Source organism: Balaenoptera physalus, assembly GCF_965194825.1.
Source record: "Balaenoptera physalus genome assembly, chromosome: 5".
Lineage (NCBI taxonomy): Eukaryota > Metazoa > Chordata > Mammalia > Artiodactyla > Balaenopteridae > Balaenoptera > Balaenoptera physalus.
In genome coordinates this window covers 2,002,649-2,146,827 of record NC_138884.1, presented here as the reverse complement: position 1 = coordinate 2,146,827, position 144,179 = coordinate 2,002,649, and positions in this window count along the sequence as shown.

The following is a 144,179-nucleotide window of genomic DNA, read 5'->3' as shown; positions in this document are numbered from 1 at the left end:
ATCCCCTCACTTTCAGTCTGTATGTGTCTCTAGGTCTGAAGTGGGTCTCTTATAGACAGTATATATATGGGTCTTGTTTTTGTATCCATTCAGCCAGTCTGTGTCTTTTGGTGGGAGCATTTAATCCATTTACATTCAAGGTAATTATCGATATGTATGTTCCTATTCCCATTTTCTTAAATGTTTTGGGCTTGTTATTGTGGTTGTTTTCCTTCTCTTGTGTTTCTTGCCTAGAGAAGTTCCTTTAGCATTTGTTGTAAAGCTGGTTTGGTGGTGCTGAACTCTCTCAGTTTTTGCTTGTCTGTAAAGGTTTTAATTTCTCCATCAAATCTGAATGAGATCCTTGCTGGGTAGATTAGTCTTGGTTGTAGGTTTTTCTCCTTCATCACTTTAAGTATATCCTGCCACTCCCTTCTGGCTTGCAGAGTTTCTGCTGAAAGATCAGCTGTTAACCTTATGGGGATTCCCTTATCTGTTATTTGTTGTTTTTCCCTTGCTGCTTTTAGTATGTTTTCTTTATATTTAATTTTTGACAGTTTGATTAATATGTGTCTTGCCGTGTTTCTCCTTGGATTTATCCTGTATGGGACTCTCTGTGCTTCCAGGACTTGATTAACTATTTCCTTTCCCATATTAGGGAAGTTTTCAACTATAATCTCTTCAAATATTTTCTCAGTCCCTTTCTTTTTCTCTTCTTCTTCTGGGACCCCTATAATTCGAATGTTGGTGCGTTTAATGTTGTCCCAGAGGTCTCTGAGACTGTCCTCAGTTCTTTTCATTCTTTTTTCTTTATCCTGCTCTGCAGTAGTTATTTCCACCATTTATCTTCCAGGTCACTTATCCTTTCTTCTGCCTCAGTTATTCTGCTATTGATCCCATCTAGAGTATTTTTAATTTCATTTAGTGTGTTTTTCATCGTTGCTTGGTTCCTCTTTAGTTCTTCTACGTCCTTGTTAAATGTTTCTTGCATTTTGTCTATTCTATTTCCAAGATTTTGGATCATCCTTACTATCATTATTCTGAATTCTTTTTCAGGTAGACTACCTATTTCCTCTTCATTTGTTAGGTCTGGCATGTTTTGACCCTGCTCCTTCATCTGCTGTGTGTTTTTCTGTCTTCTCATTTTGCTTATCTTTCTGTGTTTGGGGTCTCCTTTTCACAGGCTGCAGGTTCGTAGTCCCCGTTGTTTTTGGTATCTGTCCCCAGTGGCTAAGGTTGCTTCAGTGGGTTGTGTAGGCTTCCTGGTGGCGGGGACTAGTGCCTGTGTTCTGGTGGATGAGGCTGGATCTTGTCTTTCTGGTGGACACATCCACGTCTGGTGGTGTGTTTTGGGGTGTCTGTGGCCTTATTATGATTTTAGGCAGCCTCTCTGCTAATGGGTGGGGCTGTGTTCCTGTCTTGCTAGTTGTTTGGCATAGGGTGTCCAGCACTGTAGCTTGCTGGTCATTGAGTGAAGCTGGGTCTTGATGTTGAGATGGAGATCTCTGAGAGATTTTCACCATTTGGTATTACGTGGAGCTGGGAGGTCTCTTGTGGACCAGTGTCCTGAAGTTGGCTCTCCCACCTCAGAGGCACAGCCCTGCTGCCTGGCTGGAGCACCAAGAGCCTTTCATCCACACGGCTCAGAGTAAAAGGGATAAAAAATAGAAAGAAAGAGGATATAATATAGTGAAGTAAAATAAAGCTATTATAAAGCAAAGCTATACAGACAAAATCTCACCCAGAAGCATATACATATACACTCACAAAAAAAGGAAAAGGGGAAAAATTAATATATCCTGCTCCCAAAGTCCACCTCCTGAATTTGGGAGGATTCGTTGTCTATTCAGGTATTCCACAGATGCAGGCACATCAAGTTGTTTGTGCAGCTTTAATCCGCTGCTCCTGAGGCTGCTGGGAGAGGTTTCCCTTCCTCTTCTTTGTTCACACAGCTCCCAGGGTTCAGCTTTGGATTTGGACCCGCCTCTGCGTGTAGGTCCCCTGAGGGCGTCTGTTCTTCGCTCAGACAGGATGGGGTTAAAGGAGCCGCTGCTTCGGGGGCTCTGGCTCACTCAGGCGGGGGGGAGGGAGCGGTGCGGAGGAGGCGGGGCGAGCCTGCGGCGTCAGAGGCGTCGTGACGTTGCAGCAGCCCGAGGCGCGCCGTGCGTTCTCCTGGGGACTTTGTCCCCGGATCACGGGAGCCTGGTCGTGGCGGGCTGCACCGGCTCCCGGGAGGGGCGGTGTGGAGAGTGACCTGGGCTTGCACACAGGCTTCTTGGTGGCAGCAGCAGCAGCCTTAGCGTCTCAGGCCCGTCTCTGGGGTCCGCGCTGATGGCTGCGGCTCGCACCCGTCTCTGGAGCTCGTTTAGGCGGCGCTCTGAATCCCTCTCCTCGCGCACCAGGAAACAAAGAGGTAAGAAAAAGTCTCTTGCCTCTTCGGCAGCTGCAGACTTTTCCCGGACTCCCTCCCGCCTCGCCGTGGTGCGCTAACCCCTTCAGGCTGTGTTCACGCCGCCAACCCCAGTCCTCTCCCTGCGATCCGACCGCAGCCCGAGCCTCAGCTCCCAGCCCCGCCCGCCCCGGCGGGGGAGCAGACAAGCCTCTCGGGCTGGTGAGTGCTGGTCGGCGCCGAGCCTCCGTGCGGGAATCTCTCCGCTTTGCCCTCCGCACCCCTGTGGCTGCGCTCTCCTCCGTGGCTCCGAAGCTCCCCCCCTCCGCCACCCGCAGTCTCCGCCCGCGAAGGGGCTCCTAGTGTGTGGACACCTTTCCTCCTTCACGGCTCCCTCCCACTGGTGCGGGTCCTGTCCCTGTTCTTTTGTCTCTTTTTCTTTTTTTCTTTTGCCCTCCTCAGGTACGTGGGGAGTTTCTTGCCTTTTGGGAGGTCTGAGGTCTTCTGCCAGTGTTCAGTGGGTGTTGTGTAGGAGCAGTGCCACGTGTAGATGTATTTCTACTGTATCTGTGGGGAGGAAAGTGATCTCTGCGTCTTACTCTTCCGCCATCTTCTCTACCTCCCCATCTCAAATATTTTTATTTTAAATATTGTGCTTTTTACTTCTAAATGTTCAATTAGACTTTTTTAAAAACTGTATTTCATGTTTTGCCTTTTCATTCTCATGCTTTCCTCTACGTTTTTGATCATAGGAGTAGATTTACAATAGCTTTTTTTTTTTTTTTTTTTTAATTTCTTCCATTGATTCTTTTTTTTTTTTTTTTTTTAACATCTTTATTGAAGTATAATTGCCTTACAATGGTGTGTTAGCTTCTGCTTTATAACAAAGTGAATCAGTTATACATATACAATATGTTCCCATTTCTCTTCCCTCTTGCATCTCCCTCCCTCCCACCCTCCCCATCCCATCCCTCTAGATGGTCACAAAGCACCGAGCTGATCTCCCTGTGCTATGCGGCTGCTTCCCACTAGTTATCTATTTTACATTTGGTAGTGTATATATGTCCATGACACTCTCTTACCCTGTCACATCTCACCCCACCCCCTCCCCATATCCTCAAGTCCATTCTCTAGTAGGTCTGTGTCTTTATTCCCGTCTTGCCACTAGGTTCTTCATGGCTTTTTTTTTTTTTTTTTTTTTTTTTCCCCTTAGATTCCGTATATATGTGTTAGCATACTGTATTTGTTTTTCTCTTTCTGACTTACTTCACTCTGTATGACAGACTCTAACTCCATCCACCTCATTACAAATACCTCCATTTCATTTCTTTTTATGGCTGAGTAATATTCCATTGTATATATGTGCCACATCTTCTTTATCCATTCATCTGTCGATGGACATTTAGATTGCTTCCATGTCCTGGCTATTGTAAATAGAGCTGCAATGAACATTTTGGTACATGACTCTTTTTGACCTATGGTTTTCTCAGGGTATATGCCCAGTAGTGGGATTGCTGGGTCGTATGGTAGTTCTATTTGTAGTTTTTTAAGGAACCTCCATACTGTTCTCCATAGTGGCTGTATCAATTTACATTCCCACCAACAGTGCAAGAGTGTTCCCTTTCCTCCACACCCTCTCCAGCATTTATTGTTTCTAGATTTTTTGATGATGGCCATTCTGACCGGTGTGAGATGATATCTCATTGTAGTTTTGATTTGCATTTCTCTAATGATTAATGATGTTGAGCATTCTTTCATGTGTCTGTAGGCCATCTGTATATCTTCTTTGGAGAAATGTCTATTTAGGTCTTCGGCCCATTTTTGGATTGGGTTGTTCGTTTTTTTGTTATTGAGCTGCATGAGCTGCTTGTAAATCTTGGAGATTAATCCTTTGTCAGTTGCTTCATTTGCAAATATTTTCTCCCATTCTGATGGTTGTCTTTTGGTCTTGTTTATGGTTTCCTTTGCTCTGCAAAAGCTTTTAAGTTTCATTAGGTCCCATTTGTTTATTTGTGTTCTTATTTCCATTTCTCTGGGAGCTGGGTCAAAAAGAATCTTGCTGTGATGTATGTCATAGAGTGTTCTGCCTATGTTTTCCTCTAAGAGTTTGATAGTGTCTGCCCTTACACTTAGGTTTTTAATCCATTTTGAGTTTATTTTTGTGCATGGTGTCAGGGAGTGTTCTATTTTCATACTTTTACATGTACCTGTCCAATTTTCCCAGCACCACTTATTGAAGAGGCTGTCTTTTCTCCACTGTATATGCTTGCCTCCTTTATCAAAAATAAGGTGCCCATATGTGTGTGGGTTTATCTCTGGGCTTTCTATCCTGTTCCATTGATCTATATTTCTGTTTTTGTGCCAGTACCAAACTGTCTTGATTACTGAAGCTTTGTAATATAGTCTGAAGTCAGGGAGCCTGATTCCCCCAGCTCCATTTTTCGTTCTCAAGATTGCTTTGGCTATTCGGGGTCTTTTGTGTTTCCATACAAATTGTGAAATTTTTTGTTCTAGTTCTGTGAAAAATGCCAGTGGTAGTTTGATAGGGATTGCATTGAATCTGTAGATTGCTTTGGGTAGTAGAGTCATTTTCACAATGTTGATTCTTCCAATCCAGGAACATGGTATATCTCTCCATCTATTTGTATCATCTTTAATTTCTTTCATCAGTGTCTTATAATTTTCTGCATACAGGTCTTTTGTCTCCTTAGGTAGGTTTATTCCTAGATATTTTATTCTTTTTGTTGCAATGGTAAATGGGAGTGTTTTCTTAATTTCACTTTCAGATTTTTCGTCATTAGTGTATAGAAATGCAAGAGATTTCTGTGCATTAATTTTGTATCCTGCTACTTTACCAAATTCATTGATTAGCTCTAGGAGTTTTCTGGTAGCATCTTTAGGATTCTCTATGTATAGTATCATGTCATCTGCAAATAGTGACAGCTTTACTTCTTCTTTTCCGATTTGGATTCCTTTTATTTCTTTGTCTTCTCTGATTGCTGTGGCTAACACTTCCAAAACTATGTTGAATAATAGTGGTGAGAGTGGGCAACCTTGTCTTGTTCCTGATCTTAGTGGAAATGGTTTCAGTTTTTCACCATTGAGGACAATGTTGGCTGTGGGTTTGTCATATATGGCCTTTATTATGTTGAGGAAAGTTCCCTCTATGCCTACTTTCTGCAGGGCTTTTATCATAAATGGGTGTTGAATTTTGTCGAAAGCTTTCTCTGCATCTATTGAGATGATCATATGGTTTTTCTCCTTCAGTTTGTTAATATGATGTATCACATTGATTGATTTGCGTATATTGAAGAATCCTTGCATTCCTGGGATAAACCCCACTTGATCATGGTGTATGATCCTTTTAATGTGCTGTTGGATTCTGTTTGCTAGTATTTTGTTGAGGATTTTTGCATCTATGTTCATCAGTGATATTGGCCTGTAGTTTTCTTTCTTTATGACATCTTTGTCTGGTTTTGGTGTCAGGGTGATGGTGGCCTCGTAGAATGAGTTTGGGAGTGTTCCTCCCTCTGCAATATTTTGGAAGAGTTTGAGAAGGATAGGTGTTAGCTCTTCTCTAAATGTTTGATAGAATTCACCTGTGAAGCCATCTGGTCCTGGGCTTTTGTTTGTTGGAAGGTTTTTAATCACAGTTTCAATTTCAGTGCTTGTGATTGGTCTGTTCATATTTTCTATTTCTTCCTGGTTCAGTCTCGGCAGTTTGTGCCTTTCTAAGAATCTGTCCATTTCTTCCAGGTTGTCCATTTTATTGGCATAGAGTTGCTTGTAGTAATCTCTCATGATCTTTTGTATTTCTGCAGTGTCAGTGGTTACTTCTCCTTTTTCATTTCTAATTCTATTGATCTGAGTCTTCTCCCTTTTTCTCTTGATGAGTCTGGCTAATGGTTTATCAATTTTGTTTATCTTCTCAAAGAACCAGCTTTTAGTTTCATTGATTTTTGCTATTGTTTCCTTCATTTCTTTTTCATTTATTTCTGACCTGATCTTTATAATTTCTTTCCTTCTGCTAGCTTTGGGGTTTTTTTGTTCTTCTTTCTCTAATTGCTTTAGGTGCAAGGTTAGGTTGTTTATTCGAGATGTTTCCTGTTTCTTGAGGTAGGCTTGTATTGCTATAAACTTCCCTCTTAGCACTGCTTTTGCTGCGTCCCATAGGTTTTGGGTCGTCGTATCTCCATTGTCATTTGTTTCTAGGTATTTTTTGATTTCCCCTTTGATTTCTTCAGTGATCACTTCGTTATTAAGTAATGTATTGTGTAGCCTCCATGTGTTTGTATTTTTTACAGGTCTTTTCCTGTAATTGATATCTAGTCTCATAGCGTTGTGGTCGGAAAAGATACTTGATACGATTTCAATTTTCTTAAATTTACCAAGGCTTGATTTGTGACCCAAGATATGATCTATCCTGGAGAATGTTCCATGAGCACTTGAGAAAAATGTGTATTCTGTTGTTTTTGGATGGAATGTCCTATAAATATCAATTAAGTCAATCTTGTTTAATGTATCATTTAAAGCTTGTGTTTCCTTATTTATTTTCATTTTGGATGATCTGTCCATTGGTGAGAGTGGGGTGTTAAAGTCCCCTACTATGATTGTGTTGCTGTCGATTTCTCCTTTTATGGCTGTTAGTATTTGCCTTATGTATTGAGGTGCTCCTGTGTTGGGTGCATAAATATTTACAATTGTTATACCTTCCTCTTGTATCGATCCCTTGATCATTATATAGTGTCCTTCTTTGTCTCTTGTATTAGTCTTTATTTTAAAGTCTATTTTGTCTGATATGAGAATTGCTACTCCAGCTTTCTTTTGATTTCCATTTGCATGGAATATCTTTTTCCATCCCCTCACTTTCAGTCTATATGTGTCTCTAGGTCTGAAGTGGGTCTCTTGTAGACAGCATATATATGGGTCTTGTTTTTGTATCCATTCAGCCAGCCTGGCTCTTTTGGTGGGAGCATTTAATCCATTTACATTCAAGGTAATTATCGATATGTATGTTCCTATTCCCATTTTCTTAAAAGTTTTTGGTTTGTTATTTTAGGTGTTTTCCTTCTCTTGTGTTTCTTGCCTAGAGAAGTTCCTTTAGCATTTGTTGTAAAGCTGGTTTGGTGGTGCTGAACTCTCTCAGCTTTTGCTTGTCTGTAAAGGTTTTAATTTCTCCATCGAATCTGAATGAGATCCTTGCTGGGTAGTGTAATCTTGGTTGCAGGTTTTTCTCCTTCATCACTTTAAGTATATCCTGCCACTCCCTTCTGGCTTGCAGAGTTTCTGCTGAAAGATCAGATGTTAACCTTATGGGGATTCCCTTGTGTGTTACTTGTTTTTTTTCCCTTGCTGCCTTTAATATGTTTTCCTTATATTTAATTTTTGACAGTTTGATTAATATGTGTCTTGGTGTGTTTCTCCTTGGGTTTATCCTGTATGGGACTCTCTGTGCTTCCAGGACTTGATTAACTATTTCCTTTCCCATATTAGGGAAGTTTTCAACTATAATCTCTTCAAATATCTTCTCAGTCCCTTTCTTTTTCTCTTCTTCTTCTGGGACCCCTATAATTCGAATGTTGGCGCGTTTAATGTTGTCCCAGAGGTCTCTGAGACTGTCCTCAGTTCTTTTCATTCTTTTTTCTTTATCCTGCTCTGCAGTAGTTATTTCCACCATTTTATCTTCCAGGTCACTTATCCTTTCTTCTGCCTCAGTTATTCTGCTATTGATCCCATCTAGAGTATTTTTAATTTCATTTATTGTGGTTTTCATCATTGCTTGGTTCCTCTTTAGTTCTTCTACGTCCTTGTTAAATGTTTCTTGCATTTTGTCTATTCTATTTCCAAGATTTTGGATCATCCTTACTATCATTATTCTGAATTCTTTTTCAGGTAGACTACCTATTTCCTCTTCATTTGTTAAGTCTGGTATGTTCTGACCCTGCTCCTTCATCTGCTGTGTGTTTTTCTGTCGTCTCATTTTGCTTATCTTACTGTGTTTGGGGTCTCCTTTTCACAGGCTGCAGGTTCGTAGTTCCTGTTGTTTTTGGTATCTGTCCCCAGTGGCTAAGGTTGGTTCAGTGGGTTGTGTAGGCTTCCTGGTGGAGGGAACTAGTGCCTGAGCTCTGGGGGATGAGGTTGGCTCTTGTCTTTCTGGTGGGCACGTCCACGTCTGGTGGTGTATTTTGGGGTGTCTGTGGCCTTATTATGATTTTAGGCAGCCTCTCTGCTAATGGATGGGGCTGTGTTCCTGTCTTGCTAGTTGTTTGCAATCGGGTGTCCAGCACTGTAGCTTGCTGGTCGTTGAGTGAAGCTGGGTCTTGATGTTGAGATGGAGATCTCTGAGAGATTTTCACCATTTGGTATTACGTGAAGCTGGGAGGTCTCTTGTGGACCAGTGTCCTGAAGTTGGCTCTCCCACCTCAGAGGCACGGCCCTGATGCCTGGCTGGAGCACCAAGAGCCTTTCGTCCACACGGCTCAGAGTAAAAGGGAGAAAAAATAGAAAGAAAGAAAGAAAGAAAGAAAGAGGCTATAATATAGTGAAGTAAAATAAAGCTATTGTAAAGCAAAGCTATACAGACAAAATCGCACCCAGAAGCATATACATATACACTCACAAATAAAGGAAAAGGGGAAAAATTAATATATCCTGCTCCCAAAGTCCACCTCCTGAATTTGGGATGATTCGTTGTCTATTCAGGTATTCACCAGATGCAGGCACATCAAGTTGTTTGTGGAGTTTTAATCCGCTGCTTCTAAGGCTGCTGGGAGAGATTTCACCTTATCTTCCCTGTTCTCACAGCTCCTGGGGTTCAGCTTTGGATTTGGACCCGCCTCTGCGTGTAGGTCGCCTGAGGGCGTCTATTCCCCGCACAGACAGGACGGGGTTAAAGGAGCAGCTGCTTCGGGGGCTCTGGCTCCCTCAGGCCGCGGGGAGGGAGCGGTACGGAGGAGGCGGGCTGAGCCTGCGGCGGCCGAGGCCGGCGTGACGTTGCACCAGCCTGAGGCGGGCAGTGCGTTCTCCCGGGGAACTTGTTCCCGGATCACGGGACCCTGGCGGTGTCGGGCTGCACAGGCTCCCGGGAGGGGCGATGTGGAGAGTGACTTGTGCTCACACACAGGCTTTTTGGAGGCGGCAGCAGCAGCCCCAGCGTCTCACGCCCGTCTCTGGGGTCCGTGCTGATCGCCGCGGCTCACGCCTTTCTCTGGAGTTCGTTTAGGCGGCACTCTGAATCCCCTCTCCTTGCGCGCCGCGAAACAAAGAGGCAAGAAAAAGTCTCTTGCCTCTTCGGCAGCTGCAGACTTTTTCCCGGACTCCCTACCAGCCAGCTGTGGTGCGCTAACCCCTTCAGGCTGTGTTCACGCCGCCAGCCCCAGTCCTCTCCCTGCGATCCAACCGAAACCGAAACCCGAGCCTCAGCTCCCAGCCCCGCCCGCCCCGGCGGGTGAGCAGACAAGCCTCTCGGGCTGGTGAGTGCTGCTCGGCGCCGAGCCTCCGTGCGGGAATCTCTCCGTTTTTCCCCCTGCGCCCCTGTTGCTGTGGGATCCGCGTTGGTAGCTGCGGCTCGCGCCCGTCTCTGAAGTTCGTTTAGGCAGCGCTCTGAATCCCCTCTCCTCGCGCACCAGGAAACAGAGAGGTAAGAAAAAGTATCTTGCCTCTTCGGCGGCTGCAGACTTTTCCCGGACTCCCTCCCGGCTCGCCGTGGTGCGCTAACCCCTTCAGGCTGTGTTCACGCCGCCAACCCCAGTCCTCTCCCTGCGATCCGACCGCAGCCCGAGCCTCAGCTCCCAGCCCCGCCCGCCCCGGCGCCTGAGCAGACAAGCCTCTCGGGCTGGTGAGTGCTGCTCGGCGCCGCTCCTCCGTGCGGGAATCTCTCCGCTTTGCCCTCCGCACCCCTGTGGCTGCGCTCTCCTCCGCGGCTCCGAAGCTCCCCCCTCCGCCACCCGCAGTCTCCGCCCGCGAAGGGGCTCCTAGTGTGTGGACACCTTTCCTCCTTCACGGCTCCCTCCCACTGGAGCAGGTGCCGTCCCTATTCTTTTGTCTCTGTTATTTCTTTTTTCTTTTGCCCTCCCCAGGTACGTGGGGAGTTTCTTGCCTTTTGGGAGGTCTGAGGTCTTCTGCCAGCGTTCAGTGGGTGTTCTGTAGGAGCAGTTCCACGTGTAGATGTATTTCTACTGTATCTGTGGGGAGGAAGGTGATCTCCGCGTCTTACTCTTCCGCCATCTTCCCGAGGACCTCTACAATAGCTTTTTTTAACTTCATTGTCTTCTACACATACCGTACATGTTGTTTCTGAGTCTGTTTTCATTGATTTTTTTTTCCTACTTATTAGGAGCTTTATTTGTCTTTTTTTTACTTGCCTGGTCATTTTTTATTGAGAGCCAGACATTGCCAATTTTCCTTTGCTTGTTGTTGGAATTTTTGCCTTCCCTTATGCATTTGGATTCTTTTCTGGAAAAGAATTACTTAGAAGCAATGTTGTGATCTTTCTAAGGCTTGTGTTTCATCATTGTTAGGCGGGTGCAGAACGACTTCTAGTCTAGGATTAATTTGGCCCTGCTCTTGAGGCAGTACCCTTCCAGGGACTCAACTTGATGCCTCTGTGTTAGGAGGTTTTTTAAGTCTGGCTCATGCGAACAGCAAGCCGGGTGTTTGCAGTTTCTGGCGTTTGTTCTGCCTGATCATCCTGACGGTCTTTCCTGGCCTTGTGTAGCTTTCTTACTGGACTCTCTCCCCAGCTAGCAAGCGTGGGCAACCATATGGCTCATTTTATGTGTTTCCCTTTCTCTCCAGGATTGCTGCCCTGCTCCGCCTATGGTTCAGTGTGTGAAAAGTGATAATTCACATATCTGTCCATTTTCTTTAGTTGTTTAAGGTGAGAAAGTAAATTCAATCCCTGATACTCCATCAAGGTCTGAAGAAGTGGCAAGTGGATTTTAGATGCTGAATCTTGCTCCTGTACGTACCTAGGCTATTTCAGAATGTTCCTTTTCCAACTCCTCTGATAGAATGTAGTCTTTAGAGGGCAGGGACTTTGTATGGCTTACTCACTGCTGTATCCCCAGAAACTATAATAGAGTTTAGTATATACAGGCAGACCTCATTTTATTGTACTTCACAAACACTACCTCTTTTAGAAACTGAGGATTTTTGGCAAACCTGCGTCCAGAAAGTCTACTGGCTCCATCTTTCCAACAGCGTTTGCTCACTTTGTGTCTGTGTGTCACATTTTGGGAATTCTTGCAATATTTGAAGCTTTATTATCATTAGATTTGTGAGGATGATCTGTGATCAGTGATCTTCGATGTTACTAGTATGCATGACTCACTGAAGCCTCAGATGATGGTTGGCATTTTTAGCAATGAAGCATTTTTAAATTAAGGAATATACTTTTTTTAGACATAATGCTATTATACACTTAATAGACTCAGTATAGTATAAATATAACTTACATCTACTGGGAAGACAAAAAATTTGTGTGACTTGCTCTATTGCGATAGTTGCTTCATTGTGTCTGTCTAGAACCAAACCTACAATATCTCCAAGGTATGCCTGGAGTAGGTGCTCAATGAGTAAAACTGAATCTATTTTGCATGTGGGTTACAAACATATATGAACTTTTTTATACAAAATTTTAAATTTCTGCCAAATGAATAATATGTCCACCAATTTGTATTTCCAAATTTGTCCTGCACTGAAGTCACACCATTCAAAATATAAAAATTATCAGAAGTTGTTGGATTATTATTTAATTCCAAAATATATGATCTTGCAAAACATGCACTTCCTCTCTTTCAGTATTTCTCAAAAAATTAAATAGAATTTTGCTTATTGAGCTACAAAGTTACAGGTATATCGAATTAACTTTGCTCATGAACTTGTAACACCAGGAATTTTCACTGTCTTTCATTTTCTGTTTCTGGTTCCATCTGGATAGCTAAAATTGCCTGGCCCAAACATGTCTAAATTTGAAATTATTGCTTTGCTTCCAAATCTAAGCACACACACACACACACACACACACACACACACACACACGCATACACACAGACATAAAATAACATGCAGAGAGAAATCTCTGTATCTTACTGTTCTAGAAAATTGCCAAATGAGAAAAACTATTTTTTGTAAATTGAAGCATAGTTGATTTACAATATTGTGTTAGTTTCAGGTGTACAGAAAAGTGATTCAGTTTTATATATATATATACATATATATATGTATATATGTATATATATATATAACTGAATCACTATATATATATAATCATTATATAATATTATATATATATATTATTCAGGTTATTTTCCATTATAGATTATTATAATATATTGAATATTTTTCCCTGTGTTATATAGTAAAACCTTGTTGCTTGTCTACTTTTTATATAGTAGTGTGTATCTGTTAATCCCAATCTCCTAATTTATTCCTCCACCCCTCCCTTTCCCCTTTGGTAACCAGAAGTTTGTTTTCTATGTCTGTGGGTCAATTTCTGTTTTGTAAATAAGTTCATTTGTGTCATTTTTTTGATTCCACATATATAAGCAATATCGTATGGTATTTGTCTTTCTCTTTCTGATTTACTTCACTTAGTATGATAATCTCTAGGTCCATCCATGTTGCTGCAAATGGCATTATTTCATTCTTTTTTTATGGCTGAGCAGTATTCCATTGCATATACGTACCACATCTTCTTTATACATTCCTCTGTTGATGGACATTTAGGTTGCTTCCATATCTTGGCTATTGTAAATAGTGCTGCAATGAACACTGGGGTGCATGTACATTTTCAAATTATGGTTTTCTCAGGGTATATGCCCAGGAGTGGGATTGCAGGATCATATGGTAGCTCTATTTTTAGTTTTAAAAGGAAACTCCATACTGTTCTCCACAGTGGCTGCACCAGTTTACATTCCCACCAACAGTATGGGAGGGTTCCCTTTTCTCCGCACCCTCTCCAGCATTTATTGTTTCTAGACTTTTTGATGTGACCAATCTGATCAGTGTGAAGTGATACCTCATTGTGGTTTTGATTTGCATTGAAAAAAAGTGTTTTTATTGTCTACCAGAATACTGCAGTTAACTAGAAGATTTAAAAATTATAACCATGCCATCTATTACATGGATTATTGAGGGGAAAAATACAACCACCCCAAATCTCCTTAGGAAGGAATTGTGTCATTTACTAGGGAAACCAGTCCAATAAAGAATTTATGATTAGTAATGTATTCTCTTGAATGAATCTATATGTATATTTCTATGGTAATTGGATGGGATTCCCTGGTATGGTTGAATATATTCTTGTTAGTACATATTTTTTTCTGACAGGTAAAAATTACCAAATTTGATGTTAGGCAATGGGAATTTTGCCATGATCTGCAAATAGTGTGTCATTTCTGATATAGATAAAATAAGAAAATATCTATGGCCTCTTTTTGAAATTTTAATGAATAATGATTATTCTTAAAACTTTGACAAAGTGCATTATTTTGGCCCTATTGGGAATAGTGGGAAAATTTTCTTCTCTCTTTCATAGTTACCAATTGGAATATTCTTTCCCATTCTTATTGATGTCTACATAGTTTAACTCCAAGTTAAGAAATGAAATAAGCAACTCTTTATTAACACAGGTAAACCCAGAAGTCACGTAAGGATATGTTCACAGTAAAGGCAGATGATTTGTTCAAGGTCACTGAATTAAGAGCAATGTGGAAATATTTATTAAATATTTTAAATGTTTTATTATATTTTAAAAATATATTTGTTCTCTTAAACTGAAATAAGTTCTCTTTGGGGGCTTGAAGGCATGTCAAATAGTCAACATTGAAACTGCAAACATTGGTATATGCTAAATGTACAAACATCCTGTCATTGAATGTAGGCCCCATATAGATGAAAAATTAATTTAGATAATTTCTAAGTGCCCATATATAATTTTTCATATGATGAGCTATTTAACTTTTTTTTTTTTTGCCAATTGGGAAATTTGGATTTGGAAGTGTAAGTAATTATGCTGCCAAAATTATTGATTTCTCTTTTTTATTAAACTGTATACTTTTTGAGGAAGAAATTAGGTTAGATAGACACTACTATGTTTTATGTAAGACTTTCACATACATTCTTAAATATTCAAGAGGTTTCATTATTAAATATTCCTAGTATGAAATGATGTCTGAACCCATAAAATGAACTTTTTTGGATGATATAGTTTTCAGTAGTAAATCTAAACCGCACATAATAAATTAAGGCATCCTTCTGAGAAATACATTTTTAAAGTAATAATCCTGTCAAAAGCACACGGTTCTTTTGACCTGAGGTTATGCTTCCATTGTAGCAACTTTTCAACTGATGACCTTATTTTCAGGATAAAATGTTTAAAGGAAAGCACATAGACCTTCTTTTTAAAAAATAAATATTTTCAGCATAGAGAATAACATGAAATATTGTATCCTCCACCAAATTTTGCAAAATAGTAGCTTCAGATTTCGTGTGTATAAATTCATAAGCTCAATAAAGCATTCTTTTGAGATTTTTAGGTTTTAACTGAATGCTATCATATTATATATATTTTTTGATAACTTGTTTTGTTTTCTTTATGTGTTTTTAGAATAAGCCATGTTGACATACGCTAGTCCAAGTCATTCATTTAAACCTCAGGGTAGTATCTCTATGGATTACATTTCTCTGTCCTTCAATTTCATGTAACTGGAATCATACCATGTGCTAGTCTATGTCTATCTTCTTCCACTGAATGGTCTGTGAGATTCACCAGTTGTAGTTTTTATGGATAGTAGCTGCAGCTACCAGGGTTTTTATGGATATGTGGCTGTAGTGCTTACTGATAGGACAGCTTAGGAGTCAGGCAATCACTTGAGGTGTTTTGGATCCAGATCTTGGGGGTCCCATCTGTGCAGTCCCCTTGTGTCCTGTACTTTGCCCCCTCACTCCGCAGTGGCTTTGCCTCCTGGGCCTCTGACCTCTGTCTTCCGTGCCCAGTGAGACCACAGGCTTCTTGGGTTCTAAATTCCTAAAGAAGAACGTGGAAATGGCCTCAAGGAAAAGAGAGGGCTTATGTGGATTTTAACTCCACTGCTTCTCTTTTCTCAAGAATAGTACTCTTGGGACTTCCCTGGTGGCACAGTGTTTAAGAATCCGCCTGCCAGTGCAGGGGGACATGGGTTCAAGCCCTGGTCTGGGAAGGTCCCACATGCCACGGAGCAACTAAGCCCGTGCGCCACAGCTACTGAGCCTGCATGCCACAACTACTGGAGCCCATGTGCCTAGAGCCTGTGCTCTGGAACAAGAGAAGCCACAGCAATGAGAAGCCCGCGCATAGCAACGAAGATCCAACGCAGCCAAAAATAAATAAATAAATTAATTAATTTAAAAAATACTATAAAAAAAAGAATAGTACTCTTAGACATTTCTTTTATTTTTTCAATACCTTCAGACAATTTTCTCCTATTTTGCCCCATCTTACTAATTGTTTTTGACAAAAAAAGATATTCTGGTACCAGCTATTCTATTTCCCTGAATTACAGAAAATCCTTTCTATAGAGATGTTTTAAAATGTACTATGAGTAAATTTATCTTTTCCTCTCACATTTTTTTGTCTTTTTAAGAACATTTAACCTAATTATGCTGTCACAAATACAGTTTACCATTTTTCTTGTACAGATTTTTTAGCCTTGCTTTTTGATTTTCAAATCTATGATTGACCTGGAACTGATTTTTGTACATTTTCTGTTTGGATATAAACATTTTTTCTCACATAGACTAACAGTTTTTTGAGCAAACTATTTCTTAAATAATGTACAGAAATATTTATTTATACATTCTGCTTAAATATGCATAGGAAGTACTATATATTTAATAGGGTTAGTCTTTTGAAATATTCACTTAGATTACATTTGATGAGATGCTCATTATGCCAGCCACTGTGCAGACCACAGCAGAGAATACAGTTGCATTTGGGGGATGGATCGTGCTAATTCAGAATACTCAAATTCTAAAGCAGTGCCATGGCTGAGATTCACCTCTTCAAAGACATTCTTAATTAATCAAAAAGTCACTTTGGCTGTAGTCACATAATGCCTCTGTATTAGTCAGAATTCTCCAGAGAAACAGAATCAATGGGTGGATATATCTCCACCCCTACCCCCACCCTCACCTCCACCCTGCCTCCATCTCCATCTATCCAACTAGAAAGAGAGAAATTTATTACAAGGAATTGGCTCATGTGATTATGGAGATGGGAAATTCCCAAGATCTGCAAGGTAAGTTAGCAAGCTGGAGACCCACGATAGCCAGTGGTTTAGTTCCAATCCAAGTCCACAGGTCTGAGACCTAGCAGAGCAGATAGCGTAGTTCCCATTGAAAGGCTGGCAGGCTCAAGACCTAATAAGAGATGCTGTCTTAGTTTGAGTCTGAATGTAGAAAAAATGCCAATGTCTCAGTTTGAAGACAGTCAGGCAGGAAAGAATTCTCTCTTACTCAGGCGAGGGTCAGCCTTTTGTTCCATCAGATGAGGTCCACCCACATTAGGAATAGAAACCTGCTTTACTCAGTCTATCAATTTAAATGTTAATCACCTTAAAAAATACCTTCACAGAAACATCCAGAATACTGTTTGACCCAATATCTTGGCACCCTGTAGCCCAGTCAAGTTGAAAAAACAAAGTTATACAGAAGAAACCGTCTTAACCTTCTAGTAGAAGTGTACCTTAACCACCAGTCTCAGTAATTTGTTTTCTGCCCATTTTTATTTGTCATAATAAGCAGCAAAGAGTCATTACATAAGTGCCATTCATTCATTTGAAAACATATTTTGAGCGCCATTGAGTCCTAAGCTTTGCAATAGACACTGGAAAGTTACAAAATACATTGTGACATTAAAGAAGTACTCAGGGGATATGAGTAAACACGACTAGGCCAGGAAGAATCTTGCAAACAGAAGAAGTGGCCCGCAAGCATCTCTCACGTAGGCAAAGAATCTGATCAAGAAACAGAAAGCAAGTCAATGTGGGAAATCATAGTATAGATCAAAGTAAAGATTTGAGTGTACATTCTAAGGAAAATGACATGCAATCAACAGCTTTTAGGCAGAAGAATGACCTATCCACTTTTTATTTCTGAAAGATCATTCTGTCCTCTATGTGGAAAATAAACAAGATAGAGACAGAGTCAAAATCGGAGGAATGAAGTACAGTTATAAGAGATATAGACAGCAGCAGAGATAGAGAGAATGAAATAACATACAAATAGAGGAAGAATTGACAGCACTTAGCAATTGATTGGCTGCAGGGTAGGAGAAAGAAAGGTGTCAATAATGATTCTTGGGCTTTTGATCTAAAGAATTGCTCAAGGAATTCTAACTGAATTACCATTTGTTGAGATGTGGAGCCCTTCCTGGTAAACAGGTGAGGATGAAAGAGATCATGAAAGTGATAGGATGAGAAAACTGCTCACTGTGAGATCCACATATAAGCTCCTTGGAGTGGATATAAATAGATGAGTCGAGCCCTCAATAGAGTAGTGTTGGCAGTGTACATGTACATGGGGTGAGACATATTCTATGTTATGGGAATAAATGAGGTTACCTAGGAAGGAAGTGTAGAGTGATGAGAAGGGAAGATGGTGATCTGAATCTGAGAAGTATCAACATGTAATTTCAGATCAAGTAGAATAAACCCTATAGGAGCTGAGAAGAAGCAATCAGGTCCTAGGAAAACCACCTGAATGTGGAACAAAAATGGCAAAATGAAGGGAGTGTTTGAAGCAGGATGGAAAAACAATGGTGTTAGTAATGACCACAACAATGTTAGCAAAAATGTTTTATTTACTATGTTCCACACCTGCTTTTATGAACTTCATAGGCATTATCTTATTTAATCCCCACAGAATCCTGTGAGATTAGTTCCACTATTCCCACTGCTTTACCTGTGGTGTGACTGAGCTTCAAGATGTTAATCATCTTACCCGAAGTCCCACAGGAAGCCTGGCTTTGCAATTCTCATACCTATGTACTTAGCGGTGCTACCTCTCAAATGTGAGGAATGGTTACAATATGGAGGAAATTTTCATTTGTTACTGACAAAAACAATAATTGAAGAAAATGGGAGATTTATCTGAAAATATGTGTATGATCATTTCAAGTGTGGTGATATCTAGGGGCTTAAAAATCTCAAAACAATGCAAAGCAAAAACCAGAATTTAGTCCCTTTCTTAATTTCAGCTCTGTCCCCCCATGGTAGCACGGTACACAAAGCAGTAAGTTTGAAGAGGGAGGCAAAAGCCAGAAGACAAGTTGACAAAGGTGTCGAACTCAATACGGAAGTAAATGAATGACCTGAACTTGAGTTTATTCAGGAATAGCGGAGGAATCATAATTTGGGAAAAGGATGCTGTAGCAAGCTACAGCCAACTCCATGGAGCTGTGAGGTGGGCTGTGTTTATGGACAAGGAGTTTAAGGGTGGGGGGGTGGTCCAGCCAGAATCCACGCAGGAAATTCATTGGCTTGAGGATGGGGAGACATTCTTGGCGGGTGTTCATGGGTCAGGAGATAAATCTCACCCTTCTGTAAATCAGGCATTTAGTCTCTTAGTCCTTAAATTCCATCCTTCTGAGAGCACATGCATGAGATTCTCCATTTCACATCCTTTCATTCCATTTTATACTGAAATCCTTTCACAAAGGTCTTATTGAAGCATTTGCCCTTTACTATTTAATACATCCTCCAGGTTGACACTCTCCTTTCCTTAAGTCCACAGAAAAGGGAGTGACTCCTATCTGGTCACTAAATCAAAAGTCTTAGAATTAGTGCTGATGCCATGTGTCAGGTCATGTGCTAACCCATGGACCAATGGCTGATGCTCAGGACATTATAATTATGTCCCCTGCTGAGTCAGATCTTGGCTACGTGTCTTTCCCTAGGACGGAGTGACCCCTGATTCAACTCTGCATAGACTGGGAAGGGCAGGGGATGTCCTCGCTAAGAGAGCATGTGGTAAATCGCCAACCACCTTGTTTCTGCAACGTTAAGTCAGATGGGGATTTAAAAGTGTCTGCTATATTTAGCAACAGTGAATTTATTTACGTTCTTAGAGCAGTTTTAGTCAAGCAGTGGATATGGAAGATTGTCTGGAGGGGATGAACAATGAATGGGAATGTAAAGAAGATGCATGTGTAGACAGAAGAAAATGTATGCTTGACTGAAACAGAGCAGAGAAATCAAACACCTGTGTTAAGTGATTACTCTTCTGTGGGAAATCAATGACGAATAATGAAGATGTGATGATCTGATACCTTGCTGATCATCTCAAAACCCAAAATTAAATACCCTGAAACTCTAACTTGAACCATAAACACACCGCTCTAACAACCACACACACACTCACACACACAATTTTATCAAAAATAATTCTAATTGTTTAATTAAAATGTTTGCTTCAGTGGCTACTGTCATCTTCACTTTCAGTTTCTTTTCTATATTAATGTATATTAATCATTCCATACTTCAGTTCTCACATGTGCCCAATCCTTCCCCATCCTCATTCCATCCTCTGTAGTACAGAAGCCTGACAGGTGGCCTTTTCTTATTATAATGAAAGTGCCCAATATTAAGCTTTTGATTGCTGAGGTATTCACTTCAAAGACCCCTAAGCACATTGGCAGCTACACTGCTAGATAAAGACCCCGGCCACCCTGACAAAGTTTCCTTATTTTAGAGATCTCCATCTGACTTAGATAACTGACAATTTGACCTCTGGTTTTTCCTTCCCCATGCTTTAATTTCCCCTCTTATGTTTTCAATTCACCAATAAAGAGTGAACCCAGGAAACCCTATCCTCCTAACCTCCACCCCAATAAAAGTAGAACTCTTTCTTTCCCACTCTCTCTTCCTGAAGTCTCCCTGTATGGTCCCAGGCATGCCATGTACCCTCCAGACTTTGTAAATAATAAGGCTTGTTTTTGTTTTGTTTTGTTTTTTCCCAAAGTTCCCTGATGTTTGTAGCTGTGGTGAGTCTGCAATCCTGATAAGAAACAGACCGTCCAGCACAACATTGACTCCAAAGAGAAATGTAAGTGGGACCTCCCGGTGGGCACAGGTGGGTGCCCTCAGGCATTTCTAGTAGATGGCATCACTGTGGATAGGCTGAATGGGACAAAACAATCCCCCCAGCACCTGGTTTGTATTTGTTCCCCTAGAATCTCCCTTTACTGTCATTCTGCTGTTTCCATCACATGTCTCATATGTTGGAGATCCTACTTAGCGGGTCCCTCTTGGTTTTGACTATTGAAATCACTTTAAGAGCAAATCATCCGGTACCTGCTTTCAGGTCAGTACATGGGAAAGCTAATTTTTTGAGATGTGACTTGTCTAAAAATGTCTTTATTCCACCTTTGCACTTTATGTATAGTTTGATTGACAATGAAATTCAAGATTGAAGTATTTTGAAGGCTTTACTCTGGTATCTTTCAGCTTCTTGGAAGCCTGAAGACATTTTGCCATTTGAATGTTGTTCCTTTGCACATGAGCATGAGTCTTTTTTTTCCCCTTAATTTCTGAAATTTAGTACAACTTCTCTTGGTCTTCCATGTGCTAAGATTTCACATGATGTGCCTCTGTATAGGTCTATGTTTATCCACTCTGCTGGGGTCTCTGTTGGCCATTTCAACCTAGAAGGTTACCTCTCAGTTACATTAAATTTTCTTGAATAATTTTTTGATGATCTCCTTTTCCTTCAATTATTTTCGTTATTCCTCACTCATTCTTAATCAAAAACAACTTTTTCCCAAAATATTTTGGCCAAGTAAGCAATACAAAGTAGGTTGTATGGTTTCTTTTTCATATAACTTTTAGATTCTTACTGCAGTGAAAGAGATGGATGATGTTTGCTCTTACTACAAAATAAGCAGACATCTGTACTGCTCTTCCTTGCCCTACAAAGATAGGAATGGAACAGCATATCAGTCAGTAACTCTGCAGGGTATTCCACAAATAGCACTAAAAAGATCCTGGAACAAGTGATAAGACAGTTAGGAAAATAAGATAACCTTTCATTGTGAATTTATTGTCAATCCATAGAATCTGGGAGCCATACAAAAGGAACACTGCCCCTCAGCAAATGTGAAAAAAAAAATCAGTTTAAATCAATTGTCGTAACTGGTTGGAATTACCAGTGTTATGTGTAAATTCACTCATTCACTCTATGGCCATTGGTTAAATGAGACAGTTCATCTGCTACGATGGATAAAATAATCTATAACTTACCAATAATAAAGTCAGACTTCCTCTTCAGAATGTTTTGTGTGTTTGTTGAAGTCTTTCTAATAAGTAAAACTAAGTCATTATGAATTCAGTGCTTCTTTTGATGGAGTTAATTGAAGATGATTCTCCAACTTCCTCTTCAAGTTACTGAAGCAAAGCATAGTCTTAGGGTTTTGCTACACACACACACATTAGAATATGAGATTGTTGTGTGGTGATCACCCAGGCAGCCCTTGGTGATATACTCAAATCCAAAATGACTGAGAAATTCCAAAGAAAGATCTGGAAGTCACAAAGGAACTCAAGTATGAAACCATTCTTGTGGCTCCCAGTCAGGAGAACAACGCACAACCTTTGAGATGACAGATTTAAATGCAAATATAGAGAAGATTTCATTGCACATCCATAGGCAGAAGAAGAAGAGCTGGGCCTTTGGATATTCACTAAGGCTGCTTTGGAAACAGAATGCTAAATATTAATACATAACTTAGCCTAATTTGACAGTTTTCCTCCTCTTGTTTTGGAAATGACAGTTTTCTCAGTAGCACTGAGAAGTATATTTTATACTTTATCTATGTCACATCACATGTCTGTTCAAAAACATGGTTGATCAAACAAGCTTCTGATAAACTGTATAATCACTTAAAGCTATCATTTCATTTAGTGAATTCACAGCAGCTATTGTCTGCATCTTTTTTAGATCATTTTACAACATTTATTAATATGCCTGTAACTCATGGTTTAAAATATTACAAATTTCGGTCAGAACTTCAAGCATTTTCAGTATGGTCTTTATTACTGAAGTCAGAGAGTATTATTTATGATGTATCTCTGTGTGTGTGTGTGTGTGTGTGTGTGTGTGTGAATCACCTGTAATAAAAATTCTTTTTGTAGGTTTCTTTCTAACTTTTAGATTTCAACTTTTATCAATTTCGGCTTCTCATACCCCAATCTGAATTTATTATATCAAGAACAGTAATCTCCAAACTGCCTAGAAAATATGCATAAAGGCAGAAATGTGTTAACAATCAATCATTTTTACTGCTGGCTCTATTTTTTTGATTACATCTTCTGATTTAAAGTTATTGTACTCCTGGAATGTTTGTGGCTCTGGCCATCATCATAGTTAAAAATACCCCGTGTCACAGCCAGAGAGTGGAGTACTTGACGTCAACAGATCCTGTGATAATGACACACAAATGGGACCTATTAATGCAACATTCAGCAGCTGGAAGGCAAGTTAAGGGAAAACGCAGTCCCACTGACCAATTTACGAGAACGAATAAACTGGAAAATGAGGCTCAGAAATAATGTTTATATAAAAGTGAGAGCTAGGACACGGGTTTTTGTCTGGTTTTTTTTTCGGGGGGGGGGGTGTAACATAGTTTATTTATCTATTATCCCCTCAAGGACATCTTGACTGCATCCAAGTTTAGCCAATTATGAATAAAGATGCTCTAAACATACGTGTGGAGATTTATGTGTGGATATAAGTTATCCAACGCCTTTGGATAAAGACCATGAGCATGAACTATATAGTATGGTAAAAGTATATTTAGTTTTGTAAGAAATTGCCACACTTGCAAAGTAGCTGTAGCATTCACATTAGCAATGCTTGAGTTCTTGTCGCTCCACATCCAAGCCAGGATTTGGTGTTGTCAGCGTTCTGAATTTTGGCCACTCTAATAGGTGTGGAGTGTTATCTTGTTGTTGTTTTAATTTGCATTTTCCTGAAGACATACAATGTGGAGTATCTTTTCAAATGCTTATTTTCCATTTGGTGAGGTGTCTCTTAAGGTCTTTGGCCTAATTTTTTTTTTTTAACATCTTTATTGGAGTATAATTGCTTTACAATGTTGTGTTAGTTTCTGCTGTATAACAAAGTGCATCAGCTATACGTATACATATATCCCCATATCCCCTCCCTCTTGCATCTCCCTCCCACCCTCCCTATCCCACCCCTCTAGGTGGACACAAAGCACCGAGCTGATCTCCCTGTGCTATGCGGCTGCTTCCCACTAGCTATCTATTTTACATTTGGTAGTGTATATATGTCCATGCCACTCTCTCAATTCGTCCCAGCTTACCCTTCCCCCTCCCCATGTCCTCAAGTCCATTCTCTACGTCTGCGTCTTTATTCCTGTCCTGCCCTTAGGTTCATCAGAACCACTTTTTTTAAGATTCCATATATATGTGTTAGCATATGGTATTTGTTTTTCTCTTTCTGACTTACTTCACTCTCTGTGACAGACTCTAGGTCCATCCACCTTGCTGCAAACAACTCAGTTTTGTTTCTTTTTATGGCTGAGTAATATTCCATTGCATATATGTGCCACATCTTCTTTATCCGTTCATCTGTCAGTGGACACTTAGGTTGCTTCCATGTCCTGGCTATTGTAAATAGAGCTGCAATGAACATTTTGGTACATGTCTCTTTTTGAACTATGGTTTTCTCAGGGTATATGCCCAGTAGTGGGATTGCTGGGTCGTATGGTAGTTCTATTTTTAGTTTTTTAAGGAACCTCCATACTGTTCTCCATAGTGACTGTATCAATTTGCATTCCCACCAACAGTGCAAGAGGGTTCCCTTTTCTCCATACCCTCTCCAGCATTTATTGTTTGTAGATTTTTTCGCGATGGCAATTCTGACCGGTGTGAGGTGATACCTCATTGTGGTTTTGAGTTGCATTTCTCTAATGATTAGGAACATATTTTTTTTGGCCCACACTTATTTTATTTAATCCATATTTGTCCATGTCTTTATTCTGACCTGGCTCTGATCAATGTCAGATCTATTATGGGAACTACTTGACGGTTTTCCCATGACTCATGCAAACATCCATGATTATTCTTAACCTCCATAACTTCCATGCCATGCTCAATGGCAAGGTCCTTAGTCCCAGATACACACTGGAGCCCCCTGGGCAGCATTTAAAATAATATGATCATCCAGACCTATCCCTAGAGATTCTGATTTAATTAGTCTATTGTTCTTAAGCAGTGATTGTTCTTAAGAATTTTTAAAAAGCTCTCTAAGGTATTTGTTTTTCTCTTTCTGACTTACTTCACTCTGTATGACAGACACTTTGTTATACAGTAGAAACTAACACACCATTGTAAAGCAATTATACTCCAATAAAGATGCTAAAAATAAAAGCTCTCTAAGGGATTGTAATATGCGACCAGAGTTAAGAACCTCTGCTCTGTGTTATGCAACACTGTGGTTTCAGCTGTGTACGTTTTCAGACACTCAAGAACATAAAAATCTAGACTCAAGAATAGAAAGTTTGGAAGTAAGCTTAGGATATATTAATGTATTCTTCTCAGACAGGAAGCTGTCCTGTTACATTTCTGATGGGTAACGATCCAGGGTTGGTAAAGTTTCAGCGCCATCACATTTCTGACAACTCCAAACTTTTTTCTTAGTCTAAGCCAAAATATATTTTCTTTTCACTCAGAATTTCCTCTGTATTTCTGTTTTTGAAGAAGCTTTAGGACTGGACAATTTTACCGAGTGTTTATTCTTATATCTTCATAATTTCCCTGTGAATACTAGTGGATTTGTCCACTGAACATCAGTATTAAATATTTTTAGTGGATACACACTTTGAATTATTTTATTGTTATTTATAACAAATCTGCCTGTCGCTTTGGTGCATTTAAACAGGTCTGAGTGTTCTGGTCTTCAAACTCTTGAGGACAGAAAGCTTCCTTTTACCAGGCTTCTGGTTCCACAGGCTTATAGCTGGTTGTAAGTTGCAGTTTCATTGAGCTGAATTGGAAAATCAAAAGCCTATGTTTAAGTTACAACTCTGCCATTAATAAATGAACATGGATCTTAATGAGTACCCATTATGTGCTCAGTACACGGGTATCAGCAGAGTATACAGAAGTATAACAATAGAAGTAATAATGACAACTTACGTTGATATTGTATAGTATATAGAACTACAAGTTCCTTGCTTTGAAAGAGCTCTAAATGAGTTATAGAGATACGAATACAAGAAAAAAATTGTGAATGACCCAGGGCAACATGTATAATAATTTCTATGGTAAACTATGGGTTCTGTTGGAGTTGAAAGCATAGGGAAATTAATAGTGGTAAGTATTTATGAAAGCTTTCAGAAAAGAGGAGAACTTGAAAATGACTTGAACTTTGTCTTGAAATGTTTCGATAGAGAATATGAAGGATAAGTAATGTGTTCTATGTAAGGAAGACCGCGTAAGGAAGTGTGTGTGTGTGTGTGTGTGTGTGTAGAGACAGGAAGGGAAGAGGATGGGGGTAGAGGGAGAGAGAGAAGGACAGAGAAACAGAGATAGATGAGAGAGGCAAATACAGACTCTGAATGGAAGGCAGGTGTGTTGACTTTAGGAGGAAATAAAGCTAGGTGGTGTGAAAGCAAATCACAGAGTGATGAAGAGCACCAGCTTTGAAGTCAGGTTGTTGTGGGTTTATTTTTTCGTGTTGTCATTTTTTAACTGAAATATAATGGACATATACTGTTGTGTACCTTTCAAGTGTACAATGTGTTAATTTGATACATTTAAAAATTGTAATACGATGACCACCGTAGCATTCACTTGCACCTCTCTCATGTCACATAATTATCATTTCTTTTCTTATTGGTTTAAATCCCTGCTCTACTCTTACTAGCTATGACTGACTGTGGCTAAGTTATTTAATCTCTGCGAACCTTAGTTTCCATATCATTAAAATAAGAACATTACCACCCCTACCATATTCTGCATGGTAACTGAGATAATCCCTGGTAGGTACTCAACTCAGTGTCTGTGTCAATAAATATTAGCTAAAACTTAAATGAAGATGAACAAAGAAATCATACATCTCATATGGCGGGAAATTAGCTCTCCCTAAGGGTTGCAAATCAGAGAACCATATTTGAGTTCGTTTAGTCCAGCAGAATAAAGGCAGAGAAAATTTAGAGTTTGAGAGACCATGGAATTGAATATTTCAGTGATTCAGACTTGAAGACATAGAGCAAAACACTAGTGGCAGCAGAATTAAAAATGATAAGAGTGATGAAAGAGATTTTGAAGAAAATTTTGCACCACTATGATAGTAAAAGTTCAAGTCCTAAAATAGGATAAAGTCTCTGAGTAAGAAGGTGTAGCGGCTGGGCCTTCAGTAAGAGCTTTTGGTGGCCCACACTCAGTCTGACCGATGGTTAATGGGTTCCTCTCTGTTGCAGGCCCTCAAAAGTCACTTACCAGGGCATCATTGATTATTGCTATTTTCATCCACTGCTTTCTCCATCTTTCCATCTTCTGGTTGGCCTTCGCTCCTTCTTTCCATTTTTAGTTTCACATTGGCTGAGTTAACATAGGCATAGTTTCTCTTAAGCAGAGATGGAAGGTATTATCTTTACATTTTTTGTGGGTTTTTTTTTTTTGCATTTTTCTCATTTCATCACTTAATCGAGTGATCTTTCAGAGTGAAAATTAACATGAGTCAAGCTCAGACAGAATTGGACATTTCGCTGCTGCTTTTGGCATTTGATTCTAGAAGTACATTATCAGGCACATATTGAAATTCTACATGGCTTGGTTCTTTTTTTTTTTAACATCTTTATTGGAGTATAATTGCTTTACAATGGTGTGTTGGTTTCTGCTTTACAACAAAGTGAATCAGCTATACATGTACATAAATCCCCATATCCCCTCCCTACTGCGTCTCCCTCCCACCCTCCCTATCTCATAACTAATGGCTTAGTTCTTACATGAATATATAAGTGCCAATTATATGTTCATTTCTTTTCTTTGACTTAAATTTTCTTCTTTGGATAGATATTATCACATTAGTTTCCTCTATAATGGGAAACATGGAGGGAAAAAAATTACATGCATAGCTTTTTTTCTCAGTGTTCAATAAAATAACTTGCACTCCAGTGATGATTAAGAGAATGGTTGTCCTTTTTTGGAATGCCATAACTAATGGATAGAGGTTCTCTCTTTATCTTCATGCTTTGTGTTTGTGGTTGTGTTTGCAAAATATGACCACTGGAGTTCTAGGCTGCAAACGATATTTTCCAGGTGAGCAGAGCCTCCAAAGATATATAATTTCCCCTCACATTTTTATTGTTTGCTTTTTCTATTCAGCATAAATGTGATCCATGCTTTTATTCCTTTTGCTCGGAAGATAGTGGTGACAGAAGTCGAAAGCAGTGAGAGAATCTGCCTTTTCACCTTCTCCTAGGTGAGCCTTCTGGAAGTATATACTTGATGGTAAATGAACGTTTATGTAGTTACAAGGAGGAGCAAGTAGCAACAAAAATGCCTAGCAGATGGTGTGCTTCAAAGGTTTTGGCGTTGTGGAGCCAATGTGATGGTCGTTTCTTGGGCTCTGGGCCGGGTAGAAAGACCATGTGGTCATTTTACTACTGGAGTGATGAGAATTGCAGCCTGTCTGATTCACAGCTGACTTTTGCCAGCCTGCACCACGCAAGCCTTTGTAAGGGACGCTGTGAGTGGTACGCACAGATGCAAGTACGGAGTCGTTATGGAAATGAACCTTCACTCTCATTAACTCACACAAGGTGTTTATGAGGGTATCACGCCCTTCCTTTGGCACCTAGGTGAGGTCTGCTCCTTCAGAGACGGTGCTAATTCATTTTCAGCCGGGATTTTTACCTTATTCACAGACTGGTCTTCTGAAACCTCCCAATGTGCGAATGTGAGAAGAACAGACACAGTTTTTTAAAGATTTAGTAAATGACAAGTGGGAACCGAATCAATTCTCACATGCATAACAGAAAGTGGATCCATTGTATATATACACTCTCCTTGTTATTCAGGACAACTATTATAATGTTGTTTATGTAATTTAGTAGCCAACACGTGTATATAGATATAAACCCATTGCATTTATATTTATAACTAGCATTTAAAATTTTTATATTTTGGAGGAAAATACAGTTTGGCTTGACCTATGTCTGCTTCAGAGAGGGATAAACTAACAATCTAATCTTGCTTCAAGTGAAAATACATATGTCTAGAGGCTTTAAAAACTAAACCATAATGAAGTAAACTAAATTGATTAATCAGAATAAATAATCAGCAGTTGACTGTATGCTCATAATTGGTAGAGATTAATTTCTAAACTTCAAAGGGTATGGAAACAGAACATTTTCAAAAATCAGAAGAAAACTAGGCTACTTTATTTTGAGCAAATACATTTTGAAGGCATATCTTTCCTTTTGAATGAGATATTCTTGGAAAGGCATGAAAAAAATGAGCTGTAAGCACAGTAATAAGTAAGTAAATATCAATTTAGTCTCTCCTAACAATGTCGAAGGAACTTTTGAATAGCCAGTATAATTTAAAATGCTGCTTTTACAAATTTTATTCTCAGGCATTAACTTTGATATTTACGAATGAGAAAATGATAAACAACTTTCATTAGTTTCACAATGCCACCAGGAAGAAAAAGGAGTGTTTTTATTACAGTATTCTTTCCTGTAGATAATAAATTCTTACTTCTTATAAGATGAAGTGCCATACTTTCTATCTTTAAGAGAAAGAAATGTGTGAGAGTTATAGTCTTTTGGTAAACAAAAACAGCCCCATAAATGCTGTTTCAGATCCCTGACAACACTGTATTCTAATCTTTTTTGTATTCATCATCCTATATTTATTTGTTAACATTTACTTCTAGCATTTTCATAGTGTATGATGTCGGTTATAAATCATTTATTTATAGTATTGATTAGGGGAGTGGAAAGATGAAGTGATGGGAATGGTAATGATAGAATTAATCAGAGTTGTGTACAAGAGCTCAGTTGATTCAATCATTAGTCAGTAGTTTAAGATAAAAGTGGATTAATAAAAGCATAAAAATCATAAAGTAGTTTCAAAAGATTGAACATTTCAAAGTTTAAAATTTGTGTAGACTTTATAAGGTTGTTCATATTTTATTAAGTTAAAAATATATTTGCCAATTTCAACACCTACTAATTATGAATTTTTTGATCACTAGAAAAATATACAAATACAGCTTATTTTTCTCTTAAAAGACAGAAATTAAGTAGATATGGTTCATTTCTATGAAAGTTATCCTTGTAGGAAAACATTTTTTTATACTTCTAGACATAGAAACTGGTATTTTCTATCTAACTCTCCTTCACTAACTAATTCATTCTAGAAGCATATTTTTGCTTCCCTACCATGTACCAGCTTTCGAAAAGGCATCATAGTTACCCAGGACACCACGAACTAGTCTTGGGTGGGTCTCATTTATAAAATGTAACGGTATCATTTTACCTGCACTAATATGCATTAACTATTTCCACATCTGAAAATACAGTATATTTTGCAACTTAGTCTATTTTTTAAGAGTTTACAAAGAAATCACACTGTTTAAAGTTAGACATTCACAGCATACATTAGAGATTTTTATTTTTTAGGGTAAAATATTTGGGACTATAATCAATGACCTAAAACCATGGGGCTTCACTACCCATTTGTCCTAGAGCTCGGATGAACTAAAAACAATTTTCGGAGTTAGACTGGAGTCAGTCTCACATTTGTGCTCTTGGCCCACTTCCACGTGACATTCGAGCAACCACATATCTTGTCAAAGAGTCTTCTCAGCCTTCTGCATCTATATTAGGTAACAACAACTTTTCCCCAGAATCTCGACTTTTGCTAAACTAAGAAAGCGTTTCTCTTTAATCATTAAAATATACTGTTTATGTTCTATCTACTATTTTAGGGAAGAAGAACTCAAATTTACTTCTATTCAATATCTATCACATTTTATTTTAGGAAACATAACAGGCAATGTGAGATTCAAATTTGCTCCAGGTCAGTACTTTTCAATGCGTAGGTCACAAGCCATTTGTGGGTCAGGAAATTAATTTAATAGTTCCTGGCCAACTTTTAAATAGTGAACGATATTAAAATAAAATAGAAATGTCAGAGTACATCTCATAAGGGTATAGACTGTTTCATTATGTGTGTGTTTATATTTATGTGTACTAATATTTCTTTTACTGTAATTCATAAAATACTTTGTTTTATCTTTATATTTTAATCCATAACGACATTGAATGATGTGCCTGGACTCTATAATTCTGGTACCATATAGAAATTATTATTGAATTCTGCTTTGGAACAAAGGGCATCATAAAACAACAACTACACGAATTCTGTTGTTTATTTATTTAATGAAGGAAATAGTAGATGCTCTTATTCCCCGAGTACTTGGACCATAATCACTACTTTACAAGAATCCACAGAATCCATAGATAAATAGAATTTATCTATTTTCTCAATGCCAGCAATGATTCTTTTGACAAGTTTACTAATTGTCTTTTTTTTTTTTTTTTTTTGGTATAGACAGGCAGGAATCTTGGAACAAAATTTGTACTCTTCTCTAACAAGTAGATAGGATCTTATGGCTTATATATTATGCATTAACTTAATACTAATTTTATTTATATTTTGAACATTTAATTTTTCTCTGCTTTATTCATTTATTTTTAAAAATGTTGACTTACAGTTAGAATTTTACAAATTAGGCATGGAATAAATATAGCCATACATAGATACATTCATAAATCAATCATGAGGAATGAAAATGATGTTTGATTTGTCTCTCATGGAGTCATTATAATAACCAGCTAACAGTGGGACTGATGCTTTCAGGAATGGCCTTGAATACAAGTTATGACAAACTAGATGATCTAAATGTTTTGGCCAGGAACTTATGTTTAGACCCTTAGATTCAATCTTTAAAGGATTAATAAATATCTGATTGTGTAGAATATAGTCAACATACAAAAGTATAATCGTTTAGTGTTTACAATATGTTTAGTGTCAATATCAAGATTGTAGATTTTGGAACCTGAATCTATGGATTTCCATTGTTTTCTGTCACTTACTAGCTATGTCACCTAGAGCAAGGTATTAACCCCACTGTTGCTGCATTCTATTCCTAATGTGAGGACCATAGTAGAATCTCTATTTTAGGGTCACTTAAAGGATTAAACTATTGAGTGTTGGCTGTGCTGAGAACACTAAATGGATCACTGAAATTGTGTACAAGTTTAGTAATTATTTCCATCCTATCCCTGTCCCCAACTGAAGTTCCTTTCATAAAAACAATCCCTTTCATGCCTTTCTCTTTTCTTTTTCCTTTTCAAGACTCAGGTCCTCCTACTTTTCAATGATATGCCTTTCAAGAAGTTCAGAAAACCCTGCCACTTGGTTCAGTAAATTGATTTCCTTAAACATTCTTTCTAGTTTGGGGAAATTTCACTGGAGCATTCTATACATTAGAGGAAAGAGAGCACCTTAGGAAGTGGGATAAAGAAATGAAAAGAAAGATTTCCAGATGGGAAGAATACAAACTTGCTCTGTGAGTTCTGGCATCACTTTTATTTATATATTTGTCTTTATCTTTTGCTTTTAAACCAAAGAAATGTTTTATACTTGATAATTCTATTGCTAGGTCTATTTTTTTGCCCAAGATAGTACTCAGAGTATAGTGAAGAGGTTTATGTGTGTTTTTCAGTTTTCACTAACACCTATTGAATACTAGAGTTCATGCTTTTATGGTATTTCATAGAATGAATATGATTTCTTCTTTAAAAACATACTGTTTCTCCTACACATCTACTTTCACTTTCTCTTCCAATTTTCTCACTCTTCTAATTTTCTTATTGCATTTTCCCTTATATTTAATATCAAGAAAATAAAGAAGTGTTGATCCTCTCACACATCTCCCTTCTACAATACTGTGAGTGCAGAACCCAGCCAGTGAGATCAGTTCTCACTCTTTGTGAAGGAGAAATCAGGAACCCATGAGAGCAAGTTAATACACCAGCAAGAGACTGAAGCCACAGTACATGAAAGGAACCATGCGCTAAGGAGGTGCGGGAGAGGCTGGTCCTTTCCTCACACTGTTCCCTTCAGAAAAGCAGAGCTATTTGTATTCCCCTGGATGTGATGCATTCTTTAACTGGAAGCCCTCTATCTACTTGTCTGCCTACTTGCCCATCAAGTACCGGCTCCAACACTGCCTTGTCTAAGAAGACTTTCTTTTTATTTTTTATACAATTCTTAAACATTACACCCCGTTTACAGTTATCACCAACACTTGGCTATCTTCCCCGTGTTGTGCACACATCCTTGTAGCTTATCTCACACCCAGTAACTTGTACCTCCCCCTCCCTTACCCCTGTACTGCCCCTCCCCCTTCCCTCTCCCCACTGGTGACCACTAGTTTGGCCTCTGTACCTGTGAGTCTGCTTCTTTTTGGTTGTATTCACTAGTTTGCTGTATTTTTCAGATGCCACCTGTAAGCGATATCAGACAGTATTTGTCTTCTCTGTCTGACACACTTCACTTAGCATAATGCCCTCCAAGTCCACGAGAAGACTTTTTGATGCCCTGAGACAGAGTTAGGCTCGCCTTCCTCTGGGCTCCCGGGCAACCTCCACTGCAGCAATGTTCCCCCGTCTCTGAGGGGTCCTTGGCCTGAAGTCCCATAAGAACAAGTTTCTGTCTTTTCATCACTGTATTCCCAGATCGTACTGAAGTACTTACAATACAGTGGGTGCTGTTGCATTGGCTGAATCAAGGATTTAAAGACGAGTTGAAGAAATGTGGGGCTTCTTCCCTTTCTGATTAAAGGCAATAAATATTATCGACTGACGTGGGAAAAAAACTATCATTGGTTTCCTCGTGGCTTTTTTGCACATGATTCACTCTTTGGAGCAACATATAACTATAAATAAAATTAAGAAATTCATTTCTATGTATCAAATTTGAATATAAACTTTGTGACATTCAAATGGAAAATGAACTGGCTTGCACTGAATAAAGCTCATGGGTACTTACTATGCGTGCACTAATTTACTAATGGTTTGTGCCTGATTTCATTAAAAACCAGATAAAACTGAAAAGTTACTGTATGGATGCCACAATATTTAGTGCAGTCTTTTCTAGTAAATATTCCACAAACTGTTCAGAGAGAGGAGCTGAAACAAAGTAGCAAATACATTTGGGAGATGTTGTATACATTACCTTGTCTTAGAGACTCATAACTTACATTAGCTTATTAAAGCCTCTGAAAAGCCTTTTTTCTTTTTTTGAAGTGTAGTTGATTTACAATGATGTGTTCATTTCAGGTGTACAGCAACGTGATTCAGTTATACATTTATATATAAATACATATATACTATATATATATATTTTTTTTCAGATTATTTTCCATATAGGTTATTACAGGATATTGAATATAGTTCCTTGTGCTATAGAGTAGGTCCTTATTGTTTATTTACTTTATATACAGTAGTGTGTATCTGTTAATCCCATACTCCTAGTTTATCCCTCCCTCCCTTTCTTTTTTGGTAACCATAAGTTTGTTTTCTATGTCTGTGAGTCTATATCTGTTTTGTAAATAAGTCCCTTTGTATCATTTTAGCCTCTGGGAAGTCTTAAGAAAAGGGACATATAACTTTAAAGATATATTTTCTAAATGTGTTTGACCATGTTAACCTCCCAAGGGTTAGTGTTTCTAGGAAAACACTTTTAAGAACAACGACATAGTGAGCTACTTGTATCATTTAACGACGTAGTGAACTACTTGTATCATTTAACGAGTAGTGAGCTACTTGTATCATTTTTATGAACACCCTGAGAAAGAAAAATAAAGAGAATGTACTTAAGCAGAATATGGTGCTCTCTTGAAAGTTCTATTCTTCATATTAGAAAATATTAAAATTGAACTTTTAACACAAAAACTACCCGTAGGAGCTGTTGCCCTAGAGTTAGGCATCTGGGAAAGTAAATATAAAAACAGGTCTGAAACTATGAGACCAATAAACGGAGAAATAGGAAGGATGAATCTAACAGTGATTGCTTTCAAGGGGGTAACCATTACATAAAATGGAACAGAACTCCAGGAAAAAAGAACCCAGCTTAGAGGGTGCAATCAGCTTGAAGGGAAAAATATACACGCCCTTTACTCAAAGTGAAACTAACAAAAAAGGTGAATTCTGCAACTCTTCTTCCTCACCTATTTTTCCAACCAGCAGGTTCATTTCTTTACACCTTGAATGATAGGGAGTTGGGAAAGCATATTAGGTCACCACAAATTAGAGATGTTTTTAGAGGTTAGCGTCAAAGCATCAAGCTATTTTTGAGAACAGATTGATGACCTCTGTTTGTCAGGTCTGCCAGGTGGAAGTCATAAATATTGAATTTTCTCACTGTAGTGTATACTTAAAATAATAGGATCTCAACTACCATGGAAGGTTTGCAGTCTCAATGTGTAATATTCTAAAGTTACATATTGTCTTGACTGCATTCTACATCATATACTAAACCTCTCTAAAGCACAAATGGGAATATATTTCCCTGCAGATATTTTCTAAAAAAATAAAGAAGAATTTTGCTTTTATAGATGCTAATACTATATTTTCCAAAAAACTAAAAACGAACTTTGCTTTTATAGATGCTAATACTAATTGTTGGGAAATTATTGTTAAATTCTAACATTTATAAAAAGTAATCACAATGTAACAAATAGAATAGAATTCGGAAACAATATCAGAGAGCTATAGATTATTATTATGGGATTCTAGTATTGAAAACAAAACAAACTTCTAGCACCTTCCAACAAGAGGAACCAGGATGTCTGGATGTCCTGGAAACTATAGCGAATAATCTATTGTCACTTACTAATAGCTTATCGGGAATAGACAGATTAGGAATTCATTCATTCATTCAAAAACTATTTCTTGAGTACCTATGTGATGGTCTTCACGCTAAACAATGAGAATGTAATAGTCAACCTGGCAGATATGGTTCTGGAAATCAAGAATCTTACAGTCTAATGGGGAATATAGAGAAGAAGCAGGAAGATACATTTTGTAGAATATATTCAATGATAATTGTATAAAATATCTTCTATTGGAGGAGGTTATGGTCAGAAAGGGATTCTCAGAGAAACTGATATCTAATTTGCAAACCAAGGTACGAGTAGGTGCCAGAAAGATTCAGACAAGAAGAGAAGATGGATTAAAGCAGAGAAAAGAAAATTGTGTGTGAAGCCTTAAAGGAAAGGGGAATCAATCACAAAGTATAAGAGATGAGAGCATTCAAGACTGAAAACAGGAGATAGTGTACTAAGTTACTGCAGTATTCTGGTAGAAAGTCGAGTTAGGATAAACTATGAGAGAGGCAGAAAAGACAGAATGAGTAAATGTGTTGGAAACGTCATAGGTATGAAATAGATAACCTCTATTGAGCACTGTCTGTAGTAAATGCTTTTCACTATGGTATTTATTCCTGCCAAATGTCTGTCAAGTAGATACAATTCGTACAAAGAAAATTTGTTTAGAATCGTTTAAGTTTCACAGCAAAATTGTAGGGAAAGTACAGAGATTACCCCCTGCCCTCACCCATGCACTGCCTCCCCCCCATATCAGCATCCCTCACTAGATGGTACATTTGTTACAAGTGATGAACCTGCATTGGTACATCATTATCACCCAAAGTTCGAAGTTTACATTAGGGTCCACTTTCAGCATTGTACATTCTTTGGGTTTGGACAAAAGTATAATGACATGTATCCATCATTAAAGTATCATACAGAGTATTTTCACTGCCTGAAAAATCCTCTGTACTCTACCTACTCACTCCTCCTTCCACACCAATCCCTGGCAACCACTGATCTTCTTACTGTCTCCATGGTTTTTCCTTTTCAAAAATGTCATATGGCATAAGTATACAATACATATCCTTTTCAGATTGGCTCTTTTCACTCAGTCATATGCATTTCAACTTTCTCCATGTTTTTCTGTGGCTTGGTAGCTCATTTCTTTTCAGTGCTGAATAATATTCCATTAGCTGAATGGACCACTGCTTATCCATTCACCTACTGAAGGACATCTTCCTTGCTCTCCCCAAGTCTTGGCAATTATTAACAAACTCCTATCAATATCCATATGTAGGTTTTTTTGTGGATGTAAGTTTTCATCTCTTTTGGGTAGATACCAAAGGGCATAATTGCTGGATTTTATATTAAGAGCATGTTTTGTTTTGTAAGAAACTGCCCAGTTGTCTTCTAAAGTGTCTGCACAATATTCATTCCCACCAGCAATGAAAGAGAGTTCCTGTTGCTCCACATCCTCGCTAGCATTTAGTGTTGTCGGTGCTCTGGATTTTGGCCACTGTAATAGGTATGCGGTGGTATTGTGTTTTAACTTTCATTTATCTGATGGCATATGATACGGAGCATCTTTTCCCATGCTTATTTGCCATGTGTATATCCTCTTTGGTGAGGTGTCTGTTAAGGTCTTTGGCTCATTTTCTATATGGGTTGTTTGTTTTCCTTATTGTTGAATTTTAAGACTTCTTTGTACATTGTGAGTAATAGTCCTTTATCAGATGTGTCTTTTGCAAATATTTTCTCCCAGATGTGGCTTGTCTTCTTATTCCCTTGACATTGTCTTTTGAGGAGCACAGGTTTTTAATTTTAATGAATACCAGCTTATTTCTTTCATGGATCACATCTTTGGTGTTGTATCTAAAAGGTCATGACCGTACCCATTTTCATTTTGTTTTCTTCTATGTTACCTTTTAGGAGTTTTATAATTTAGTATTTTACATTTAGGTTTGTAATCAATTTTGAGTTAGTTTTTGTGAAGGGTATAATGTCTGTGTCTAGATTAATTTTTTTTTTTACATGTAGGTGTCCAGTTGTTCCAGCACCATTTGTTGAAAAGACTACTTTGCTCCATTGTATTGCCTTTGCTCCTTTGTCAAAGAGCAGTTGACTACTTTTATGTGGGTCTATTTCTGGGCTCTCCATTCTGTCTCATTGATCTGTTTGTCTGTTCTTTCACCATACCGTGTTGTCTTGGTTACTGTAGCTTTATTAGAGGTCTTGACATTGGGTAGCAACAATCTTTCAATTTTGTTCTTCTCCTTCCATATTGAATTGGCTATTCTGAGTCTTTTGCCTCTCCATGTAAACTTTAAAATAACTTTGTTATTATCCAAAAAATAATTTGCAGGGATTTTGCATCAAATCTATGAATTAAATAGGGAAGAACTGACATTTTGATATTACTGAGTCTTGCTATGCATGAATATGGAATATTTCTCCATTTATTTAGTTTTTCTTTAATTGAGGTATATATTTTTAAATGAAAATTTTTATTTTAAAATTATTTTTAGAAGAAATTAAAAAATAAGGTATCTAATGCTCAGAGAAACTCAAGGTCACACAACTCTAAGAAGAAGAGTAGGGATTTAAATCCGGACTACCCGATCCTAAAGTCCACTCATTTCTCCACTTTTTTTAGGAGAGAAGGAATCCATTTGATGTAGGGAGTGGCGGCAGATAAGGGCTAAAGTATTGTGCTTAGTTTTCTTGTTTGTGTCGCTGGGTAGATAATGTCGTTCAATGAGATGGGGAACATGGGGAGAAGAGTAGGTTGGGGAAACACAGTGAGTTTAAGGACAGGTTTTTCATGCATGAAATATTCTTGGGATATACAAATGTAGATATAATATCTATGCTATATAGATAGAAGTGTACAAGTATAAATTTTCATTAGATAGTTGAAATATACATCTGGGGTTCAGAAGAAGGAATGGAGCTGTAAATGTAGATACAGGGACTGTTATTGTAAATAGCAGACAAAAGTCAGAATTTATATCCGTTGGTGAGGTCAGAATACTGGCATCGTATTAAAACAGTGAGGAGATCAGAAATGTGTCTTGACTGATCATGGTTAGAAGGAATTGACCTATGTGGCACCTCCAAGGGTCTGTCATTCAAAAGCGTGCTTTGCAAAACCCAAGAGATGTCCATTCATACATTCATTAATCCATTTATTCATTCATCCATCTGTGGCATGAACTGGTGTAATAAGCTAATTCAAATGCACAATTCATTCAGAAATCCTATAAGAGAGGATAGTATGGTAGAAGAATGTATTTACATTATTCTCTGCTTTCAGATCCAAAACACGTGAGTTTAATTTTCTTATGAGACTAGCTCCTTGACAATCATTTGGGGAGCAAACTGACTCAGTGAATCATTATACACTGACACAGAGGCTAGCATGATTCAAAAGGAAACTACGGCTGGTCCATATAGGAGAGAACCAGTTGATGTGGTACCCATAAGCAAAAAACACTTTCTCAAAAAGGGCCATCTCTGAAGGTTACAGGTAAACTCTTCAAAATGCCACACACCCACAAATATCATGCCCGAGGTAGGCTCTCAGAAAATGCCTGAGCTTCTGTTAAGACAGAGGGAATAAATATGCTACGTTTTGGTTGTTTGTGGGTTTAGACCTTGTTGCTATTGTAGAATTTTCCTATAGCTATTTTCCACGGCTCTCATTTATTTGTCTTTAATCCTTTGTATGCCCAAAATAAAACAATAATTTAAGAATATCCTAAATTACAAAGGACATCAACCAACTTTCCTGCTACTTGAATGACCATTTTTCTTTACTGACAGCTTAGTTTCTTTTGCACATTTAAACTTTATATTATTGAATTACAGAAGAATCTGAATATGCTATTTGACTGCTCTTATCCATCAACAATACTGATGTAATTACTTTTCTTGCTGATATAGATGAAGATTTTACTCAGACTGTAATCACTGTTAATTGCATGCTTAATGTTATTATGCAAACACATATATCACATGTCTTACGTGAGGGCTGAACATATTCATAAGATTATTCTTGAATAAGGTAAACAGACCAAATTGGGATTTCCTGCACATTGTGGACTTGCTCTTCCAAATTGGCTGGAACCAAATATATTTGTTTACTGAAAGCTACCAAGAATGTTTCCTTGAATTAAAAAAAAACTCTAAATTGTTCAACAATAACCTTAAATCACTGCAGTTAGTATGAACACATTATTCTGTCTGCTTTGGTAATAGTGTTGGGAAAGATCCCTTACTCAACGGTGCTTCCATGTGGAGGGTTATCTATTAAAGTGAAACTTCTGGGCTCTCCCTACCCTCCCACCCTCTCATCTGTTAGCTGACTGGTGAGGCTGAAAAGAGGAATAAGTTCTGAGTAGCTTAATTCCTCCCTCTTTCTTCTTTCACCTTAAAAACATGCATACAAGAAGCATCCTTCTGTGCTGCATCTCTATGCTGTATGCTTTATAAGAAAAACAGAACAGAAAGCATGTCTCTTGAGTGCAGATGCCCCAGAAGAAAGAAACAGGAAGTAGCTGGCTACCCATGACCAGACTAATAATGGGGTACCATCAGGGCATTAAATTAAAATAGGAAATTAATTTTGTCCCAGTACTCAAGCCACATTCTGAGATCTATTTCATTGATAGTGAAGATGACATTTTGTCCCCGATATAATATTTTTTCATTTCTCAATTAATTCAGAAAAGAAGAGTATATATATATATACATATATATACTCTTCTTTTCTATATATATGTATATACATGTGTATGTGTGTGTGTGTATATATATATATAGAGAGAGAGAGAGAGAGAGAGAGATTCTTCAAATTTTACAAGAATAAAACATAAATTCAGTGAGAATATGTGAGCATTTATGATATATTCATCACTTCCCTAAATGCTGTGGAAAAAAATAAAATGTATTTCCTGACCTCAAAGAACTTATAATTTGGGGGAATAAAAGCCAATATGCATGAAGCATATGGAGATTAAGAGGTTATGAATACAATAAAATTTGGAGAAAAGAGAGGCAGTTTGAGCAATTTTATATAGTTTTATAGGGGTGACTTCGATAACGCAGCATAAATAGAGGGCAGAAGGAACGTCTTCCGGGTTGGAAGAAATTACAGGATCAGACTTAATGAGCTGAGAAGACTGTAATTGATCATTCTGGAGAGATAGACAGCCCCCGCCTGATTGCAGTGGAATAATGCTTCACTTCCTGGTCAGAGATGAGTATCAAAATAAAGAACTATGTTTGTTAGGAACACGATGTGAAAGCACAGTTTACATATATTTCGTAATCTCCCCTTGGTTCTGAATCGGATACACTGTTATAATTTGACTGATCATGTCATTATTTAGTTGCATTTTTATTATGTATGGCTAGACAATAAATATTCTGTCTTCACAACACCTCTTCAAGAAGACATTTACCTAGGGCTCTTTTCTAAAATCAGACTAGTCTGAAATCCCATGATGAAAAAGTACAATGTGCCAAAAATATCATTATTTATACATCACTACCAATAGACTTAATGGTACGTGTTTCCCTGTAATGGAAATATATGATAGCACTGAAGAAAGGGAACACTTTGAGATTGTAATGTTGTTATTTTCAAACTGGAATAAATTCATTCTGATTTGTACACCTTATTGCGTGTTGCACTGAATAGCCTCTTTGGGCTTTCATTGAGCTACAATCCTTCTATTTACATAAATTTTAATTTTGATCTCTCCAGGCAAGAACACGTATAGGATGAAGTGTTATCAGAGGTGACAAGATGGTAATAAATATAAAATTAAGGCAGCCTCCTAATTTTGTAGACAGTTTTCTATTACGCTTACTTGGCTACAGTACTGTAAGCTCATAGCACAAGTGACAGCTTAGTTAATCAGAAGCATCGTGGGGAGATATGTTATGACAGAACACCGTGTGAGCTCATTAAACACAGTGACTCCTCGTCCCTTTAATCTTACTTACTTCCTTTCATGATTCTCGTCTACCAAATCTGAGGACAATGCAAGAAAACACAGAAAGAACCAAGAGCCATGCCTAGCATTATATACAAGCATCTAGAAATTTGTTCTCATTAAAAAGTGGCAAACATAAATACTTTCACTAAATTACACTTAAATTATCTACATTTATAAATCATGAATTGAAACACTATACATTTAATTATCCACAGTTTGAAGATGATGAAACTGTAAAACAGACTATATATAACCATAATTTTTACTAAAACTGAATGTGATTACATTAAATACAGAGAATTCACTAAATTGTACAGGGTAATTCTTCACAATATTTGAACAACAACTCATGTATATGTTATAAAATGTAAGAATATGAATTCTTTTATATTTCATATGTACTTCTTTTTCCAAAAATCATAATATGCTCTTTTATTCAGTTCTGCCTTACTCATTCTTTGATCAGGTAGTTTGATTGCTTTACTAGGACTTTAGGATTGCAAGCACCTTGCACATTTCTTAAGGCAATCCGATGTAGTTGTGGACATGTACAGGGTTAATTTCAGACAAACCTGGCTCTGAACCCTGGCTGTGTTACTTAACTAATTTTCCATTGGAAAGTTACTTAGTCTCTATGAAGTCCTAATATTCCTTAGCATGAGTATTAAAGGAAGCAATCTCTCAAAGCCATAGCATCTAGAAGGGGTATATCACTTGTCAAACACTTTGCATCTTTGGATATTTATAAATAAATGATAATTGTGTAGCTGAATGATAGAAAAATGTTAAGGAATAGTTTTGATTTTTAATAACAAAATCAGGAAAAGAATTGGACAAACAAGTATCAGAATATTATTTTTGTCTCAGTTAAAAGAGATCCAGAACTAGGCATCAGTGCTGGGACACCAAGTAAAAGATAATAAAGATACAAACAACCATTTTCAGGGGGAAAAAATATGCTTTTATTTTAGAAGTTGAAACATTAAAACTAATAAGAGGATGCTATAAAATTATGTCGATACATTTGATAATGTAAATGAAATAGACAATTATAATAAAAATAAGCAATACAAGAGTGACTCATAAAAAATAGAAAACTTTAATAGTTCATTATTAAAATATCGATTCAGTAACCAAAATCTTATCATCATGAGAACTTAGGGTTCACTTTTCTTCAATGGTGATTTCTAACAAAGATTTAAGAAATAAATAGTTTCAATTTAAAAATTGTTATACAGTAGTGTAAAAAAGAGTATTTCCTAATGTATTTTATGAGGGTAGGCTTTTTTATGGTAGTAAAATCTGATAATAACTATGTAAGCATGGAAAACTACAGATTATTCTCTGTAGTAGGCATACATGTAAATACCCTAAACAATATATTAGAAAACTAAATTCATAAATACAGAAATGTTTTATGTCTTATGATGACCAATTTTATTTTATCCAAGTAATGTAAGATGGTTTACTATTAGGAACTCAATCATTGTATCCATCATATTAACTGATCAAAAAGTAAAGCAAAACTTATGATGATCTTAAGGTAGAAAAAGCTTTTGGTAATATTAAATATTCATAAATGATGAAACTATTAAACTAGAAAAGGAAAGGAAATGCCCCTTCTCTGATAAAGAATATCAGCAAAACCAATTTACAATAAATACCACATTCAATGGGAAAATGTTGACATCTATCCCTCTGAGATGTGGAAGGAGACAAATATGCCATTTATTGCCACTTGTATCTAATTATATACAGGGGTCTTGGCCAGAGTAGAAAAGAAACAAAGGTATAGAAAGGAAAGCTCAAAGTTGTTATTCTAAGATGGTATGATTGTACACATAAAAAAGAGAACAGAAATGGAATATTAGAATTTATAAGACAATTTAATAATGTTACTATATACAGAATTAATATATAAAGTATAATGCATCCAGAAATAAATCTGAGAAGATTTTGCATAATTCAAAGAACAGAATTGTGAAACTATATGAAGATACATTTGGTAATTCTTAGTAAATTGAAAGATATATCTTGCTCATGGATTGGAAATCTCACTATTATAAAAAATCACATCTCCCCAAATTTATTCACAAATTCAAAACAATCTCACTCAATTCCAATAGGCTTTTTTTTTCTCCAAAGTGGAACATGATAAGTTGATTCAGATATTTATTAAGAAGCACAGAATGCTGAGAATAGGCTTAGTGATCGTGTAGTGGTAAAACAAGTTGGAAAGATAGGCCTTACAATATTGAAGACGTATATTATGGAAAAGACATAAATAAACAAATGGACAAAATTGAAAGTCACTGCACAAATGAAGGCTCAGGTGTTCAATACACATGACATATTCTCCATTTCATGAATGATCAAAGAACTTACAAATTATAAACACAGTGAGATTCTACAACACACGTGCCCAATGGACAACATTTTTCAAATCGGACATCCTGAGACTTAGTGATCCTTTGTAGCAAGAGCTGGAGAGTTTCTGGAAAACTCGTACACTATGGATAAGAGACAACTGGTATACCATGTTGAGAAACCAATTTGGCACTAAACAGTGAAGTTGCATATGCTCATATTTTAAAACTCAACTATTTTACTCTTAGATAGTAAATCTAGGGAAATTCTTATTGGTATGGACTGAACGTTTGTGTTCCTTCTAAATTCGTGTGTTGAAGCTTCAAATCCCCAGTAGGATGATATTCAGAGGTAAGGCCTTTGGAGGATATCTAGGTGGGGAAGCCGTCATGAATAGGATTAGTGTCCGTGAAAGATGAGGAGACCATTGCTCTCTCTCTCTCTCTCTCTGCCATCTGAGGGTACAAGGAGAAGATGCTTGCCTGCAAATCAGAAGAGGGCTCTCATCAGAGCCTGACCATGCTGACACCTTGATCTCAAACTTCCAGCCTCCAGAACTGTGAGAAATAAATTTCTGTTGTTTAAGGCAACTAGTCTGTGGTGTTTCTGTTATAGCAGCCTGAGCTAAGAGAATTGTATACAATACTCATAGCAGCCTTGTGTATTAAAGCCCCAAATTGGAACAACTCAGATATGTATTAATATTAGAGCAAATAAAATTGTCACGTAGGCATAAATGGAATACCACAGTGCAAAGAATAAGAACAACATCTATATGCAATGACTGAATGAATTTCACAAGCAATATTGACTACAAAGAAGCAGATCATAGAAGAATAAGAACTATATAATTCCATTTATATAAGATTCAAAGACAGAAAAAACCACACACACACATTGTGTTTTTATGCTAGTTTGTATGCATGTATGTATGTATGTATATACATATGTGAAGAAGGGGGTGTATAAAGTAAAACTGTTTGAAGTAGTAACAGATTGATATTTCCTAAGTATGTGTATAGATGTATGTGTATATATGTTTATGTAGTGCATTTATATGTATATATGTGTATGTATGCATTTATTTTTTTTTTAATTTTTTTTTATCTACAAGTTTTAACAAATGTACATTTTTTACATGGGTTGCTGTGCAAAGTTTCATTTAGAATAGTGATAAGGGCACAAAAGGTGACAAAGAAACATTAGACAAAACATTTACAAGCCTCCTCCCGTGTTGCTACTTAACAGGTACTGACTGTCTAAAAGTATAAATATCCAAAGAAAAATTGCAAACGTTGACTTTAAGATTCTTATAAAACTGAAAGGAAATAAAAAACGAAAGCATGCAGCATTAACACAGGATTTGAGTGGAAAAGAGTTTACCATAGACATGCTCCCTTCTATGGGTTGATTAAAACTCTAAAACAAGATGTGGGATTGTAAATTTTTTTTTTTCTACAGTAGCGCTGCTCTTTTAAAAATGATCTCCAACCTTCCCTAGCCTAAAAGCTAGTCATTATTTCCATTCCTCTGCTCTCACACATCTTTAAAAAAAAAAAACAGAAACCCAGGAAACTTCAATATTCTGAAACTTATGATGGGTGTGTCCAGCGGATATCTTACAAGGAGAGGATATGTCAGTTACTACAATTGCTGCACCCCTTTGGCTGAGCCCTGTAATTTTCTCCATCCTACCAATAAAAACCATCTTGTGATGAATATTGGTTAGCACTTAGGATCAGAGCGTGTTTAGCTTCCACTGATCTTTCAAAATAGATGTTTATATGGATTTGTGTCCCTGCTTTTTATAGGCCACATTTAATCTAAATCCAACCCAAGGGAAGGACCAGTATGTGTATGTGTGTGTGTGTGTGTGTGTCTATATATATATATATATATATATATATATATATATATATATATATATATATATATATATATATATATTTTACCTTTAGAGAAAGAGACCTGTGATTAGGAGGTATACAAATTGCACTTTTAAGCCGCTAACAGTGTTTTATTTCGTTTTTTTTAAACATCTTTATTGAAGAATAATTTCTTTACGATGGTGTGTTAGTTTCTGCTTTATAACAAAGTGAAACAGTTATACATATACATATGTTCCCATATCTCTTCCCTCTTGCATCTCCCTCCCTCTTGCCCTCCCTATCCCACCTCTCTAGGTGGTCACAAAGCACCGAGCTGATCTCCCTGTGCTATGCGGCTGCTTCCCACTAGCTATCTATTTTACATTTGGTAGTGTATATATGTCCATGACACTCTCTCACCCTGTCACATCTCACCCCTCCCCCTCCCCATATCGTCAAGTCCATTCTCTGGTAGGTCTGTGTCTTTATTCCCGTCTTGCCCTTAGGTTCTTCATGACCCCTTTTTTTTTCCCCTTAGATTCCATATATATGTGTTAGCATACTGTATTTGTTTTTCTCTTTCTGACTTACTTCACTCTGTATGACAGACTCTAACTCCATCCACCTCATTACAAATACCTCCATTTCATTTCTTTTTATGGCTGAGTAATATTCCATTGTATATATGTGCCACATCTTCTTTATCCATTCATCCGATGATGGACACTTAGGTTGCTTCCATGTCCTGGCTATTGTAAATAGAGCTGCAATGAACATTTTGATACATGACTCTTGTTGAATTATGGTTTTCTCAGGGTATATGCCCAGTAGTGGGATTGCTGGGTCGTATGGTAGTTCTATTTTTAGTTTTTTAAGGAACCTCCATACTGTTCTCCATAGTGGCTGTATCAACTTACATTCCCACCAACAGCGCAAGAGTGTTCCCTTTTCTCCACACCCTCTCCAGCATTTATTGTTTCTAGATTTTTTGATCATGGCCATTCTGACTGGTGTGAGATGATACCTCATTGTAGTTTCGATTTGCATTTCTCTAATGATTAACGATGTTGAGCATTCTTTCATGTGTCTGTTGGCAATCTGTATATCTTCTTTGGAGAAATGTCTATTTAGGTCTTCTGCCCATTTTTGGATTGGGTTGTTTGTTTTTTTGGTATTGAGCTGCATGAGCTGCTTGTAAATCTTGGAGATTAATCCTTTGTCAGTTGCTTCATTTGCAAATATTTTCTCCCATTCTGAGGGTTGTCTTTTGGTCTTGTTTAAGGTTTCCTTTGCTGGGCAAAAGCAAAGTTTAAGTTTCATTAGGTCCCATTTGTTTATTTGTGTTTTTATTTCCATTTCTCTAGGAGCTGGGTCAAAAAGGATCTTGTTGTGATTTATGTCATAGAGTGTTCTGCCTATGTTTTTCTCTAAGAGTTTGATAGTGTCTGGCCTTACACTTAGTTCTTTAACCCATTTTGAGTTTATTTTTGTGTATGGTGTCAGGGAGTGTTCTAATTTCATACTTTTACATGTATCTGTCCAATTTTCCCAGCACCACTTATTGAAGAGGCTGTCTTTTCTCCACTGTATATTCTTGCCTCCTTTATCAAAGATAAGGTGACCATATGTGCGTGGGTTTATCTCTGGGCTTTCTATCCTGTTCCATTGATCTATATTTCTGTTTTTGTGCCAGTACCAAACTGTCTTGATTACTGTAGCTTTGTAATATAGTCTGAAGTCAGGGAGCCTGATTCCTCCAGCTCCATTTTTCATTCTCAAGATTGCTTTGGCTATTCGGGGTCTTTTGTGTCTCCATACAAATTGTGAAATTTTCTGTACTAGTTCTGTGAAAAATGCCAGTGGTAGTTTGATAGGGATTGCATTGAATCTGTAGATTGCTTTGGGTAGTAGAGTCATTTTCACAATGTTGATTCTTCCAATCCAAGAACATGGTATATCTCTCCATCTATTTGTATCATCTTTAATTTCTTTCATCAGTGTCCTATAATTTTCTGCATACAGGCCTTTTGTCTCCTTAGGTAGGTTTATTCCTAGGTATTTTATTCTTTTTGTTGCAGTGGTAAACGGGAGTGTTTTCTTAATTTCACTTTCAGATTTTTCATCATTAGTGTATAGGAATGCAAGAGATTTCTGTGCATTAATTTGTATCCTGCTACGCTACCAAATTCATTGATTAGCTCTAGTAGTTTTCTGGTAGCATCTTTAGAATTCTCTATGTATAGTATCATGTCATCTGCAAACAGTGACAGCTTCACTTCTTCTTTTCCGATTTGGATTCCTTTTATTTCTTTTTCTTCTCTGATTGCTGTGGCTAACACTTCCAAAACTATGTTGAATAATAGTGGTGAGAGTGGGCAATCTTGTCTTGTTCCTGATCTTAGTGGAAATGGTTTCAGTTTTTCACCATTGAGGACAATGTTGGCTGTGGGTTTGTCATATATGGCCTTTATTATGTTGAGGAAAGTTCCCTCTATGCCTACTTTCTGCAGGGCTTTTATCATAAATGGGTGTTGAATTTTGTCAAAAGCTTTCTCGGCATCTATTGAGATGATCATATGGTTTTTCTCCTTCAATTTGTTAATATGATGTATCACGTTGATTAATTTGCGTATATTGAAGAATCCTTGAATTCCTGGAATAAACCCCACTTGATCATGGTGTATAATCCTTTTAATGTGCTGTTGGTTTCTGTTTGCTAGTATTTTGTTGAGGATTTTTGCATCTATGTTCATCAGTGATATTGGCGTGTAGTTTTCTTTCTTTGTGACATCTTTGTCTGGTTTTGGTATCAGGGTGATGGTGGCCTCGTAGAATGAGTTTGGGAGTGTTCCTCCCTCTGCAATATTTTGGAAGAATTTGAGAAGGAGAGGTGTTAGCTCTTCTCTAAATGTTTGATAGAATTCGCCTGTGAAGCCATCTGGTCCTGGGCTTTTGTTTGTTGGAAGATTTTTAATCATAGTTTCAATTTCAGTGCTTGTGATTGGTCTGTTCATATTTTCTATTTCTTCCTGTTCAGTCTCGGCAGGTTGTGCATTTGTAAGAATCTGTCCATTTCTTCCAGGTTGTCCATTTTATTGGCATAGAGTTGCTTGTAGTAATCTCTCATGATCGTTTGTATTTCTGCAGTGTCAGTGGTTACTTCTCCTTTTTCATTTCTAATTCTATTGATTTGAGTCTTCTCCCTTTTTCTCTTGATGAGTCTGGATAATGGTTTATCAATTTTGTTTATCTTCTCAAAGAACCAGCTTTTAGTTTCATTGACTTTTGCTATTGTTTCCTTCATTTCTTTTTCATTTATTTCTGATCTGATCTTTATGATTTCTTGCCTTCTGCTAGCTTTGGGGTTTTTTTGCTCTTCTTTCTCTAATTGCTTTAGGTGCAAGGTTAGGTTGTTTATTCGAGATGTTTCCTGTTTCTTGATGTAGGCTTGTATTGCTATAAACTTCCCTCTTAGAACTGTTTTTGCTGCATCCCATAGGTTTTGGGTCGTCGTGTCTCCATTGTCATTTGTTTCTAGGTATTTTTTGATTTCCCCTTTGATTTCTTCAGTGATCACTTCGTTATTAAGTAGTGTATTGTGTAGCCTCCATGTGTTTGTATTTTTTACAGATCTTTTCCTGTAATTGATATCTAGTCTCATAGCATTGTGGTCAGAAAAGATACTTGATACGATTTCAATTTTCTTAAATTTACCAAGGCTTGATTTATGACCCAAGATATGATCTATCCTGGAGAAGGTTCCATGAGCACTTGAGAAAAATGTGTATTCTGTTGTTTTGGGGTGGAATGTCCTATAAATATCAAATAAGTCCATCTTGTTTAATGTATCATTTAAGGCTTGTGTTTCCTTATTTATTTTCATTTTGGATGATCTGTCCATTGGTGAAAGTGGGGTGTTAAAGTCCCCTACTATGATTGTGTTACTGTCGATTTCCCCTTTTATGGCTGTTAGTATTTGCCTTATGTATTGAGGTGCTCCTATGTTGGGTGCATAAATATTTACAAGTGTTATACCTTCCTCTTGGATCAATCCCTTGATCATTATATAGTGTCCTTCTTTGTCTCTTGTAATAGTCTTTATTTTAAAGCCTATTTTGTCTGATATGAGAATTGCTACTTCAGCTTTCTTTTGATTTCCATTTGCATGGAATATCTTTTTCCATGCCCTCACTGTCAGTCTGTATGTGTCTCTAGGTCTGAAGTGGGTCTCTTGTAGACAGCATATATATGGGTCTTGTTTTTGTATCCATTCAGCCAGTCTGTGTCTTTTGGTGGGAGCATTTAATGCATTTACATTTAAGGTAATTATCGATATGTATGTTCCTATTCCCATTTTCTTAAATGTTTTGGGTTTGTTATTGTAGGTGTTTTCCTTCTCTTGTGTTTCTTGCCTAGAGAAGTTCCTTTAGCATTTGTTGTAAAGCTGGTTCGTTGGTACTGAACTCTCTCAGCCTTTGCTTGTCTGTAAAGGTTTTAATTTCTCCATCAAATCTGAATGAGATCCTTGCTGGGTAGATTGGTCTTGGTTGTAGGTTTTTCTCCTTCATCACTTTAAGTATATCCTTCCACTCCCTTCTGGCTTGCAGAGTTTCTGCTGAAAAATCAGCTGTTAACCTTATGGGGCTTCCCTTGTGTGTTATTTGTTGTTTTTCCCTTGCTGCTTTTAATATTTTTTCTTTATATTTAATTTTTGAATAGTTTGGGTAATATGTGTCTTGGCGTGTTTCTCCTTGGATTTATCCTGTATGGGACTCTGTGCTTCCTGGACTTGATTAACTATTTCTTTCCCTAATTAGGGAAGTTTTCAACTATAATCTCTTCAAATATTTTCTCAGTCCCTTTCTTTTTCTCTTCTTCTTCTGGGACCCCTATAATTCGAATGTTGGTGCGTTTAATGTTGTCCCAGAAGTCTCTGAGACTGTCCTCAGTTCTTTTCATTCTTTTTTCTTTATCCTGCTCTGCAGTAGTTATTTCCACTATTTTATCTTCCAGGTCACTTACCCATTCTTCTGCCTCAGTTATTCTGCTATTGATCCCATCTAGAGTATTTTTAATTTCATTTATTGTGTTTTTTGTCATTGCTTGGTTCCTCTTTAGTTCTTCTACGTCCTTGTTAAATGTTTCTTGCATTTTTTCTATTCTATTTCCAAGATTTTGGATCATCTTTACTATCATTATTCTGAATTCTTTTTCAGGTAGACTCCCTATTTCCTCTTCATTTGTTAGGTCTGGTGTGTTTTGTCCCTGCTCCTTCACCTGCTGTGTGTTTTTTTGTCTTCTCATTTTGCTTATCTTACTGTGTTTGGGGTCTCCTTTTCACAGGCTGCAGGTTCGTAGTTCCCATTGTTTTTGGTATCTGTCCCCAGTGGCTAAGTTTCGTTCAGTGGGTTGTGTAAGCTTCCTGGTGGCGGGGACTAGTGCCTGTGTTCTGGTGGATGAGGCTGGATCTTGTCTTTCTGGTGGGCACGTCCACGTCTGGTGGTGTGTTTTGGGGTGCCTGTTGCCTTATTATTATTTTAGGCAGCCTCTCTGCTAATGGATGGGGCTGTGTTCCTGTGTTGCTAGTTGTTTGGCATAGGGTGTCCAGCACTGTAGCTTGCTGGTCGTTGAGTGAAGCTGGATCTTGATGTTGAGATGGAGATCTCTGAGAGATTTTCACCGTTTGGTGTTACGTGGAGCTGGGAGGTATCTTGTGGACCAGTGTCCTGAAGTTGGCTCTCCCACCTCAGAGGCACAGCCCTGATGCCTGGCTGGAGTACCAAGAACCTTTCATCCACACGGCTTAGAGTAAAAGGGATAAAAAATAGAAAGAAAGAAAGAAAGAAAGAAAGAAAGAAAGAAAGAAAGAAAGAAAGAGGATATAATATAGTGAAGTAAAATAAAGCTATTATAAAGCAAAGCTATACAGACAAAATCTCATCCAGAAGCATATACATATACACTCACAAAAAAAGGAAAAGGGGAAAAATTAATATATCCTGCTCCCAAAGTCCACCTCCTGAATTTGGGAGGATTCGTTGTCTATTCAAGTATTCAACAGGTGCAGGTACATCAAGTTGTTTGTGGAACTTTAATCCACTGCTCCTGAGGCTTCTGGGAGAGATTTCCCTTTCTCTTCTTTGTTCGCACAGCTCCCGGGGTTCAGCTTTGGGTTTGGACCCGCCTCTGCGTGTAGGTCGCCTGAGGGCGTCTGTTCTTCTCTCACACAGGACGGGGTTAAAGTAGCGGCTGCTTCGGGGGCTCTGGCTCACTCAGCCCGGGGGGAGGGAGCGTCCGGAGGAGGCGGGGTGAGCCTGCGGCGTCAGAGGCGTCATGACGTTGCAGCAGCCCGAGGGACGCCATGCGTTCTCCCGGGGAAGTTGTCCCCGGATCACGGGAGCCTGGCCGTGGCGGGCTGCACCGGCTCCCGGGAGGGGCGGTGTGGAGAGTGACCTGGGCTCGCACACAGGCTTTTTGGTGGCGGCAGCAGCAGCCTTAGCGTCTCATGCCCGTCTCTGGGGTCTGCGCTGATGGCCGCGGCTCGCGCCCGACTCTGGAGCTCGTTTAGGCAGTGATCTGAATCCCCTCTCCTCACACACCAGGAAACAAAGAGGTAAGAAAAAGTCTCTTGCCTCTTCGGCATCTGCAGACCTTTTCCCGGACTCCCTCCCGGCTTGCCGTGGTGCACTAACCCCTTCAGGCTGTGTTCACACCACCAACCCCAGTCCTCTCCCTGCGATCCGACCAAGGCCCGAGCCTCAGCTCCCAGCCCCGCCCACTCCAGCGGGGGAGCAGACAAGCCTCTCGGGCTGGTGAGTGCTGCTCGGCGCCGAGCCTCCGTGCGGGAATCTCTCAGCTTTGCCCTACGCACCCCTGTGGCTGCGCTCTCCTCCGCGGCCCCGAAGCTCCCCCCTCCGCCATCCGCAGTCTCCGCCCGCGAAGGGGCTCCTAGTGTGTGGACACCTTTCCTCCTTCACGGCTCCCTCCCACTGGTGCCGGTCCCGTCCTTATTCTTTTGGCTCTGTTTTTCCTTTTTTCTTTTGCCCTCCCCAGGTACGTGGGGAGTTTCTTGCCTTTTTGGAGGTCTGAGGTCTTCTGCCAGTGTTTATTGGGTGCTCTGTTGGAGCAGTTCCACGTGTAGATGTATTTCTATTGTATCTGTGGGAAGGAAGGTGATCTCCATGTCTTACTCTTCCGCCATCTTGCCGAGATCCCCCCAGTGTTTTATTTCTTAAAAATAAGTTCTCAATATATTAGGCATTAACTTTGTTTTTATTCATTAAAATGATTATATATTTTTTGTGGCAGTATAAATTGCATGCATTTAACTGTATGTATATAACACTGAGTCTGTGTGTTTGTTTTTAAGAAAGCAACCTCCAGGCCTTAGATTGGAGCTTATCTACTTTCTGTTTTTAGCATAGTTCTAAAGGTCTTCATTTTATTCCATCCCAGCTTATGACAAAAAAGGAACCTTTTTTTTTTTAAATTTCCAGCATAAGGGCCAGATGATTATATTGTAAAAGTTACAGATGAAGGTACAGAGCTACAGAAATTAAGCAGACACAAGTATGCACATGGTACAGTCTGGGAGTATTTAGTATAGACACAAATAGGCTTAAAACACTCAACATTTTCTTCCAGAGCAAGTCTTTATACCTGTAAAAATGTTAATAATGATCTGTAGTCTTTTAGCAAGGGTTCCATGATGTTGATCATACAGTGTTTAAGAAGGTCAGGAAACATAATGTATTCTAATAAAACAGCCACGAATATTGTATAATGAAAAGAAAAAGCGTGGGAGATTTATAAAGGACACTTGGGTCATTTGAACAATGTAGACTCATGAAATACAAACTTGGATACCTTAGTACTACATAAAAGGAAATTAAAACCCAGAGCTGAGTACTGATTTCCTCAAGGTCCTTGTGCAAATTAATGCAAAGCTACTTTTAGCTATCAAGTCTCAGTTCCCTAAATTTACACCACCCCTTACCTTATTCCCTCAAATTATGGATAAAGGGTGTGCTATTACATTCATACTTATCATCCTTAAGATACGTAGTAAAGTCAGGAGTAAAAGTAATATTAATGAGTTCTTATGCTGTGCTAGCTTCTGTTACAAGCATGGTAGGAATTAATATTTAATATTTGGACATATTCATTTAAATTATTAATTTAAATATAAATTAAATTCATTTAAATTATTTAATTTTCATTAAATGTTATTAAATATTAAATATTCATTTAATATTTGTAAAAACTCTATGAATTAGTGCATCAGTTATCTATTGCTGTAAAACCAACCAGCTACGAAACCTCTGAAGCTTAGAACTGACATCCGTTTTCTCTGCCAGTGATCTTTTTTGTTTTTAACATCTTTGTTGGAGTATAATTGCTTTACAATGGTGTGTTAGTTTCTGTTTTATATCAAAGTGAATTAGCTATATGTATACATCTATCCCCATATCTCCTCCCTCTTGCATCTCCCTCCCACCCTCCCTATACCACCCCTCTAGGTGGTCACAAAGGACGGAGCTGACCTCCCTGTGCTATGAGGCTGCTTCCCAGAACCTCGGGGCAGGACAGGAATAAAGATGCAGATGTAGAGAACGGACCTGAGGACACAGGGAGGGGGAAGGTTAAGCTGGGACGAAGTGAGAGAGTGGTATGGACTTATATACTCTTCCAGTGATCTTGTGATGTAACAACTTGAGCTGCTGTCTTGGGACTGAGGTGATTACTTTCATTTGTGGTTTGACTGAGGCTGTTTCAGTTAAAGCGTCCTAACCTGTGTACCTGGTGGCTGGTGCTGGTTGTGAGAGGGACTTTGTGAGTCCAGGAGATAACATGGGACCCTTCACACGGCAGCCATGTCCCCCAAAGGTAGGCTCCAATGCACAAGATCTTTTTATTTATTTTTGGATGTTGTGGATAATGAAAGCAATGGGTTCCCTAGCACAGGATTCAACTTTCCTAGAATGCTAAGGGTCAGAACCCTGTCCTTTAGAAAATCAGCTTTCTTTAACCTGTTCATTTCTGTGTGTTATAACTATGTCCTTTCACTCTTTGACTCTAACAAGCACAATGTTGAATTTATCAAACTGTCTCAATTTTGTTGGGTGAAAATTTTTTTTAATGTTTTGTTTATAATTAAAAACATTGCTTTGTTTATATTCTTTTGGAAAGAAGAAGGAGCAAGCCTATTTCTGTGGCTGTTACGCTGGGCTTACAGTAAAAAGCACATGAGACTTGAGGGAATGAGGAAACCCCGGGCAAGTAAGAGTCAGGGTAAGGTACTTCACATCCAGAGCCTTCACTTTCAGAATCTCCTCTCCACCCAAAATTAGTGTCCAAATCATAGAGGCATTTTGCTTTATTTTACTGAGCATAATTGTCCTCATTTTGTCAAGAAACCCTTCTTTTCTTTTGTAAAGATTTCTGGCACAGCAGTTTAATCCAATCTGTAAGAATCAAGATAATTCTCAGAGTTTTTAGTCATTGGACTGAATGAGTGATATGTCAGTTTGATGGATTGATTGTAATCGATCAAGCCACTGTGTTTAGGTCATTTTTAATTCAATTGTCTTTTCAACTCTAATGAACATGGACAGAGTTATAGGAAGACAGAAGTTGTTTCTGGGGTTCAAGATGGAGGAGTAGACGGACATGCGCTCACTCCCTCTAGCGAGAGCACCGGAATCACAACTGCTGAACAATCATCGACAGGAAGACACTGGAACTCACCAAAAAAGATACCCCACATCCAAAGACAAAGGAGAAGCCACAGTGAGATGATAGGAGGGGCACAATCACAGTAAAACCAAATCCCATAACTGCTATGTGGGTGACTCACAAACTGGAGAACAATTATACCACAGAAGCCCACCCACTGGAGTGAAGTTTCTGAGCCCCATGTCAGGCTTCCCAACGTGGGGGTCCGGCAATGGGAGGAGGAATTCCTAGAGAATCAGACTTTGAAGGCTAATGGCATTTGATTGCAGGATTTTGACAGGACTGAGGGAAACAGAGACTCCACTCTTGGAGGGCACACACAAAGTAGTGTGCACATTGGGACCCAAGGGAAGGAGCAGTGACCCCTTAGGAGACTGAACCAGAGCTACCTGCTAGTGTTGGAGGGTCTCCTGTAGAGGCAGAGGGTGGCTGTGGCTCACCGTGGGGACAAGGACACTGGCAGCAGAAGTTCTGGGAAGTACTCCTTGGCGTGAGCCCTCCCAGAGTCTGTCACTAGCCCCACCAAAGAGCTGGGTAGGCTCCAGTGTTGGGTCACTTCAGGCCAAATAACCAATAGGGAGGGAACCCAGCCCTACCCATCAGCAGACAAGTGGATTAAAGTTTTACTGAGCTCTGCCCACCAGAGCAACACCCAGCTTTACCCACCACCAGTCCCTCCCATCAGGAAACTTGCACAGGCCTCATAGATAGCCTCATCCACGAGAGGGCAGACAGCAGAAGCAAGAAGAACTACAATCCTGCAGCCTGTGGAACGAAAACAACATTCACAGAAAGATAGACAAAATGAAAAGGCAGAGGACTATGTACCAGATGAAAGAACAAGATAAAGCCACAGAAAAACAATTAAATGCAGGGGAGATAGGCAACCTTCCAGAAAAGGGATTCAGAATAATGACAGTGAAGATGATCCAGGACCTTGGAGAAAGAATGGAGGCAAAGAACGAGAAGAGGCAAGAAATGTTTTAAAAAGACCTAGAAAAGTTAAAGAACAAACACCTAGAAGATTAAAGAACAAACAAACAGAGACAAACAATACAGTCACTGAAATGAAAAATACACTAGAAGGAATGAATAGCAGAATAACTGTGGCAGAAGAACGGATAAGTGACCTGAAACAGAAAGGTGGAATTCACTGTCACAGAACAGATTAAAGAAAAAGAATGGAAAGAAATGAAGACAGCCTAAGAGACCTCTGGGACAACATTAAACACACCAACATTCGCATTATAGGGGTCCCAGAAGGAGAAGAGAGAGAGAAAGGATCTGAGAAAATATTTGAAGAGATTATAGTCGAAAACTTCCCTAACATGAGAAAGGAAATAGTCACCCAAGTCCAGAAAGTGCAGAGAATCGCAGGCAGGAGAAACCCAAGGAGAAACATGCTGATACACATAGTAATCAAACTGACAAAAATTAAAGACAAAGAAAAATTGTTAAAAGCAATAAGGGAAAAATGAAAAAAAAACATAGAAGGGAACTCCTATAAGGTGAACAGCTGATTTCTCAGCAGAAACTCTACAAGCCAGCAGGGAGTGGTAAGATATATTTAAAGTGATTAAACGGAAGAATCTACAACCAAGATTACTCTACACGGCTAGGATCTCATTCAGATTCAATGGAGAAATCAAAAGCGTTACAGACAAGCAAAAGCTAAGAGAATTTAACACCACCAAACCAGCTCAACAACAAATGCTTAAGGAACTTCTCTAAGTGGGAACACAAGACAAGGAAAGGATCTCCAAAAAAAAAAAAACTCAAATGAATTAGGAAAATGGGAATAGGAACATACATATCGATAATTACCTTAAATGTGAATGTATTAAATGTTCCAACCAAAAGACACAGGCTTGCTGAATGTATACAAAAACAAGATCCATATATATGCTGTCTACAAGAGACCCACTTCAGACCTAGGGACACATACAGACTGGAATTGAGGGGACAGAAAAAGATATTCCATAGAAATGGAAATCAAAAGAAAGCTGGAGTAACAATACTCATATCAGATAAAATAGACATTAAAATAAAGACTGTTACAAGAGACAAGTAAGGACACTACATAATGATCAAGGGGTAAATCTAAGAAGAAGATATAACAATTATAAATATATATGCAACCAACATAGGAACACCTCAATACATAAGGCACATACTAACAGCTATAAAAGAGGAAATCAACAGTAACACAATAATAGTGGGGGATTTTGACACCTCACTTACACCAATGGACAGATTATCAAGACAGACAATTAATAAGGAAACACAAGCTTTAAATGACACAATAGACCAGATAGATTTAAATGATATTTATAGGGCATTCCATCCCAAAACAGCAGATCACACTTTCTTCCCAAGTGCACACAGAACATTTCCCAGGATAGATCACATCTTGGCTCACAAATCAAGCCTTGGTAAATTTAAGAAAACTGAAATCATATCAAGCATCTTTTCTGTCCACAATGCTATGAGATTAGAAATAAATTATAGGGAAAAAAACGTAAAAAACACAAACACATGGAGGCTAAACAATACATTACTAAATAACCGAGATCACTCAAGAAATCAAAGAGGAAATAAAAAAATACCTAGAGACAAATGACAATGAAAACACGAAGATCCAAAACCTATGGGATGCAGCAAAAGCAGTTCTAAGAGGAAAGTTTATAGCAATAAAATCCTACCTCAAGAAACAAGGAAAATCTCACATAAACAATCTAACATTACACCTAAAGGAACTAGAGAAAGAAGAAGAAACAAAACCCAAAGTTAGTAGAAGGAAAGAAATCATAAAGATCAGAGCAGAAATAAATGAAACAGAAACAAGAAAACCATAGCAAAGATCAATAAAACTAAAAGCTGGTTCTTTGAGAACATAAACAAAACTGATAAACCTTTAGCCAGACTCGTCAAGAAAAAGAGGGAGAGGACTCAAATCAATACAATTAGAAATGAAAAAGTAGAAGTTACAACAGACACCGCAGAAATACAAAGCATCCTAAGAGACTACTACAAGCAACTCTATGTCAATAAAATGAACAACCTAGAAGAAATGGACAAATTCTTAGAAAGGTATAACCTTCCAAGGCTGAACCAGGAAGAAATAGAAAATATGTACAGACAAATCACAAGTAATGAAATTGAAACCGTGATTAAGTATCTTCCAACAAACAAGAGTCCAGGACAGATGGCTTCACAGGTGAATCTTATCAAACATTTAGAGAAGAGCCAACATGCATCCTTCTCAAACCCTTCATAAAAACTGCAGAGGAAGGAACACTCTCAAACTCATTCTACAAGGCCACCATCACCTGATACAAAAACGAGACAAAGATACTACAAAAAAAGAAAATTACACACCAATATCACTGATGAATATAGATGCAGAAATCCTCAACAAAATACTAGCAAACAGAATCCAGCAACACATTAAAAGGATCATACACCATGATCAAATGAGGTTTATCCCAGGGATGCAAGGATTCTTCAATATATGCAAATCAATCAATGTGATACACCATATTAACAAATTGAAGAATAAAAATCATATGATCATCTCAATAGATACAGAGAAATCTTCTGACAAAATTCAACACCGATTTATGATAAAAACTCTCCAGAAAGTGGGCATAGAGGGAATCTACCTCAACATAATGAAGGCCATATAAGACAAATGCACAGCAAACATCATTCTCAACGGTGAAAAACTGAAAGCATTTCCTCTAAGAACAGGAACAAGACAAGGATGTCCACTCTCAACACTATTATTCAACATAGTTTTGTAAGTCCTAGCTGTGGCTATTAGAGAAGAAAAAGAAATAAAATTAATACAAATTGGAAAAGAAGAAGTAAAACTGTCACTGCTTGCAGATGATATGATATTATACATAGAGAATCCTAAAGATGCTACCAAAAATCTACTAGAGCTAATCAATATATTTTGTAAAGTAGCAGGATACAAAATTAATGCACAGAAATCTCTTGCATTCCTATACACTAATGATGAAAAATCTGAAAGTGAAATTAAGGAAACACTCCCATTTACCATTGCAACAAGCAGAATAAAATACCTAGGAATAAACCTACCTAAGGAGACAAAAGATTTGTATGCAGAATATTATAAGTCACTGATGAAAGAAATTAAAGATGATACAAACATATGGAAAGATATACCATGTTCTTGGATTGGAAGAATCAACATTGTGAAAATGACTATATTACCCAAAGCAATCTACAGATTCAATGCAATCCCCATCAAACTACCAATGGCATTTTTCACAGAACTAGAACAAAAAATTTCACAATTTGTATGGAAACACAAAAGACCCCGAATAGCCAAAGCAACCTTGAGAAAGAAAAACGGAACTAGAGAATCAGGCTCCCCGACTTCAGTATACTACAAAACTACAGTAATCAAGACAGTATGGTACTGGCACAAAAAACAGAAATATAGATCAATGGAACAGGATAGAAAGCCCAGAGATAAACCCATGCACATATAGTCACCTTATCTTTGCTAAAGGAGGCAAGAGTATACAATGGAGGAAAGACAGCATCTTCAATAAGCAGTGCTGGGAAAACTGGACAGCTAAATGGAAAAGAATGAAATTAGAACACTCCCTAACACCATACAGAAAAATAAACTCAAAATGGATTAAAAACCTAAACGTAAGACCGAACACTATAAAACTCTTAAAGGAACCATAGGAAGAACACTCTTTGACATAAATCATGGCAAGATATTTTTTGACCCCCTTCCTAGAGTAATGAAAATAAAACCAAAAAAGGAACAAATGAGACCTAATGAAACTTAAAACCTTTTCACAGAAAAGAAAGTGTAAACAAGATGAAAAGACAACCCTCAGAATGGGAGAAAATATTTGCAAACAAATCAATGGACAAAGGATTAATCTCCAAAATATACAAGCAGCAAACAGCTTATACAGCTCATGCAGCTCAATATTAAAAAATGAACAACCTAATCAAAAAATGGACAGAAGGGGCTTCCCTGGTGGCTCAGTGGTTGAGAATCTGCCTGCCAATGCAGAGGACACGGGTTCAAGCCCTGGTCTGGGAAGATCCCACATGCCACGGAGCAACTGGGCCCGTGAGCCACAACTACTGAGTCTGCGCGTCTGGAGCCTGTGCTCTGCAACGAGAGGCCGCGATAGTGAGAGGCCCGCGCACCGCGATGAAGAGTGGCCCCCGCTTGCCGCAACTAGAGAAAGCCCTCGCACAGAAACGAAGACCCAACACAGCCATAAATAAATAAATAAATAAATAAATAAATTTAAAAAATAATCTGTTTAAAAAAAAAAAAAAAAAAGGACAGAAGACCTAAATAGACATCTCTCCAAAGAAGACATACAGATGGCCATGAGGCACATGAAAGGATGCTCAGCATCACTAGTTATTAGAGAAATGCAAATCAAAACTACAATGAGGTATCACCTCACACCAGTTAGAATGGGCCTCATCAGAGAATCTACAAACAACAAATGCTGGAGAGGGTGTGGAGAAAAGGGAACCCTCCTGCACTGTTGGTAGGAATGTAAATTGATACAGCTATGATCGAGTAAAGTATGGAGGTTCCTTAAAAAACTAAAAATAGAATTACCATATGACACAGCAATCCCGCTACTGGGCATATACCCAGAGAAAACCATAATTCAAAAAATACATGCACTCCAATATTCATTGCAGCTCTGTTTACAATAGCCAGGTCATGGAAGCAACCTAAATGCCCATCGACAGACGAATGGATAAAGAAGATGTGGTACATATATACAATGGAATATTACTCAGCCATAAAAAGGAATGAAATAGGGTCATTTGTAGAGATGTGGTTGGACCTAGAGATTGTCATACAGAGTGAAGTAAGTCAGAAAGAGAAAAACAAATATAGTATATTAATACATATATGTGGAACCTAGAAAAATGGTACAGATGTACCACTTTGCAAAGCAGAAATAGAGACATGGATGTAGAGAACAAACATATGGACAACAACGGGGGAGTGGGGTGGTGGTGGAGGAGTGGGATGAACTGGGAGATTGGGATTGACATGAGTACACTAATATGTATAAAATAGATAACTAATAAGAACCTGCTGTATAAAAAAATAAAATAAAATTCAAAAAGAAAAATTTTTTTCTGAATTTTGTCTTTATCACCAATGAAAGATCAGAAATAGAAAATATGAACAGACCAATCACAAGTAATGAAATTGAAATGTCATTAAAAATCTTCCTTGGGCTTCCCTGGTGGCACAGTGGTTGAGAATCTGCCTGCCAATGCAGGGGACACGGGTTCGAGCCCTGGTCTGGGAAGATCCCACATGCCGCGGAGCAACTAGGCCCATGAGCCACAACTACTGAGCCTGCGCGTCTGGAGCCTGTGCTCCGCAACAAGAGAGACCGCAACAGTGAGAGGCCCACGCACCGTGATGAAGAGTGGCCCCCGCTTGCCGCAACTGTTTAGTAATCATGTCAGGATGATGTACAGATTAATTTGTTTCTGATGATAATAAAAGTAAAGCAGAACTTTTAAGTGCATTTTAAGTGTGGAGACTTAGTGATATGTAATAATTTATACTGTTATGCTTAAAATGCATGAACTAGAATAATGAATTTTAGTAAATAGTCTAGAATAATGAATGATGATGTAAAATTTTCTATTTCGGGCAGAAATGGAGTCTTCAGTGCTTCCCAATTTATCTTTTGCTTTTGTGCTTTTGTAATTTTCTCATACCTTATCTCAACAATATGATGGGTGCCCTCCTTTCTCTTTGTCTGTCCTTCTGAATTTTTTTCACGTATGTAAAATATCCTAGAATGACTAGACTTTGTGAAAAGGTTTTCTCTTCCTGAGTGTATTGTGTTCAGGGATATTTTTGCTATTCCAAATTCTTATGCAACTTACACACAAGGCCAAATAGGGATCACAGTATCAGCTTTATTAATAAGAAAGATGGATTTGGAAATGCAGGTTGAACCTAGTGAGGGGCTTTCTACAGCCGTACCTGAATTGAACTTGTGCTCCCAGATGTAGGTGCCACCAGTGGGGACCTTGGGATGTAGTTTAAGGAGGAGACTACCTGTTCTGCTTGTTCCTTCGGGGACAGGAGGTAGTGAAGAGTTCTGGTCCTTATCAGAGCACAGAAAGCAGCCACAGAGAAAGCAATCCCAGAAACCGGGCATGCACCACACACACCTGTGGTTTTCTCCCAATCTCCCATTCATCCAGCCCTACACTTGGCAACAAATACACATGGAGTATCTTCTGTGTGCCTGGCACTGTGGTATGAACCTGGGATACAGCAGTGAACAGACAGACTAGGTTCCTGCACTCATACATTTTACAGCATCGTGTGGGTCATAAATAAAGAAATGTAGAAGTCTTCAGGATGGTTAGAAGAGAGCTGTAAAAAGTAAATTACAATGGTGAGTTAGCCTGATTGGAGGAATGATCCAGCCTAGGTGTTCATGGCAGACTTTCCTGAAGACGTGACCTTTCAGCTGAAGTTTCAAGGACACTTTGGAGCCCACCATGCAGAGATCAGAAGAAAGAGAATTTCAAAGTTAGGAAAAAGCCGGTTCAAAAATCCTAGAGTGGGAACAACAGTATATGTTAATATTACTGACAGATGACTTCTGGTGCTGGGCATGCAAGGTTTAATCAACCTGGGTAAGGGATTCGGATTTTTTATACATGTGAGAGGAAGATGTGGGAGAGTTTTTATTAGGAGGTTGATCTTTTAGTTGATTGATTGATTTTTAGTATTTACATACTAAAAAAATCATTCGGGCTGCCTTGGGAAGAATAGATTTTAGGGGGGGCTATAGCAAGCAGGGGCATGAATTAGGTGCTATTGCAATATTCGAGAGTAAGCATGATTGTGACAGGTCTATAGTGGCGTGGTTGGAAATGGAGAGAAGATGGTCCTGGTCCCAGTGCAAAAAACTCTTCAGAGGATGGAGAAAAGGGCAAAAGTTTCTCCCTTGCACTCGCTAAAAGGATGGACACTTTGTTGTTGCTTAATAAAATTTAAAAAATTATTGCTGGTCAATTGATACACAGTGGCTGAGGGAAAAAATGTGTCAATTTCCTCTTTAGCCTCAAATTGTATTTAAATTAAAAATATAAATCTCAAGGAAATATATATATATATGAAAAGTCCAGAACAGTGATATGAACAACATGATGAGATAATTTTCCATTGGTGTATTAGAAATTTTGAAGAATTTCCAAAATATAGGAAAAGTGGGATAAGATGGAAGAAGAAATCAGAGCAGAAAGCTTCAGTCAAGGATCCTTGATATTTAAATCCAATGCTGAAGTAAGAACTTTTCCACTACAAATATCTCAGGGGAATGTCAAGTACAAAGAAAAAAATTCAGGAAAAGGGTAGAGTCATTGGCGCAATCATCAGAGCAACTAACTGAAAGACTATATTTTGAATAGCTGAGTCCAATGGGGCATTTTTTATTGTTAAGTAGTATGAGATTTTGCAGGGACACTTTCTTCTAGGCTCCAGACCTAAGAACAACTTTGTCACTAAAACTATCTGTTCAGGTAGAATTCCAGCCATGCAGTTGGTACCTGCAAAAGATGCCAGCAGAGCCTGGGATGATTAGAAATCTTTACGGAAGAGAAGTAAGTAAATGTCAGGAGCAGTAGATTCTGGCAATTGGCCCCAAACCAAATCTTGTGTAAGTCCAACTTTTGAAGTGGGAGTTCCAACCCAGGAGACAGCCAGAGTAAGTGCCGTGGCTGGGGAAGTGCACATAAACCAGGTGGACTGAGTTTTAACACCCAGACAACAAGTTATCTGTGCACCTTCCCCAGCACATTTCTATCTATAACAATATCCCCTGCAAACACCCTCACATGCTCACACGTGAGGGATACGATTTTAAATTTTTATTTATTTTTGGCTGTGTTGGGTCTTCGTTTCTGTGCGAGGGCTTTCTCTAGTTGTGGCGAGCGGGGGCTACTCTTCATCGCGGTGCGCGGGCCTCTCACCATCGCGGCCTCTCTTGTTGCGGAGCACAGGCTCCAGACGCGCAGGCTCAGCAATTGTGGCTCACGGGCCCAGTTGCTCCGCAGCATGTGGGATCTCCCCAGACCAGGGCTCGAACACACGTCCCCTGCATTGGCAGGCAGACTCTCAACCACTGCGCCACCAGGGAAGCCCGAGATATGATTTTAAAGACAGGAACTTGTCTTATGTTCAAGAGAACAGGGATTCTCATTTGAATAGGGGAAATATTTAATCTTTTCACAATTTTTGGTAAGCTCAGAATTACCAAAGATTTGAAAAAAATCACCACAAGGAAGGAGAGACTCCCAGCATAAAATTATGTTGGTAATCATTTTATTTCTTTGTAAAAACTCTTGCTATATCAATGGATTTAGGCAACCATTGGTCTTAAAAGTAGTAAATATTTTCCTCATATGTCACTTATATTTTGACTTTGTTTATGGTGTGTACTATGTTTTTATATTTATGTACCTACACATTTCCTTTTCATTTGTGGTTTATGGATATAGCATCATCTTCAGAAAGTCTTTTTTCATATAGTAATATACAAATTATCATATTCCTATATTGAGGTTTTATCTCTCTCATTTTAATCCATACTCCATACAGAGCTAATTTTTTTTTTTTTTGTATTTTGTGAAATAACTACCGTTCTTGAAAAGATTAGCATATTAGTGCAATGAAATTTTTTGATTGATTTTTTTCTTGGTCACCAATTTGAAGTGTCTCATAACATGTAATAAACTCTGTTTCCTGAACCTACATATATAATGCTTTGTTCTGTTCAGTTATCCTTCAGACTCCTTTTTTAGAACCATTTTGATATCTGAATGATTATTTATCTATATTAACACTCCATTAATCTGTGTTACTGAATGCTGTCATTTGTGTTACTATTTTGTTTTTGTTGTTGTTTGATTTCTTGGATTTACTGTGTAGACAAACATGTTATTTGCAAATAATAATATGTTATCTCTCTAATTCTATCTCTCAGTGTGTTGACATGATTCACAAAATGTTTAATAATATATACTTTTAAGATGTAGTTTTTTCCCTTGATATTAATGCACATTTTTCTAACAGTAGATATGATATGTTGTGTGCTTTATATAAAGAAAAATTTTCTGTTATAGTATATTGAGAGTTGCATTTTATTAATTTATTTTTGAGCAGTAAAATTTCTCTTCATCATTTGTGAATGTTGAATTTTATCAGAAGACATTTTGGATTCTATTGAAGTTATAATACATATTTTTTCTCTTTAATTATTGTAATGAATTGTGTAAATGAATTTCCTAATATGAAATCACTCTAGCATGCTAAACTTAACCCAGTTTGGTCATGGTATATTAGTTTTTAATAACACAGATGGATTTCATTTGCCAATATTTTATTTAGGATTTATGTGTCTACAACTAAAGTTGATCTATAGTGCTGCTCCAAAGATATACTCCTTGGAACACTGGTTTTCTCTGGTAGCTCTTAAACTTTAAAAAGTTATCTTTTTTTCAGTTTAGTTCAGGAAATTCTAAGATTATTATAGGAAAGAATAAATAGTATATTATAGATGTGTGATTAGGGCAAGGCAGTAAGGTAAAAGAATCTGAAGATTCTTCATGTGCAAACACCTCTAACAGCTGAATAAAATAAAATCATAATTTAAAAATAACTGGGCTTCCCTGGTGGCGCAGTGGTTGAGAATCTGCCTGCCAATGCAGAGGACACGGGTTCGAGCCCTGGTCCGGGAAGATCCCACATGCCGCGGAGCAACTAAGCCCGTGTGCCACAACTACTGAGCCTGCGCGTCTGGAGCCTGTGCTCCGCAACAAGAGAGGCCGCGATAGTGAGAGGCCCACGCACTGCGATGAAGAGTGGCCCCCACTTGCCGCAACTAGAGAAAGCCCTCGCACAGAAACGAAAACCCAACACAGCCAAAAAATAATTAATTAATTAATTAATTAAAAAAAAACCCAACTAAGTCTATGCTTTAAAAAGTAAAGCAATAGTGAGAGATTTACCCTAAAAAAATTAAGATGTGTTATAAAGCCAGAGAAATGACAATGGTGTGGGACAGAGAAGAATAAGCCAGATACATAAATGAAGTGCCCCAAATCAGACCCATGTATTTATGTGAATGAAAAAACCCCTGCACGTATGGTTTTAAATTGTAAAGAAGAACAGCAAAATTTATAGAAAATACATTATTTAATAAATGATGTGAAAAATAAACTGCTACACTATAATATGAAAAATTATTGAGATCATCTTCAAATAAATTACAGGACTACATGTGAAAGTTAAAATAAAAATAATAGAAGAAATAGCAAATAAAATCTTTATAAGCTATGTATGCAAAAAGACAATGTAAACATGCCTTCAAAACATATAAAAATATAGATTTTAGAAGCACTAAAAGTAATGTAATAGAAATATATATGAGAATGACATTAATAAAAAATAAATATTTTAATATTAATCAATCAAAATTGACTTTAAGGCAAATAGGGTTATTCGGAATAAAGAGGATAATGGTACAGAGGAGAAAGTGCACTAGGAACAGCTAATAGTTTTGAACTTGCTTGCAGCTAACAATGTTTAGGCAATAGACAACAAAACATGCAGTAAACAATATGAACAGCATATTGAATATAGTGAACTTATATCTCTTTGCATAATTTTTAATACTAAATCCCAAGTAGAATTATTAAAACTGTACTTGGGATTAAGAGATGCCAAAAGAAATGGATAGAAATACTACAATAGGAGACTTTAATATAACTCTCAGTAAAAGGCAGATTTAACAGATAAAAACCAAATATGGATACAGAAGACCTACACAATGCAATCAACAAGATAAATCTTTTGAATAAAAAATAAAAACAGTAACACTCTAATAATAGAGAATACAACTTTTTCTCCCATCCACAGGGAAAATCACAACACTGATTATATTTTCGGTGTAGAAATATTACAAGCAATACCTGCAACCACAATGCAGTCTAAGTAGAAATGATAAACAAATTTTACAAAGGCCTTCAACCTGGAAATTACAAAACCTTCTACTAAACAAATCTTGAGTGAAGGGGGAAATACAAATTGAAATTACAGAATCTCTGAAAACTAATGAATGAAAATTACATATCAGAAACTGTAGGCTATTTTAAAGCATTGAAGAAAGGAAAGTTCATAGCTATAAACAATTATATCAATAAGCGTGAATGAACGAAAATACGTGGATTAATTTTCCAATTCAATATGCTAGGGAAAAAAAACAAGGTAATACAGTAGAAAGTCTAAGGAAAGAAATAAAGCTTAAAATAGACACTCATGATGTAGATATTAGGTAAAGAGTATATCTAATTATTAAATTAGAATCCATTTATTTGAAAAAAAGTAGCAAAACATATGTATTAATTAGGGTTTTCCAGAGAAACAGAAACAAGGATATATATGTATTTGTTTATTTATATTTATGTATATAGGCTATATCTCTTTATAGACAGAGATTTATTTTAAGGAATTGGATCAAGCAAGTGTGAAATCTCAGGGCAGGCTGGCAGGCTGGACATTCAGGCAGGAGCTGATATTGTAGTGTGATAACCAAAGGCTGAAAACAAAGCAGAATTCCTTCCTCTTCAGGTGCCTCAGTCTTTGTTCCTAAGGCCTTCAGTGGATGAGATGAACCACAATTGTATTACGGTAATATACTTTACCGATTTAAATATTAATCATATCTAAAAAGTAACTTCACAGCAACATCTAAACTGGTGGTTAGCCCAGAAACTAGGCACCATATTCTGACCAAATTGACAGATAAAATTAACCATCATAATAGGCACACAATTGACTTGTTCAAGTCAAAAATATGCAAAATAATAAATCACAAGGCAGGTAACCAAGAGAAGGAATTGGACAACAGCAAAAAAAAAGATGACTGCAGACTTGATAAAGGGGATATTGCAAATTACGAAAATAATTTTGGAAAGCTAGATTAAATGAATAATTTCCTAATAAAGTACAAATTTCCAAAACTGATCCCATGAGAGAGAAAAAGGTTAGGTTAAAAATGTCCTGAAGAAAATTTGGAGGGAGAAACTCTGCCTTAAGAAAGCATCAAGCTCAGTGGATTCACAAAGGAGCTATAGGAAACCTTCAAAGACAAAATGACCCAGGGCTTCATAAATTATTCCACAGCATAAAAAAATAGAAAGTTGTCCAAACTCTTTTGTTGAAGCCAGTATCATATTTATACTTAAACTGGATAAAAACTGTACAAACAATTTTTAAAGACATAGTATAACTGGCTCACTTTGCTGTATAGCAGAAACAAACACAACTATACTCCAATAAAAAATTAAGAAAAAAGTAAAAAAGAAAACAAAAAACACTTAGTTTCCCTATAAAATACACAAGTGACGTCTGATGCTATGATTGTCATGTGAGAAAACATTTCATATTTTAAAATTAAGTGTTGATGCTTTTATTTTAAAAAAATCTCGCTATTGCCAAAAAGATTAGGACAATGAAAATAAACTTATTAAAATGAAAAAACAGAGAGTCAAATATCATTTGTGACAATCAATACAAAAACACTAAATACAACAGAATCTAAAGCCATCTTAAGCAAAAAGTATACCATGACCAAACAGGATTTATGCCCCTAAAAATGTTGATTTAATAGAAGGAAATTCGTAAATACAGAACACGTTAATAGAGCTAAAAAGAAAATCACATGCTATTCTCACAGATACTGAAAAAACATTCAATAGAATTCAGCAAATGTTCCTGATAAAAATTCTCAAGCTATTGGAATTACCTAATACTTCATTAACATTATATATATATGGTGCTTACATACACCTAAGTCCTAAAGTCCTACAGTCAGTACCTTACTTAATAGAACACTAGTAAATTTCCATTCACATTAAGAAAAAGGCAAGTAAGCCTGCTTTCTCCAATAATATTTTACATTGTACTGAAGTTATTGGCAATGTCATTAGATAAGAGAAATCAGTTAACCAATTAGAGGCAATAAATTGGTAATAAAAAAGTAAAATGACTTCTATTTGGAAATGAGATAACGTGTTTAGAAAACCGTATAAAATCAATAATTATGATGGTGGTAATGATAACAATCGTTTTTTTAAACATCTTTATTGGAATATAATTGCTTTACAATGGTGTGTTAGTTTCTGCTTTATAACAAAGTGAATCAGCTATACGTATACATATATTCCCATATCTCCTCCTTCTTGCGTCTCCCTCCCACCCTCCCTATCCCACCCCTCCAGGTGGTCACAAAGCACCGAGCTGATCTCCCTGTGCTATGCGGCTGCTTCCCACTAGCTATCTATTTTAAATTTGGTAGTGTATACATGTCCATGACACTCTCTCACTTCGTCCCAGCTTACCCTTCCCCCTCCCCATATCCTCAAGTCCATTCTCTACGTCTGCATCTTTATTCCTGTCCTGCCACTAGGTTCGTCAGAACCAATTTTTTTTTTTTTTTTAGATTCCATATATATGTGTTAGCATATGGTATTTGTTTTTCTCTTTCTGACTTACTTCACTCTGCATGATAATCTCTAGGTCCATCCACCTCACTACAAATAACTCCATTTCATTTCTTTTTATGGCTGAGTAATATTCCATTGTATATATGTGCCACATCTTCTTTATCCATTCATGTGTCGATGGACACTTAGGTTGCTTCCATGTCCTGGCTATTGTAAATAGTGCTGCAGTGAACATTGTGGTACATGACTCTTTTTGAATTATGGTTTTCTCAGGGTATATGCCCAGTAGTGGGATTGCTGGGTAATATGGTAATTCTATCTTTAGTTTTTTAAGGAACCTCCATACTGCTCTCCATAGTGACTGTATCAATTTACATTCCCACCAACAGTGCAAGAGGGTTCCCTTTTCTCCACACCCTCTCCAGCATTTATTGTTTGTAGATTTTTTTGATGATGGCCATTCTGACAGATGTGAGGTGATAACTCATTGTAGTTTTGATTTACATTTCTCTAATGATTAGTGATGTTGAGCATCCTTTCATGTGTTTGCTGGCAATCTGTATATCTTCTTTGGAGAAATGTCTATTTATGTCTTCTGCCCATTTTTAGTTTGGGTTGTTTGTTTTTTTGAAATTGAGCTGTATGAGCTGCTTGTATATTTGCAGATTAATCCTTTGTCAGTTGCTTCATTTGGAAATATTTTCTCCCATTCTGAGGGTTGTCTTTTCATCTTGTTTATGGCTTCCTTTGCTGTGCAAAAGCTTTTAAGTTTCATTACCTCCCATTTGTTTATTTTTGTTGTTATTTCCAAGTCTATTTTGTCTGATATGAGAATTGCTACTCCAGCTTTCTTTTGATTTCCATTTGCATGGAATATCTTTTTCCATCCCCTCACTTTCAGTTTGTATGTGTCCCTAGGTCTGAAGTGGGTCTCTTGTAGACAGCATATATACGGATCTTGTTTTTGTTTCCATTCAACCAGTCTATGTCTTTTGGTTGGAGCATTTAATCCATTCACATTTAAGGTGATTATTGATATGTGTGTTCCTATTACCATTTTCTTAATTGTTTGGGGTTTGTTATTGTAGGTCTTTTCCTTCTCTTGTGTTTCCTGCCTAGAGACGTTCCTTCAGCATTTGTTGTAAAGCTGGTTTGGTAGTGCTGAATTGTCTTAGCTTTTGCTTGTCTGTAAAGGTTTTAATTTCTCCGTCGAATATGAATGAGATCCTTGCTGAGTAGAGTAATCTTGGCTGTAGGTTTTTCCCTTTCATCACTTTAAATATGTCCTGCCACCCCTTCTGGCTTGCAGAGTTTCTGCTGAAAGTTCAGCTGTTAACGTCATGGGGATTCCCTTGTGTGTTACTTGTTGCTTTTCCCTTGCTTCTATTACTGTTTTTTCTTTGTATTTTATTTTTGGTAGTTTGATTAATATGTGTCTTGGTGTGTTTCTTCTTGGATTTATCCTCTATGGGACTCTCTGTGCTTCCTGTACTTGATAGACTATTTCCTTTCCCATATTAGGGGAGTTTTCAACTATAAACTCTTCAAGTATTTTCTCAGTCCCTTTCTTTTTCTCTTCTTTCTGGGGCCCCTATAATTTGAATGTTGGTGCATTTAATGTTGTCCCAGAGGTCTCTGAGACTGTCCTCAATTCTCTTCATTCTTTTTTCTTTATTCTGCTCTGTGGTAGTTGTTTTCACTTTTTTATCTTCCAGGTCACTTATCCATCCTTCTGCCCCTGTTATTCTGCTATTGTTTCCTTCTAGAGAATCTTCAATTTCATTTATTGTGTTGTTCATCATTGTTTGTTTGCCCTTAAGTTCTTTTAGGTCCCTGTTAAATGTTTTTTGTATTCTCTCCATTCTATTTCCAAGATTTTGGATCATCTTTACTATCACTACTCTGAATTCTTTTTCAGGTAGACTGCCTATTTCCTCTTCATTTGTCTGGTCTGGTGGGTTTTTACCTTTCTCCTTCATCTGCTGCATATTCCTCTGTCTTCTCATTTTGCTTAACTTACTGTGTTTGGGGTCTCCTTTTTTCAGGCCACGGGTTAATAGTTCCTGTTGTTTTTGGTGTCTGCTCCCAGTGGGTAAGGTTGGTTCAGTGAGTTACGTAGGCTTCCTGGTGGAGGGGCCTGGTGCCTGTGTCCTGGTGGATGAGGCTGGATCTTCTCTTTCTGGTGGGCAGGACCACATCCAGTGGTGTGTTCTGGGGCGTCTGTGAACTTATTATTATTTTAGGCAGCCTGTCTGCTAATGGGTGAGGTTTTGCTCCTGTCTTGCTAGTTGTTTGGCTTGGGGCCTCCAGCACTGGAGCTTGCTGGTGTTGAGTGGAGTTGGGTCTAAGCATTGAGACGGAGGTCTCTGGGAGAGCTCTTGCCGATTGATATTACATGGAGCCATGAGGTCTCTGGTGGGTCAATGTTCTTAACTCGGCTCTCCCACCTCAGAAGCTCAGGCCTGACACCCGCTTGGATCACCAAGACCCTGTCAGCCACACGGCTTTTGGGAAGTCTGAGGTCTTCTGCCAGCGTTCAGTAGGTGTTCTGTAGGAGTTGTTCCACATGTAGAGATATTTTTGGTGTTTGTGGGGAGGAAGGTGATCTCCACATCTTACTCCTCCGCCATCTTGAAGGTCCTCCAATGATAATCATTTAAGCAACAAAATAATTTAGTGCATGGCAGCATGTAAAATGTATGTTCAGAAATAAACAACTCATATATTCAAAAATAATAAATTAGAGATTATAATTTTAAAGAACACCCTATCTACAATAGCAAAAAAGAAGACTGAAAGGAGTTAAAAGTTGTCAAGGAATGTGAGGAAAGTTTAAAAACACCTCCAAAGACACAAAAAATTGGTATGAACAAATGGAAAAATTTTCTTTTCTGATCAGATGACATAACATCATGAAAATGAGAGTTCTTACTAAGTTCATTTACATATTTAACAGTATTCCAACACACATAACAATCAGCTTATTATAGAGCTGACCAATTTTCTATTAAAGTGAATATAAAAACAAACAGAAGACTGAAATAAATCACAGCAATATTTTTTTGGATCTGTCTCCTAAAGTAAAGGAAATAAAAGTGAAAATAAACAAATGGGGCCTGATTAAACTTAAAAGCTTTTGCACAGCAAAGGAAACCATCCACAAAACGAAAAGACAATCTACTGAATGGGAGAAAATATCTGCAAATAATATAACTAAATTTTAAATTTTAAAATTTTAAAAAATTTTAAATTTTAAAATAAAATAAAATAAGGTAAATTATACAATACTAAAAGAAATGAGTGGTGACTTCCTTGTGAAGATGATCTAACTTTGACTTTAAATCCAGATTAAATAGAAGAAAAGGTGTATATATTGACTTTGTAAAAGTACAAAAGCAGTGTATTGCAAACAAACAAACAAACAAAACACACTGCAAAGTCAAAAGATAAATGCACAATGGGAGGTAATATTTTCAACTTATGTCACAACCAAAGGCGAGAAATCACGACCCAAAAAATTTGGGGAAAATTCAAATAAATAATTATGCTGGCAGTGTATCAAGTTTACTTTCTTAATATTTTTTTTTAAAAAGAAAGTGGTGTGAAACAAACATTGAAAAATATCAACACCTTTTAAATTTTTCTAACAAGTGCAAAGGGTTAGATTTATCAATTTTTGTACTTTTCTGTACGCTTGAAATACTCCATAATTAAAACAGGCAAATTATGTGCTTTAGTGTTTTCCTCAAATCTTCATATTTAGAGATATATTATTAAGGCTACTTTATTGTGAAGTTATTTGAAAATTAATTCTCATTTAGCTGCTGTCTAAAGTTCACATACATATAATGCTATAAACCTAAAATACAGAATACTCCCACTTCTCTGTCTCCCAAGAAACTTTTCTATTTTTTTAATCAAATCTTGACAGGAGATTTTCAGAGTGTCTTCTATTCAGTCTCTGGTGTTAAAGTTCATCTTGGTACAGGAATTCCCAACATGACAGAACTTTCTTAGTTATAATTTGTGATGCAAGGTGTGAGAACAGAAGTGATGGCTTGATTCTTAGAAGTGTCAATATGAGAAAACGAAAAAGGTGATTACAGAAGTAAGTTACAACTCCAAAGTGCCAAACACAATGTAATTTGGGGGAAAAATAGACTCTATAAAACTCATGTTTTCCACTATAGTCAGAAAACTTTCCAAATACTGTTTTCTCTTATGAACAGTAGATCAAAATAAATTATTTCAATTTTAACTTTTACCAGAAATGTAATGCAGTTCTATCTGAAGGTAAGGTTTACAGTTTTTTTTATATACTGTGTAAATTTCCCCTTTAATTTGGCAATTCAGAATTGCCTTTTAGGCAAAGGACTACTTTTACCAGGCGATGGGAGTAGGTATGATACCAAACATTTAAGGAGGAAATACTACCAACACTAAACATACAGAAAATGGAAGAAGAAGAAACACTTCCCCACTTATTTTATGATGTGAAAATTACCCTGATGCCAAAAAGCAGACAAAAACATTGCAAGAAAAGAAAAGTACCCATCAATATCCATTCTGAATATAACTGATAAAATACTACTTTATTAAATCCAGCAGTATATATCCATCATGACAAAGTGGAGTTTACCTTAAAGCAAGTTTGTCTCTACATTAAAAACAATCAATTATATTCACTATATCAATAGACTAAAGAAGAAAAATCACAGACCACCATAATATATATATATATAAATTCAAAATTCTACCATGATTAAAAATAGTCATAACAACCTCAACAAACTAGGAACTAAAGAAAACTTCCTTGACCTAATAAAGGGCATCTACAAAAAGAAAACATACAGCTAACATTATACTTTATGGTGAAAGAATGAATGATCTCTCTCTATGATCAATAATAAGGCAAGGATGCCTGCTTTCACCACTCTTGTTCAATATTGTACTGAAAATCTTAGCCAGTGCATTAAGGCAAGAAAAATAAATAAAATACATATGCATTGTAAAGGAAGAAACAAAACTCCTTCTATTTGCACATGACATGATTGTCTATATCATATCACAATAAAATTATTAAAAACATATGAGAATTACTGAATCTAGCAATATGCAATAATCAGTCAATGCAATTTCTATCAGAATATCAACAAGATATTTTTAAAGATATAGACAAAATTTATATGAAAAGCTAAAAATCTTCAATGATCAATGGTTTTAAAAAAAAAGCTAAAGAAACTAAAATAGTATAAAAAATCTTTAAAAGAAGAGTAAATTTGGACGACTCATGTTTCTTGATTTTAAGGCAATATCACTACAGTAATCAAACAAGTGAAGTATTGGCAAAGGATACACACGTAGATGGATAGAAGAATACAGAGAACCAAGAAACAGAGCCACACAAATATACCCAACTGATTTTTCACAGAGGTACAAATGCAATTCATTAAAGAAAGAATAGTCCCTTCAACAAGTGGTGCTAGAAAAATTGGACATCATTAGCCAAAAAGAAGGAGGAAGAGGAGGACCTTGATCTTACACAAATATTGACTCAAAGTGGATCATAGATTTAATATAAAATGTAAAACTTGTAGAAGAGAACATAAAAGAGAAAATCTTAATGAGTTCTCACAGGTGTCACCAAAGGCATGATCCATTAAAAAAAAAAAAGATAAATCGGACTTTATCAAAATTGAAAACTTTCTCACAACTTACTATGGGTCTCTATTTCAAGTAAAAATTTAAAAAATATAACCGTATTTCTATAAACCAGCAATGAACAAGTGGAATGTGAAATTCAGGAAAAAATACCATTTATGATTTGTATTATATAGGTCTCTATAGTGATAAACACTAATGAAAAACACCAAAAAGTATCTAAATAAATGGAGATCAAGCTAGGTCTTGACAAGATAATTCCTAAATTTATGTGAAATAACATAGGAACTAGAATAGCCAAAATTATTTGGAAAAGAACAGATCTGAAGCATGCACCCTACATAATTCCAAGACTTACAGCTAAAATAAACCAGAGGATATCTTACTTGTGGACAGAAAGTAAGTCAATGAAAGATGCTCAACATCTTAATGATTGGAGACATGCAAACTAAAACTACAATGAGAAGTCAAACCAAACCAAACCAAACAGAGAGTACCATGTGCTGATAAGTATGTTTATAGCAGCGTTATTCATAAGTGCCCAAAACAAGAAACAACTGAAAGGTTCACCAACTTAGATGTAGATAAACTGATTGTAGAATATCCGTTAAATGGAATACTAGTGAAAAATTAAAAATAATAAAAATTGATATATTTAATAACATGGATGACTCTAAAATGGATCACGCTAAACGAAATACTCCAGACTCAAAAACTAGTCACTGCATGACTCCATGTATTTGATATTCTGGAAAAGACTAACTATTTAGACAGTTTGACACTTGTTACCAGGGGCTGGAGGTGGGAAGGTTGGATTTATCGCAAAGGGGCCAAGGGAACTCTGTAGGGGGTGAGTGAACTGTTTTCCTATATCTTGATTGTGGTGGTGGTTATAGGTTGCACGACTGTTATGAATGACCCGAGAAGTGTGAATGACAGTCCAGTGTGTCATCAGAGGCTGATGCAGAGCACTTGAGAGTTCTCCACATCCTGTCTCTCCCCGACACAGTAATTGTGTGGGCAGGTGACGAGATGACCAAGCCACAGCATGGACAAGGTCTGGATTGCTGGTGCCACGTGGAGAAGGAGCCTGGAGATCAACTTGATTGAAATTGTCCACGTACGATGAGTGAGAAATAAGGCTTTGTGGTGTTGAACCACTGAGACCATGAGTTTGTTACCCATCTCACTCATTGTTTATGTGTCTAGTTTATAGCGCTAAACTCTGGGGTCTGCCCATCACACATAACCGCCACCTGCCAATTCTACATGGACACATCCACTTCTCCTGCTAGAAACACCCCTGAAAAGTCATGACATGTTCCACTCACCGCATCCCCACGGCACTAAATAAAGCTGTAGAGTAGAATTAACTGGTTTTCAGTGGCAAAATTCCCCCATCCACTATACCCATTCACTTCCCTCAGTAGAGCCTTCATGTGTAATGTGATGACTTGAGTTGTATTTTTATTACAATCATCTAAGAAATTTTTAATAAAGAATTGAAACTCTGCCTATTGAAACCCTGATATTAATGCATAAGGAGGCCATTTGGAGATTTCATGTTTCATCCTGTCTTACGCCTTATCGTAGTGAATATTTCTCACCACCAGCTCTCCCTGGTATTGATCTAAAAGGGAAAAAGTGAAATACAAGTTAATGAGGGAAAGTACCAGCCTGGGACTTCCAAAATGCCAAAGAATGGGATTCAGTCCTCTAAAATTGAGGAGAATGGCTTCATTTTTAATCTTTCACTTTAAATCCTGTAATATATATAAAATTAAAATGCTGGGTTAGAGGAGAACATCTACCTTTTCATATATATCCACATATGATAAACCATTTACAGAGACTTCAAATTCCACTGCTTATATGCATTTTTCAGAGATAAATACTTGCTACAAAATACATTGAGCAATTTAATAAGAAAATTACCATTCAATGCTTATTCTCATTTCATCATTTTACTCAATAAAGACAAACTTTTATAAACTAGTTTGTAGTTTATTTGCAAAATGGAAATATAAAAATATTCTCTATTTTTATTGGATGGTAGTCTAAAGTGTTTAGTGGATTTTTCCCCAGTTCTCTGGCATGGGATACCTGTATTGATGTTCCAGGAGGCTAATAAAATCTTTAATTATATGGCATATCTGTGATTTAGTTTTTAATCATATTGCAATACTCAAATATCATTAAATAATAAAGCTACAAAAGACATTATTTTCCTCCTCTGATAATTTATATGTAGAATATTTCTTTTCCTCAGACTGTTCTCTTTGAGACAAGCTTAACTGAGAAATAAAGTGTGATAATGAAGAATCTGTAGAAACCTGTGGAACTTTATAGTCCATAGAATTATAGCAAGAATAAGCTAATTGATCTCTAAACACTGCCTATTTTATATTTTAAATATCTGTCAACCTTCACTTTTCATCCATCTTCAACCCCACCACAGGAGTTCAATTATCTAACTATTCATCTTAACTTATTTATCCTTTAGAGTGACGCTAACTTTTTTCTGCCTCTTTTATCTCCACAAGTCAACCAGAGTAAACACTTTAAAATGTAAATCTGATCATGCCACCCCTCCTGCTGTTGTCTGTTGGTCCTCACCCTTTTCCACACCTATCCGCCTGAAAAACCCTGGGTGCCCTGGCCAACAAGGTTCCAGGTATTGCATCCAATCTGATGCGGTCTTGCAGGATGAGCAATGTAAAGCAAGAGTAGACATATTTTTTATGGCAGAGGCAAAAGATAAACGGGTCTTAGCATGCATGAGTGTCCGTGGTGATTGCCTAGACTTTCTTTTCCTGTCTTAGGGCCAGAAGGCAGATGTGACATTGGCACCAGCTTCCTAAACTTTACTAACCTCTATGTTATGGTGCAACTTTTACATTTGTAGCATAGCAGGAGAAGGGCAACTGAAAACTAGTGGTTTGGGGATTTTACTCTTTCAGATTTTCCAACAGATTTATTAGTGTTTATTCTCCTCTATGAAATCTCTTCGGCTTGAAATACATAGGCTGTTTTCTACTTTCTGACTAATACTCCTACTACTTAAATTTTTCAGTGGCTTTCTAGTGCTATACGAATGAAGGAAAAACTCCTCTACATGGTCTGGTCCAGCCTCATCTTGTACCAGCCACCCATGTTTTGGGATTTTATAGCTGCTTATGTCTTCAAAAAGGCCATGAACTCAGTTCTAGTTTTCTGATATCTGGTAATGATCAGCATGCCTAATCCTTCTAAATGCTGAAATAAATCACTGCTTTTTAACATCCTCATTTACAGCTTACCCTTTACAAATGCCTCTAATGATGCTGCCAGAATTTTCTTTTTAATAGCTCTCTGCTCAGAACATCTTAATGATTTCCTAATCTCTAGGTACAAACTTGGTCTTCAAAGTCAAATAGCTGCTGTACATTTTCTCCTACATATATTGTGGACATATGTTTAGGATGCTTGTTGCTTTCATAAAACACCACTCTCACCAACTGTTATGCATCTAAGCTATCTCTTCCCCTGTAAACCGCCTCCAAACATTACCAGTCACAATCTTATCCACTGAGACTTCTTGAAGGTGATTTAAACTTTGCTGATGCTCTCAACCAGATGTATATTCTTCTTGACTTAATTACATATAAAATTTGGCATATGAATGCTATAACCCTTATATTGCAGTTTCTAGGTGGATTCCTCTTGTCAAAAAACCCAGTACAAGGGAAGCTAGTATCCTTTGCCCTGAGAAAATATTCTGATGCGATAACAAAAACGTATAATCTAAAAAAAAAGTAAGATGTAAAGTAACTTCACTAATCAGATATTTTCAAGATTGTCAAAGGTAAAAATTGGTGGAGAAAATATACCCCAGTCCTTGCAAAAGAACCCCCTCCACAATATATTGGGATCCATGCCTCTCATTTATAAATATTTAATATCTTATCAAGAAAAATCATATGCGAGACTTCTTTGGAGGTCCAGTGGTTAAGACTCTGCGTTCCCAATGCCAGGGGCATGGGTTAGATCCCTGGTCAGGGAACTAAGATCCCTCATGCCACACAGAGCAAAAAAAAAAAAATTATATGAAAAGCAATAATTAGTTGAAGGTGCAGCAGGGTACGAGTCTTAAGTAAAGTTCATTGTTATCCCAATGTACTTGACTGACATAATGTTTTGCATAAGACATTAATACTGGACTTGCCTGGTGGTGCAGTGGTTAAGAATCTGCCTGCCAATGCAGGGGACACAGGTTCAAGCCCTGGTCCAGAAAGATTCCACATGCTGCGGAGCAACTAAGCTCGTGTGCCGCAACTACTGAGCCTGTGCTCTAGAGCTGGCAAGCCACAACTACTGAAGCCCGCGCACCTAGAGCCTCTGCTCTGCAACAAGAGAAGCCACCACAATGAGAAGTCTGCGCACTGTAACAAAGAGTAGCCCTGCTCACCACGACTAGAGAAAGCCCACACGCAGCAACGAAGACCCAACGCAGCCTAAATAAATAAATAAATAAATAAATTTATTTTAAAAAAGACATTAATGCTCATAAATTGAACTATAAAAGTTTTCAGGTTAAAATAGCTCTATAAACTATATATTATAATATACATATGAATGTAGTATTATATTGTATACAGCGTTATTATACTGCAGATAATATTATTATGTTATATACAGTATACATAATATATAGGAAAAATACCTGAGGTCTAGAATATTTAAATGACTTAAGGTCAAACATTTTTGGGGATTAAGTCAAATTCTTCTCATTCTTATTTGGTTCACAATGTAGTCTTACAAATTGGTTGACTGAATATAATACCACTGGACAAAGTATTATAAAATTTGAAGTTTTAAAAAATTTCCTTTATGCTTTTTCTATGGCAATGAGAATGGTCCAAATAGCCCATTTCCTAGGAAGACAAATTTACTACCATAGGGGAATGTAGTCATTGTGATTCAAACGTATGGGTTGAAGCTCTATCAACAGTAAGCATCTACTCTTCATTTATAAAATGAAATATTTGAGATCCAGATAGATTCAAACATAAAAGCTTTTAAGTGTGAAAAAAAAATCTATTTCTTGGACTACCAGGGAAATAATGAAGCTAAACTCACTACAATTTCAGTAACGGAATCCAACTCTAGTTGTTCCATATAATCAGACTCATAAACCAAGTGAAGTACTATTACAAAATTAATAAGTGAATAAACTATGTAATGAATAAGCGACATGTTCTTGAAATTTTCCTACAGTTGGACAACGACACTTGAACATTTTCGATTTTGTAGTTTACCAGTGCGGTGGCTGATTTATTATGCTTTGCTTCTAGCTGTGTGTGAAAGGGAAAGGCGAGTGGTAGGGGGACAGCTTTTATTTCTGCAGAGACGTTGGCAAAAAGAGAAAGCAGGGGATAGAAAATCACTAGTTAGGTAATGTCCATACTGTTTGTGAAAAAGTTCTCTTCTTCAAATGAATGGCAGTGAGACTTCTTTTTTTTCCCCTACATTTTCTAGCATGTAGTTTCAATGTATTCTGACATTTATTTTAACAAATGTTAAATGTATAAGAGTTTTATACAAAATCGTTCTGTGTACTAGTCCCTCTAAATACTGTGTTTATTTCTTTTGCTATACTTCCTCATGTTGGCATTCAGCTCTGCTCTAGTTTGCATTATTTCCCTTGTTTGAGGCCCCTAGAGTCATTTAAAAGAGATGTTGACTTGTATTTTTTCTGATACACATCATTCTTTTAGGTGATTAACTCCGTTTTATGCTGCATAAATTTCTTAATAAAATACCCTTTGTTTTACCACTTCCATTATATTTTATGTGCTCTAAGAAGAATGGGCTTATACACTATACAGACGTACAGAATATACAATAATTAGTACAATAAATAATAAAATTTTTCCTTTACAGCTGATCTAACATCCTTTAAAGAGCTAACCTTATTGATCCCCGGTGGTTGTATAGAGTAATGCCTGTATTCTCAGTTAACCGAGAACAAGTGGTTAAAAAGAGACTGCATAGTGATGAAAACTCACGATGGAAAATCGATAGCTGTTTTATGCATTACGCAGGAGGACACATAAATTTAATTAAAAAGTAAGATGTACCTTTGTACCTATTGTAGAAGGCAGTTAAACCATAAAACAATGTAAAATATCTACAAAGCCTAAACACATTATTTTTAAAATTATCAGTCATCACGTTTTACTGTTTTATTTCCCTACAAACATGGAGTTAATGTTTGCTTTTAAAGATGGTCTTCAAAGTAAGTATTAGTCTTATGCCTAATACACACAATTCTTAAATAAGAACACACAGACACACACACACTAAACCACGTGATACAGAGTTCATTCCAAGGAAAATGCCATTTATTCTCTGGAAGTCCTCATTTGGCACAATCAAAAATGATATAAGCATAGACATTTCCATAAATATTGGCTGTTAGGGAAATAGTATTGTTTAGAAATGCAAAAATGTACTTTCCCCAGAAGTGTTTTCTGAATATTCAAATGAAAATGTCAAGTACTAAAATAAGAGGAATAAGAGTGTCACGTAGCCAAATTCAGGGAGTAGACCCTGAAACCAAGCAGGACTCTGCTGGGCCTTCCCGGGGACAGACCCCCTCCACCGCCCCCCTGCTCCCTACCTCTTGTTTGTAGAAAAGCTTTAGCCTCCTAGGCCTTCCCCAAGTTCGAAAGCGCAAACTTAACCAGAGAAGTGAGAAAACGGAGAAACAAAGGAAAACAGTCGAGCAGACACAATAATAAGAGTTTAGCCATAAAACAAAGTCAAGGACCTTTAGTTCTTCCTCGAGGGTTGTAGATAACATCCTGAGCCGTGTCCCTGAGCTGTTTTGCAGATACTGAGACCGCCACCAGGTGGGGGATGTTAACTGAATGCTGCCCACCAGCTGGTAGACCCCACACCAGTTGGAAGCAGAAGGTCGATGACGCTGACCTCCGAAATACCACTCAGCTACCTCACCACCAGCCGATCGGAGAATGTGCATGAGCTGACCCTCTCCCTCTCACTGTCTTTAAAAACCCTTCCCTGAAAGCCATCAGGGAGTTCAGGTCCTTTGAGCATGAGCTGCCTGTTCTCCCTTGCTTGGGCCCACATTTCTCCTTGGCTATGTGCTTATTCCACACACTATCATGCGTTTCTTTTGTTTAAGTAACGAGAAGTAAAAAGAAGGGAAATAGACATCAGGGCAGAGAGAGGTGGCAGCATGCAGCCTTCTGGCTGCCCACCACCTGGTTTGGTGAGGGTTGATGGTTCCCGGCGGGCTCAGTGGTCACGAACAGTAGGTGAGGGTAAGATGCCTAGCTGGTACCCCACCTAAAAGCACCAAGCAGCAAGAGACAGTGTGCTGGGCTGCCAACGGCAGGAGCTGGAAAAGGGGGAAGAACTTCCACTGGCGTGAATTTCCACATTAAGGAGCTGTGCCGTGGGGAGGCTTCTTACAGTTCATCCTGAAATAATTCATATTTGACATTATAGGGAGCTGTCATGTGGACGCCTGACATGCATGGGGCAATGTGAGGCCGCCAATGCAGTCAGGAGCACAGGAAACGTACACCATGTATATAGTGGCACCTGTCTCCTTTATGTCTTCTGTCCCTCCTGCTTCTGCTGAACCACGGCAGCTAAGAACGTCTTTTACATGATGGGTTTCATTGTACATTTCTGTTTTGAGAAGGGGTGCCAAAAATACATTTTCAAAAATATATGAAAAATCACAGAATTCATTTTCTTTAAGCAACTCAGTCCACAATTATACAATTCCATACAGTTGGAAATCACAGAGAGTTGGGAGAGATGCGTAAGAACTCAACAATTTATATCGAGAAAGGTATGGTTGTTAGAGGGGCAGACTCACCTCCAGCTTTTTGCCCTGTCATAACCACACATATGTGGGTTGGTGTGTATATACACACATACATCCATTCACACACATATATATATATGCAGCATATATCTGCAATATTATATAAACATATAATCTATGTTGGGTTATGATTCAGAGAAGGGATGAATGTTTAGCAAGAATACTAGTTTTATTTTTTTTTTTGCAAAAATTTTTTTTAATTAAGGTTATTGCTTTAAGTGGTGGTGTCAGCTACAAAAGGATAACTGTCTCTATTGCATGAAATGTACAACTTATAAGAATTATAGAGATGAATGAAACAAAAGCTTTCATTTGCTAATAAATATACTTTGGCCACATCTTAGTCCTGTCAAAGCTCTTTACATTTACATTTTTATCTTAGCTCTGTCACAGTAGTCTGTGTGTCTATTTTGCATATATTGAACATATAAGTAGGGACAGAGATTCATCCTAAAGTAGACAAAAGATGTCTACTTTATAGACATCATTTATGTCTACTTTATTTTATATCTACAATCAGAGATATAAAATATGAAATTTTACAGTTTGATTAGAGACAGGTCATTGATTCTTTTGTTTTTAAAGAATATGACACAAATGTATTCTATTTTTGTATTTGTGCATCTTATTTGAATTGATTTTTGTTCCATATAATATTATAGCAATATGTCAAACATGTGTTGATATAGTCACTTAAAAAGTGTCTAGATATAGCACAGGGAACTCTACTCAATGCTCTGTGGTGACCTAAATGGGAAGGAAATCCAAAAAAGAAGGAATATATGTATACGTATAGCTGATTCACTTTGCTGTACAGCAGAAACTAACACAACATTGTAAAACAACTATAGTCCAATAAAAATGAATTTTAAGAAGTGTCTAGAATGTTAACCTATAGAATAGAAGAAAATATTTGCAAACCATACATCAGATAAAGAGTTCATTTCCAATATATATAAGGAACTCCTACAACATGAGCAAAAATCTAATAACCTGATTAAAAATTGAGCTAACAGAAACTGACACAGCAGTGTAAAGCAAGTATATGCCAATAAAAAAATAAGTATTTAAATTTTAACTGACTTTTACAGTTGTTTGAGCACAGGGATATGTCGTCAATAACTAAAAATAAAAATACATGTTATCATAGAAAAAAAAATTGGGCTAACAACTTGACGAGACATTCTATACAGAAGGCATACACACGTCCAAAGGTATATGAAAATATTTTGAATATCACCAACACTGGGGAGACCACAAATCAAAACCACAAAAAGATGTCACCTCACACATGTTAGGATGGTTATTATAAAAAAAAAAAAAAAAAAGAAAGAAAGAAAGAAAAGAGAAGAAAAAAACTAGTGTTGAAAAGAACATGAAGAAATTAAAACCCTTGTGGACTGTTAATGGGAATTAAAAATTGTGCCATTGCTATGAAAAACAGTATGGAGATACCCTGAAAAATTAAAAATAGAACTACCAAATGATCTAGTAATTCCATCTCTCGGTGTTTATCCAAAAGAACTGAAATCAGGATCTCAAAGCGATATTACCTCTCCAGTGTTCATTGCAGTAGTGGTCACAATAGCCAGGATGTAGAAATAATCAAAATGTCCATTGATGTATGAATAGATAAAAAATTGTGTTGTATACTAATACATACCATGGAATGATATTCAGCATTAAAAAAAGAAGGAAAGTCTGACATATGCAACAACATGGATGAATAGGAGGACTTTATGCTAAATGAAATGAGACAGTCACAGAAAGACAAATAATGCACGACTCCAGTTATACGAGGAATCTAAGCCAAACACATATAATCAGAATTCAATAAGGGTTACCAAGGGCTGGGGAGGGGAAAATGGAGAGTTTCTATCAACCGGTGTAACATCTCAATTATGCAGGATGAATAAGTTCTAGATATAAAATTAACATGCAGAAATAAATAGCCTTCACATAATAACTGGTTAGAAGGTACAACAGAAGAGAAAATCATGTTTAAAAATCAACAAAAATACAAAATGATTCATCGTAATCCTAACCAGAACTGATCAAAACCACTTCCACTTACAGAAAGTTACTTTACAGTTACAGAAAATCGTAAAAGTAATACATTTATCTTTCCCTCAGCCACTCCCCATGTTATCTATTGCCTGACTATAATACAATTATCAGAACCAGAAAATTAACATTGGAACAATATCATCAGCTAAAGATTCTATTCAAATCTCACCAGCTTCTCCACTGATGTCCTTCTATGTTCCCAAGCCATCATTCAGGCGCCTCCACTGGGTTTAATCTTTATTTCCCCTGTCTCCTGCATTCTGACATTCCCAAGGCTTTCTTGTCTTTCACAGTCTTGATACCTTTGAAGAATATTGGTCAGCTATCTTGCCTCAATTTGTGTTTGTCTCTTGTTTTCTCATGATTGGAGGTTATACATTTTTGACAGGAGTATATGGAATTGGTATTGTATCCTCAGTGTATCATATTTTCAGTTTCATTATATCAATGTCTTATTTTTGCTGATGTTGACCTGGATTACCTGACTTTCCCCACTGTCAAGTTTCTGCCAGCTGTAGGAAAAGTCTCTTTTTCACCGTCAAGTTTTTATCTTTTCCCCTGAACTTAGTGGATATCTTGGAGGAGATTCTGGTACTTCTCAAATGTGCACTCACTGGTTCTAGCCTTGTTAATGGTTTTGGAAACCTCAATAACCATGTAGAAAAATACAAAAATTGAGAAAAACACCAAAAATCTTTAGAAAAATAGGCACCAAGCATGAATGAGCAATTCACATAAAAATATTAAAATGTCCCAACTTCAAACAAAATAAGAGAAATGCAAATTAAATCTTCTGTGATATATCATTTATTGGCCATCTTATTGGCAAAAAAATTAAAAGCTTAACAATAAACTCTGTTGATGAGGCTCTGCGGAAATAGTCACTTTCAATCACTGATGGTGAAAACTTCAAGGTTCTTCCACACCTGAATCACACTTACATCACAGAGTAGAGTAGTTCACAGCCATAAAGGAGATCGAGGCAATTATTTGCAGGAGTAGTTTTAAGTATAAAAACAATGATAATGAAGTGCAAAAGATATGTAGTATGCTATATTTCATGTGAAGAAAAAGGAGAAATAAAAACAAACTGGAATGTATTTACCTGTATCTAAGAAGCATTGGGAGGACAAACATCAAAACACTAAAACTGATCACTTTCAGAGCATTCTGGAGAGAGCAGGGTTAAGGTATGGGAGACGAAGTGGCACCACTTTGGGTATACTTTGTTGTAGAAAGATGCGAGATCCTTTTACTATTATAAAATTTTATACTTTATAGTTTTTCTTTAAGATTTTGATGTTTGAAATCATGTTTATATTTGACATGTTAGAAACCCAGTAAAAAATAAAGGGTGAGGGAAAATACCTACGACTGAAAAGGCAACACAAACCAATGAAACAAACAGGATTTCCCAAGCTAGAGAAACATACATAGCTAATGAGAGTCACTTCTAAGACAATATTTTCACTATGTACTCTAAGTCCAGGGAGAAATATGAAACAGAACTACGAACAAATCATGACCTCTTTCTCATGGGTTGGTTTTACATAGTGATATGAAAATAGAAGTTCTGAAACTATTTTATGTGTGTTATGAGGTTAAGCAGATTAATAAATATGTTGATATTGTTGGGAACCAGACACTTCACTACATAGAACAGGAAATATGAAGAAAGAAGGTAGCTAAAGAACAACCCTGGTGGCACAGTGGTTAAGAGTTTGCCTTCCAATGCAGGGGACACGGGTTCGAGCCCTGGTCCGGGAAGATCCCACATGCCGCGGAGCAACTAAGCCCATGCGCCACAACTACTGAGCCCACGTGCCTAGAGCCCGTGTTCCACGACAAAGAGTAGCCCCCGCTCGCTGCAACTAGAGAAAGCCCGCGTGTAGAACAAAGAACCAACACAGACTAAAATAAATTAATTAACTAATTACTTAATTTTAAAAAAAGAACGACCCTAAAACACTTGGATTTGGGTTTGGGAGGATCAATGTGAGTTTATGATTTCTATTACCATATATATATATATATATATATTTCTAATTCTTCCTCTGTATAGAGAAAAGCAGAGTGTTAAAGTTAAACAAAAAACAAAGAAGGGTCAAAATACCTAATGTCTCATTACTGCCATTTACTAGTTCATTTTTTTAAATTAATTAATTTATTTATTGAAGTAGAGTTGATTCACAATGTTGTGTTAGTTTCAGGTGTACAGCAGAGTGATTGTCATGCATATATATTCATATATATGTATATATCTATTCTTTTTCAGATTCTTTTCCCTTATAGGTTATTACAGAATATTGAGTAGAGTTCCCTGTGCTATACAGTAGGTCCTTGTTGATTATCTATTTTATACATAGTTGTGTGCATATGTCAATCCCAAACTCCTAGTTTATCCCTCCCACCTTTCCACTTTGGTAGCCACAGCTATGAGTTCTCTATGTCTGTTCCTTAACTCTGAGTAAGCCACTAATTTCTCAGAGCCTTATTTTGTCATCTGTAAAACTGTAAGTCACAAATCTTTGAAAACACTTGGGCATTCCAATGCAGTAACATGTAAAGGTGAACTTTCTTAGAGACATTAAGGCCATATGATTATGCAGTAAAGAGATAACATTAAATGGAGGATGTGTCTCTTCCAGAACTTTTACTAAAGTGTATAGGCTCTGGCTTCAGGCCCCTTCTGGAATAAGCTGGGGGGTGGTCCATCCTGAATCACCTTTGCCCCTGTGGAGCCCACCATACCTGTTATGGTAACTGTACAATGAGCAAAACCTTGCAATTCTCAGTGCAGAATGGTAAATAAACAACCCTTGGGAAAGTCCATACCAGTTTCAAATTTACATTTTTAAATTCTTTGCCTGTGTTTCTACTGTCATGGACTAAATGTTTGGGTTCCCTCAGAATTCATATGTTGAATCCCTAACCCCCAATGTGATGGCATTAGGAGGTGGAGCTCAGTTACCTAGAAATCACTGAGATAACTATATTTCAGTGAGGTCATGATGGGATTCGTGCTTTTACAGGAAAAGATGAAAGGGTTTGCTCTCTGTCTGCCTTGTGTGGTTATATCTGCAAGCCGAGTAAAGGGCCCTCACCAAATTCAACCATGCTGGCATCCTGGTCTCAACCTCCCAGCCTGCAGAACTGTCAGAAAGAGATTTCTGTTGTGTAAGCCCCCTAGTCTATGGTATTTTTTATAACAGCCTGAGCTGACTAAAACACGTACTAAAGAATTGATATACAGTTTCTTTTATCTGCATTTTTCATAAACTTGAAATAATGTCTTAAGCATATTATATACACTTTATAAAATCATATCTGGATAGTTTTTTTTGAAAGGATAAACCATATAAGTAAAAAATAACTTTAAACCACTCATTTCTATTTAAATAATGCCTTCTTTATACTCCCAAAATCACAATTGAATATCAAATATAATACTGAATTGAATAGAATCTCTTCCATTATATAGGTAAAAAATAATGAGATCTCAACAAATTAATGGCACTTAGGAAATTTTACAATCTATTAAGTCAAAAGATTTTCATATAAATGAAATTGATTCTCTTTGAAATACGGATGTCTATTAGAACCTGCACTTATAAAATACTGATACAGTTCTTCCTCCACAAAAGGAACTGTGCTAATATCCAGAAATCAACCAGATGCTACTGGTCTGGATCTCCTGTGGCTTTTGAGGCATGAATTCTTAGTCAGTGTCTTAGCAAACTGCCTTTTCAGTACTGTGTCAGATCACCCACCTGAGAAATATTGTGATAACTATGATAGTCACCACATCACCTTCAAATGTAGAGAGTGGAATTCCACTTTATTATCACAAGTCTTCTAACACTGAGGTGTAAAGTTTCGTTTTAAATTTCTTTCTACTGAAGATGCCAACTACAGTCGATAGTGAGGCCAGGGTTTTTTTTTTAGTAGAAGTGAAGAGAGGTGTGTGGGTGTTTGTGTGTGCATGTGTTTCTTAGAGTAGATGCTTTAGATTTACAATAAACTAATTTCAAAACACTTAGAATAATAACACTAATTCTACATTTTCTTGATCATAAACTTCTGCCGGGTGAAAAAAAAAATGGAACAAATAAATATTTATTTCTTGATATCCAATTGTAGTGGGCTGAAAATATTTGAACATGTGATTGTTATTATGTTATGAAGGAAATTCATTCTATGAAGTAGGAATGTCTCTTAAAGTGTTTGTATTTGACCATACAGTGATTTAGAGAATTTCTCTGACATCTAATATACTATTTCTTTTTCACTCTGAAGTTCAGAGAGAAGTTCCCTATTTCACCACCTGCATACGGCCAGGTAGCCATGAAGGAGAAGAGAGCCTTGTTCTCTGGAGAGTAACCATCATAAGAAAGGAGGGAACATGGGGCTGAAAGAGGGTATTAAGAGAAAAACTGTACAATAACCCATGGGACCACATGGCCCTCCCCTGCCTTCATGGCTGAAATTAAATAAGATCCTGGCCTTTTCCTGGGAGGGGCCAGTATCCAATAGCTAATTTAGAGATACAAAGACAAGACTGCTTACACCCAAATCAAGATGAATCTGAAGGCCACCTTAGCCTCAGTTCAGACTATGAATTGCCAGCCCAAGGGATTGTCTGAAAGACAGAGGGCCCATATGGAGAGTTTTAAAAGGATTCTCTTCTGCTGCAGTCACAGCATAGTTTGAGCTGAAAATTAGTTCCAGAATCTTTCATTCTATGTCCTCTTTAGAAAGGAATGCGTAATCCAATGTCATAAAAATATCTTCCTGTTTTTATTTTCTCTGTTTTATTTCTTTTATTGTTTTACTTATCACATTTACATCTCTGATCCCTTTAAAATTAACATGGTAAGAGGTAAGGGTCCTGCTTCATTTTTGTTCCTGTGGATTTCCTATTTGACTAGTGCCATTTATCGAAGAGATCATCACATTTCCACTGCACTGTACTAAGTGTTTTATTTATGCTTATTAAAAAGTATTAAACACATCTATAAGCCAAGTATCAATATTATCATTTTTTCCTAAATGCACAAGCTGTGGATCAGGAAGATGAAGAACACACATAACCAGTGAGGAGAAAAGAAACCACTCTGAGATCTTTTGGCTGCTGAATCGATATTTTCCTACCTTGACTGATTTCTGGGATATTCTATTACCTCAACATAAATGTATTTGTTAAACAAATAAATGACTACATCAGTGAATACACTGTAGATACAAGGAAACTTCTGAATGAAATGAAAAGAAATAGTGTCTCTCACAACTTGTTTCTGCCACAAAACGGGAGCATGTCGTAGAATTGTGTATGCCAGAGGGGTGTGTATGTGTGTATGTGTGTGTGTGTGTGTGTGTGTGTCCCAGAGGACACCGGGAATGAGCTTTTCAAGATAGCCTGGGGAGGTTCTCTTGAGAATAAAGTACTATTTCATGGCAAATGTTTTATAGAAGTAGAGGCATTGTCCTAGATGACAAGAAAGTAAGAGTATGGGAAAAATATATCTTATGATGAATTGTCCAGAGTACATAAGGAACAGTTAATGATCTTTCAGTTGCAGCACAAGCACACAGAAAGGTACAATCTAGTTAATACATCATTCTATAACATACAGCCCATGGTGTCACAAAAACTAGATGGAGTCTTTAATACAGAACTTAAGATCGCAAAAATATTTCTTAAAAATGTTTGAACGTACATTGAGAACAAACATTCACTGTACATATTTTACTAACTAAAATTTTAATAATAGCAAGATTTTTTTTCAAAAGCCCTATCATTTCAATTCTTTGTGTTCTCATGCCACTATATTGATAAGACTTTATACCCAGAGCTGCTAAGGAATCACTTACACTGGATTCCTCAGGAATTGCTAATCTTCATCCCTGGCTTCCTTTGTTCTTGTTTCAAAAACTATAACAATGTTTTTCTGGCATCTCTTAGTGCTTTCAGACTTTTCATGTTATGCACTGAAAAGATTTTTTCAAAATTCACCTCCAAACCAAGTCTTTAATCCTTTGTTTTTCCTATTTTTTTTTAATTTTCTATACTCTTCACTGAATGTGGGGGCTCCTGGTTGAGGTGTGAACCTCAAGAACACATCATCAGTTTGTGTGGCGCTATGGCATCTTTCTCGCTAACTGAGAAGCTGACTGTACACCCAGGGCCTTTGGTAGTATCAGCAGTGTTCTCTGCTGTACTGATCAGAGGTCATATCCCACTCTCTCAGAAAGAATCCCCTCCGACTGGATTCTAAGCTAAAAGTGCATTCCCTGTCGTACAAATCAACAGCACTTTCTGTGTAACACTTTATTTGTTATGAGACTCAGATATATATATTTGACGTTAATTAGTGTTTATTGCCCAGTAGAAAGATTTTAAAATTTACAAGCTGCATGCATTAACTTGTTTTTCTACTTCCAAATCTCTCATCTCAGTAACACTATTAACAGCAACAATAATTTAAAAATGTGTTCTTTGTAATGTCTCCAAGTCCAGTGGGATGATGTATTTCTGAAGTTTTATGTTATTAAACCAATGCTCGGAGACAGTGATGATTATGTGGTAAGCTCACTTCAATGCCCTAGTTTTTATTGTCATCTTCTCTGACGAACCCTAAACACTAAAGTAGAAATGATGAGGTAGCTGAGGGTGTAGTGAAGAAAGGTAGTTCAGGCTATTGGAATTTTGTCTACCCGGGCTTGTAAAGCGCACTCTCAGGTAATAATGTTAGTGGTAAAGCAAATGAAAATGTCAGAGAGAATATGCAGGGAAGTCGTTGTCAACTGGTGTGTGATACTAATGGGAACAATTAAAAGAGAAAAGAACCATTCAAATGAGAATAGACCTAGGTATTCCAAATAAAAATCCAATTAAAGAAGTACTTACTAGAGATAAAACACATTCGGTAGAAAGATAACTATACTTCCTGTTCATTCTGAAAAAAAGATGCTAATTGCTAATGCTTACAACTTGGGACGAGTGACTAGATGCATTCCCAGAATAAACACACAGAGAGAAAGATAAAGTGCTGCATTATATTAAGAAAGTTACCAAAGCATGGTTTACCTTTCAAAGTACTTGCAACCATAGTTTGGTCTCCTAATAACTCCAGACAATAGCTTAGATTAACACAGAGCTAAGGGAACAACATAAAGTCATCCTTTGCATATTGGGGCACTCAAAATTAGTATGAAAAGCTGGGTACCTTCTTCCTCTCTTTCTCTTTTTCTTCAGAGTGATAAAATATATTCGATGTCTATCCATAATTACAACTTAAAAATTCAGATTTGACTTTAGTTCAAATTGTCTAAAAACATGTATCTAGATCTTGCTATATCTAAACATATTTTAGGCCAAAATTAAAGACAATCTGAAGGGAAATTAGGGAGATGGAAGATAAAGGAAAGTGGTTTAGCTTGAGAACACCTGAAAACATGTGTTGAAGCATCTCTATGGGTATGTAGAAATTTCTCTTCCTAAGAAGGGAGAAGAGTCAGAAGAAAGACGATTTTTCTAGGGAATAATTTGGTTCAAAAATAAGAAATGACCTAGAAGAATGTTTTCGGGGAATAAGAAGCCTGCCTATGAAGGAGTATTTGTTATTTAGTGAGACAGAACCAGGCAATGTCCTAGAGGTGTTCACAATAGCCAGAAATTGGTTATTATATATTTGCCTCCAGAAGCAGATATTTTCTTCTTGTGTGACTTTGTGTAGGTCCCACTCCCCCATCTGAAAGTAGAGCATTTCTATGAAACCTTTTGTAAACCAAAATGGTGTAACGTGAGGTCGGAATTACCTTAGGAGGGCTCTTGCTAACGGATACACAAACTAAATGGAGTTCAACTCAGGTGCTCACAGACACAGTTCAAAGCTAAGATGGCTGGATGCTGAGAGGCTGAGAAGAGATCTTGGGGAAGGGGTTTGGCGATGCCACTGTCCCAGCTTCGGGGGTGTGCTGCCTCTGTAATGGCTCAGCTGGCCACAAAACAAATGCATTATTTTCACTTTCCACCATTTTCCTGACTATCATAAATAGGCCATTTTGTTTCACACTGATATATAAATAAAATGCAATTCTGATTAGAATTCTAACATTATTTGTGTGGGACTTAATAAGACTGATCTAAAATTTATATGGCAAAGTAAAGGGCTCAGACTCTACAAAATATTCATGGAGAATGGCATATTGGAAAGACGTGCCTGCTGTATATGAACGCTTATTACAATGCTATAATAATGCAGAGTATATGCTATTGACATAAAGGTAAAAAAGAGACAAACTGAACAGAGGGTTGAGCATGGAAATATTTCTGCATATGTATGAATGCATCATTTGTTAGAGTCATTGTAGTCCAACGAGAAAAGTTTTCTTTAAGTAGTACTCTGATTACTCATTATACTTATCAAAAATAAACACAATGGATTCATATTTCATACCATGAACAAAATTCGCTTTCAGGCAAATTAAAAATCTACATGTGAAAAAAAAAACACTCAGGAATTTTATTTAACGATGTACTTAAGGTCCTAGAAAATGTCTGGAACATAATTGGTAATCAATAAATTATTTGAATAAATATGGGATTCTATGAAATCAGAGTAACAAATGATTCCACAAAACACTTGTCTATAATAAACCATAAAGGAAATTCTGATAAGTTAAAGTAAAAATTTCTGTTCATCAAAGACACCATTAAAAATTATCAAAACATAAACCACAAACCGGGAGAAAATATTTTCATCAAAGGTACATTGAAATGTTAGTATTTGGAATATATAAAGGACCCTGGCAAATCAGTAAGAAAATAACGGACATCTCAATTTAAGAAAATTTGAAAAGACATGAACAGGCATATGGTAAAGAGACAATAGAAATCACCAGTAAACATATGGGCAGGAGGGAAGATAGCTCTATTAGTAGCACTTTTTTTTTTTTTAAGCTGGAAGTGGAAACACGGTTGTTTAACTTATTTATCAGTATGTTTCATTTGTCTTACATATAAACCTCTATATGTACATAGATATAATTTTTAAAGTCTGAGATATCATAATGAAAAAGATAGTAAAACTAACAAAAATCAATGTCTGGATTTTAAAAGATACTTATTATAACCTAATAATAATAACATTAAAAACGATAGCTAAATTTTACTGTGTGCTTTTTATTTAGCCAATATTGACCTGATAATTTTACATATATTTTACATAATTGTACATAATTATTGCATATATGTTAACAGGACATTTCCCATCTAATAAAATGAGATTTTAATAGACCATCAAACCATGAACATAATTTAAGGATTACGAAATATACCTTGCTCCCGCTTTTTGGAATCAAGATAGAGAAACACAAATGAAAATGGATGGTGGCAGAAATTACCTTGGTGGATTTCAAAGACGTTTCTCCACACATGTTATTCAGTGTGCATCAAATGTCCATGCATGGGCACATTCATGACCTGAGTGCTTTATTATGGTGATGCTTCTGCAAACCGATAATCATTTCTTCCCTCCTCCTGACTCTTTGTTGTTTTGGTGTTCATTCATTAACAACGAAATAAATTCTCCTAATTCAGCAAAGTGGAAGAACTGGCCACAATCATTCATTTGTCCATTCATTATTGAATATCTACAAAGGACCAGAATCTATTTAAAAATATAACAAGCTCTCCAGGAGCTTACACTTAATTACACTGAGCAATTATTTATTTTTTTACATGTTACCAAGATATTATTCTCCATCCGATACTTCTTCCTATAATGAACTTTGTTGGGATCAATTTTAGACACTGTACAAACATTCCAAGTAAAACTGCAGGGCAAAAATAATTAGGTCAAAAGATCTGCATTTCCACAGCTCCTTTGCCTCACCGGGTCTCCGGGTACCGCAGTGCTTTTTCACTTCCAAGGCCCTGGAAATCCACTCATGCCCTCCGTGCTCTTTCCTGGTCATAGCGCATCAAACAGGTGTTCTGTCAATCCCTTCCCTAGCGCTTCTGTAGACACTTCTCCCTGTGTCACACAACCATGTTTTTTGTTTCAACCACATTTCAGTCTAGATTATTGACCATTTTTTGGTTCTCGCTTAACTTTTTCACTGCCGAATACCATAAAGTATGTAATAATGACAGTTAAAATGTTTCCAGTTAGGGAGCCCATCAGCCAGCAGGGTGAATGAGGTGAATGCCAAAGTCTGTTGCTAGGCAGGTTGAATCCATGCTTTCTGCCTACGAACCCCACTCACAGCTTCTCTGAGCTAGTGTCCCCATTTCTGGGGCCCTGCAAACCAGACATGCTGAACAGTTTACGTGCACTCTGTATTTTTCCTAACAGATGGCTGGCTGGCTGTTTTTACGTATGAGAAGTCAGTGGGAGTAGCACCCCGAAAGCTCTATAGACAAACAGCACATTGAGCATGCTCCTGCCAAGCACTGTACAGAGCCTTTTAATCCTAATATGGGAGGAGATCCTGTCCCAGGTTTTCTGTGATGAATGCAAACGCAAAGCATAATTATATTCACGGTAAAAATAGGATGATTAGCACAAGAGCTCACGCCTTCTCTTTCATCTTCCGCACAAAGCCGCCTCTGCGTCCTTTGTTGGAGGAATGAGACTTGCTCGGCTGGGAGGAGTGAACCTCACAAGGTCGTTTTGTTAATTTCTCCAACCGGAACTACCAGAGCCATAGGAATAAATATCAGGTGTCATTCTCACACGTTGGCAAACGTCGCTGATCATCTGTTATAGTGACTCGGTGGCCTTAGTCAATGTGCAAACTTCCCAGATTGATTAAAGACTTTCCTATGAAACGCTGGGATGGGAGGGAGCTCAAAAGGTCAGAAATGCGGACAGTAAATTATAACCATAAATGTTCCTTGAAATGAGATTTTTGTTTGGTCTCTTGGGGAATAACAACAGAAGCTAATCTATTCATTGAATTGATTTAAGGGTTACAACAAACCTTTCCCTCCCACAATAATTCCTTGGTTGTTACTAATTCTGATAATGGTGATAGGTATTGAGAAATCCTCTTATAAGCATGTGGTACCCACATTTTCCACAGGCTTATACTATTTTTAAGATAGCACATATTTAGAATGGCTTCCTAAGCAGAGTTTAACGCTCAAGCTATAGGCAATGTTCATATATACAGGTAGACCTTAGCATCAGTGTGTTTGAGTGTGTGTTCTCTGCATTCTCTGTGGGCTGTTTAGTCACGTTCTAAGATGTAAAATTGCAAGCTAATAAACAAAAAGTGAAAATGAGTGAGCTGTTGGCTCTAGTGATGACATTTGTAAAGAAGGCAAGTACTTTTGAAATAATGTGATATCGTAAGGTTGATTTGAAGGGTAGCAAACCGTGCCATTGCTAATTGTGTCTGTCTGTGACTTAGCTGATGAGGAAATCTGCCACTAGTTATTCTTTTAATAGAATATATTATAAATTAATATTTTGGAGGGAAAAAAAGAAAAGAAAACACAGCAGATGCAAGAAATACTGTGATTACAACTCAGTGATTTTTTTCTTTTTTCATCCACAAAGCTCATCTTCGTTTTGTGTATTTTCTTGCTGACATAAATTGTTGGAGATGGAGGACAGTTTTTTAATGAAGAATGATTCTAATAAATAGTCAAAGTGTCAGCCAATCAAGATATTCCGCCACTAATGATGTGCCAGTGTAAGTAGCAATTGTCAAGAGCCTTCATCGGCCAAGAAGACGCCACACCCGTTGTGAGAACTGGGGACACGTGAATAAAACTTTCCATAATGCATGTGAAAATGTGAGCATTGGAGCTTTCCATGCCATATCATGGACAAAACAAGCCTTTGGGGTGGGAGGGCTACATTTGACAGTGTTTCTATTTAGTTTAGGCTCCTGTTTTTGTGCCTAATCTCCTCCATGTACCTCTCCGCATTCCCCACCCCAGGGCATTTGCAGATCCTTTTCTTTCTGCCCCCAGCACTCCCCTCTGCCTGCACCACTTCACTTGACTCAGAGACTTCACCAGGGGCTCTGGCTGCAAATCGTTGTATCCTCACTGCCAACTGCATATTAAAGTCTTTGTACAGATATTTTTAAATTAACAAGCACACTCTAATTACTAGGGATCTCAAATAATCAAATTAGGAACTCTGCCTTGAGAAACTTAGGAAATGAGATATTTGAAATGAACTTCCAGTAAGGGTGACTATTTCAGGCTGTTGAAACAATCTTCTGTCTTATGCAGAATTTTGGTTTGTCAGTTTGATTAAAGCACTTTAAAAGGATTCTTCATGTGCAGGGCACCCTCCCAGGCATAAAAGAAAAGTAGTTAGTCTATTTTCCCAGCCAAAGCCATTACATCATCTCCACTGGAAGCTTCTCTGGAGGAAGAGAGCAAATCAGAGCAGCCATGGCATCTTGTACAATCTCCCCGTGGGGGGACACATGGCAGCACAAGGGTATGGTGCCCCTCCCTGCCCCGCCCAGAGCTCGCCTACAGGGGGCTCTAGGATCCTCTTAGTGGCAACTCAGACCCACCCTCTTAATTCCTCATGTTGTATAAAATGAAAGTGAAAAGACAACCTACGGACTGGGAGGAAATATTTGCAAACCATGCTACCGACAAGGGATTAATTTCCAAAATATACAAACAGCTCATACAGCTTAATATCTAAAAAACAAACAACCCAGTCAAAAATGGGCAGAAGACCTAAATAGACATTTCTCCAAAGAAAACATACAGATAGCCAACAGGCACATGAAAAGCTGCTCAACATCACTAATTATCAGAGAAATGCAAATCAAAACTACAGTGAGGTATCACCTCACACTGGTCAGAAGGGCCATCATCAAAAAATCTACAAACAATAAATGCTGGAGAAGATGTGGAGGAAAAGGGAACCCTCCTACACTGTTGGTGGGAATGTAAATTGGTGCAGCCACTATGGGGAACAGTATGAAGGTTCCTCAAAAAACTAAAAACAGCATTACCATATGATCCAGCAATCCCACTCCTGGGCATATATCCAGACAGACTCTAATTTGGAAACATACATGCACCCCAGTGTTCACTGCAGCACTATTTACAATAGCCAGGTCATGGAAACAACTTAAATATCCATTGACAGATGAATGGATAAAGAAGATGTGGTCCATATATACAATAGAATACTACTCATCCATAAAAAGAATAAAATAATGCCATTTGCAGCAACATGGATGGACCTAGAGATTATCATACTAAATGAAGTAAGTCAAAGACAAATATCATATGATACCACCTATAAGTAGAATCTAAAAAAAAAGGTACAAATGAACTTATTTACAAAACAGAAACAGACTCACAGACATAGAAAACTTATGGTCACCAAAGGGAATAGCAGGGGAGGGGGAGGGATAAATTAGGAGTTGGGGATTAACAGATACACACTACTATATTTAAAATAGGTCAACAAAGAGGTTCTATCGTATAACACAGAGAACTATAGTCAATATCTTGTAATAGCCTATAGTGGAAAAGAATCTGAAAATTACATATATATATATATATATATATATATATATATATATATATATATATATAACTTTGCTGTACACCTGAAACTAGCACAACATCGTAAATTAACTATACTTCAGTTAAGAAATGGTTAAAAAAAGAAAATTAAATAAAATTGACCCATGATAAAGAATGAAACATGAGGGGGGAAAGAACACAATTTTGCAATCAAAATCTACTACCCATTTTTCCAGGAAAAAAAGAAAAAGTAATATTAACAGGATTCTGGATAATAAAAACCCCATTTCTGTCTGTTCACTGTGAAGAGGAAAAAATTAAATGGTGATAATAAATTAATTTAAAATAAATATTTCAAAGAAATGAGAATATTATAACTAATTTAAATTTAAAAATCCTATTTCCTAATATATAAATTGTAAATAATACTTGCTATATAATATTAATATTTATATATCAATAAATGAAATTATGATGAAAGTGCTTTGGTAAAATAAAATCACGAAGTGGAATTTTAAAAATGTGAGTCTTGATTAGCATAGTATTGATATTAATTGCAGACTCTGGAGTCAGATTCCTGATTTAAATCCTGGCTCTCTTACTTATTGTGTGATTTTGGGCAGTCAGTTTCTCTATGCTTCTGTTTCCTCATCTGTAAAAATAGGAAAATATTAAATGAGCTAATTCATGAAATTTGGTTTGAAGAATATTTGTACTCATTAAAGGCAAGCTATCATTGCTATTAAAAGTATGTAAATGACCACTATTGTTATTAACCGTGGCATAATAAAATAATAGTCTGGATAACACTGTCTGATTCTTCACTGTATTTCATTTCCTTGCAGTTAAGAACATGTAATGGTACCTATTGCTTCCGGGATAATGTTGGTAATTAATTGATGTTGATAATTAATTGATGTTGATAATTCAACATAGCTCATAGCTCCTGAGTGTTCGTGCGGAGAAGCTCATGATCTACTTCACCTTGCAGTTCTTAAATGACCGAGTCATGACCTTTCTTGCTCCAGGTCTTTGCTCATCTTAGTTTCTTTCCCGGATGCCCTTTTTCCCACCATCCTCACCCCTCTTTACCTCATGGGTCCCCTGGAGCACTTTCTTAACCCTACCCTAGCACTACAGTCAGGGCCCTGTGTCTGCAGGTTCCACAGCTGCAGATTCAACCAACCGCTGGCAGAAAATATTCAGAAAAATCATTTCCAGGAAATTACAAAAAGCAAAACTTGAATTTGCCGTACACTGGCAACTACAGCTCTTTACCTAGCATTGACATTGCATTCGGCATTGTAAGTAATCTAGACATGATTTAAAGTAAATGGAGGGTGTGTGTAGGGTACGTGCAAATACTACACCATTTTACATACTTGAGCATCTGGGGATTTTGGTGTCCACAGGGCGCCCTGGAACCAATCCTTCCCAGATACCAAGGGACTGTATGTTGAAATCAGCTCTTTGTTAGGTTGTGGCTTCCACTAGACCATTAAAAGCTTGAGGACAGGAATTATGTTTCATTTTTTACTCTTGTGTCCTCTGAATTTACCTCCATAACTTCATATTTTTATTAATTTTTATTGGAATATAGTGGCTTTACAATGTTGTGTTAGTCTCTGCTGTACAGTAAAGTGAATCAGCTATATCTATACATACATCCCCTCTTTTTTGGATTCCCTTCCCATTTAGGTCACCACAGATCACTGAGCAGAGTTCCCTGTGCTCTACAGTAGGTTCTCATTAGTTCTCTATTTCATACATAGTAGTGTGTATATGTGGATCCCAATCTCCCAGCTCATCCCACGCCCCCTTCCCCTCTTGGTATCCATACATGTATTCTCTACAGCTGTGAATCTATTTCTGCTCTGCCAATAATAACTTCATATTTTAGATGTTCAATAAATGTGAGGTAAATGAATAATTAAGATTATCAACCGATATAAGGCACTGCTGTCTTTTCTGAGAGAGATACTCTCTTCCATGTCTAGACCAGTGGTTCTCAAGTGTAGCTGTGTGTGACAACCTCTAGGGAGCCTTTAAAAAAGCGCAATGCTCAGAACCCACCATTCTAATTATCAGAATTCCTGAGAAGTGGCGCCCAGACACAAATATTGTTTTACACATGTATTTTTTTCAGTCATAAATATTTTTAAAAGGTTCCAGATGATTCTATTGAAATGCCTTAATTGATAACCCTGGTCTAGAATAATATATTTACTATTCGGTTCATAAGAATATTTGCAAACAAAAATCTAAAACCCTCTACATCTAAATCCCTACCCTTGGTGGTATACCTTTAAGAGGTTCTAACTAATAACAAGCATTTAAAAGCTTGTGAAGGTTCAGATGTTATTAATCAATTTTCCAGTAATTCTAAGTGGTTTTATTACCCTACCACGGTGGAGGTTATTTTTTGTTTCCGTCAGGTAACCTGGATGATTTGAGCACAATTGTGCCTGCAGGATTGTATTTAGCTGCAGAATTAGGCTATGAAGATGTCAGTCCTTAAATGTCCTAACTTCCATTTGGGTCATGGTAAAAAAAGTCCTGGGTGAATAATAAATTTTGAAATTTATGTAAAAATGTCCTCTCTTGAATGTCCTGTATGCATCTAAAGTCCCCAATTAAGACTCTAGTCACTGAAACGTCTTACTGGTATTTCTAAGTTCAAATATGTGCTCTTTTTTAGTACTGTTTATTATTTAAGTTTTAGTCCATAGTTGAAGAGTCATTGAAAATGTTACAGCTGGTTACATCCTTTCCACTAATTAGAGTGACGACAGTACAGGTATAGTTGGAGTTTCTTATGCATAGTTCATGGTTTATAAGAGTCTAAGTCAGAAAGGTCAGCTAGATCATTAGTTATGTTTATGTTATAACAATATTTTATGTTATACAAATATTTAATTCAACACAGCTCATTTTCAATCTTTGAGATTTAAAAAAATTAGAGCTATAGATCTTGATTTTATTCTAAAATACTGTACCCATTTTAAAAGGGATAATTCTTCATGTCATTATTTTGATAGGAAAATATTACTCTTAGTATAAATTATTATCATGAATTTTTGAATCTTCATGTCAGTGCTATTTATAAAAACTTGCATATACGAAGAAATTAAACCAATGAAGGTATTTTAGTAGCTTGAATTTCCTCTATATTTGGAATTTCCTCATTTATTGATCAGTATCGAATTTTCCTGTGTTTTCCATACTCAATTGAAAAGTTGAAACTAAATTTAATTTTTTACATGTCACAAAACTTGGAAGGATAATGTAAATATTTAGTTGTGATAATCTAGTTTATATTGTCAAAATGAAATCTTCTAAAAGTAGACCAGAAAAATCTTCTATAATTGAAAGGCAAAATGTAATTTTGGGACCAATGTCCTGAGAAAACTGGAAAAGTGAAAAGAAACATTAAATGATTTCCACCGGTTTCAGAGCTAAAACTTAATCCTTGCTTCCAACTTACATACCACTATTTTATTTATATATGTTTAAAGCATTAAAGAAAGAGAAAAAGAAAAAATATGGGGATTTCAATCAGCCAATATGTCAGCTGTATAAGTTCCTTTTTTTTCAATGTTGTCTTCTGGGTTTGAGTACCATTGCTATTGTTGGAAGGTAATACCTAGGTTTCAAACTGTGCTTGAGTTCAGAGGAAGTGAATACTGGCAATCCTATTCGTAGTTATATTTAATCCACACTACATAGTCTCTGAATGAATTGCTAGCAAACGCTGATTGACCAGGCAAGAGTTTGAACAAAAAATTGACAGTTTGAAAACTTACTTTAATTTCCTTCACCTTCTGTATTAGAGAATTTTTCTCTATGTAATTTTAACAACTAACAATGGGTGAAGGCCAGACTACACACATTTTGCTCCAAGGCTCCGGAATCTGTTCTTGGTACCAAGTTGTATTCCAGAACCACATGACTGAGTTCAGAAAACCTTGAGCACAAGTAAAGGTGTGACTTTGCAGTGTCCTCTAAATATAACGTGCATTCCAGCCACCTGGGTACATTGTTAGAATGCAGATTCTGATTCAGTCAGTCTGGAGTGTAGAGGAGATTCTGCAATTCTAACAAGCTCAAGTAATGTCTGTGCTGCAGGTCCGTGGACGACCTCTTCAGTAGCAATGAATAGACTATTACGAGTTTTGCAATTTCCTGGGTATTTTAGTCCCAATGCTTCATTACACAGATGAACAGGTCTTTTTTTTTAAGATGGCAAATTTGTGGGATAGGCAAACTCTGTGTACACTTTGTTAAAGACATCCATACTTAAGAAGACATCTTGAGAAAATCTTTGAAGTAATGGAGAACTCAGAAGACCATTACTATTTACATATAATTGATGAACTGTTAATTCAAAACATAATATGATTACACTCCTTTTAACAAAGACTGTAGCTCTGGCTCTACCGTCACAATCTTCAAGACTTTTGGCAATCAACAAGTTCCAAGTTGTAGTTAAAAAAAGCAAGAGGATGCACCCAGGAAGTATTAGAGATGTGATTTAGCCTTTGTAGCTTTTTCTTTTAATCATTGTGCATTTCAGAATAAAGATATTTCAAATGTGGAAATATATCCATGACACAGGGGACGTTTTGCTATATGAATAAAAAAGTAAATACGTTAAAAAAAGAACCAAATTATTTTTAATGTTTTGAAAAAGGGTCAAAACTCTAATATTTGGAAGGTAGATGTGTCTCCCCATAATAACAATTAATAATTCCTTTATTAATTATTTTACAGTGTGTGTTCTTCCCTCTGCTTTAACAGATTTGGAATACACAGCTCAGATGACTCACCTGAGGGTCACAGTTCCAGGGTCAAAAGAGAGACTGAACTGATTCTCAGTGTCTCCAATACCTGCCACCATAATTCCTTCCCCATAAATCAGAAAAGAGGAAGTTACTGATATAAAAAAACAGCGGAGCAATGAAATTCATTGAGTACCTGTCATGCTGTAGCCTCTGTGAGAGCAGAAACCTTTTTCACAGTTATTTCTTTTATTGCAGCTTCATGTATTATAAACTATCTATAGAGGCAGTTATTATCTGACGCAAAATTATTTCACATTTTCAACTTTTTTTGCTCTAAGCTTCTTAACCTATAAAATAGGTTTTAAAATATCTACACATAAAGTTCTTTGAGAATTCAATTATTTAAAATATTTATCAAAGAATCTGGCACATCATAACCCTTTAATCAATTTGACTATAAAATTACAGTTCTGTTGTTATTATTATTACTATCTAATTCTCACAGCAGTAAATCTGGGTTGCTATAATGCCTATTTTTGTTAATAAGGAGCTGAGGTTCATATTTTACATAAACTTTCCAGGGTTCCCAGAGCATAGTGGGAAAACCAGGTCCAAACTGCCATTCACCTGATTCCAGGCAGGTCCCTGTCATGTGCTGGGCATAAAGGTTAATGAAATAAAACTCCAAACTCTACAGCTTGTATGACCTTGATTTAGACCATTTTTCTTTTTTTTTTCTTTTCCAAAACACTTTACACGAAACACAGTATTTCCTTTTCATTTTTTCATTTTTAGGACCTAAACATTTACACAAGTATATGTATATGATTAGAAAAACAAAGTGCATCCGGAGATAGATTATAAGTGGGTGTCGTCTCAATCTTCTGTGTGATAGAGATATATATGTTGCCATTTTGGGGGACTTGTAGGTATTCTAAAAATGCATTGGGAATCAATCTCAAAATTTTAGAAGTAAATGTTTTTGAAGATTTTGTTTTAATTTAGGAAACAATTTCTAAATGATTTTGTGTACTCTACAGATTCATTTTTGGAAAGTCAGTAAGTTTTGAAAACGACTTGTGCCCTCCTTGAAAATAGGAAGTACTGGAAATTATATGATAACAAAGGTTTCATGTGATTTCTATGTTTATTTTCTATATCAATGATATTAAAGTTGATGAAAATATTTTTATTTGAGTTATTCATTCATCTTTGCTTTGGCTTTCTATAACTTTTAGGTAGTACCAAACAGGTCCATTTCTGACAGTGTAATTTAATCCTTTCCAATTTTGCCAGTGAATATTAAGACTTAGAGTAATACTAACATAGCGAGAAGTTGATGTATAATAGTATGAATATGTTCTAAATTTATATTTGTAAGCCACGATTATACGGCTGACCCTATCACCCAGAAAGATTGAGGAATGCGTATAACAATCTCAACAGTTAGAAGCAAAATAAATCTTTGAAATCATTAAGCTCTGTCTCTGTTAGCCAGGAGGTGCTGAAAATATCTTCATAATGAATATGTAATGAATATATTCAAAGTATATTCCTATTCCTAATTTGAAAATATATTCAAATAATCCTGCATAATGTCATGGAGAATGGAAGAATTCTACGTGGCCAGGGCTAAATGTACATTTTATGATCTTTCCACACATTTTTTTTTCTTTTTGTGTTACATTATAATCATTTATTTACATGCCTACTATATATGTTAGGATCTGAGATGGCCAAGACTAAGAAGTAGTATCCTAGTTAAGAACACAAGCTCCACACATTTTGTTTTGTCTGCTTAAGTTCAGTTCTTTGTTTTATTTTATGCTGTTTCATTTTGCCTTTATTTCTTATTTACCTTTGTTGAACAAGAGAAACCTCTTCCTAAATTGAGATATGGCAGGACTGGCTTGGGCTTTGTATTTGAACCATAATTATGACTGTTGTTAAGTGCCAAGAAAGGAAACACATAATTCAGCAAGGCATTCCCATTGGACAGCATTCCCATGATCTGAGCAAAGTCTGTGGCTCTGAAGAGTTATGATGAATCTTTATTTGCATTTTTATCAGCTCAAACTGCATTGAGTCTGCTTCTGTCAGCTGAGTGCCTGCTACAGACACAGTGACAGCAGTAGCCAGCCCAGAGTACACTGCACTGTTCCTACTGAAAACATTTGTCAACCTAAATAGAAACTGGGGGGTCTTGTATCTGACAAATGCTTCCTGAATTATCATCCTTTTACAAAGACCCTTTCCTTTAGCGCCCTGTGGGGAAAATATTTATTGATAGGATTATTTTATGAGGATGCTGATGTTGAACTTCACACAAACAGTATGTGTAACCTAATCTATTTTAGGGTCAGTGTTCCCCAGAGAAAAGAGAACTGACGACAGAGTTAGCTCTGAGTATCTGAAGGAAGTGGCACCACCGGCAGCAAGCAGGCAGAAGATGAGAAGAGCTTTCAGGTGGGTCTCCAGGTAAAGAGCAGGGAGGAAGGGGAGAGCTGGCATGAGATACCACCTCCCTCCCCATTTAGCTTCCTCCCCACGGCCGCACGTGGATCTGGGCAATGGCCACTAGAGGCATGAAATAACTTTCTGCTGAGTAATAATTCTTGACCAGGACTCGTGCTAAGTGCTTTACATTGATTATATCACTTGATTTTTTAAATGGAATTTATTTTGAGAGAGAGGGTAGTTTTTCCCAGGTTGCTCAGGACAGAATCATTAATTTGGAGAAAGGAAGACAGATAGAAGACAGTTATCGATTGCCCTGAAGGAGGGCACAGTTTGTGATTCCATCCAAGTAGAATCACAAGTTCCATGATATAACCTGTTCAGCCACGTGTGCTTCAGGTTGGTAGCTCTGAGCCTCAGCAGCTGGCCCTGCAGGAGGGAACAGGTATCAACTCATTCTATTCCTGCCTCTCTTCCACCTTCTCTCACTCATTCTGTCTTTCCTCAGTATTGCATTTCCCCTGCACTGCCCTGCTGCCCTGAGAATCCCTACTTGATGGGTGGGTTGGGTACTTTACGTTTACCCTAAAAATTGTCTCTAAAGTTAAGTACTAGTTATCATGTACTAAAGTATTAACTAAAAGCTTTCAGTATTTTTTTTTAGTTAATTCTTATAAAATATTCATGAAGCTATCAAGTCCTCTCAGAAGTGAGAAAACAAACCAAATCACATGGTTCAAGAATCCTAATAAAACATTAGCTGCAGTGTTCAAATAGATCAACTTAGCAATTCACAAATCCCAAACTTTGTATAACAGTATAGAGTAATGAAACTTAATGTCATTTAATTGTTTGTCTCACTAAAGATTTTTTTTAGATTAAAAATATAAATTTCATACTTTCTAAAAGCACATGTATTAAAATAAGAAAATTTGAAAGGGACTTAAATCCTTGGGAAATACTGACAGTGTTTCTACCTGTCACAGAAGCTCATTCATTAAAATTATCAACATGACAACATGAATGTAATGGGTTCTGACATCTGGTGCATTGCAGTGAAAAAATATGACTAAGCAGAATGTCTGAACAATCACTCTTAACTATGACTTTTGTATTATAAAAGTGTCATATAAGATAGTAGAAAAGAAAATTATTATATTTTTATTCTAGACATATAAACAATTAAATTCTCAGGGTTTTTTTTTTCAATTCATTTCTTAGGCACTCAAAAACCTTTATTGAATGGCAACCGTTTAGTAACTAACAAAACGAGGACTTCAAAATTCTTAGGATTTTATTTCTCTCATTAGCAAAATATAAGGTTTTGAGATGCTCCTTTTTATCTGATAGCATTTCTAAACTTGGTACCCAAATGTACAAAACGTTCTAAGAATGTCTGCTCTGAATACATAGGATTCCACTGTCAGCAATGACAGTAAATATTAATGGTACCAAGCAAAACGAAATTGGTTTCAAGGAGAGATAATTAAATTTGATTATGTTAGCAAATTATTCCTTCATCATTTTGTGTATCCAAAATGCAGTTATTTTAAGTCAAATCTACAATGTCACTGAAAAGTGAAACATTTGGAAAACTGACATTTAATGTCTACTGGAAATCAGACCTTGATACTACAGATTACCTGCAGAAGATGTGTGGAGTTTCTTACAAATGATTGCATGAAAAAAGTATCCATACAAAGGTACCCTCAAAGTTAGGGTGAAATATTTTCTTAACCTCTTTAATAATCTTGTGCTAATATTTAATTCTTCAAATGATTTTGTCCAAGCAGAAAAAAATGGAATTATATTTGTATGTATGCATTTATATTCCTACCAACTCTCTCTTCATGCACATACGTACAAATGCATACACACACACACACACACACACAGACTTACATATTGTGTCGAATGCATGACAGGTACTATATTACCTAGAGGGAACATAAAAAAATATAAATATGAACCTGTATTGTTTTTACATATAACTTCAATTTTAAAAATATCAGATTTATTAAAATGCATGACAAAGGTCTTTGGATGCAACTGAGACAGAGTGGCTGGATCAGTTTTACCTCCCCAAAGTAAGGAGCTATTTAAGCTGAACAAGGTTTAAAAACAATGTTAGTAATGTTGGGACAGCAGCCAATATTGACCTGTAATACTTGAGAAAAGAACACATAAGATGAGTCCTGTATTTACACAGACTTTATCCCTGATGGCATTTTCCAAATCATGGCACAAGGAATGGGACTGAGAGTCTCACCGAGTGGAAGAAAGAGTGACCAGAGTGTGAGGACTCCAAGGCAGCTGGGATGTGGCGACATGATGCCAGTGAGAAAGGACCTCTAAACAAGCCCCGAAAAACTATGCAAAAATTCCCCTTGAGCCTTTGGACAACTTCTACACTGTACTGACACACGGTGAGATTCTAAAAGATCTAGCTAAAAAACCCTAGAAGCAGAGATTTCAAGGAAATTTTAGATTTTAGGCACAGCCAGAAAACACCTTTCTTTCAGATGAGACCTCTAAAAGACTGCTCTCTGAGAATTACAGCTGTGCTCTAGTAGAAAAGAAGATTCCATAAAGTATGGGGAAAACTAAAAGAGACATGGTTTAATGAGGCCTAAAACCAAGATTCAATAGTTCTACACAATTTAACTGCTGGTCCCCTGCAGAAGAAGACATCTTAACCCAGGCCCTCTACAACCTTTCATCTGCAATGTTGGGCATAACAGAAAAATGTTATTAAACGACCTAAGAAGTAAGAAAAGGTGACTGATAATTAAGAGATAAATAAATCAAGAAGGACCCAAAGATGATCTAGCTATCAGAGTAGCAATCAAGTACACCAAAATAGCTAAAGAGATAGTTAAAAATGAGTTAAAACACAAAGTATTTCAAAAGAAAAGTCATTTCAATAGAAATAACCCAATCAACATTCTAGGACTGATAATATAATGTCTGAAAATAAGAAGACAACATGTTTCATAGTTCAGTAGATACAGCAGAAAGAAAAAAAAAGTCAAGGACTCAAAGAGAGGTTAGTAGAAAAATATCCAAGATAAAACAGAGAAAGAAAAAATATAGGTAGATATAAAAGAATTTAGATGTGACCCATGTGGACATGCTTCAAAACATTATAATGCATGTAAAGTTGCAACACAAGAAAGAGGAGAAAGATGAAAGTGAGAGGAAATATGAATCTAGGGATAAAGTAGGCAAGACTATTCAAAATCTGATGAAAGACTTCAAGCCACAGATTGAAGATTCTCAGTGAAACCCAAACCAGTCCACTAAGAACACGTTTTCTTTCCTTTTATTTACTATAAATTTTTTTAACATCTTTATTGGAGTATAATTGCTTTACAATGGTGTGTTGGTTTCTGCTGTATAACAAAGTGAATCAGCTATACGTATACATATATCCCCATGTCCCCTCCCTCTTGCGTCTCCCTCCCACCCTCCCTATCCCACCCCTCTAGGTGGTCACAAAGCACAGAGCTGATATCCTTGTGCTATGCAGCTGCTTCCCACTAGCTATCTATTTTACATTTGGTAGTGTATATATGTCCATGCCACTCTCTCAATTCATCCCAGCTTACCCTTCCCACTCCCCATGTCCTCAAGGCCATTCTCTACATCTGCATCTTTATTCCTCTCCTGCCCCTAGGTTCTTCAGAACCAATTTCTTTTTTAGGTTCCATATATATGTGTTACCATACAGTATTTGTTTTTCTCTTTATGACTTACCTCAGTCTATATGACAGATTCTAGGTCCATCCACCTCACTACAAATAACTCAATTTCATTTCTTTTTATGGCTGAGTAATATTCCATTGTATATATGTGCCACATCTTCTTTATCCATTCATCTGTCGATGGACACTTAGGTTGCTTCCATGTGCTGGCTATTGTTAATAGTCCTGCAATGAACATTTTGGTACATGTCTCTTTTTGAATTATGGTTTTCTCAGGGTGTATGGCCAGTAGCGGGATTGCTGGGTCATATGGTAGTTCTCTTTTTAGTTTTTTAAGGAACCTCCATACCGTTCTCCGTAGTGGCTGTATCAATTTGCATTCCCACCAACAGTGTAGGAGGGTTCCCTTTTCTCCACACCCTCTCCAGCATTTATTGTCTGTAGATTTTTCGATGATGGCCACTCTGACCGGTGTGCAGTGATACATCATTGTAGTTTGGATTTGCATTTCTCTAATGATTAGTGATGTTGAGCATTCTTTCATGTGTTTGTTGGAAATCTGTATATCTTCTTGGGAGAAATGTCTATTTAGGTCTTCTGCCCATTTTTGGATTGGGTTGTTTGTTTTTTTGATATTGAGCTGCATGGGCTGCTTGTAAATTTTGGAGATTAATCCTTTGTCAGTTGCTTCATTTGCAAATATTTTCTCCCATTCTGAGGGTTGTCTTTTTGTCTTGCTTATGGTTTCCTTTGCTGTGCAAAAGCTTTTAAGTTTCATTAGGTCCCATTTGTTTCTTTTTGTTTTTATTTCCATTATTCTAGGAGGTGGGTCAGAAAGGATCTTGCTGTGATTTATGTCATAGAGTGTTCTGCCTATATCCTCCTCTAAGAGTTTTGTAGTATCTGGTCTTATATTTAGGTCTTTAATCCATTTTGAGTTTATTTTTGTGTATGGTGTTAGGGAGTGTTCTAGTTTCATCCCTTTATGTGTAGCTGTCCAGTTTTCCCAGCACCACTTATTGAAGAGGCTGTCTTTTCTCCATTGTATATTCTTGTCTCCTTTATCAAAGATAAGGTGACCATATGTGTGTGTGGCTTTATCTCTGGGGTTTCTATCCTGTTCCATTGATCTATATTTCTGTTTTTTGTGCCAGCACCGTACTGTCTTGATTACTGTAGCTTTGTAGTACAGTCTGAAGTCAGGGAGGCTGATTCCAGCTCCATTTTTCTTTCTCAAGATTGCTTTGGCTATTCGGGGGCTTATGTGTCTCTATACAAATTGTGAAAGCTCTTGTTCTAGATCTGTGAAAAATGCCATTGGTAGCTTGATAAGGATTGCATTGAATCTGTAGGCTGCTTTGGGTAGTATAGTCCTTTTCACAATGTTGATTCTTCCAATCCAAAAACATGGTATATCTCTCCATCTGTTTGTATCATCTTTAATTTCTTTCATCAGTGTATTATAGCTTTCTGTATACAGGTCTTTTGTCTCCTTAGGTGGGTTTATTCCTAGGTATTTTATTCTTTTTGTTGGAATGGTAAATGGGAGTGTTTCCTTAATTTCTGTTTCAGATTTTTCTTCATTAGTGTATAGGAATGCAAGAGATTTCTGTGCATTAATTTTGCATCCTGCTACTTTATCAAATTCATTGCTTAGCTCTAGGAGTTTTCTGGTAGCATCTTTAGGATTCTCTGTGTATAGTATCATGTCTTCTGCAAACAATGACAGTTTTACTTCTTCTTTTCCAATTTGGATTCCTTTCATTTCTTTCTTCTCTGATTGCTGTGACTAAAACTTCCAAAACTATGTTGAATAATAGTGTTGAGAGTGGGCAACCTTGTCTTGTTCCTGATCTTAGTGGAAATGGTTTCAGTTTTTCACCATTAAGAATGATGTTGGCTGTGGGTTTCTCATATATGGCCTTTATTATGTAGAGGTAAGTTCCCTCTATGCCTACTTTCTGGAGGGTTTTTATCATAAATCGGTGTTGAATTTTGTGAAAAGCTTTTTCTTCATCTATTGAGATTATCATATGTTTTTTTTTCTTTCAATTTGTGAATATGGTGTATCACACTGATTGATTTGCATATATTGAAGAAGCCTTGCATTCCTTGGCTATACCCCACTTGATCATGGTGTATGATCCTTTTAATGTATTGTTGCATTCTGTTTGCTAGTATTTTGTGAGGATTTTTGCGTCTATGTTCATCAGTGATTTGGCCTATAGTTTTCTTTTTATGTGGCACCTTTTTCTGGTTTTGGTATCAGGGTGATGGTTGACTCATAGAATGAGTTTGAGAGTGTTCCCCCCTCTGCTATATTTTGGAAGAGTTTGTGAATGATAAGTGTTAGCTCTTCTCTAAATGTTTGATAGAATTTGCCTGTGAAGCCATCTGGTTCTGGGATTTTGTTTGTTGGAAGATTTTTAATCACAGTTTCAATTTCAGTGCTTGTGATTGTTCTGTTTATATTTTCTATTTCTTCCTGGTTCAGTCTCAGAAGGTTGTGCTTTTCTAAGAATTTGACCATTTCTTCCAGGTTGTCCATTTTATTGGCATATTGTTGCTTTTAGGAATCTCTCATGGTCCTTTGTATTTCTGCAGTGTCAGTTGTTACTTCTCCTTTTTCTCTTCTAATTCTATTGATTTGAGTCTGCTCCCTTTTTTTCTTGATGAGTCTGGCTAATGGTTTATCAATTTTGTTTAATCTTCTCAAAGAACCAGCTTTTAGTTTTATTGATCTTTGCTATTGTTTCCTTCATTTCTTTTTCATTTATTTCTGATCTGATCTTTATGAGTTTTTTCCTTCTGCTAACTTTGTGGAGTTTTTTGTTCTTCTTTCTCTAATTGCTTTAGGTGTAAAAATGTACATATCTTGATTAAAACATATGTTATTGCTAAAAAATGCTAGCTAGCCTCTGACAATGCAGGGTTGCCACAAAACTTCAATTTGTTAAAAAAAAAAAAAAGCAATATCTTCGAAATGCAATAAAGCAAAGCACAATAAAACAAAGTATAGCTATATAAATATCATGTACCTGGGATAGACGGGCGTAAAAAGAATTGGAGCATGTAATCCTACTTGAAAAATACCCCAAATATAATTATGATCTTTTCCACCTCTAATTAACAAGGTTATATATGCCCCAATGCCATTCAAAAATTACAGTAAAGGAGTTAAGATACCCATTTAACACAGACAATTAAAATAAAGTATGAAGAGTCCCATGTGAATTGTGTAGAGTTAGTAATGTGTAATATGGTGGTCACAAGTTACATGTGGATCTAGAGATTTTGAAATCAGTATTTTTAACATTTTCTTTCTGACTGAAAAGTGTGTATCACCTACAGTTTTTACCTACAGTGATATAAGAAAATATTTATCTGTTTGTTATATCAAATATTCTACAAATTTTATATCAAATAGTATATCAAATATTCTACAAAGATTTGTCCATTTTCTCTTATAATTGTGACCATATTTGCCCTATATATTTTGATACCGTCATGTTAATTGCATATACATTTAGCACTCATGTATTCATGTTAAATAAAAACTTTTTTTCCCCATGAAGTGACACTATTATAACTACTAATGTTCTTATAACAACTAATGCTAATGTTTTGTTTTGCCTTGAAGTCTATTTTGTATGCTAAAAATTTAGTGACACTACCTTCCTTTTGGTTGTATTTAAATGGTATACTTTTATCTATTCTTTAACATTTTTGTAAACTCATGTTTTTGGTGTGTCTCTTGTAACCAGTCAACTGTTATTTTTTTTCAATATAACAATCTTTGTCTTTAACTTGATATCTAGTTCATGAATATTTAATGTAAGTGCTAATTTTTTGAGATTCAAATTGTTTGGAATTATTTTTTATGACTATTTTTAATGTTTATCTGTAATCTAATTTTTTACCTTTGCAAAAGCTTAACATCTTTGCTAATATTTCCTAATATATTAATGAATATATTATAGAAGTTACAACATGCCTCCTGGACTTATCTCAAAGTAATATGAATAGGTACTTTTACTGGTAAATGACCTTAGAATACTTTAACTCCATCTAGTCCTCTCCTTTTTTATGTGGTATTTTATAAGATATTTTTATCATGTCACTTCACAAGATATTTTACTTTATTTATTGTTTCACTCATTTGGTCTCCCTTTGTTACTTTGGATATTTCCTTCTGATTGCTATTCCAGGTCATTCATTTTCTTTTTAATTGTGTCTTAAACCATCAATATAATACATAATTTTTATTTTTATATTTTCCAGTTCTATTATTTCTAAATAAGGTCTTTTTTTTAACTCTACAAATACCTTATACTTTCTGTTTCTTTGCTGAAAAAGAAAATTTAACATTTTTAAATCCATGAGTTTTTTAGTCTGAATATGGTGATTCTATTATTTGGAGGGAATGTAGTCTGTTTCTGCTACTTATTATTTACTTTGACTCCCCTTCATGTCATCATATATCATCACATGCTTAGATTACTCTAGATTGTGTTCTAGATTTTGCATTAAAAAGTCATTATTTAAAAAAAAAAAATTGAGGCCTAGAACGAGAGGATTTATGTTTGTTTCTGCCAGATGCCTAAAGAGACTCTAAATTGGCATCATCGTAGTCCAACATTAGCCTTGAGACTTACTGGGTCACTCAGATGATTTAAATCTGGCGCACTGTGTGGCCAAGGAGGGTGCATTTCTAGTTTACCCATTTTCCAGAGTGGAGCTCTGGAGGTTTCCAGTATACACGCTGGGAAGTTTACCAGGGCTGCACTCTGGGAAGAATCTGGACCTCAATCTGCTTTTCCTCTACCAAAGTGAGACTATGAAAAGTGTTGTTCAGCCTCTCAACCATCTCTTCTGGTTCAGCAAACAGACCCAGAGCAAAAATTGTACTTATAGTCAGTTTACTCCACCTCTTCCTGTCTCAGTTTTCTCTTATGCAAAATGAGATCACCATTAGGACATATTCCTAAGACTGTGATAAAGATTAAATGAGTCAACAGTGTAAAACATGTAGTGTCTGGCACATGGCAAGAGCTAAATTATTATCTATCAATATTATTTATAATGTTAGCTCCTCCAAAGTAATTTTGGTAATCCCAGTTTATCATTGTTGCCTGGGCAGCTACCAATATAAATCAGACTGGTTTATCAGTTTATTCCACAAGTATTTATTGAATAATTATATGGATTGCAATGCTTGTCAGGATAAGGGAAGCACCTATCTCCATGGATTTTATAGAATAACAATAAAGATTAATATACACAGTAATGAGGGGCAGTTGTGGAATTATCAGCTGCGACATTCAAATATTTCTTGAGTGAGGGATTTCTGAGAGGCTTGTTTCCTTGATGCCATCTAAATAAATGTGAACTTTATATTTTAAATCTCAGATGTTTCTGGGGGAAAAGTTACTATTTACAATGAAATAGTGAAATTTTGGTGGTAAGGCCTAAATCAGTTGCAATTGACTATCATGCACAAGCTAAAATAACCAATGTTGGAATAGTGGAGTTTTGTTTTGTGTTATTTTGTTTTGCATTTCTTTTTTGCACCATTTTGCTAAGCAATAAATGTTCTTCATTAAACATAACATTAAGTTAGATGAAAGAGTAAATACCAACTCAATCATTAGTTCAGATAACTAGTCATGTTTTAAAGCCTTATATTAATTCATTGTCACATTAAAATAAAGAATAGTCCTGAAGGGACAGAAAATCATCACGATTAAGGGCAATTTGGATAAAATGTTAACTGATTAGAAACAGACCCTCTTATATCCTGGTATTAGTCCTGGTATAATTTTTCAGTCTGAGATGTTTTATTCTTTAGAACTGTTATCCACTGAATATTTTGATTCTCCTCTACATGCTGTATCACCAACATGATGAATATTCCAATTGTGTCTATGCAGATCGCCTCTTCAAAACCTGTAGTGAGGAAATCAGCATTCTTTTTTAGCAGGGCTCTGAGTATCCACTTCTACTTTACAGTTAAATGAACTAACATGAATGTTTATGTCACCTGTATGATAATCAGGAAAAATTTATTCATGTATTCTTTTGAACTTTACATTTATTAAGGTTCCTGAAACTGTTCTGGATTTCTAAGCAGTTAACTTGTGAGATGTAGGACACTCAAGGTCCTCTGCAATGCAGTCCCTCCCTATCTTGGAAACTGAGTGCATACATTCCACCTCCAAGGAAACTGCATCCCTAGCAAATAAGATCTCACCTTTTTTTTTATCACACCAGCAGGAACATAACAATGGGGGGGTGATAGAAGCTCGTCCACCCAGAAGGTAGGCAATAAGGAGGGAAACTGTCTAAAGAGAATTAAAAAACAAAATAATGTCAACCAAAATCAGCCTAATTTTTATCATCACTATGCACTGGCAATTCTAAATAGTGTCAATAATAGTATTCTCCAGCCCAAAATGTTTTTGTTATGATAAGCTCTAAACAATTGAAGTTATTGCTGTATTGTCCCATATCACCTGATAGCATTCTTTGCATATTGTTTATAACTAACCATGTTAATTAGATACATACAAGTGCAAGTGAATGAAATATTTTCTCCACATCTCCCATGTACTCTTTTTTTAAAAAATTTTTAATGGAGTATAGTAGATTTACAATGTTGTGTTAGTTTCAGGTGTACAGCAAAGTGAATCATGTATACATATACATGTATTCTTTATACTAGAAAACATGCAAAATAACGGGAATTCTACTGAAAGGAGAAACAGACTCTAGAGGCAGGAAATCCTGCTCAGTTAATCAAAGTATTATTTTTTAAATCTCACTGTGACAAGAGATATTCTTGGGTACCTCTTATCTATACTTTTCTGGAAATACACAAACATTTTAAAACCCCTATTCCATAAAATATAACTCAGGTTGATAACAAGTAATTACGTAAAGTTCTTTGGGAATCTTTATAAATGCTTCTTACTGTTCCATCTTCCAGCTTAAATTTTCATAAAGAAATATGTTTTGAATGCATTTTGTTAACTAATTCCTCAGAACCATTTCTTAACTGGATATTCTAAAGAAGTTTGTTTTATTGAAAGAACAGAGAATAGTTTGCAGCTAACATAACCATCAATAGCTCTGCATGCATCTACATTTTAAATCAATGCTACTCATCACCCCACACACAAATAGTAGTGATTTTTAAGTTTATAAGCCTTAAGTTAATGAAAAATTATAACAGTTATTTAACAGCACTGGCTAATCAGAGTAATTAAAGGAGTAAAATTAGGTTCTGAGACTATAAGGAATAAAATCATATTAAGTACCAGTATTTTTATTTATTTATTTATTTTTAATTTATGGCTATGTTGGGTCTTCGTTTCTGTGCGAGGGCTTTCACTAGTTGTGGCAAGTGGGGGTCACTCTTCATCGCTGTGCGCGGGCCTCTCACTATCGCGGCCTCTCTTGTTGCGGAGCACAGGCTCCAGACGCGCAGGCTCAGTAATTATGGCTCACGGGCCCAGCCGCTCCGCGGCATGTGGGATCTTCCCAGACCAGGGCTCGAACCCGTGTTCCCTGCATTAGCAGGCAGATTCTCAACCACTGCGCCACCAGGGAAGCCCATAAGTACCAGTATTTTTAAATGATAAATAACTGGCATCTTAAGTGAGAAAAATTATATTGATGTAGAAATGAAGACATATTTTCCAATGTGCTTCAATATCAGTAAGAAGGGTTAACTTTTGTGAACAATGATTTTATGTCAGAGATGATTTTAATTGATTTATTTGCATTTTCTTCTTTATGCCATGTTAACAACCCTGTGAAGTTGGGAACATTACTCTTCTCATTTTATTGAGCAAATGAAAATGATAAAAAGTGAAGAACTACCTTAAGGCAACACAATGCTAAGTAGTTGATATGAAATCAGTCAGCTGACTCCAGAGCTAAATATGTTCTGAAATCATTCTGTACCAAATATGACCTCCAAGTTTAACTGCTGAGATTTCTCAGGGTTAATAGAAATTTAGTTTGTTAGTATTTGTATTATAGTTATTTATCATGGGAAAAACAGCCATTCCAAACACTGGATGGAAATCATTAATTATATTTCAATACTTCTAACTGTGACACACTGAAATTAGAAATCAAGTTATGTTGGGCTTCCAAGTAGCTGAAGACAAGGGCAGTTGCTTAGGTCCACATCTCCCAATATTTTCTCCAAAAACAAAACAAAACAACAACAACAAAAAAAGCAACAAGTAAAACACACACACACTCTCTCACACACACACACACACATGCAAGCCCTCAGCAAAATGTGAAAACAAAGAATGCACAAACTTCAAAAATCTGTGATTTAAAAAAAGAAATCACACCAAATATCAAGCAAACTCTCACGTACCTATCTTGCCCCATGCCTTTGCATAAAACAAGGACAGGATAAGAAAAATGGCAGAAAGGAAGAGGAAGCGAACAACAGGCCAAGGGTTAATATACCACCACAGATAGAAAGAAAAAGTCTACCTTAAGTGTGAAAACACAAAAGTAAGACCCAGCAGAGCACAGAGGACCAAGAAGAAACTAAAAGGTACCTGTGATTTGAAACACTGGTCTTTGAACCGCATAGCTTCTCAGAGGGAAGAAAGAAAGAAGTGAGAGGAACTCATTGGCAACTTGGTAGTAAAGGGGTGATGAAGCAAAAACTGAAATTTAAGATTCATCAAGACAAAAAGAGAATAAAAAATCAGATAACACAAGTTTCATCATCACCAACAAAAGTATCAAACTAAAGAAACTAAAACTAAAGAGTCTTGGAAATCATATCAAATTTTAAAAATAAACAGAAAAGAGATTAAATCTCTGCAAAGGTGTAACACATTTTTGAAAAATGAGATACAACACTCTTCAGTTAAGGAATCCTCCCTTCCTTTCCCCCAAGAAAATAAACATGAAGCAGAATTTTAAAAAGAATAATAAAATAGAATAATTTTAAAAGTGAAAAAAAAAACCAGCAAAAAAATACAGGACACTGGAAACTGAAGTAAATACAATCAAGCAAACATTTGAAGATTAAAAAACAAAACAAACAAAAATCTTGAGCTAGAAATGCAAAAAATAAAAAAAAGAAATGAGTAAGAATTAAGATATGAAAAAGAACAAAGTGGAATAAAATACAAAATTATCTCAGAAATAATTACTAAAGTACATAGTGACCAAGGGATGTTTAAATCAAATGGAAGCATAATTAGACTGTTGAAAAAAGTCAAGAAAATGACCAAGAGAATGAAATTGAGATAAGAGAAGGACTAAAATGGGTCAGAGAAAAAGTGGTGGAAATGTTAAGACAAGCAAAGAAGGAATAACATTTGTATAACACCAGTCCATGAAGAAAACTAAAACAACTTAATGTTTTAAAACTGTAATCCAAAAAAACTTTGCAATAATAAAAGAAGACCTGAATATACCCATTGAAGGGCTGAATTGAGTAAATAAGTAAATTAACCCAAAACTTCAATTTCGACACTTATTCTAGAAAACGACTTGACTCCAACAGTGAAGAATAAATCTTCAGTGCCTCCGGGCATATGTGTGTGTACATGTGTGTAATTATAAGACTAGAAAAAGATGGGAAAAGTGTAAAATACTATTATATGAGTTTTTTTTTTTTAACAGTATTTTTTTTTTAATCCTCTTGGGCTTTGCTTTTTTTATATATATATAAATTTATTTATTTATTTTTGGCTGTTCTGGGTCTCCGTTTCTGTGCGAGGGCTTTCTCCAGTTGTGGCGAGCGGGGGCCACGCTTCATCGCGGTGCGCGGCCCTCTCACTGTCGCGGCCTCTCCCGTTGCGGAGCACAGGCTCCAGACGCGCAGGCTCAGTAGTTGTGGCTCACGGGCCCAGTTGATCCGCGGCATGTGGGATCCTCCCAGACCAGGGCTCGAACCCGTGTCCCCTGCATTAGCAGGCAGACCCCCAACCACTGCACCACCAGGGAAGCCCCTATATGAGTATTATATGTGGCCACATTGTAGAAACATTGCAGTTAAAAATGGAAAAGGGGAGAAGAAAACAACAGAGTAGAAGAATCTCATTGATTGTTGTTATACAGACAATTGGTGTGAATAAAGGATTAAAAAAACTGACAAACTAAATTGTAAAACATTGAATAATAAAACAGGGGTCTAAAAGCCTTAAAATTATGTACATACTACAGTAAAAATACTAGAGTAAAAAACTGCTAGTAAAAACCATGTAAATACAACACAATAAGAACCTTCTTAATTATCAAAAATTAGGTAAGTTAAAAAAATACATGTAGAAGAAGAAACATAGCAAATATAACACAGATAATTATAAAATATCTTGACAGAGTTGAGAACATAGTAACTCACCTAGTAAAAGAAAAATGTTTTCAATTTGGTTCACAATGTAACATTCAGTATTACTCTGTGCACTAAAAATGTACTTAAAACAAATGGATTCCGAAAGGCTAAAATTAGAAAAGGACAAAGGTAAATGGAGACATAAGAAAGGAGGTATAGTGATCCTGACTAGAAATCAAGTCAAAAAATACATTAAACCTGACAAAGAAAGGCATATTTTAATGTTAAAACTCACCATTCAGAAGGAAGATATAACAAAGAAATTACAGGAGAAGTAAAGAGGAAGATAAAAACACATTAGTAATAGGTGATTTTCATATATCTTTCTCAAAATAAGACAAGTTGGGTGAACAAAAATAAATAAGTATATAGAAGACCTAAGCAACATACTCAATATGGTGGATTTTACTGATGTCTATCAAATATTACACCCTGATAATTAAAATGATACCTTCTTCTTAAGCACTCATAAGACATTTACAAAATTCATCATATATTGTCATGCACAGAAAATAACTGGATTTCATAAAGTAGTTTTATTAAATAGCAATATCTCATCAAAATAGAATAAAACTAGAAAGTATTAACAAATCTGGAAACCATCAACTGAATCAAAAGCAAAAAGGAAATTAAATTGCCCAATACTAAATGACTAAGGTAAAAAGGAAAGTAAAATAAATTACCTGTATTTATGATATATGTCAAGGCAATGATCAGAAGAAAATTCATAGCACTAAAAACGTTTTTAGTAAAAATTAAGGCATTAAATTAACAATAAAATGTTAGTATTTTATAAAATTTTTAATTAAAATTTTAATTTGCAATAAATTGAATATAATTGTGAGCTTAAAAATAAGAAAGGAATAAGTAAATCAAACAAAAGCAAAATGGAAGAAGTAATTTTAAAAAGAATTTTAAAAACTAATGAAATAGAGAAAGAAATATAATAGACCTATTTTATACATTAAAATCCTGTTTTGGGTTTAGTTTGTTTTTTTGTTGTTGTTGTTTTTGTTTTTTAAGTAACCAATGAAACAGATTACCGTATAATTTGCTCAGGAAAGAAAATGAGAAAGTACAAACGCGAAAATGAGTAATGTCAAAGGGGAAACAGTCATTTAAAGAGAAAATATTTTTAAAAATCATAAGAGACTACTTTGCAATACACTGTGCAAATAACTTTGAATGAATGATTAGATAAGCATCACCATTTGGCAAACACAATAATAATTGTTTCAGGCAAGAACCATGGATACATACTGAACTTTGTGGGTTAAGTAGGATGAAAAAAGGATATTTACATAGTTTCAACTATTTCCCCAGTACATCCTTTCTAATTACAAAGGGGATAGTGTAACTTCATAGTGTAGAAACTTGGACCACACTCATTATACAAAGTGATAAAAATTAAATTAACGCCCAAAATGAAACAAATCAACATCATGGTGATATGATACACTGAGAAATGTGGGTCATCACTTTTGTTGTAATCTTGTCAAAAGTACATAACTTGAGTTTAGTCATGAGGAAACATCAAACAAGACAGATTGATGGACAGTCTCCAAAATGACTGTTCAGAACTTATAAAACTAAGATGGTCCTGAAAGACAAAGATAAGAAACTATCCTAGATTGGAAGGAGACATAACAACTAAATACAATATTATCCTAGAGTATATTCTGATCCAGAAAAAGAACAATTGGAAGGACAGTTGGTGAATTTTTAATAAATTCTGTAAAAGTAGTTTATAGAGTTGTGTCATTGTTAACTTTCTGGTTTTGATAACTGAATTATGATTATGGAAGGCATTAGTATTTGAGGACTGGTGGTGGGTATATGGAGATCCCTTGTAATAGCTTTTGCAAATTAACTGTGTCTGATTTTATTTCAAAACAAAAAGTTAGAAACTAAAAACATAATGAAAAATGAACTTAAGCAAAGAAAATCTTTGTTAAACTTTAAAAATCTAGAATCTCATAAAAACAGTAAATTAATTTTGGATTTGGGCAAGCTGTTTTTTTCTAGATAAACTAAAGAACTGAACAACTTCACTACTAGGTAAACATAAATATTGATAGGGCAAAGAACTTGCTTTTATTTCTGGAATATAAGTCAAGGGGAAAAATAATTTAAGAATGAGAATTTGTTAATATAGAGATAAATAGAGTGTAATAGCTTGACATAAGCATAGCATTCTGTCAGGAGATATAAAAGTAATTCACTTGAGAAAAAAATGAAGAAACTTGATAAGTATATTTTAAGTAACTTTAAATAAAGATTGGATGTTTTGGTTGGTTAACCAGTGGGAGTTTAGATCATCCATTTTCATCTACTTATTTTACATTATTATTTAAAAACACATGTATATGATTTAAATATATCTACATATATAATAGTTTTACATTATAAAGGACAAAAGTCTTCAGTTCTTACCAAAATATCACTTCATGGTTTTTTTGTTTGTTTGTTTGTTTTGGTAATTTATGGGAAAAGAATGGATAAATTGAGGGCCTGAAAAAAAGTTTTAATTACTCAGTTGCCTATACAAGAAACAGTATAAAGATGAGAAGGAATATTTTCTTTGGGGCAGCTTTATTTAAACTAGTCATTGCAGATTTAAGAAAACTATATAGTTCTAAAACAACAAACAAATTGAACTACCAATTTAAGTAGCCAACATCTTAAATTTACATATGAAATCTACATTTTAAAAAGGGTTAAGAAAGGGATATCTCTAGCTGACAAATTACTGTATGCCAACTTCAAGCTAGTTAATTATACCGGGAAAAAAAACAGGCTTTCTCTTATTTTAGTGACAGCCCACCCGCAGGTAACTGAATTCGGCTTCTACCGTTTCTCTTAAGAGTCAAAGAATTTTAAAACCATGCATTATAGTGTGATATTAAAGTTGATGTACAGCAATTCCACACACATAAAATTCAGTCAGAGGATTTAAAAGTAAATCACTGGAGATAAAATGAAGATGATTTTTAAACAAATCTTGTTTAAGAACCGTGAACTTATAGTAAAATCCTCGGTGCCCAACGCAAAATATGAGCACTCAAGTTTGTCTATAAGGCCAAGTTCTTAAAACTGGCAGAATGTAGATCAATATTTATTGTGAAATTAAGAGCTATCCCCTACAAGGGGCAAACTTCCTGTGCAGAACCAATGACGACCAGCCATAAAATACATTAAAACACATTAGTGATGCCAGTCACATAACCAGGACACCATCTACCTGCCTGTGTAAAAAGACAACAGCAGGTCTTCGTCATCAGAGGCAATTATCATCGGGATTAAGGCTGAACAACACTTGTCAATGGTGCGTCAAAACACATCATATTTTAGCTTGAACATGGAAAACAATATTCATATTTGTCTTAGTGAATGTAGGGCAATGTCAACCCAAATCTTCCGGAAAATTACCATTTCAATCGACTATTACACAAGCTGAAATAATCTCATGCTACTAAGCCCAATAAAGCCTTGGTCAAATCATATTTTTTACGTGTTTTCAGAAAGACGGGTTTATAAAGGGATGTATTTTTTAAAATTCCTTTCTATCTGAGGATACATTTATAAAAATATATGAGGAAAGAAAGCAGCAATGTTCCTAAGCTGTTCTGCAAAAGAACAGTAGCTACAAGGGTCATTTTTAAACTTGATTCTCTGTATGGTAAAGCCGAAATAAATTACCCAGAGTTCTTTAGCATTTGTCACTCTTAGTAGGGTGAGCTATCTGTATTTTCCGGGTTGCTTATAGTCTCAGCATCGTTATTAAAAGTGCTTCCTTTTGTTCTCAAAATGCCCCAGTTCAGTTATATGATGTCTGTACTATAACCCACACAATGTGGCACACAGTGACTCATCAGTGTTGGAAAATTACCAACTGATTGACGGACATCCTGATACTGTTCTCCTTAGCCCACCGGTATGGTTAAGGCAAATGCACGACTTTTCACTTCACATCACTTAAGGAAAAGAAGCCCATTTATTGGAGAAACACAAAGAAGTTATCTCGAGTCCATTGAGAACCTTGTTACTTGCATTATGTCAACAAACCAGCAACCTTGGCATCGCCTAGAAGCTTGTTGGAAACGCAGGTGAGACCCCATCTTACACTTGCTGGTCCCGCATTCTTAACAATATTCAAAGCGATTCCTGTGCACAGTTTAATTTAAGAAGCACTGGTTTACGGGGTTCTTTGACAGAAAGCTGCTTGAACCCAAGCTTGCTTCCCCTCTGGATGCGTACGGGCTGCTGACAATGCCAGGTTAACGGCTCCTTCTGGAGCATGTCTGGCAGTGTTGGTACACCTGTCTCCAAGGCAAAGATGACTGATGGAGGAGGACTTATTTTCCAGGTGAATTCCTAATGAGGATAACATAAAACACCCAACTGCTCACAATAGCCACAGTACGTCTCCCAGCTCCTGTGATCACCACAGCCATCCCCCGCAAAGCAAGTATATAAGAAACCAGGATGAGGAGGTATATTAGGGTGTATCCCACTGACTTCTTTCCTGGGAAGACCCACCCACTAATGGGAGTGCTCTAACTTATACTGGATCAAAGACTTTCTTATTTAGGAAAACGTATTTTATGAACCAGATTCTACTTTTGGAGAGGTAGATTAACTTCAAAGCCTGTTTTATTATTGTTCATGATACAATTTGAGCTAGAACCATTATTTAAGTGTGCCATTGGAGTCTATTTCCATCTTCCTCCCCTAGGATGGGTCAGGGAAGGGGTTCTAGGTGCCAAGTTCAGTAGATGAGGCATGAAAATTGTTATTGGCAAAGGAAGATTTGCATAAAAAGGCTTAAACTGGATTCAGACTTTTCTTTCCAATGCTCTAAAATAGGTAATCATAATAAGAGCTTTAAGAAATCCTCTTAATAACAGTAAATTTGCAAGTTGCTGCTGTTGCCAACTTACTTTTTGAATCTTTCCTGTTTTTCAAGCTTCCAATATAGAGAAGCTATCCACCAAAGAGTCTTTAAAATGCCTCTTATGATCACCACATGGGGAGAAATCATTCAAAAGAGTGACAGGTCAAAATAAAGGAATTCATGGTCAGAGAGGACAAAAAAAGTCTAATCCAATGAGCATGGAAAAGCAGATAATAGAGGATGTCGACCTAGCATTTGCAGAAACATTAGAAAGAAGCAATGTTTTTCTTTGTTTGCTACAAACTCAAAACACGTTAGGAAAAAGTTTAAGCAAAGAGCTTAAGATAAAACGTAGAAATTCTACAAAGATGATTCATCTTCTCCAGTGGTAAGAATCATTCCGGTTCCTTAATAAAGAGGACTTGCCACTATTATATAAGTTGTATATGTGTGTAAAATTGTATGGTTCCAGTAATCTTTTTCAATCTTGTTATTATAGTCATCAAGTCCTGAGTTAGTTATTAATCATTCCTATGTTTAAATATTTGATTATCATCAAAAGGAAAAAAAGAACTATAAGTAACTTGCCTTTGTGAATCCAGATGAATAAAGCTTACTTCCTTCTGAGGGCTCCATATATTACATTAAATTATTGGAAGCATTTCACTGTGCAAATTAGAACATTCTACCAATATCAGAGTCCATATTATAGTACATTATTTCCCAATTAAAACATTATTATTCAGGCTCTTTTGTCAGTTTTTCAAAAGGAAGGTAAAAAGGTACAATCCATGTAAGAAAAAGAAGAGGAAGACATAAATGATGTGAGGATATTGGGAATGAGAAAAGAGACATTTAATGTTTAAAATAATATAAATATCAAATATCATAACTATAATATATCTAAATAATGGGCTAAGAGGCTGATTTGTTTTCAAGCCAAAACATTGTCCTAAATTTCAGGTTTCTCATCCTGTCTACTTTGATTCTTTGAAAGGAAGGGTTGATTTCTCTAGTAAAATTCTGTGCTTTAAGGACCAGCCATGCGTTGAAGCGGTGTAGGGTCCCTCTGGTAGAATAGGAGGGGTTATGTTTTTATTAAAGAAAAAAAAAAAAGCAGAAGAACTTAAATTCTAGGTCAGCTTGTACTCTGATGTAGGTTACTAACATTTTTTGCCAGCAGCATGAGACATAAATAGCAAGCTTGGAAGTGAGGGTCAGAGAGTCAAAGTTAAGAAAACCCTCTTTTGCTGTACTCCTTTTGTCTTTCTCCATTCTTTATAGTGTCAGACGTCCTGCCCCACTTCCATTCCCTTTCCCGTGTCTTTACTCAAAACCATTGATCCCCTGTACATCTCTTTCTTCTCACAGTCATTACCTCTGTCTCCTCTTACACTTTATTTTTGAGGCCAGTCCCACATTGGCATCTGTCCTCCAGTCCCAGCTTGTACAACACTCTTAGTCAAAAGTCCATCTTTACAGCCCCCATAGGGAACTGTATACAGAAATGCAAAGAATCAATAGGTCCTACACTCCTCAAAGTTTAACTCACTCCTTGGTTTCTACAACATGGACTGAATTCTATGGAGGGCTAGCTAGAAATATGATATAATAAGGAAAGGTCACAGGCAACAGAGATAATGATTTCAGTATCGATTGATGAAACTGCATTCAAACTCTCACTTTAGGGAGATCTAATGATTCAATGAAGTTATCAAACAGCATTTAATAAGATAGCTTCTTCTAAACATTGCAATATATCCCTGCATAGCTAAACTGTGAATAACCTTAAAAATGAAATTAAACACTATTTCTCTCCTTTTCTTCATAAAATATTTTTTTAATCTTTTAAAATTTCTTTAATGCCAATTATTGTACACTAAACTTGCTGTTTAGTGATTCAAAGGATGCCCTTACTTTTAAAATCCCTTCTTTCTAAACATATAATCAAGTATATCAATACATTGATATATTTGTTTTAAAATTCAATACCTTTGGGATTTAATGTGATAAAATGAATGTCAATTTGCTATTTTACAAATATTAAAAGATACACGGTCACTCCTCCAACATTTTTTGAGATTTCATCACCCTTTAGATGATTTTTCTAATATCCTGGTTCTTAGCCCCAGGGACTCTTCTACTCCAAATCTCATGTCCCTCATAACACCTCCACCACTTAGACCCATGTCAAGGTCATTACCAATAACTGCAATAATCTCAGTTTCACAAACCTGACTCCACACAGCTCACTCAATATAGTGTACAAATTCCAGTAACAGCTGTCCCACCAGAACATCCAATCCACTGATCCTATTATCTTTTCACATTCACTCACCCCATTTGCATCCTTTTTCTTACTTTCTTAATTTAAACCCATGACCAATAATTCAAATCAATCTTTTGCATTCACTCTCAAATATCCTGGCATTCTCTCTATTCATTAATATTTTCTTGGCAAAACCTCAAATCTAAGTCCAAATTTCCACCTAGACTCTGCTGAATCTGAATATGTGTGTGTATATATACACATGAAAAAAAAAAGACCATGCCTGCCCTTCTCATTTTGATTTCATGGTTATAATGTGGCAATTTTCTCCTAAAGGTGGCTAACAAGCATACGTTTCCCTAACCCATTTCCTTTCACGTGCTCTTAAATATCTATTTCACATCTTTTCCGGTTCCCTAGATCCTCTAAAACTTCCTCCCCATTATCATTCTCAAAAAATGATCTTGCTTCCTATTTCACTGAGAAAATTGAAGCAGTCAGAAGAAACTACCAAATGGTAGAAGGAACCACCAAATCTGTACCTATTTGCATATCTATATCCTGACTTCCCACCTTATTTCACCCAACTAAGCATAAATGTGATATTGTGATTTATAAGAAATATATATTTGGTCTTCCTCCCGGTTTCTGACTCAGAGTGCCTAAAATCCTGGGAATTTCCTAAATTTATGAGCGTAATAAAGCTGTGCTTTATTCTTTGAATGAGGTGACTTGTGGAGGTACCCAGGGATGGGGGCTGGTTTCCAGGAGAACCAGCCATGTGATTAGAGTGTTGGAACTTTCAGTCCCGTCCCAACTTCTGTGGAGGTTGGATCAATCACCAATAGCTAATGATCTAATCGACCAAGTCTATGTAATGAAGTCACCATAAAAACCCAAAAGTTAAGTCATAGGAATGCAATGTACAGCAACAAACAAAGAAACACACAAATAAAAAGGACCAGAGCTTCCAGTTTAGTGAACACTTGGAGATGCATGGAGAGAGGCACACCTGGAGAGGGTACAGAAAAGCTACACCCTTTTCCCATACCTTGACTGTGCATGTCTTCCATCTGAGTGTTGCTGAGTTAAATTTTTTTAGGGTAAGCAGGGGATCCAGAGAGTAAAATGCTACTCTGAGCTCTGTGAGCTGCTCTAGCAAATAACTGTAACAGGAGGAGGGGGTCATGGAAACCTCCAATCTATAGCTGGTCAGTCAGAAGCACAGGTGACAACCTCGGCAGCAGCGGCTGACATTTGAAATGGGGGGCCGGGGACTGGGGGGAATCTTGTTGGACCGAACCCTTTACCTGGGGAATCTGGTACGATCTCCACATAGATACTGTCAGGATGGAATGAAACTGAGTTGAACTGTAGGACACCCAGTCAAGAGGCTGGAGATTCACTTGTTGATGTCGGCGGGAAAACCTTCCCAAAACACGTTGGAAGTTGGGTCCCAGAACACAATTAATAATCTATTCCTCCATCCCCTCTTACACTGAGCTTACAAGATCGATACTTCAGCTAACTTCTCCTATAACTCCTACATCATCAGTTATTTTCAGTGTTCTTGCCCTGCTCCGCAAGCACGATATTATTTTTCCTATTGTTTTTCTCTTGAAGCAACTTGTCCTGCCTTCTCTCTCCTTTACCAAACAAAACACAAAAATCTTGAAAACATACTTATGCTTAATCTCCCTAATTCCTCCTCTTTTATTCTCTCTCAAACCCACTTCAACTGGATTTTGATTCCTTTTCCTTCAACCAAAAGTGTTATTGTCTGCCCCACCTGTCACTGTCAGTGCTTGAACGATAGGTTATAATCTACTGATGACCAGTTTTCGACACAGTTAATCACTTCCTTCTCCCTCATATGCCTTTTGGACATTGCTTCTAGGACACAAATGCTATCGGCTTTTATACTACCCCACTGGAAAATTCTCTCCATAGATCTTTGCTGGTCTCTTTATTCTCCCTTACCTCTTGATGTAGAAATAACCTGGGCTTCAAGATCTCATCATATCATATGGCTCTAACTACCGTTTTTTTGCTAGTGATCACCAGACAGCACCAAGCCCACTCAGACATGTATTTATAACTGCCTGTGTGGCTCTCTGGTGGATGTTTCAGAACCATCCTAAACTTAACATGCAATCTCCTGAACTCCTCAACCTCCTTCCCACTAAGTTTGTTTCACCTGAAGTCTTCTCCAGCCTAGTCCCAGGCTCCAATATATTTTGCCTGAATTCATGCAGTTCTTTCCTAAATTGCCTCTTTGCTTTCACCCTCATCACCTAGAGTCTACTCACAACACTGCAGCCAGAGGCATTTAAAGTCAAAATCAGGTCCTCTTACTCCTCTCATCAAAGGCCTGCAATAACTCCCTTTCCCACTGAGTAAGTAATAAAGATCTTGAGATGACTGACAGGACCCTACACCATTTGCCCCTTAATTATTTTTTCTGTTAATAGTCCTTATGTTGTTTAGTATTTCTGTGTGCATTGGCCTCCTGCTGTTCTTAGAACATAACAAACATTCTCCCGTCTTAGTGTTTGTGCAATGTCTGTTCTTATAGGATATAGGATATATGCAGAGAAGTGCAGTAATAGATATTTGAAAAATATCTAAAATTTGAAAAAATTTGAAAAATTATTTTGTGCCCAGATGGTAAATATCTTTGAATGCTGCAATGATGACTATGCCTTATTCCAGAGGTAACTGGACATTCTTGCAAGATTTTGATTAGATAAAAATAAATAAATAAAAATAGAGTATGCGGAACTGTACTTAAGGAGTACAGGGAAAAGTGGAGGTAGGTAGATTCTGAAAGAGAGATCATTAGGACATGAACCGGAGTAATAGGAACATGGTGGTGGGGAGCAAATGAGGAAGTCATTTCAAAGGCAAAGAGAGGGACTTCCCGGGTGGTCCAGTGGTTGAGACTTTGTCTTCCAATGCAGGGGGTGCGTGTTCGATCACTGGTCGGGGAGCTAAGATCCCACATGCCTCATGGCCAAAAAACCAAAACACAAAACAGAAGTGATAGTGTAACAAATTCAATAAAGACTTAAAAAAGGAAAAAAAAAAAACAAAGACAAAGAGAGTCTCAAATAAAGCATAAGGCATATTATTGGACTGTTGTCAGATATTGTAGAAAATGAAAATCGAGAATTAATGAAAAAATCGTCTGACAAATTGTTTAATTCTAGATTACTAAAATTAAAAAATCCTTCAAAATGTTCAAAAATTTTAAGAAAACTATAAATTTTAAAAAATAATTAAAAACTGAATGATTGTCAGGAGTAAAAACAAATACAAAGATGTATCAAAAATGTTAACAGCTGAGCTTCTAAAAGAAAAAAATTTTAAAACATCATTCTATTTATGAGAGATTTGTTGAGTGCTTACAAATAAATATTTGGAAAAGATATTGACAAAAATTTTAAAACATAAAAAGAAAGCAAGATAAAAAACACTAAAAATTATAAGCCACAAAAACTTTTCAAAATATGTGCACACATGTTTCATATAAAAAATCTGCAATGACACACTTTAATGGGTAATGTCCACCTATATTCTCCATTTCTGAGTGTATCATTTTAGCTACTGACACAATAAAACAATGACAAATGCCTCCTCAAAAAGCCTGATTTTCAACTACGGTCAACTATTAATTATCTAAGAATACATGGAACAGCTGGAAAATTAACACTGGTTTAATTACCATAATATATTTGAAAAGTATAAAGAAATCAAAATAGCTACGAATCAGTAAAATTACTATTCTTTTTTTTTTTCCTATCAAGTCTTTTATATCAGCATAATGTTGTAAACTGAATACTTAATTTGTGATTGGGAAACCGCACTCTTATCGCAGCTCTGGCTTTAATCCACTGGGTGTAATGATCATGCCAATTTCTCTTCAGTTTTCTTCCTGATTTCTAAAACTTGAAGGAGCTGAAATAAGATGCTTAAATATCAGTATAATACTTTTCAGTAAAAGAGGTTAAAACAATCTTAAAAATCTTCCAAATAATTATTAAGGTTAAAGAGGTTACTTACAGATGTGAAATTCAGAAAGCATGTGTTTTCTTTCTGAAATAAAAATGCATATCCCAGTTTGATGGCCAAAGGAAAATTCTTCCATAATAGGTAGTTCATCCTTGTGGATGCATGTGAGGGGAAGCAAGATATGCCACTTTGGCATATTGATTATTTTGGATTAATGTTATTTAAAAAACAGCAGGAGCAAGAAGGACCCTCTGATGCGCCTTTGTTCCTGACGAAAGCAGGACATAAATGTTCCATGTGAAAGGTACCCTCTGTGCACCAGGAGTACAGAGAAGTACTTCTTACCAGAGAAGGGAATTCAGGGCAGAGAAAGCTGGATGAACAAACCTTGTTACTTTTTCACTAATAAGCCACTCCAAGCTCAAACCCCTTTATTTTTGTCAATTCTTCACAAAGTTATTGATTCTTTGTCAAAGATATAAAATCTGCCTCCTTTGGTCATTTACTTGAGTCTTATATTTTTATGAGCTCCTGTACATAAGAAATTAAATTTGTTTTTCTCCTGTTAATCTGTCTTATGTTAATTTAATTATGAGACCAGCCAAAGAACCTAGAAAGGACATTTGACATTATGTATATGGCTGCATTAACCATGAATGTCTGTGTCCTCTGGACATTTGTAAGAATCTCTTTGGGTGTCCGCCTAGATCCTGAACCATAAGACATGGGCCCATTTCAACGCTTTTGCATAATGTCAACCATTTTCTCTCACAACATTTCTACAAATTTACAAACCAATAAGAAAAGAGTAAGCACGTCTTTGCTCCACATCCTTATATTTGTCAGACTTCTGAATTTCTGCCAGTATAGTGGTTAAATGATATTTCATTGTGGTTTTAATTTCTAATCCCCTAATTTCTACTGAGGTTAAGGAATTCTTTTTCTACTTTTTTGTTCTTTTCCTTTGAATTTGCAAGATACACATAGCAATATCTATTTGGGGCTTTTCAGTGTTTTCCTATAATATTTTGGAATTTTATACATCAAAATATTGTATAGGTTTTGTTAGATTAAATCCTCAGATTTTAAAAAATTTGGGGTGCTAGTATAAATATCGTCTTTAAAAAATTATGTTCTCTATATTCTTCTGGTAGATGAAAAGTAACTGAACTGATCTTGTACATTGAATGTCTAAAATCTTTGCTAAACTCTCCAATCTTAATTTTTTATCTATACTTTCATCTAGATTTCTACCAAAATCATTATACCATGTGAAAATAATGACAACTTGATTTATTTTCTAATATTTTAATATTTAATAAGTTCATTCCGTCAATTAAACCTCATTTGGCCATGAAGTATATTTATTTCTCAATAAATTGCTACATTTGGTAGCTAATGTTCTGCTTAGAATTTTTGATCTGTGTTTATAATTGAGTTTTATTTATAATGCCTTCATCCCAATATTTTTTACTGATTTTAACATCAATGCTACATGAGTCTCATGAAATAAGCTGTAGATTCTTCACTTTTCCTTTTCTTTGGACAATGGGTTTAATATCACAATTTATTCTCTAAATGTTTTTAGAACCCACTGGTAATGCCTTTTGTGAGTTGGTTTTCACCTGTTGGAAGATTTTTAAACTACTGATTCAATTACTACAATGGTTATCTACTTCAGGTTTCATATTTCTTCTTCAGTTAATTTTGGTAATGGAGTTGTCCATTTCATGTAAGCTTCAAAATGCATTGACATCAAGTTAATAATATATTTTTATCACATTTATTTCTCCAGCTTCTGGCATTATGTCCTCTTTTCACTCCTAATGGAGTTTGTTTATATTATCACTTATGTTCCCTTGATGAACCCTGCTAGAAGTTGATCCTGTTTATTTTATTTTATGCTTAAGAATAAACTTTGGCTAATATGATTCTAAATATTATATGTTTGTTTCATTATTTTTTTCTGAACTTTTGTTTTTCCTTCCTTTTACTTTCTTATTTTTATTCATTAACTTTCAGCTTTTTTCATATTAAACCTATACATTTCCTTTCAGCATTACTTTAACTGCATCCCACAAATATCGATATGGAGTGCTTTTGTTATATGTCAGCTCCAAATAAGTCCTAATTTCCATTATGATTTTAAATGCAGTAAGAAATTATTTCCTAGTATATTTTATTTTTTAAATTAGGTGGGATTCATTTTACTTTTATTATTTAATCTGCCTAATTATATTATTGTCAGTAACATCATCTGAAGGAAAGCAGTCTTGAAATTTGTTCAGGTTTACTCAATGTTACAAAATCTATGTTGAAGAAGCTCTCAGATTGCTTGAAAATAATAAACATTTTAAAGCTGTTGCAGGAAACGTTTTATATATGTTTTGGCAATGTTTTATATATTTCATGAATTCTATTCTTACATTTATTATGTACTTCCTTTCTTCTGCTTACTTAATGTATAATTTCTTCTTCATTTTCTATATCTTAAGGAGAAAGTTCAGATCATTAACTCCATACCTTTTTCTTTTCTAATATAGGCATTTAGTGCTCTAAACATCCCTCTAGGAAGTATTTTAATTACATTGCACAAATTTTGATTTGTTGTGTTTTCATTTTTATTCTGTCAAAAATACTTCTAATTTTTCTTTCAAAGTTGTCTTTGACCTATAGGTTATTTAGAAGTATACTTTCCAGTTTCTAAATATTTGGAGGGTTTTTTTTTAGTTACCTTTCTGTTATTGATTTTTATATCAATTCCTTTGGTGAGAAAAGATACCTTGTATAATTTGAATCCTTTAAACTTGTTTTATGGCAAAAAAATATGTTCTATCTTGTTAAATATCCCATGTTCACTTTAAAAAGATGTGCATTCTGGTGTTTTGGAGTGGATTGTTCTATAAATGTCAATTAGGTCAAGTCTGTTTGATAGTGTTGTTCAAGACTTATAAATCATTCCTGGCTTTCTACATAGATGTTCTTTAAACTATTAAGAGCAGGGTGCTGAAACCTCAGATTATAATTGTGTCTTCAACTGTTTTTCCCTACAGTTGTATAACATTTGCTTCATTTATTTTGAAACTTTATTTTGCAATTTATAAATTGCATACACCTTTAGGATTGTCATATCTTTTTGATGAATTAATCACTCTATTTGTTTGTTGTCTATTGCTGCATAACAAATAACTCCAGAATTTAGCAGCTTAAAAAACAAAAATATTTTATCTCATAAGAACGTGAGTCATAAACCTGGGCATGTCTTAGTTGGTGCCTCCTTCTCAAGAGCTCACATGAATTTTCAGTCCTACGTTAATATACCTATAGCAGTGGTCTCCTGGGACAGCTTGACTGCGGGTGAGGATCTACTTCCAAGCCTTCTCGCTTGGTTACTGGCAGTGCAAGGCCCCTCACTAGATGAGTCTTTCCACAGGAATGACTTATGAAGAGCTTCTGGTTTCCCCACGGATGATCGGGCAAGAATCTGAAACATAAGCAACCCTCTTTTCAAACCCTGATCACAGAAGCCAGGTCACATCACTCTGCCACGTTCTATTTTATGTCAGCAGATACATCCCACACTCCAGGGGAGGTACTTACACAAAGGCCTGAGGATCAGGTGGTGGAGATGCTTGGAGACCACCTTAAAGGCTACCAAACTTGGTCCTTATCTTGAGCACAGCGTAAATAAACACCCTTAGGGAAGGAAATAGCCAGCCATCATCAGCTTGTCTCAGAAGGTCTCTTACTCTCTAGAATTTTAATTCATCTAGTCCTTGTGGTTTCTCCGGACTTCTGATGTCTTCAAAATATTAGCTTTGTAAGAAAAAACATTACTTTTGTAATGCATCTATGTTTTCTAGTTGTTGCACTGAGATCTGCCCTTACCTCCTAGCTGGAAGTGAAACATTTTATCTTAATATATTCTTCATTCTTAAGGTTTAATTTGGTTCCTTTTCAGGACTCTTCATTCATTTTTATGGGATCTCTTTTCCTTAATTATATTTTCAATTTTCTCATATTTCAGAAAATATGTTATGTTCTGAAAACTCTATTGATAATATCTGCTTAAAAGTGTTGAGGGAAATATATATCTCATGCTTTAATATACCTGCAAAGAAATTCATAATCCTCAGAGGTTAAATATTAAATGAAAGCAGGAACCCATAAAGGTTTATATAACCCTAAAGCTGGCTTTTTCTTAAAAGTAGAATCATAATTTATGTTTTAATAATTTACACTGTATTGTATCAATCACAGGCAGAAAATATCTTCAAGAAAAGAGTGTGTGAAAAGTGGATTGTATGAGGGGAAAGTGCTTTTCCACCCCTAGGACAATATATTCAGAGGCACAGTGTTTGTCATATGCCATCTATTCTGAAAGGGAACATTCTCGTCCCCCATGGAACAAGATATTTTGGTTTTGTAATAAAAACCCTCTACATTGTAGCCTCTGTCTACCTATTCCAGTTTTCTACTCACTTTCTCTGTTGTACTTAATGCTCTAATATCATTGTTTATATGTTTACATACTTCATGTTATTCCATATCCCGATACATTTGCTTGCTGTTTCTTCAGTCTGATGTTTCTCTTTCCCTATTTCTCATGGATAATTCATAGTGTGTATGTGATGCTTAACATTTGTTCCAACCTCTCTCTCTAGTGTGTCTTCCTGAACTGTGGCAGCCAGAAAATTAAAGTGATATTTCCCTAACACTTTTGCCTCTCATGTAAGTCTATTAATCTTGCAAGTAAGTCTTGAGATCAGAACTTAATAACTAGGGAGAGAAAGAATGGCAGATTATAAGACATTGATTTTGTTAAAATCAAAGACAGATTTAGCTTCTGATTCAGGCAGCTTCCTGATGGTAGCAGAACAGTATGGTTCTAGAGTGAATACTTGTGTGATCATTTCTCAGATCAGCAGATGGTTTCCTGATTATAACAGGTGTAGCAACTCAATTAACAACCCAGTCCTGTAGCACAGTTTTGGGGAATTTTTCTGGAAGCTTAGACTACAGTCTATTTCATCAGTACTCCCGATGATTAAATATCATTTAATGGTCCATGACAAATCCCTTTCTCTTTGAACAATTTGGAGAGAATTACATTCTTTGAAATAATAACCCCGGTTGGCATACCCATGCTTTAAAAATTGGCTCAGGTAATATCTCATCTCATTCAATATTTCAACACATTATTTTAGTACATTTTTTGTAAGTCCTCCACAGAAAGCCATGCTGTGTTAACAGTGTGCGTTACTTAATTGTATTGACATTGTATCTTTTCAAGTCTGTTTACCCCATTTCACTCTAAAGTATACTCCATAATGATAGAGATAGAGTAGGATAATCAAATAATTAGCTCAGAAATCCCATTAGGGGATTGCAGATAGAAAGGGAACATTAGGGGGCTTTGGGAGACCACAGTAAGTTAATGATCACTCAAGAAAGCAGGTTTGCTTAACCACAAAACCAAGCCAGCTTGTGTAGTGACAAAACCATGCAACAGAAGCATGAGATATGCCTCAGAACAATAAAACAATGGTGGCGTGAGACCCACATCCTGCCCAGTGAGCTCAGTAAGTTAATGACCCCTAGGACATGCCCTTTGCACACATAAAAAACAATAATTTATGGAAAGGTGGCATTTCAAAGTGAAAGGCCCTCATTGTACTGAGACCTGAAGTAATTTTTCCATAGTGCCATGACAGTCGTGGCTTGACCATGTAGGGACAAGAAAACTCCCCTGCCCGACCTGGAGGCGGAGCTGCTGATGCAAGTGCAATGTCTACTCAAGAATGGGGAAGAAGGTGGTCCTTCCCTCTCCCCACTTCTGTGATTATAAAAACGTAGCCCGCTAAGTACTTGGGGCAGAGCAACACTCGCCTGCCTGCTTGTAAGCCTCACAAGTGTCCTATTCTAATAAATCACTTCTTATCTATCACTTTGCCTCTCGCTGAACTCTTTCTGTGCTGAGACATAAAGAACCGGAGTTCCTTGGAGCCCCCCAAAGCGCCACCTAGCGGTTTCAATTTCAGATTAATATCAAGGAAGTAGTTTAAAATAAACGTACACGGAACCTCACTGTGGCATGAGGTCCTGATCCACTGGCATTGCCTTCACGTCACCTCTTTTTTCATCCTGTATATTTATTAATTAACTATCAAACACGAACTCCATCTCTCATTTCACTTTACTCCTCAATTTTTTTAAAACTGTATCTTTATACTTACAGGGCAAAACTATTTGAAACAAATAGTTCCTGTATAAAATCTGTTTTTACCACTTGAACTACTTTTAGGCTTCAGCTTTCTTTAACAGTCTCCACTTAAGATGTCACAGGTGGAAAGCATCATATAGCAAAAACTTCTAACCTATTGATGGTTGTTACATATGCAATATATCTTCATACAGAGGTTTCCTAAAAATAATTGATCCTGTATATTAGCTGCCTGTCAGTTTTGTAGCATTTAATTATTGACTGTAGAAACAGTAATCTTGGATTTTTTAATAGTATGATCATAAGTAATTGAGATTCTAAAAGTGATGTGCTACCTTAATTTCTTTCCAGGTAACAAATGCTTGTAAAATAATCCTATAGGGAATAGGAGCAGGCAACTAGGTACGAGAAGAATTCATTTGCAAATCAAGCTTAGCCTTTGGAGTTATTAACATAACACGTATCAGAGCTTTGAACATCTGTTTGTTAAATCAGCTTTTATTGCTGATTCCCTTGGAAAATAACATTTGCAAATGACTACTACTTTTATGGCTTTGCTATTACCTGGTAAGCATATTGCTGAGAATTATATAAGCCATTAGGGGCCTTAACATGGTATTACTGAATTACTTTATTGATCGTTTTACTTTGATTTAAGGACGATTTGCTCAAGTCATATATCATATTACATTTTGCTCTTAAGATCATTACATACAATTATGAAGCACCTAAATCAAGGAAACATAACTTATACATAGGTCTTTTATTTAAGATTAGAGTTGATTTGATATAGTTCTATATTAGCCCAGAAAGTCAACATGAGACTCTGTCTATTGAAGATTTCTTTGTAGAATGTGCATCTTTAGTCAGTGGGGAGTATTCTGTAAGGGAAAATTTGAGGCAGGAGGGTAAGCTGTAAATTTCATTCGATTTTGTCCAAGGACCTAACTCTCAGACATAATTGTATGTGTTCATAGGAGTGTCAAAAATTGGTAAACTGCTCAAGCCCTACAACATGCTGAAGAGATTTCAAAATGGCAGACTACCACACAACGGAAGAAAAAAACATATGCACCACGGACCGTGTCTTCTCTCAACCAGCACACCCCAAGTAAGCAGATAATTCCTCAGTGTCTGTCCCACTGGAGATTATCAATGGCTCTAAAATATTCCTATTTGCTGCATCTCTGTCTACTCTCACACAGCTTAAATCACTTCATCATGCTCTGAACTGGCACAGGGACAAGTTAAAAACTCAGATTTCTTTCACTAAGATGATAGTTGTTGGGACTGTAGGTTGAAAAATACTAACTCAAGATTAATAAGGTAGATCTTTTCATTTAAAGTCCAATATGAAGAATAAACCAAGGATTCAAAGTATCTTAATATGGCTAACAGTAATCCAATAGTGATTCCAGAATTTTTGATCCCTACAACAGTGAGACTAGCAAAGATTTAATAGATTAAAATAATCTACTTTCAGGTCTTCTATAAGATTTTTTATTCTATTGAGAATCGGATGAAACTCCATTGGGACTACATTGCCTCTGACATGTACTAGTTTAGCCACCATACATATGTTATCTCATTTACAACACTGGTTGGTATCTAGTCATAACTATAATTTGCAGATGAAGAAAATATATCTCACGAATTAAGATATTTCTCTCATAGATTCCATACACCAAAACCGAGCAAACTCCAATGGGCTTCGTGAAGTGTAGAATTAAATTCACCCCATTTTGTCTCACAGAAGATCCGAGATATCTCCTTTTTTCTCTATTTCTCCTCAGTTTTCATGGTAAATGGAAGCGTAATGTAGTGATTAGGCCAAAGGCTCTAGAACCAGACCTTATGGGTTCCAATCCTTGGCCTTCTACATACTAGAGCTGTGACTTTAATACAGTGATTTAACTACTTCATGCCTCAGTTTCTTTATCTGTGAAATGGAGAAAATAACAATTCCTAACAAGTAATAGTAGCTGAGACGACTGAGTTAATAGAATTCGCAGAAGTACTGAGATCCATATAAATTAAAGCTGGAGATAACAGAGAACCTGATTGATTTATTTTGCTCAGCAAGTAGTTAGAGGTGGATAATGGTGCTATCAAAGAACCAGTCTGCCTCGACACTTTTGCTGGACCATTCTCTGTACGTGACTTCTCTTATCCTCGAGCAGGATGAACGCCGCCCACGCATATGCATGCCTGCGTATCTGACTTTATACGCAGGAAGAAGAGGATTAGCCAAGCAGCAAAGGGAGATCCTCTGGAGAAGAATAAAGTTTATATCTCATCAGCAAGAACAGATTTAAATGTGTAGCCTAGCTGCAGAGAGGCTGAGTAATAAATGCTTTAGTTTTATAGCTCCTATGGGAGAGAAAGAGAAATGAATTGGTTATATTCAGACTGAGTGTTGAATAAGTCAACAAAATACACTACAGGTACATGATAAGAATGCAATAAATGTTAGTAAATAGAGCCATGTCTTCTCTCCGAACATCTTGCATTAGATTACTAAGCTTACTCATCAGCACTTAGTCCAGAGTTTATTTGCAGTTTTGATTCAGTTGATTAGCTCAGTTTATTTCTGATCCCAATCGAAACTTCCAGGAGAGCGATGTTCAATTCCATGTTGGTCAAACTTCTATTCCTAAACTGGATATCTTCAAATTAGTTTGTGGAATATGGTCCTAATGCTGTTTTTAAAGCAACCATATATGCTGGGATTGGTGTTGATTGGTGGCTGGGGGGAAACGGGTACCTATAATGAAGGATGTGTGTTATGTCTCCCAGAATACACATAAAATTGATGGTAATTTCTGTTGGTGATTTCTAAGATATCAGAGAACAAGTGAAATCTAGCTTACCATGCCTGGTATATCACAAAAGGGATTAGACAAATGGCCATTAGAATGTTTGTTGATATTATTATTTCTGCAATATAACCATAAAACACAGTTTCAGACTCTAAGAGATAATATATTACTTATATGTGACAAAATATATTGCTACAAGTTTATTTTGCTTATGTGTAATATGTCAAATGCCCTAGTTCTTTGAAACATCATGTACGTTTGTGCAAAATATAGTATGTTAATTGGATGTCTGCCTAAAAATCTATGCTCTCTCAACAGTAAATAATTCATTTACCTTAAAGCATATTATAATTAGTATTATTGGAGAAATCTGACCACACATTTTAAAAACTAATCTGATATGTAGAAGGAAATTTCCATTTTATTTTATTAGTTTATAATCATAAAAGAATCGATTCATTTTCATATCCTATATATGGCTTTCTTAAAGTTAATAAAGCATAATAATTTTTCTAATATATATTGACTATTTCTAATATGTCAAATGCCCTTTCCAATGATATCACTAGAAAGGACATCTGATGTATTAGGAATAATCAATGAATATTAGCAAAAATTATGATGATTTATTAACTATTTAAGAAGATGAGATATGGAATATGAGAGTGAAATTACATGTATTATACACATATATAAAATACATATATATATATATATATACATACTAGGTGGTTTTACCTATAGAGTTTCCCATAGTCTGGATGTTGCTGACTGAATCCACTTGGTGTGGCTTCATGTTTCTTTTCAAAGAGGTTTTTCTTGTAAATTGGTAGTTAGCTTTAGAGTTTTGATCAGATTTGGGGTTGATTTTTTTGCAAGACTACATCATAGATGCTACTTTAAATTCTATCAGAAAGCACATAATGAGTAGTTGCCTCTTTCTCTATGGTGTTAGCCCTGATGATCTTTATATCATTTGATCTATTATTTCATGTTAAACTGTTGCATTCCATTGCAGTTATTACTATTTTTTAACACTCTTTTTTTCTTTTTAATGAGCAGTTTTAGGTTCACCGCAAAAAGGAGAAGAAAGTACAGAAATCGTCCATTTACCCCCTGTCACTATACATACATAGACACCCCCATTATGAACATCCCTCACAATAGTGGTACATTTGTTACAACTGATGAACCTATATTGACACATCTTTATCACCCAAAATCCATTGTTTACATTAGAGTTCATTCTTGGTGTTGTACATTCTAGTGGTCTGAACAAATGTGTAATGACATATCTCCACCGATATAGTATTATACAGTAAATACTGTATAGTATTATACAGCATTTTCCCCATCCTGAATATCCTCTGTGCTCTACCTATTCAATTTTTTAAATTTTTTTAAGAAAAAATAATGAAAGAATATTAAAGGATTATTGCTTAAAATGTTACATGGAAACATGAAACTGGCTAAGTTAAAAAAATAGAAAGAATTTTTGCATTTTAGAGACACATGCTAAAACAAATATGGATGAAAAAAAGTGTTAACTGGAATTTGCTTCAAAGTGACTCTGGGAAAGGATGAGGTGGAGAGGGCTATAGAAAACGTAATATTGATACTTACTGAGGTGGGATAACTACATGATGTTTCTTTATACTACTTCCTCTATGTCTCAAGTTTTCTATAATTAAAAGTTTAAAAAAGAGGAGAATGGGAAGAAAAAATAAGTTATGCTGGGGATCCTATAGAAAGGAGCTTATTGAAGCATTGTTTGTTCACATTTCACATGATGTCTCTGTAGAGCCTAGAATTTCACTTTAGACCAAGGGTTGAATCAAAAAGAATAGGAGAACTGGCCAACATGCCTGTGAGAGTGAGAAAACTTATTTACAAATGCACCACAGCCAAGTTATATTCATGAAAAGTTCCAAATATCTGTCACCTACCCTAGCCATCTGTTTAGTTTCCTCATCCAATATTTTTCACATTAGAATATGGCAGAATTTCTGTTCTAAAAAGTGATGATATGTGATGGTAAAATGACTCAATGTGGATGACTTAGAGTACCTTAAAGAAATGTGGGCATGGATCAGTTGGTAATTACATTTAGTTGATGCTAACACAGGGTCAAAATAACATTGATTTACTCTTCTCTCATGAAATTCAGAGGTAGTCAGTCTAAAGATGTTATAGCTGCTACACCATTTTACTAAGGTCACAAACTCCATCATCTTTTCTGATCCAATCATCAGGTCCACACACTGAACAGGAAGAAGGAACATTATGGGTAGAAATGTTTTCCAGTTCATCAGCCCAATGTTTATGAAATTTTCTGGAGGTCATAGGCAATTGTCTTTATTTTCCATGGTTTGAGCTTCCCTGATCTGCAAAGCAGCTGAATAAAAAAGGTAGTTTATTAACTCACAGATGCCCACTTGGAGTGATATAGAAGTTCACATATTGAAACAGAGGAGAATGGGTATTGATTAGGTAACTGGGCTCTGAGCTACAGAACCCCAGCTGCACTCTGATGTGGGACACACCTTTCCTTCTGGCTGCTGCCAACAAACACCATCAGATAAGTGCAGAGAACAGAGAACTTTCTACTTGTATATCTTTCAAAATCAGTATTGATAGAATCTATGGGAGGCAGAGTCAATGATTTTTTGAAAAGTAACGATAAAGAATTCTTTGAATATTTTAATAATACCAGAATTCGGGGAAATATTTTTATTCAGAGGAATATAAGTTTGACCTTGCAAGTGAGTCTTTGTTAGGTGGATTTGACTCATCATAATGCCTTTTCAGGAAGAATTGTCCAAGACTTGAAAATATTGTAAAAAAAAAAAAAAAAAAAAAATTCTGTGTATCCTTTCAGAGGAATGTCATTTTCAGTGCCTAGTGGACCCACCAGAAATTGGCTGATTACTTATGGCTGCACACTTTTGAATGTCTTTGTATGACCAGGCTACTTAATGATTTTGAAGAGATGGAATTCACGTTGTAGAAGACTGATTACAATGCAAATGTTACCTGTCTGTAGCAAGGCAAATGATTCCTGTTCCTGGCAATGCAAATGAAACCTATCTGGTGGAGAATATAATCTTTTATAGCTCAAATTCTCGTTTAAACTGGTTTTAACATCTTGCTGAATTGCTCATTAATCAATGAGTTAAATAAAACCTTTGACAGGTTGTCATTTTATATTTGAATGACAGTTATCATTTTACCTCTTTGAAAATTTGTGTTGCATAGTTTCAGAGATCCCACTGAGATGTCGAACAGACTCACGAGAGAACCAAGTTCAGTGTGTTGGAGAAGGGCAGCCAATGGACCCTTTACACACAGCTCTCTTGGTTCCCAAGTGACAATGGACTTTCTTTCATGTTGCTCTGTAGTATTTCTCACCTGTCTACTAATTTTGCAAAATTTTCACAAAATATGTTTAAGTTATTATTTTCCATGCTTGAGCAATTTCCGTATTTTACTGTGAAGATATTTGTTTTGTTTTTTGCTTTTGCTCTTTCTCCAAGAAGTACAATTGTACACTGTAAAGAGTCCTAGTTGACATTTAAAATTGGTTCCACTTACGTAACACTTTTTGGGGATTAGAGACAA